The sequence below is a fragment of the Lissotriton vulgaris genome, chromosome 8 (genome assembly GCF_964263255.1).
Source record: "Lissotriton vulgaris chromosome 8, aLisVul1.2, whole genome shotgun sequence".
NCBI classification, from domain to species: domain Eukaryota; kingdom Metazoa; phylum Chordata; class Amphibia; order Caudata; family Salamandridae; genus Lissotriton; species Lissotriton vulgaris.
The window spans coordinates 1175966715-1176110893 of record NC_141696.1 but is presented as its reverse complement, the minus strand read 5'-3'; the positions used below and the strand labels follow the sequence as shown (position 1 = coordinate 1176110893).

The 144179-nt window shown below is 47.1% G+C and overlaps 1 protein-coding gene across 1 annotated transcript; it reads right to left on the bottom strand.

Annotated features, from left to right (window-relative positions):
* Window positions 1-68070: 68070 nt before the first annotated feature.
* On the bottom strand, window positions 68071-143588 carry LOC147698453 (uncharacterized). Its single transcript, XM_086933445.1, has 3 exons — window positions 143463-143588; window positions 72615-72738; window positions 68071-68391 (listed from the first exon to the last, which is right to left on the bottom strand). The coding sequence occupies exons 1-3, from the start codon at window positions 143578-143580 to the stop codon at window positions 68097-68099; spliced, it is 537 nt and encodes a 178-aa protein (XP_086789571.1). The 5' UTR covers window positions 143581-143588; the 3' UTR covers window positions 68071-68096.
* Window positions 143589-144179: the final 591 nt, after the last annotated feature.

Here is a 144179-nt window from a genome sequence, read left to right as displayed (position 1 = left end):
TCAAGTCCCACTGGGGCATTACGAAGGGAACAGGAGGAAAAAGATGAGTAAAGCCTTTAAGGAAGCAATTTACAACAAGGGACTTGAAAAGAGAAGGCTGATCAGGAAGCCTAAGAAAAGCTGAAATGGCTGAGAGGTAGCCCTCTAGAGTGCCCAGAGCAGAGCCCTGCTGGGCCAAAGAAAGGAGGAACAAAAGAACCTCCGAAAGAGGGGCGGAATGGGGGATCCACAGCCTTTGCTGTGGAGAGGAGAGGGCGGAAACGGATGCACAATCATCTGGGAGAGCGAGACACAGCTGGTGAGACTGAATAGAGGCTACAAAGAACTGCAACTCACAACAACTATCTTTATACTTTACATTTCCCACGTCATCTTCAGTGATAAACACCAACGCTACCTCAACCAAAGATTTGCCAACATTGTAACAATTGGGTAGAGCTACACTACAGTGGGGGACAACCACGGAGCCCGCGCATCGTCACTTACCTGAGGGTGAAGATTGAGACCACAGTGAATAGTGAGCAAGGACCCTAAGCAGTGGCTACTGCAGTTCGAAGCGTCCAAGGCACCAGAGGGCGACAAACTACAGGTATGGGAGGCATAATGTCCGTTGGCGTGATGGGAGGAACTGCTTCCCCAGATACCACTGTGCTCCTGCTGGAACTGTGTTCAGGATTTAAGGCCCTAAACAAAAGGCTTGACGCCCTAGACAGACAGTTTGACGGGCTGGGTGAGTGGATTGATCGCCACAAAACCCGCCTGGACACAACGGAAGGGCGTATATCGGATCTGGAAGATGGAGCAGCCCAAACTACTAAGCGCGTGGAGCACCTTGACCGTATAATGAAGACAGTCGCAGTCAAGAACGAGGATTTGGAAGCCAGGAGCCGCCGCAATAACGTGTTCATCATGGGAATTCCTGAATCCACCAACACAGGGAGGTTACACCAGTTTGTTGAGGGCCTGCTGACCGACTTGTTCGGGTCTGAACAATTTGCAAGCACATTTGTAGTTGAACAAGCGCACAGAACATTGGGGCCCAGGCCAAGTCTTGGGTGCCCACCAAGACCTATATTGGCAAGACTGCTAAACTTCAAAGACAGAGACATGGCGCTACGCCTCTGATGTAAATATATAATTTACCGTCTTAATTTCTATGCAGGTAAGTACTTAATCAATAATAACTCAAATCGGAAAGAAAAAGACAGAGTCCGTGGTGTTAGAGTTCTTAGGGGTTTTATTCCTTAAAAAGGAATGGTCAAGACCTGGATATCATGTTCTTCCCACCACAGGGGTGGAAGAAGGGATAGAGCACAGTTTTATTGACAATACATAGCTTATATACTTAATTTACACCATAGAAAGCAATATAGTAGGCGTAACAGCTGAGAGAAGACAAGATAACAGTATCCACGTGTTACTAGTACGTAATCAGAAGGCGTGGACTAGGCGTGAACTAGAGGTGTGTGCTAGAAACGTCACAGGTAGGTGTCACAAGGGGGTGGCACTAAACAGAAATGTTGCAATGTCAGCAGAAATCGGAAGCTTGGATGCGCGCGCAGCTGCATGACGTGTGATTGACGTGAAACTGGAGGGTGCAGGGGGCTTGACATTTCCACTGACGGAAAGAGACAGAAGTCTGGCATGTCAGATCAACTTGTACTTCTATCATATCTGATATCTGATGTTTGGGAACCATATTATCTGGACGGAAAAGGTCTCTGAGGCAGAAGCTATTCTATACTGACTGTGAGTGCGTGTATAAGCGCCTGGGTGTCTGCATGAGAAGCGTGGGGGCATGGGCCTTTCATGGGAGCATGGTAACAGAGGCTATGAATTACTTGCACGGAGACAGGTCGGCCCTTTGCTCTGCAGCTGAGGGGGATGTTTACTGGAACTAGTAGGCAGGAATGTATTTTCGAGGAGCGGAACAGATAATTCGAAGGTTGTAGTCAGTCTTGGCAGGCAGCAGGCTGAGCTGAGCGCGGTGGGCCGCGCTGGAAGTAAGTCAGAGTTCACGGGTACAGGGGCAGCCTGGGCTGAGGCTTTCAGAGTCAGAAGCCAGAAAAATGGCTCGATGGCAGAAATACAGGGCCTATTTTGCCAGAGCTGAAAACGTGTAAGGTACACTACAAAAAGACGTTGGCATAGCATACTTAGGAACGGACTATTTAACCCATTCAGGGTGGGTCTGAAAGAGGACATGTTAACGTTGGACGCAAATGTATTTGCGTCTTCATAGCAGGCGCAGGAGGGAAGTTACATGCACTTTAAGCTGGTATATGGAGACGGTGGGGTACACGCTAGGGAACACAACTTGACCATAGAATTTATATTTCCTCATTCCCTCCTTGTTCCCTACGGACCCTTCATGATATATCGATCCTCATGAATCGATCAGTTTGTTCTTGTAACATCATTTGCTCTTCTTTCTTTCTTTTACGTCTTGAAAGGAAACTGGAATGTTCAATACATGAAGTGGCACACAGTCCACAAATCGCTGGCCCACACTGTAAGCACAGGCAGCAACTGAATACTAGGACTAGGCCAATGCCTAGGAAGGATAGGATCTTCCATCCCCAAGCTGTTAACGTTGTCCAGAACCAACCGGACCAAGTCCAGGTGCCTGGATTCTGATGTATCTGATTTGCAATTTTATGGAGACGTGTAATAGCTTGATATACAGATGGTGCGTTTTGTGGAATGAAAACACAGCAACTTGACCCGATGACCTTACAGGCTCCGCCTCTATCTGCCAAGATGACGTCAATAACAAGACGATTCTGAAGAACAACAACCCGCATGGCGGACTGCTCTTCGGTTAAGTTACCTAGGGCGGAGGCAGTTTCATTCACTACTGCTTCAAGTGTTCTAGTTAATCTGCGTATTAATTTACTATTTTGGACAGGGCCTAAAAAGAAAAAGAATCCTTTATTAAAATCGGTGTACTGTTCCCATGCCGTTTCTGTGTAGTCGACAAGGGAGATATCTCTTCTGAGTCTATTCTTTACTAGATTTGGATTTCTGTGATAATCAGGAGGAGCTAGAAAAACAGGTGGCAGAAGGAATGCAATGTAACAGGTACCATCCCAATCTGGAGGTAAACGTATGTATGCGGTATGACCACAAACAAAATAGGAATGACGGATAGCTTTAAAGGACGATTTACCATGATCACTGAATTCGACCACAGTAGTACATTTACTATGACCTAAGTGTACTGAACCTTTCTTCCTGACACATAATTCACCAGTGACTGGTAATACTGACATAGCGGGCAGAACTGGTGCAGCTTCAGATTCAACAGTAAGAATCATAAGGTTAATTGTGTAATTACCTAGTCCATATACTTCATTTTCTAGATTAGTTCCTATTCTAGTGGGGAGTCCCTCCTTATCAGGGGAACAGACGTCGAGCAGGACCAAGTTCAAGTTTCCCCAAACCCAGCCCCCATCGAAAACAGCAATATCAGGATCTAAGGAATTAATTATTTTAAACCATGCACCACAGGAGCCATTGTGAGTGAACGGATACGGAAAGAGGGGCAGAGCTCCCTTGTAATTCTGGTAAGGAGGGAGTCGGCCACATATCCAGCAGTTTGTAGCATTATTCGTCTGATGGGAATGATGTAGCATACTAATGAAAGTGTTGTTGCGCAGCGCAAGTCTGTAAGAAAGTTCATGTGGAGATAACTCGCTAAAAGAATGTTCAGCAGATACATTGTAAGCAGATTGTTCACGCTTGAAAATAGGGTAATAGATAGGGAGAAGTATGCTTGCAACAATAATTAGAAGACTTAGAAAAAACATGATTAATAATGTCACTATACAGTGACTACGCAGTGATTTGCAGTATGTACGTTTCTTGAATTGTCTCTCTCTCTCTCTATCTCGATCTAGGGGATACATGTCAGAAACTATTTAACCGATTCACCTAGGGGAGGACTTAAACAATTAAACTGTCTGACTTGCTAGATCGGAGCTTTGATCTGTACTCTTCTTGTGGAGTTTTCTCTCGTTCGGAAACTTTAAAGTCACTAGTTTTGATACAGTCTTTGGTGGGGGTGGACGAGCCTGGGTCTGGTTTCAGTTCATTGCATTTTTTAATATGGCTCGTGTGGACCCACCCCTTTCTGCCTTCCAGTTTCACTGCGGTCCTCGTTGTAAGAAGGACGGTCTTTGGCTCCTTCCAGCGGGGCTCCAGCGGACTTTTCCTGTCGAAATTTCGTACTAAAACTGTGTCACCAGGACGGACATCGTGTGGCTTTACATCAGTGTTGTCGGGGAAAGCTGCGGCAACCTGTGAACGACATGATTGGAGTGCAGACATCAAGGAGGCAAGGTAATCTGTCAACATATTGCAATCAACATCAGTAATTTTCTTAGGAATGGGCATCCCCCACATATTCGGTGGTCTACCAAAGACCACTTCGTACGGGGATAGTCCTGATCTCGAGTGGGCAACCATCCTCATATAGAACAGTGCCACTGGCAGGGCGACTATCCAGTCGACCCCTTTCTCTTGACATATTTTAGCAAGGCGTGTCTTTAGTGTCTGATTATGCCTTTCTACAAGGCCTGCGGCTTCGGGATGTCGGACACAATGGAATTTCCACTGGTATCCTAGCAATAGGGAAACCTGCTTCATTAATTCGGATGAGAATGGCTGACCGTTATCTGAGTATACGACACGAGGCATGCCGTACCGTGGGAAGAATTCACGAACCAACTGCCTGGCAGTGGTCGGAGCAGTGTAATCTGGGACTGGGTATGCTTCGGTCCAACGGGACAGTGCACAAACAATTACGAGGACATATTTGAATCCTCGACAACGGTCCATCTGGATATAATCCATCTGGAGGACTTCAAAAGGGTGATCGGGAAGATGAAATCCACCTTGCTCTACAGGGACGCTTTTACCTGGATTGAACTGACAACAGATCATGCAAGTACGCACTTTCTGTTTTGCTGCTGCTCGTAAGTGTTTATTGCTCCAAAGATTTTGTAAACTGTCTAACATCGCTTTTTCTCCTAGGTGTGCTGGACTATGTGCTGTATTGATCATGACTTGAACCATAGAATCAGGGAGAAACCATGTGGATTTTCCCTTCGTCATCCAACCTTGATCTGTCTGGATCCCTCTTAGTTCAGTCCATTTCTTTATTTCATCTGGAGTAGCATGTGCCTGAATGTCGATTACATCTAGTGTGGGATCCCTGACTGTCATACAATTTGTCGGTCCTATTGTCTTTGTCACATCCGTTGTCTGAGTGTGAGTCAGTGCTGTATGTTTTGCTGTCTGGTCTGCCAGGTCGTTACCCTGGGAAACAGAATCTGTAACTTTAGTATGTGCTTTACACTTCATGACGGATATGCCTGAAGGCAGATGTATTGCTTCTAACAGTGCTTGAATGAGGGGACCGTGTAGGATCTTGGTACCATGAGAGGTCAGAAAACCTCGTTCTTGCCATAACATTCCGAAGTCGTGTACAACTCCGAACGCATAACGGGAATCAGTATATATATTAACATTTCTGTTCTTGGCTAGAATACAGGCTCGGGTCAGAGCAATAGGCTCTGCCGCTTGAGCGGACAGTGTGTCAATACGATGTGTTTATTTTACTTCGGTTTCAGTGGTCACTGCATATGCGGCCACTAATTCTCCTGTACTTGTTCGCATACATGAACCATCCACATAAAGTGTCAGGTCTGGATTTGTCAGTGGAACATCTGTTAAGTCTCGTCGGGGCTTTGTTACTGCATTAATGATTTCTATACAATCATGCGGGGCTGGATCTGTCATAATTGTAGGTAACAGTGTTGCGGGGTTCAGAATGCTGCAGCGTCTGATTTCAATGTGTGGCTGGAATAGCGTCAATTCATAACCTGTCAGTCGTGCTATAGTCAAGTGTTGAGTCTGGGTTCTGTTTAACAGAACCTCTACAGAATGTGGAACTTGTACTGTTAACTGATGTCCTAAAACAATTGAATCGCTCTGTCTGATTGCTAATGCTGTTGCTGCTACTGACTTTAAGCACGCAGGGAGTGTCTGGGCTACTGAATCCAATGTACTTGAAAAATAAGCGCAAGGCTTATGTGAACCTGCTTGATCTTGAGTGAGGACAGACAATGCTGTACCATCACGTTCTGTAACAAAAAGTGTAAACGGTTTGCTGTAACATGGTGTCGCTAAAACTGGTGCTTGACATAATGCTTTCTTTAGTTCCTCAAAGGCTTGTGTATGTTCCTGAGTCCAAGGGAGGACAGTCGAAGTCGCTGCCTCCTGTGTCGTTAACTGGATGAGTGGTTTAGCTAGAAATGCATATTGAGGAATCCATTGTCTGCAGTACGAGGTGAGGCCTATAAAGGCCCGCACTTCCTTTTGTGTCTGGGGTCGTGGCATATTTACAATTAACTGAATGCGATCGGGAGTGAGCTGTCTCCCCACTTTGATGATGTAAATATATAATTTACCGTCTTAATTTCTATGCAGGTAAGTACTTAATCAATAATAACTCAAATCGGAAAGAAAAAGACAGAGTCCGTGGTGTTAGAGTTCTTAGGGGTTTTATTCCTTAAAAAGGAATGGTCAAGACCTGGATATCATGTTCTTCCCACCACAGGGGTGGAAGAAGGGATAGAGCACAGTTTTATTGACAATACATAGCTTATATACTTAATTTACACCATAGAAAGCAATATAGTAGGCGTAACAGCTGAGAGAAGACAAGATAACAGTATCCACGTGTTACTAGTACGTAATCAGAAGGCGTGGACTAGGCGTGAACTAGATTTGTGTGCTAGAAACGTCACAGGTAGGTGTCACAAGGGGGTGGCACTAAACAGAAATGTTGCAATGTCAGCAGAAATCGGAAGCTTGGATGCGCGCGCAGCTGCATGACGTGTGATTGACGTGAAACTGGAGGGTGCAGGGGGCTTGACATTTCCACTGACGGAAAGAGACAGAAGTCTGGCATGTCAGATCAACTTGTACTTCTATCATATCTGATATCTGATGTTTGGGAACCATATTATCTGGACGGAAAAGGTCTCTGGGGCAGAAGCTATTCTATACTGACTGTGAGTGCGTGTATAAGCGCCTGGGTGTCTGCATGAGAAGCGTGGGGGCATGGGCCTTTCATGGGAGCATGGTAACAGAGGCTATGAATTACTTGCACGGAGACAGGTCGGCCCTTTGCTCTGCAGCTGAGGGGGATGTTTACTGGAACTAGTAGGCAGGAATGTATTTTCGAGGAGCGGAACAGATAATTCGAAGGTTGTAGTCAGTCTTGGCAGGCAGCAGGCTGAGCTGAGCGCGGTGGGCCGCGCTGGAAGTAAGTCAGAGTTCACGGGTACAGGGGCAGCCTGGGCTGAGGCTTTCAGAGTCAGAAGCCAGAAAAATGGCTCGATGGCAGAAATTCAGGGCCTATTTTGCCAGAGCTGAAAACGTGTAAGGTACACTACAAAAAGACGTTGGCATAGCATACTTAGGAACGGACTATTTAACCCATTCAGGGTGGGTCTGAAAGAGGACATGTTAACGTTGGACGCAAATGTATTTGCGTCTTCATAGCAGGCGCAGGAGGGAAGTTACATGCACTTTAAGCTGGTATATGGAGACGGTGGGGTACACGCTAGGGAACACAACTTGACCATAGAATTTATATTTCCTCATTCCCTCCTTGTTCCCTACGGACCCTTCATGATATATCGATCCTCATGAATCGATCAGTTTGTTCTTGTAACATCATTTGCTCTTCTTTCTTTCTTTTACGTCTTGAAAGGAAACTGGAATGTTCAATACATGAAGTGGCACACAGTCCACAAATCGCTGGCCCACACTGTAAGCACAGGCAGCAACTGAATACTAGGACTAGGCCAATGCCTAGGAAGGATAGGATCTTCCATCCCCAAGCTGTTAACGTTGTCCAGAACCAACCGGACCAAGTCCAGGTGCCTGGATTCTGATGTATCTGATTTGCAATTTTATGGAGACGTGTAATAGCTTGATATACAGATGGTGCGTTTTGTGGAATGAAAACACAGCAACTTGACCCGATGACCTTACAGGCTCCGCCTCTATCTGCTAAGATGACGTCAATAACAAGACGATTCTGAAGAACAACAACCCGCATGGCGGACTGCTCTTCGGTTAAGTTACCTAGGGCGGAGGCAGTTTCATTCACTACTGCTTCAAGTGTTCTAGTTAATCTGCGTATTAATTTACTATTTTGGACAGGGCCTAAAAAGAAAAAGAATCCTTTATTAAAATCGGTGTACTGTTCCCATGCCGTTTCTGTGTAGTCGACAAGGGAGATATCTCTTCTGAGTCTATTCTTTACTAGATTTGGATTTCTGTGATAATCAGGAGGAGCTAGAAAAACAGGTGGCAGAAGGAATGCAATGTAACAGGTACCATCCCAATCTGGAGGTAAACGTATGTATGCGGTATGACCACAAACAAAATAGGAATGACGGATAGCTTTAAAGGACGATTTACCATGATCACTGAATTCGACCACAGTAGTACATTTACTATGACCTAAGTGTACTGAACCTTTCTTCCTGACACATAATTCACCAGTGACTGGTAATACTGACATAGCGGGCAGAACTGGTGCAGCTTCAGATTCAACAGTAAGAATCATAAGGTTAATTGTGTAATTACCTAGTCCATATACTTCATTTTCTAGATTAGTTCCTATTCTAGTGGGGAGTCCCTCCTTATCAGGGGAACAGACGTCGAGCAGGACCAAGTTCAAGTTTCCCCAAACCCAGCCCCCATCGAAAACAGCAATATCAGGATCTAAGGAATTAATTATTTTAAACCATGCACCACAGGACCCATTGTGAGTGAACGGATACGGAAAGAGGGGCAGAGCTCCCTTGTAATTCTGGTAAGGAGGGAGTCGGCCACATATCCAGCAGTTTGTAGCATTATTCGTCTGATGGGAATGATGTAGCATACTAATGAAAGTGTTGTTGCGCAGCGCAAGTCTGTAAGAAAGTTCATGTGGAGGTAACTCGCTAAAAGAATGTTCAGCAGATACATTGTAAGCAGATTGTTCACGCTTGAAAATAGGGTAATAGATAGGGAGAAGTATGCTTGCAACAATAATTAGAAGACTTAGAAAAAACATGATTAATAATGTCACTATACAGTGACTACGCAGTGATTTGCAGTATGTACGTTTCTTGAATTGTCTCTCTCTCTCTCTATCTCGATCTAGGGGATACATGTCAGAAACTATTTAACCGATTCACCTAGGGGAGGACTTAAACAATTAAACTGTCTGACTTGCTAGATCGGAGCTTTGATCTGTACTCTTCTTGTGGAGTTTTCTCTCGTTCGGAAACTTTAAAGTCACTAGTTTTGATACAGTCTTTGGTGGGGGTGGACGAGCCTGGGTCTGGTTTCAGTTCATTGCATTTTTTAATATGGCTCGTGTGGACCCACCCCTTTCTGCCTTCCAGTTTCACTGCGGTCCTCGTTGTAAGAAGGACGGTCTTTGGCTCCTTCCAGCGGGGCTCCAGCGGACTTTTCCTGTCGAAATTTCGTACTAAAACTGTGTCACCAGGACGGACATCGTGTGGCTTTACATCAGTGTTGTCGGGGAAAGCTGCGGCAACCTGTGAACGACATGATTGGAGTGCAGACATCAAGGAGGCAAGGTAATCTGTCAACATATTGCAATCAACATCAGTAATTTTCTTAGGAATGGGCATCCCCCACATATTCGGTGGTCTACCAAAGACCACTTCGTACGGGGATAGTCCTGATCTCGAGTGGGCAACCATCCTCATATAGAACAGTGCCACTGGCAGGGCGACTATCCAGTCGACCCCTTTCTCTTGACATATTTTAGCAAGGCGTGTCTTTAGTGTCTGATTATGCCTTTCTACAAGGCCTGCGGCTTCGGGATGTCGGACACAATGGAATTTCCACTGGTATCCTAGCAATAGGGAAACCTGCTTCATTAATTCGGATGAGAATGGCTGACCGTTATCTGAGTATACGACACGAGGCATGCCGTACCGTGGGAAGAATTCACGAACCAACTGCCTGGCAGTGGTCGGAGCAGTGTAATCTGGGACTGGGTATGCTTCGGTCCAACGGGACAGTGCACAAACAATTACGAGGACATATTTGAATCCTCGACAACGGTCCATCTGGATATAATCCATCTGGAGGACTTCAAAAGGGTGATCGGGAAGATGAAATCCACCTTGCTCTACAGGGACGCTTTTACCTGGATTGAACTGACAACAGATCATGCAAGTACGCACTTTCTGTTTTGCTGCTGCTCGTAAGTGTTTATTGCTCCAAAGATTTTGTAAACTGTCTAACATCGCTTTTTCTCCTAGGTGTGCTGGACTATGTGCTGTATTGATCATGACTTTAACCATAGAATCAGGGAGAAACCATGTGGATTTTCCCTTCGTCATCCAACCTTGATCTGTCTGGATCCCTCCTAGTTCAGTCCATTTCTTTATTTCATCTGGAGTAGCATGTGCCTGAATGTCGATTACATCTAGTGTGGGATCCCTGACTGTCATACAATTTGTCGGTCCTATTGTCTTTGTCACATCCGTTGTCTGAGTGTGAGTCAGTGCTGTATGTTTTGCTGTCTGGTCTGCCAGGTCGTTACCCTGGGAAACAGAATCTGTAACTTTAGTATGTGCTTTACACTTCATGACGGATATGCCTGAAGGCAGATGTATTGCTTCTAACAGTGCTTGAATGAGGGGACCGTGTTGGATCTTGGTACCATGAGAGGTCAGAAAACCTCGTTCTTGCCATAACATTCCGAAGTCGTGTACAACTCCGAACGCATAACGGGAATCAGTATATATATTAACATTTCTGTTCTTGGCTAGAATACAGGCTCGGGTCAGAGCAATAAGCTCTGCCGCTTGAGCGGACAGTGTGTCAATACGATGTGTTTCTTTTACTTCGGTTTCAGTGGTCACTGCATATGCGGCCACTAATTCTCCTGTACTTGTTCGCATACATGAACCATCCACATAAAGTGTCAGGTCTGGATTTGTCAGTGGAACATCTGTTAAGTCTCGTCAGGGCTTTGTTACTGCATTAATGATTTCTATACAATCATGCGGGGCTGGATCTGTCATAATTGTAGGTAACAGTGTTGCGGGGTTCAGAATGCTGCAGCGTCTGATTTCAATGTGTGGCTGGAATAGCGTCAATTCATAACCTGTCAGTCGTGCTATAGTCAAGTGTTGAGTCTGGGTTCTGTTTAACAGAACCTCTACAGAATGTGGAACTTGTACTGTTAACTGATGTCCTAAAACAATTGAATCGCTCTGTCTGATTGCTAATGCTGTTGCTGCTACTGACTTTAAGCACGCAGGGAGTGTCTGGGCTACTGAATCCAATGTACTTGAAAAATAAGCGCAAGGCTTATGTGAACCTGCTTGATCTTGAGTGAGGACAGACAATGCTGTACCATCACGTTCTGTAACAAAAAGTGTAAACGGTTTGCTGTAACATGGTGTCGCTAAAACTGGTGCTTGACATAATGCTTTCTTTAGTTCCTCAAAGGCTTGTGTATGTTCCTGAGTCCAAGGGAGGACAGTCGAAGTCGCTGCCTCCTGTGTCGTTAACTGGATGAGTGGTTTAGCTAGAAATGCATATTGAGGAATCCATTGTCTGCAGTACGAGGTGAGGCCTATAAAGGCCCGCACTTCCTTTTGTGTCTGGGGTCGTGGCATATTTACAATTAACTGAATGCGATCGGGAGTGAGCTGTCTCCCCACTTTGGACAGCAAGTGACCCAAGTACACAACTTGCTGAACACAGAATTGTAGCTTCGAAGGAGACACCTTGTGTCCCTTGTCGGCCAGAAAATGTAAGACTGTCAGTGATGCTTGTTCGCATTCGGGCTCACTTCGTGCGGTGATCAGCAGATCATCGACGTATTGCAGTAAAGCAGTGTTAACTGGCATTTGAATACAATCTAGTTGTCTTTTCAGTGCTTGACTATAGATGCTGGGGCTTTCTGTGAATCCTTGAGGTGCGCGGGAAAATTTGAAACTTCGTCCATTTAAACTGAATCCGAAGAGATATTGGCTCTCTGGATCAATAGGTACACTAAAGAAGGCGTTCTTGAGATCAATTACAGTAAAGAAGGTTGCTTCTGAATCAATAGCAGTCAATAAGGAAGAGATATCGGGGACCACAGGGTACTGTGGTACAATACATTTATTCAGCTCTCTTAGATCAATCACCAGCCGATATACTGGCGGTGCATTGGGATCAGTACGTTTAAGAATTGGAATGATGGGTGAATTACAGATATTGGAGTCGGTCTCTACGACCACTCCTTGGGCTATGAGCTCTTCAATGATTTCCAGTAAAGCCACTACAGCATCGGGTGGTAACTTGTATTGTCTGATTCGTGGTAGAACTACTCCTGTCTTGAGTGTAACACGGTATGGTGTGATATGCATACAACCTACATCAGTTGGGCCTGTTGCCCACAAGTGATCTGGTACATTTTTTAATCTGACATCGAATTCTCGTAAGACATAATGGCCCTTGAAATCCCGCAGAAAGAGTCTAACCCCCTCCGGGGAACAGCAGATTATGGCTCCTAGAGCCTTCAATGTTTTAATTCCTAACAGATTTTCTGGGCATGATTTCGTAAGTAACAAGTCTGTAACTCGTGATAATGGACCCAAAGCCAGGGAGACTGGTTCAGATACTTCATTTACAATGGGCTGTCCTGAAAAACCAAGGGAAACATTTTGTGAGCCTGAGAGGGGTGCCCCTGGGACTTCATTATGACTAATTGTTGTGCGGCTTGCCCCTGTGTCAATTAAAAACTTTCTATCTTTTCCCAATACTTGACTGTGTACATAAGGACCCTCTTGATCTACAGGAATTTCAATAAGAGGCAAGCCAAACTCCCTCTCTAGGCTGTTTCATGTGTATCGTTGATACTCTGGATAAGCAGATTGGGCATACTGGTACATCTGTTGGGAAACTTGTTGAGTCGAAGCGGTGGGCTGTGGTACCGCTACTGTCTGTGCTGTATGAGATGAAGCATGCATAGGCTGTGTGTTTTGCATAGGTTGTACATTCTGTGAGGTCTGTTGCTGGGCCTGATCTTGTCTTGGTGGATGCGGTCTTTCTTTAGTTTTACCTGTTGCTATGTTATGTTTCAGAACTGGACATTCATGTACGTAGTGACCTGGCTGCTTACAATAGTTGCATGTCCCTTTAACGGGAGCTGCAGAATGATTTGTCTGGGTCGTACCCTTTCTGTTTCCGTCGGTATGGACCGACTGGGCTACTAACATTTTCAATTTCGTGTCTTTCATACGTTTCTGTTCCTGATCTTGTTCTTCTCTAATTCTATTCTGATGGTATTGTAACATTTGTAACATCTGGGATGGCGTATTTGCTTGCCATGTACTCTCAACCTTGTATACACGATTCTTGACTGCTAACAGGGAATTCTCAACTAACTTGGATACAAAAAGATGCGGGTACGACTCGCTACTTGGTTTAAGACCACTATTAATAATAAAACATTTCTCGAATCTTGAATAAAAGTCACTAGTATCTTCGTCGGGTTTCTGTTTACATGCTGATATTGCATCCCAGTCTTCTTTTCTAGTTGTCAATAATCTTGGCAGAACCTGTACTATCAAACCTGGTAATGCTTTAGTTTTCTCCCCAAGGCCTACCCCTGGGACACGTTTGTTCTCTTCATCTTCTATTTCTGCCCATGCAATCTTTTTCTCTCCCACCTCCCATTCCTTTTCTTTTAATTTCTCGTAGATGCCCGTGGGCAGCAGTACCTTTAACATTTTCATGATATCTTCGTATGTGTAATCCCCCATCAGTAACATGTCTTTAAGTTCTCTGTGAAAACCTGCAGGGTCTTTATCATGGCAGGGTACTAGTTTCTTCATTTCTAACAGTTCTAACTTAGTCAGTGGCGTGTGTACATACACGCGTTTCAAGGTATGATCCTCACCCATAACTGGGTGTACTTCTCGTAAGGGGTTCTGACTTTCAATGCCACTCAGGCGTTCCATATGATACATTTTTCTTTCTGGGTGCGGGGCGGGAACATATTCGGAGCTTACAAAAGTGTTATATCTATGTCGTTGTTCTAGAATTATTTGTATTAACTTGGTACTTAGACCTCTCCATCTATCCATGAGTAGTGCTTCTAATATTTCGGGTAAGGGGCCTGGATCAGAATGTTGGTTTCTGTATTTCGTGAGGAGGTGCTGAATCATGTATACACCTGCTAATTTCTGCTCGTCTGGGGAAAGGTTCAGAAATGTCTGTGCTACCGTGTCATCATTATATATGTCGGGATTTTCAGACCATAATATGGCTGACCGAGCTAGTTCTTGTTCATCCATAGAATAGAGTACATGGTACCCCATTCTCTCTCGGAGTCTTTTATCAGTTTCCTGGAACTGATGTTCAGAAGAATTCGGGTTGGTTAAGGCAGAGAGAAAAACCCTCTTGCTTTCTGGACGAATACCTTTCCTAAGGTAAGTTCCCTTACCTACATACGCTATAGTATCTGTAGTCTTTTCTGATTCTTCAGGTCCTTCTTCCTCCTCGGAGGAAGCCTTTTCTTTTTCTTCTTTGTGTATATCTATCACTGCTTTTCTAATTTTCTTGTACATACTGGCTATGCAGGTCCCCTTGTCGTGTTTTCCTTCAGATATATTTTGACCCCACCTGTTTAGTGCATCTAACTCGCTCTGATCTGACTCAGGCCTGTCTCGTTCTCTTATTAGGCAATTTATGAAAAAACGTAGTATCTGTGCTTGAACGTCAACTTTCTGACGCTCCATGGCATCCTTAATACTGTCAGGGTCTTTCCCAGTCTGAACAAACTCATATATTCTATCTAGGCGTTCCTTCATTCCTGCATAGCACAGCAGGAAATCAGTAGCAGATCTTAACCGTAGTGATGCCATCATCATTATATCGTCTTTGCCGGGTACTGGATCATATCTGCAAACTGAAAGGTTTTCTTTGAATATGTCAAGGCGGGGTGACTTGAACGTAAAAGGATTCCGCAAATCCCCGAGCTGTAACCTGCGTGTTAATGGCGGGGTGTGAAGACCCCCGGTCGCACCCCCTGAGGCGGAAGCTTGGGCATTATCTCTCTGTGGAGTCTGTACCTGAACTTGAATTTTTCTTTTAGTAGGATCAGGTAGAAGTGGTTTCGGTAGATCAACTTTAGGTACGGGAAGTGGTGGAGGTGGTGGAACAGGAGGATTCTGTTGTGGTACTGACGGAATATGATCTTGGGGCGGGTTACCACCCCCGTCCCTGTCGTTAGGCAGGGCGCGGACAGGCAGATTGGTGTAAGCGGGTGCTACATCCTTTAGATAGGAATTCAGGAATATGTCTTTAGTGGTCCTATGAGTTACTTTAGTTGGAACCAATGGTGGCGGCAGATTTTTCGGTATTTCTGAAATGGCCTCAGGCGAACCCTCGGCCGCGAGATACATACCGTTTACGAGGTTATTTCGTGCGCGGTCTACTTGCTCTGATTTTACTCGGATCCCCTCGGTAACTAACTCGTTTTCTTGGGCCTTGTCTGATTCTTTAAGTCTGTCTTATCTACGTAGTGCTTTTTCAGCACGCTTATGTGATTCCTTACGCCAAAACTCTATGGCGTCTTTCTGAGATTGTCTGGCTTTCTTTTTCCATAGTGCTTCTTCTACCTTCATGATGCACTCGGCATCCCATGTTCCGGTAACAGGCCATCTGTGTCTTTCGTCTAGATGCTTAGTATAGTCAGCCCATAAATCTAGATACAATATGGCATCTAAGCCATGCTTGTGGTACATAAAATTTCCTGGAGTGTCCCTAGGGGGGATAGGAATTGCTTCCTCTAGTATCCCTTTCCTAGTTCCTATCTGCTTTAACTTGTTGAAAAACGGCATCTTGTTTACTTAATACTGAATGCTCAACCCTAACTACTTAATACTGAATACAGCTAGTTATACAAGAACACAATAATGCACATTAAAAAACGGTCACATTCATACCACGACATTAATCACATGAAAAGACATTTTGAAACATATATGACTACCCCCTATATTGGATGTACTGCTAAACAGCACAGATACACTGCTAAAACAGCGCAGAAACTTGAATAACGGATGTACTTCTAAACAGTACAGATACACTGTCTAAAACAGCGCAGAAACTTGAATAACGGATGTACTGCTAAACAGTACAGATACACTGTCTAAAAACAGTGCAGACCGGACTTGTGTACCCAAACCCGTCTAGATACGTCCCAGCAATGGTACTCACCGGGAAGCACGGAAACTGAAGGCCTCGGAAAACTCGACTGGACTGGACTCGACTCGGCACGTGGATACTTCGGAAAACTTCGGAAAACTTCGGAAAACTTCGGAAAACGGGTGGGCCTCTTGACACCTCGGACCTTGCTTCTTTCGGCTAGGCTCTGGCCGGGATCCTCCGCACTCCTCACCGCCTCGTCTGGGTACTGATCGCAGTCTTCGTCACCTCCGTGGGCCAGAGGGAGATGCAGGAAATCCTGCCGGTACGCGTAGTTTTCCTTCTAACTGATGGCAGGGGACAGAGCTTGCAACGCACCAACCGGCGCGTGAGGTGGGGGAGGGGTCCCTGTTCGGGCGCCAAAATGATGTAAATATATAATTTACCGTCTTAATTTCTATGCAGGTAAGTACTTAATCAATAATAACTCAAATCGGAAAGAAAAAGACAGAGTCCGTGGTGTTAGAGTTCTTAGGGGTTTTATTCCTTAAAAAGGAATGGTCAAGACCTGGATATCATGTTCTTCCCACCACAGGGGTGGAAGAAGGGATAGAGCACAGTTTTATTGACAATACATAGCTTATATACTTAATTTACACCATAGAAAGCAATATAGTAGGCGTAACAGCTGAGAGAAGACAAGATAACAGTATCCACGTGTTACTAGTACGTAATCAGAAGGCGTGGACTAGGCGTGAACTAGAGGTGTGTGCTAGAAACGTCACAGGTAGGTGTCACAAGGGGGTGGCACTAAACAGAAATGTTGCAATGTCAGCAGAAATCGGAAGCTTGGATGCGCGCGCAGCTGCATGACGTGTGATTGACGTGAAACTGGAGGGTGCAGGGGGCTTGACATTTCCACTGACGGAAAGAGACAGAAGTCTGGCATGTCAGATCAACTTGTACTTCTATCATATCTAATATCTGATGTTTGGGAACCATATTATCTGGACGGAAAAGGTCTCTGGGGCAGAAGCTATTCTATACTGACTGTGAGTGCGTGTATAAGCGCCTGGGTGTCTGCATTAGAAGCGTGGGGGCATGGGCCTTTCATGGGAGCATGGTAACAGAGGCTATGAATTACTTGCACGGAGACAGGTCGGCCCTTTGCTCTGCAGCTGAGGGGGATGTTTACTGGAACTAGTAGGCAGGAATGTATTTTCGAGGAGCGGAACAGATAATTCGAAGGTTGTAGTCAGTCTTGGCAGGCAGCAGGCTGAGCTGAGCGCGGTGGGCCGCGCTGGAAGTAAGTCAGAGTTCACGGGTACAGGGGCAGCCTGGGCTGAGGCTTTCAGAGTCAGAAGCCAGAAAAATGGCTCGATGGCAGAAATTCAGGGCCTATTTTGCCAGAGCTGAAAACGTGTAAGGTACACTACAAAAAGACGTTGGCATAGCATACTTAGGAACGGACTATTTAACCCATTCAGGGTGGGTCTGAAAGAGGACATGTTAACGTTGGACGCAAATGTATTTGCGTCTTCATAGCAGGCGCAGGAGGGAAGTTACATGCACTTTAAGCTGGTATATGGAGACGGTGGGGTACACGCTAGGGAACACAACTTGACCATAGAATTTATATTTCCTCACCTCGCCAGAGAAGCTGAAACTCTGTTCTGGCAGGGATCAAATGTCTCCATATATCCGGACGTCACTGCATTGGTGCAGGACGCCAGGCGCAAGTTTGCAGGGGCAAGTTTGCAGGAGCGAAGGCTGCAGTGCAGAAGCTAGGCCTTCGCTGTGGGATGCTATGTCCTGCAAGACTCTAAGGGCCCGATGTAGGTCGGTCGGTAACGGCCAAAAATCGGTATTTTCGGCCGTTACAGATCGGTAAATAGGCGAATGGTATGTAGGGGGTATTATTTTACTGAATCGGTAAAATTACCGATTCGGTAATTTTACCGATTCGGTAAAATAAGAAATCGGTAAATTTACCGATTTGGAGCCACCCATATGTAGGTGGGACTCTTCAGAGTCCCAGGAGCCTTAACGAATCGGTATTTTACCATCAAATCCAATTTGATGGTAAAATACCGATTCCGGTGTGCATGCACATGTGTGCATGCACACCTATGCCATGTGACAGGCAGACCTGCCCTTAGGGCAGGCATGCCTGCCACATGGCACCCGTGCCTGTTTTGGTGATGACAGAGGGTGTCAAAGTGACACCCCCTGCACTCTTGTGTAAATCGGTATTTACCGATTCGGTAAATACCGAATCGGTAATGCCCATTCATTCCTATGGGCTTCAAAGCCCATAGGAATGAATGGGCATTACCGATTCGGTATTTACCGAATCGGTAAATACTGAATTCATCCGATTCGGTATTCCAGCACATCTGGAATACCTACATGTCGGACCCATAGATTTACCGATTTTCAATTACCGAATCGGTAAAATTCTGTAATTTAAAATCGGTAAATCTTTTCTACCTACATCTAGCCCTAAAAGTAGATGTGAATGGGAAGACGAAAATATTCAATAATCCTGAATATGTCCAGATCTTCTGCAAGCAGCATGCGGGGGCAGGCGATTTACATGGTGGCACCTCCCCAGGAGGAGCATCAAAGGGAGCCCAATCGGGCACGAGTGCAGACCTGTTCACAGCTAGTTGATTTGTCCTTTTGGAAGAATGGAGCTGTGTGAACTGTCTGTTGATATTGCCTTAACTGAAGATAAGTGGCGTGGGGTTGTGGAGAGGGGGGCCAGCCTGAGTATACAGAGAAGAATGCGTAGTGGGACTAATGTTACAGAATAGCGCTAGTGCGCGGGGTGCCCATGTGGCGTTGCCACTACCTCAGTGGGCTCACAATGGTATTGAAATGGGAAAGTTTGCCATGTTAGCGTTGTATTAATCAACATTTAATCCTTGGGAACATAGGGAAGCACCTGGTGGGCAGCCACTAGGTGGGGGTGGGGTAGGGGGCAGAGGTATAGAAAAGTTTAAAATATGCAGTCACACCAGTTCAGTTGACAGTCATATGCGTTACCCACATCCTACAGAGAAGACATAGTATGCTTTACTATTCACAATGGCACATTAGGTAGAAATATACCATAGCACGAAAGTCGCCCTACTGACATGGAACGTACGAGGCATTAACAATCAAAAGTAATGTTGACTAGTACTTCAATATGAGCGTCAACAATACGCAAGCATCGTTTATCAACAAGAAACACACTTATCACCTTCTTCTCTACATAAGTTTGCATCTGCCTGGGGTCCCCACAGGTTCTTTTAAAACTATACCACATGTGCTCGAGGAGTAGTGCTACTGGTTAACAAACGATTGTCCTTTGTACATACTGCAACGTTTATAGACCCAGGAGGACATTTTCTTCTGGTAATAGGGGTCCTGGCAGGGCACAAGGTCTTGCTGGCCAATATATAATCCCCAAATACAGATGATCCAGCCTTCTATGAACAGCTCCACTCGCAATTAGACACTCTAGAAGCCGATTATATTCTCTTGGGAGGGGATTTGAATATTCTGCTGGAGCCCAGATTGGACAGTCCTGCTGAGTCCCCGGTAAGCAAGCCCCGGTCCCACATGGTATTAACAGAAATTTTTAACAATTGGGAATTGAAGGACACATGGCGACACCTTAACCCTCAGAGCACTGAATATACTCATTATGCACAACAATATTACACATGGACAAGACTAGATTACTGGCTGTTATTGCGACCGGTGCTTCCATGGGTTCAAACAGTAGTAAATTGCCCCGCACCCTATCAGACCACTCCCCAGTACTCCTGTCAGTTAAGTACCGGCTGAGGGAAGGTTCGAGAGGCATTGAAGGTTCCCTACCATAGCGTTGAGAGACACGGTCCTTAGAGAGGAACTGCGTACAGCAATAGTGAATTACTTTGCACTGAATACGGGGTCGGTCTCCACGCAGAGTGCTCTATGGGAGGCCTTTAAAGCATGTATCAGAGGGGTATGCATGTCCACACAGACGGCGGTGCTAAGGGACCTGAAACGCAGTTTAGCTAGATTAGAGGAAGAACTAGCCAAACTAGGTAGAGAGAACATGGCAAGACAGCCCCGAGATAACACACCTTATATAAACCGCAGGACAGAATTATTGGCAGAATATACTGAAGCGACAAATTCCCATGCTTGCACGGCTGCTCCGGCCACATTATAAGCAGACCTATATTACCAAGCTGCAAGAGCCAGACGGAGGGATGGCTTTGGGAACGGCTGCCATTTAGCAGACATTATTGCAATACTACATGGATCTTTACACTATAAAGGCAGCAACTAGTGCAGATGGGATTAAGGAATACTTAAGCAAGATAGCTATGGTTTGGCTCCCTAATGAGCACAGGCAATTCTTAAGTGAACCATTCTCAACCAATGAGATAGAACAGGCTATTGAGGCTAGGGCTGGATCCAAGGCCCCGGGCCTTGATGGGTTCTCTGGTGCCTCCTACAAAGAATATAAGAGGCTGTTGGCCTCCTACTTACTAGAGGTTTATGCAGAAGCCTTAGAGAAAGGAATACTTCCACCCTCGTTTAAAGAGGCAGTCCTGATATTGTTGCCTAAACCTGGAAAAGATCCTGAAAAGTGTGCTCATATCGGCCGCTCTCTTTGCTCAATTTTGAGTATAAAATGTAAGCAAAAATGCTGCCGACTAGGTTGTCCCTACTTATGGAGCAACTTATAGCACCAGCGCAAACCGGATTTATAAGGCAGATCCACAGCTCTAAACTTAAGGAACTTTTTTTCTGTGGTTAACACAATAAATCTGGCTACCCCTGCAGTAGCTGCATTTTTAGATGCGGTGAAGGTGTTCCACTCGGTGGAGTGGCCCTTCTTACATGCTATATTGGCTAATATGGGCGTTCCGAAGGGCTTTGAACACTTGATTAAACTACTGTACACTGCACCGACCGCCCGTATTCGATTCATTGGCATGATAACAGAACCTTTTCTCATAACTAGAGACACCATGCAGGGATGCCCTTTATCTCCATTACTTTTTATAATTACAATGGACCCGCTCATACGGTACTGCCAGAAGGATCACTAACAGAGGGCTCCAGTTAAAACATGGGGCGGTACTAGTGACCTTATATACGGATGATGTGGTGCTGTATGTTCGCACACCAGAGGTTAACCTCCAGCCGCTGCTAGGGGAAATAGAAGATTTCGGAGCCCTATCCAGCCTTCACACTAATTGGGACAAATCCGAAGTGTTTTCATTGACACTTGGGGGTAGACACCTTAGGCGACTTGTTCCCTGGTGGGCACGTGTTCTCCCGGACAGAAGACCCCTGCTTCTTGACAGCCACTTTCATGGAGTGGTGTGGCTCACTGGTTAGAGGTGGCAGACCCGGGAGCAGAGGACGGCCCGGGACCAGGGTTCAATTCCCGACGCGGCAGGGTCATGGACCAGGGTCAGCGGACTCGATAATTCTCACCTCGGTGCCTACTCTAACCAGAGATCACACTTGGCAACTCTGGGCATTAGCTTGCCTCATCTCCGCAACGGCCCCCCACATACGCCGGGGATGCCTGGTTTCACCTTGGAGATACCCAGTATCACAGGGAAAGCCAGGACGGGTTCCCCAGCGGTCTATTGCGCAGGGATACTCCTTCGGGAGTCGATTCTAGCGCGTTAGAAACCCGCAAATTAAATGGATCAGTTTGTACTGGCCCGTAAACAAAACACACTTAGGAATGTAAACCCAACCTACCCTACTGAGCCTGAAGAGTTTGAGCCGCTTACATCAGTCATTAAAGATAGCGGGGAGCATGTTGCTTCTTGTATATATAAGGCATGTCTCACCTTGATGCTACAGTCTCACCTTGATGCCACAGCATGACACTAAAGTTAGGAGGATTTCGTTCTACCGTGCGGGACCATACTTACCGAATGGGGTGCCTCTCATTTGGGGCATTCATAGACCACTGATGCTACTATACATCGGGGTTCTATACGGATTCGTCTACAGTCTCTCTTATTCTAATTGTTTTAAGACTGTTTCCGTTCCTTAGTGTGCTACAGACGGGCCCTAAGAATACACAGACAACTATTGACACGCAGTGTGCCTTCTAGATACTTATCTTTGGTCTCGTAGACCTTACGAGACACATTCCTCCCAAGTGTCGTAAAGCACTATTTTTTCCTTGGACGCTTGACAGTGCAATCCTTTCCAAAGATTTTCTTTTCTCTTCCACAAAAGGTTAAGAAGAATTAGTACTCTACTTATATGCCCATTTGAGACCGCGTTCAAGCCTTGAAGATTTCGTATACACAACGAAACGTGTGTAAGCTGTCTGCACCAATGTGACTACAACATTTCAATGATATTTGAAGCTTTATGGAAATTTGTATAAATGGACAATATTTCAATTGGATTGTTTAACTTTTGGACCATATAAGACCGTGGACATAGTTGTATTTTTCTATTCAATTGTTTTGAAATTAAAATTAACTGACAATAGAGGCAGTCTCCTAAACAATTTTTCTGTGCTCTATATTGTATATTACCAAAGTTAGGGACGCCTGGTCGACTGACATAGGGCAGCCACTCACCGACAAGATATGGGAAGGATGCTGTAATCATATACACAAGCTTATTCATTTCAAGATACTTAGACGGGCTTACGTTACACCACAGCAGATGACCCACATAAAAAGTGCTAAGTTAATGCATTGCCCTAAGTGCAACGCGTTAGCAGCCTCTTTCATACACATGACTTGGACATGTAATATAATAAACACCTATTGGCAAGACGAATTTAGCATAATGCAGCAGATGACTGGGCTATAACTGACCCCCTCCCAGTAATTGGCGCTGATGGGTTATGTGGACACGCTGCCCAAAAGTAATTGCAGATTCACAGCAGTGGCACTGATTCTAGCGAAGCGCAAAATAGCTATACGCTGGGGTAGCAGACAGAAACCAACAATTAAAGGGTGGCTCAAGAGCATGTCATATTGCAACATTATGAGTGAGCTACATGCTGAGCTACAACCACCCACATGTCGCCCAAAGGACGTATGGCAGCCTTTACGAGAAAACCTTCGACAGCAGGAGGAAGGAGACACACGACCTAGCCAGGGGAGACAGCTTCTAGAATGAAGTTCATAAATAATGTGGTATAATTACAGGAATTATACAAGGAGATAGTGCCAAAGGAATGAGCTAGGGCTAACGGCTAAAAATAAGGCATACAGGAGGTAAAGGAGGGAACAACTTATGCAAAGTGTATTTGATAAAAGCTACAATAGCGGCACAATGATTTACATATGTGTTAAATAAATAATGATGGAGGATTGGTGAAATGATGTAACTGCATATCAATGTATCCTATGTTTTTCGTGTACTGTCAAAATGATAAATAAAGTTATAAAAAAAATTGGTATTCTCCGAGTGATTTGTAGCAGCATTGCATGGGCATCAAACAGAATATAGTATTGAAGATGTGAGACCTCAATTGAGTATATAAAAGTGACAAACTTCTCATTAAAATTTAGATTTTTTGTGTGGATTAAATTAAATATTCAATCATTTTTGTATTTGTTTGAGGAATGTTTGTTTCTGTATTTTGTGTATTGTTTTGCAGTTCAAATCATCACAATTGCTTATCAAAATGATTCTGTTCTGTTTGTGGCACTAAGGGATCACTTACTACAACATGGGATGATATCAAAATGACCACAAAATATAGGGAATGGAGGCTCTACTTGATTTCTCGTCCGCCTTTGACCTTGCTTGCCGACCTTCCCTCCTTAAAGACTACTTGTCCTTGATATTCGAGGAACTATCCTGAAAGAGAGTGCATGTACTCTTGCTGTCAAGATGCTTCCCTTATTATTTCCCACTTTATCAGCTGGTGAACTACAACGATCTGCCATTGCCCCCTTCCTGCTCAATATCTACCTAAGACCACTACCAGAGCTCCTATGCGCCTTCAATTTTTACTGCTATATTTATGCAGATGACACTTCAGTCATTTTAAAGATATTTTAGCCCATCTTCATTCATGTACCATGGGGAAATGTTTTCAGGCCACTGACTGTGGATGTTTGCTAACCATTTTAAAGGCAACACGCGAAAAGATTCTTGTATATGGCAATTGGAAAAACCATCACCATTTGGCTTCAGGAGCTGACCCAACCATTGTACTCTTCTGAAATTAGTAATTTAGGGATGACCATGTGCTCTAAATTATTCCTTTAACCACAAGTCAATCAAGTTGCCAAATCAAGCTTCTACATGATTAAATGTCTTTGAAGTTTTTCCCCATACCTTAGGTTCTAGCAAAAGATCCAGACTGTGGTCGCTCTTGTACTACTGCCCTTTCAGTCTGCTAATGGACTCTATCTAGTAACACTCCCTATTACAGCTGAGGAAGCTAGAAAGAAATCTGAAAGCCATAGCAATACAACTCCTTATCCTACCTATGCAGGCTACATCACACCTGTTTTCCTCCTACACTACCTCCCAGTAGTGTGAAAGATCATGTTCAAAGTATTGAGCACAACTCACAGAGCAGTACATGGAGTGGAACTACTATTCTTACACCAAAAACTACACTCAGATCACAAAATAATTTCTCTTCACCCAAGGCTTCCCCCATTATTGATGGCACCTTCATTCAGAGAGAGTCCACACAATGAAATCTACTTCTCTGTCCAGACAACCAACTCTGGAATTTAATGCCTTTCAGAAAAGAGATTACTGATAATTACCTTCATTCCCAGAAAGCATTAATCACTTTGGGCCAGATGTAGGTAATCTCAATTTACCTATTCTTAAATACCAAATTTTACCGATTCGGTATTTAAGAATAGGTAAATGGGATGTAGATACATTTTCAGGAAAAATTACCAAATTGGTAAGATTCGGTAATAGGCCCATAGGAATGAATGGCAATTACCGACTCGGTAAATACCGATTCGGTAAAATGAGGGAAACATTCAAGGGTGCCAGGGTGTCACTTTGACACCCTGTTGCACCCCTGAATCGTGCTTGTGTGCAGATGTGGCACACATACATGCCCTAAGGGCATGTATGTCTGCCACATGGCACAGTTGAAAATGCACAGATTTGCATTTTCAAAGGTATTCCTTATTTACCACCAACTTATAGATGGTGGTAAATAACGAATCCTAAAATGGGAAAATCACTCATTTGAGTACTCCCTACATTGCAAATTCGGTAATTTAGTGAGTCGGTATTTTAAGGAATCAGTAATTCACCGATTCCTTAAAATATCGAATCGGTAAATTACCTAATTTGCAATTTAGGCTACCTACATCCCAAATGCCCAATACCGGTCAGTAACGGCCAAAATTCGGTAATTTCGGCCGTTACCGACCGGTATTGGGCCACCTACATCTGGCCCTTTGTAGTACTACAAGTACAAACTAATAGCTTTGATGCTTACTGACTAGTATTTTGATTCGCGCACAAGCAACTCTTTATTCTCCCCAACACCTCCAAAAGAGAGCCCAGTATGTGATAAACATCAATAATCAAGCATTTCACAGCCTTGAAAAAGGCATTAAGTAACTGTGGGCCAAAAATCCGTTCCGCTCGCGGAATTTCGGCAATTTCGCGATCCGCAAATCTCGCGAAATTGCCGAAAAATCCGCAAATCCGCTCGCGGGCGGATTTTTTTTTGGGCCCACAGGAAGCACGTACAGTTAAGGCAGGTGCTCGAGTTGAAGCTAACTTTGTAACCATTTTAGAATGGCACCGGCAAGCTGCCAGAGTTGAAGTTGCTTACTTGCAAGTTGCAACTTCAACTCTGGCAGCTTACCAGCGCCATTCTAAAATGGTTACAAAGTTAGCTTCAACTCTGGCACCTGCTTTAACTCTGAAAGTGCTTCCTGTGGGCCAAAAATTAAACCTCAACAGGAAGCACTTACAGATATAAATAAAGCAGGTGCCAGAGTTGAAGCTCAAATTCAGTAACGTTTTAATCAACCCAAAACATTAGTGAGCATGGTCGAGGCTGGGCAAGTGTGCTTTAACCCCATATCTGCAGTCGAAAATTAGCTGTAATACTCGAGGGAGGTCTTTGAATCCCTGAGTTTCTCGAGCTCAACCCCTGTGTAGTTCCTGTGACCAAGAGGCTGCTTTCTCCTCACCTGCTGCCCTGCTCGCTCTCTGACCCTTTATACTCAAGAGGCATGTTGACACGCATAGAAGCCCCGCTCGTTTGGCCCCGCACCACACACAAGCGGTACCAAACTTCTCCCCGCCCTTTCCCAACTATGATGGACAGCTCACTCAAGAAACCTCAGCGCCTTTTGGCGCGGTGGCAAAGTTACAGGCACACATGGTCAGTGGAGACAAATCTTCTGGCCCTTTACGCAGCTGCAGTGTAGGAAAAGCACTTTACATTTACCCAACGAGGTAGCACTTACTGGATTAGCCAGTAAAAGTACTCCAGTTGAGTAGAGGTATTGCACAAAATGATGGCATCTTTGTGGATAACTATGCAGGGCAGGATTCATTCTGGCATGAGGCTCCTGTCACAAAAATTAAACCTCAACAGGAAGCACTTACAGATATAGCAGGTGCCCGAGTTGAAGCTCAATTTCAGTAACGTTTTAATCAGCCCAAAACATTAGTGAGCACGGTCGAGGCTGGGCAAGTGAGCTTTAACCCCATATCTGCAGTCGAAAATTAGCTGTAATACTCGAGGGAGGTCTTTCAATCTCTGAGTTTCTCGAGCGCAAACCCCGTGTAGTTCCTGTGATCAGGAGGCTGCTTTCTCCTCACCTGCTGCCCTGCTCGCTCTCTGACCCTGTATACACAAGAGGCATATTGACACGCATAGAAGCCTCGTTCGTTTGGCCCCGCACCACACACAAGCGGTATCAAACATCTTCCCGCCCTTTCCCAACTATGATGGACAGCTCACTCAAGGGACCTCAGCGCGTTTTGGTGCGGTGGCAAAGTTACAGGCACACATGGTCAGTGGAGACAAATCTTCTGGCCCTTTACGCAGCTGCAGTGTAGGAAAAGCACTATACATTTACCCAACGAGGTAGCACTTACTGATTATCCAGTAGAAAGTACTCCAGTTGAGTAGAGTGCAAATCGCAAAAAAATCTGTGACTTCTCGGGAAAATCAGCGAATTCGCGGATTGTTTTGCGGTTTCGCACGAATTTGCAGACCGCAGATCTGCAAAATTTGACACTGTACAAATGTTCCTATAAAATGTCAGTAAGGCTAATCTTAAAGGAAATAAGAACTAACAATAGTTTGACAATAAGTAGAGTTAGGATTACATGTGGGGTTGGAATTAGGCTAGGTGTTACAACCAATTTTTCATCACTGTTGGAAATGTCCATATTTTGTGTTGCATTACCCCAGATTGTTGCCTTCTTTTGATGAACAGACATTTCGACCTGGCAAAATACACTTTTTGCCAGGCCTAAATCCTCCTTTTTGATATTTATAAGTCACCCCTAAGTTAGGCCCTAAATGCCTAAAGGACAATGTGCTTGGTATTTAAAAAGTAGGAAATTTCTATTTAAGGTTTTAAATGTGACAGCAGTAAAAGACCCCCAAAGTAGCTTTTCACGGTAGCACATAGAGGAACATGGACTTACAATATAACAACTTATAATGCTTAATTTTGGTTTGGGAGCAGCTAGAAAATTCATTCAAGGCTCGTTTTCATGGTAATTTAAAATCCAATTTAAGAATCACCAGATGTTATATTGCTATTGTAGAAATTACACTTTTAGAAAGTTGTCATATATCTACCCTAGCCAAAAAGCCCTTTCTGAAGTGTCCAGTGTCACCTAATTGTTGAATGGCTCTTCTGCAGTGAGATGTGGATTGCTCCTAGACTGTGGAGAAAAGGTTTGAGTGTGGAGAGGTGTTTTCCATCTTCAGCAGGATGGCCTGGACGGCAATGCCAAGCCCCTTCCTACTCTTCAAAGGGGGCCTACCATGTCACTTGCAGATGTAGCTCACATCTAGGCCTGTTTCCCTTTGTCTTGGGCTCCAAACCCAGTGAGAGGGGTAGCTGCCCCAGACTGGCTTGGAGTGACCACAAGGGAGGTTTAAACCATTACCATAGTCACAAGTCTGGGTGGGCATGGGGAGCTCTGACCAGGAGAAGAATGCTTCCGCTGTGTTGTATTTAGGTAGAGAGAAGCACTGTGGGATAGCTTACAGTAAAACACACTGGCAGTGCTGCAAAAGTGGGTAGCACCACCGCCCCCGGGTTCTTTTATCCCATTGGGTTGGAGAGGGGCACGAAGATTCCCCACCCACAGTCTAGCACTGGCCATAAATGTGGAAACCCTAGTACCCTCCACAGAACATTACTGGACTTGTAGGGAATCAGAAAAAGGACTGCCCTTCTGTCTGAATAACCCGAAGGTAGACTGGACGTGCATGCCTTGAACCTAGGACCCGGGAAGTGACTCCAAGGGTCATTTTGCTGACCTCTTGTTTGGGATACAGGGACACATCAAGCTACAAGAGGCCTTTTTCTGCATTCCTTGCTGACCAGTTCCAACTGGACCTGCCCAGGACCCTGCTGCTGGCCTCTGCTGGAGTGAATCTTGACCTCTAAGTGCTGGCCCCCAAGGTCACACCCTTTGCTGGTGTCAAAGTGTATTCCTCTTTAAGTTTCTTGAAAGCTGGGTCTGCCAACTTTTGCTCTGTGAACTGATGGGGGACTGGTACCAACCTGCCAAGGTGATCTGATGAAGGTGCATTGCCACTGTGCCAAAGATTCAGGTTGCTCCCGCTACGTTCTTCTCAGCAGCAGACAATATGATCCAGAGGGAGTGCCTTTTAAAAACCTGGAGCAGCACTATTCTTATTGATCCACACAGTAACAGATAAGTGAATTATCCACCTCTAAAACAAGTTTGTTTCACATCTACAATTTTCCTATTGTTTTCCGTTTCAGTACTACAAAAAGAATTATCATTTTGAGGTAAATATATACAGCTGGGCATTTGGGAGTGGACTACTGAACTTTGTAAAAGTCTTTGAGATCTGCTGTATCTTATTATTAGTCATGCAAGTTTCAAGACAAAAGAGTATAGAATATTGTTCTGCTAACATTGACATCAGTCCTTCTCAGAATTCATACCACATTGCAAGGCAAATGTACCCGAGAAACCAAGCAACATCAAATGGGGAAAATAATGTGTTTGTTAAGTCAAGAACTTAATAGCTTCACAGTAATTAGTACATAGGTTCTATAAAAGAGAGTGTTACTATACGAACTGAACAAAGACACCACTTGCTTCTTGAAGTATTATAGAGGTCCCCTAATAAGCTAAGTTAGCCTATTTAACAGCCTACAGTGTTTCTAGTAGAAAAACATAACACAATACATATTACCACAACTCTACATCTTTACATTACAATAAGAGTATTGCATGTTTTCAGATTAACTACATAGTATTCCTTGCCTACGCATTGTTACTTTGAAAAAAGAAAACACAACTAAAAAATAAGTAATCACACTCCTGTTTAAGGCATGTGGTTGACAACCTTGTAACCGTAGATATGTATTAGCAGCAAAGTGTGCACATGCCTTATTTCAGAAAACTGCAAAGACAAACAATTGGCTTTTACTTCATAAACTCAGAGAGAGAAACCACATAACAATCAGGAAGATACCTCTGAGTGCCCATTTGAGAATCTCAGTAACACTTTAGTTTGTTTACATTAGGTTTAGATGAGCACCAGATACTTGCTTGCTTGTAACACAGCATCGAGAGATTTTCACAAGTCCTATGCCTTGGAAAAATAGAAATGCTGTCACTCGATCTGTAAAACTAGTCTTCTAGATTTCCAAGATTTAGAGAATTTTTTTCAACCCTTGACCCGGTCACTCCACTACCGCACGGCCCCCGTGTGCCCGGATTCTGCTGCCGCTGCCTGCTTGGCCCTCTTGCTGCCGCCTCTCGTTAGGGCCCCTGCTCTCCAGGCTTGCCCTCACTCTCCAGGCTTGCCCAGGCTTGCCCCGATCACCAGGCTTGCCCAGGATTGCCCTCGCTCTCCCCCGCTCCGCCTTCCCGCTCTTTACCCCCTCTGCTCCCCGCCGCTGCTCTCCTGCGGCCCGCCCCCTCTCCTGTCTCCCACTCCCGCCTCCCAGCTGCTCCTCCCTCCCACTTCGCCATAAATGGCGAGGACCGCGAGTATGCGCAGCGGGCGCGCCGAAGGCGTGCCACAGGCAATCCCGTCTACGCCCGTCCACGCCTGGACCGCACCCAGCGTCAGAACCCCTGGACCCCGCCAGAGCCAGCCTACCCGACTGAGCTACGACACCGCCACCCTCCAAGCTCTCAACACCGGCCGACATCCAGCCTGCTACCAAGCCACCCCGAAACGCACCCAGGGAGCCTTCACCTGCTACGCTTGCTACTTCACCTGCACTCGGTCCTGCACTGAGCGCCAGCCAAAACAGCCGCCAACAACAACCACCTCAAGTGCATCCTGCTCAACACCCGCTCCATCCACAGGCACACTGTCGAACTATGGGACCTCCTGGACAAAACGGCACCAGACGTCGCCTTCTTCACAGAAACCTGGATGAATGCCTCCTCAGCCCCCGACATCGCCATTGCCATCCCGGAGGGCTACAAGATCATCCGGAGGGACCGCGTCAACCAGACCGGAGGAGGCATCACCATCGCCCACAGAAACACTATCCGCATCACGACCAACACCGACGACACCCTCGCCACCGCAGAGCACCTGCACTTCCAGATTCACACCGACCCCAAGACCACCCGCAGAGGAACCCTCATCTACAGACCCCCGGGACCACGCTCACACTTCAGCGAGGCCATCGCAGACTTCATCAGCCCGCTCGCCCTCGCCTCCCACGACTACATCCTCCTAGGAGACCTCAACTTCCACCCAGAGAACGACCAGGACAACAACACCACCGCCCTACTAGACAACCTCGCCAACCTCAGATTCAAGCAACTGGTCAACACCCCCACCCATTACGCCGGCCACACGCTCGACCCTGTCTTCTCCTCCAGCAACCACATCTCCTTCAGCCACACCAACGAGCTCCACTGGACCGACCACAGCTGCGTTCACTTCAACTTCAGGAAAACAACGACCCACCACCGCCCTCAACAAACCCCCCAAAGATGCTGGAGCAAGATCACCACCAACCAACTCACCACCTCCTTGCGCCTAAACCCTCCCACCGACACCACGGACCCCAACGAAGGAGCCCGCAACCTCACACAGTGGATCACCGACTGCGCCGACACCCTTGCTCCACTGAAAAACCCTCCCAGCAACCTCAACAGCAAGAAAGCCGCGTGGTTCACCAACGATCTCAAAGACTCCAAGAAATCCTGCCGTGACCTCGAGAAAGCCTGGCCCCACAACATGTCAACGGATAACATGACAGCCCTCAAGAACGCCACCCGCAAACACCACCAGCTGATCCGCACCACCAAAAGGTCATCCTTCAGAGAACGACTGGACAACAACACCCACAACAGCAAGGAACTCTTCAACTTCGTGAAAGAGCTCTCCAACCCCAACGCCAGCGACAACGACATCACGCCTTCTCAAGACTTCTGCAACTCTCTGGCCACCTTTTTTCATGGTAAGATCGTCGACATACACGACAGCTTCGGCGCTCAGAACACATACCCCACCACCGAACCTACATCCCCCACCACCACCATGTGCGCCTGGCCAGGCAAGTTAACGCCGTTACCTCCTCCTGCTTCAACACACTCCGCATGCTCCGTAAGATCTTCCGCTGGATCCCCACTGGAACCAGGAAAACAGTCACCCAGGCCCTCGTTCACCTGCCGTCTGGACTACGGGAACGCCCTCTACGATGGGACCACCGCCAAACTACAGAAAAGACTCCAGCGCATCCAGAACGCCTCAGCATGACTCGTCTTGGACATTCCCCGACACAGCCACATCTCCGCCCACCTGAGGAACCTGCACTGGCTCCCCGTCAGCAAAAGGATCACGTTCAGACTCCTCACCCACGCACACAAGGCTCTCCACGACTTGGGCCCCGAATAGCTCAACAACCGCCTCACGTTCTACACGCCAACCCGCCAGTTCCGCTCCGCCAGCCTCGCACTCGCCACCGTCCCACGGATCCGCAGAAACACCACCGGAGGTAGATCCTTCTCCTACCTGGCAGACCTAGACCTGGAACACCCTCCCCATCCACCTACGACTCACCCAGGACCATCTCTCCTTCAGGAAGCAACTCAAGACCTGGCTTTTCGAGTGGTAGCAGCCCCCCCCCCCCAGCGCCTTGAGACCCTAGCGGGTGAGTAGCGCGCTTTATAAATACTCTTGATTGATTGATTGATTGATTGAACCAGCGGAATAGGATAATATTATGTAAACCTGAAAGCGAACCAGGTTATACTAATGTGTAGTTCACCAATGAAGTAAAGGCTGTTAGCATGCAAATCCCCAGCCACACCCCTCTTGAGTAATTGTTACATTTACACTCTACATCTAATGCAACCCCTGTCGCTCATACACTGACTACCTTTCCGCCAATCTCCGAGGATGTGCTACGTGCACTCTGCTGTAAGATTAAATCTGGCTCCCCGGCTGACCCTATGAAGCCTGACCAGTTGATAAGACTTCTCCCTGTGCTATTAACACCTTTGAGCAAGGTGATTAACATGTCCTTGTCAATGGCCAAGGTTCCTAGGTCATAGAAGCAGGCCAGGGAGATGCCACTATTAAAGAAGCCCACCCTTGATCCAACAAAACCAGAGAACTTTCACCCTATCCCCCTACTTCCTTGGTCCACAATTTCTCTGAAGCCTATGTCAACTCTATCTTGTCAGGTTACTTGGAGGAAAATAACATACTGGACTCCTCCCAGTGTGGGCTTCGTCCGGGTCTGAGCACAGAGTCTGCCCTCCTAGCTGCGATCGAACAACTAAGAGCAGCACTGGATGAGGGACGTACTTTGGCACTAATTCTATTAGATCTTATTGCCTCATTTTGATACGGTCTCTCACCAGATTTTGATACAGAGGTTGAAGGAGGCTGGCATAATGGGTTGCACCCTGGATTGGTTTATCTCCTTTCTTTCGGAGAGGTCCTTTCTGGTGTCAGCCCCTCCCTTCGCCTCCAGACCCCATTCTATCAAACAAGGAGTGCCGCAGGGCTCGGCGTTGAGTCCAACGCTTTTCAACCTGTATGTTCAGCCCCTAGCTGAGGCAGCCAAGAGGAGAGGGCTGACTATAGTGTCAAACGCCGATGACACACAACTAGTTGTCGCCCTCTCCAATGACTGTCTGAATGACGCTGCAAAATTCCTGAGTGGTCTAGTGGACGTCGCAGGGTGGATGATGGCCAACTGTCTCCAGCTCAATGCCAGCAAGTCTGAGGTTCTGCTGGTTGGGAAAGACCGGGAGCTGTGGAGTTAACAGTGGTGGCCCTCCACCATGGGCCCGCACCCACCCCTAAACAGGTGGTGAAGAACCTTGGGGTCTGGGTGGACTCGGCCTTGAGTTTTCAAACCTAGACTAAGAAGGTACGGGCGTCATGTTTTGGCATTCTGCGCGGGCTTAAACCCCTGCTGGGGTTCTTTGACGCATCCATCCGACAGATGATTGTCCAGGCATCCGTGCTGTCGAGATTGAACTATGCCAGCTCGCTATATTTGGGGGCCAACAAGACAGAGATTGCGAGACTGCAGAGAGTCCAAAATGTGGCCGCCAGAACTCTTCTAGGCCTGTCTCACCGCTGTTCCACCTCCACTGCCATTCGTCAGCTTCACTGGCTGCCAGTGGCAAAACAGGTGCAGTTTAAGTCTCTGTTTTGCTTTTAGGATTTCCCCAGCTCCTGGGATTCTGGCTGACCTGCTCTCCGCCTATGCCCCTTCCCGTCACCTTTGTTTAGCAGGTCTACACTTCACAGTTGTTTCTCAGGTTAGGAAGGCCCACGCCGGTGGACGCTCCTTTCGCATTCTATCTGCTAAGTTGTGGAATGACCTGCCTGTTTATATCCGGAGTATGGACAATTACTTGACATTCCGGAAGGCCCTGAAAACTTATCTTTTCCCAGCCCTCTAGGTGTGGTCGTCTCTCTGGCTTTTTCCTTCTGCTGTTTTGATGGATTCTTTGCTGCTAGCTGCCTTCTTTGCTCGTAGCACTGGTCGCTCCTTTGCTGGGGCAGCTGTTGCGCTTTATAAATCATTTACAACAAGGGGTGGTGAGGGACAGAGTCTCTGAATTAAACAGAATACTCTCACCCAGTCAAGAGATCAGGGCTAGATCCAACACCGTTTTTTAGCTCACTGCACCATCCCAGTTTCAGAACCTGGCTGTATGCAAATTAGTCTGTTCCTGTCCCAGTGCATGATGGGAACAGGGCAAACCAAACTACATAAGCCAATTCTTACACTGGGAAGGAAACAAGCTACCGGGGACCGGTTTCTGGCATTTCAGCCTCTTCGGCCCGGCTTGCTTGAATCCTGATGGTGCAATGAGCAAGGGACTCACATCTGAGTATACCCTTCCACGTTTAGGGTGGACAAAAATATTTACAACAAGGGGTGGTGAGGGACAGAGTCTCTGAATTAAACAGAATACTCTCACCCAGTCAAGAGATCAGGGCTAGATCCAACACCGTTTTTTAGCTCACTGCACCATCCCAGTTTCAGAACCTGGCTGTATGCAAATTAGTCTGTTCCTGTCCCAGTGCATGATGGGAACAGGGCAAACCAAACTACATAAGCCAATTCTTACACTGGGAAGGAAACAAGCTACCGGGGACCGGTTTCTGGCATTTCAGCCTCTTCGGCCCGGCTTGCTTGAATCCTGATGGTGCAATGAGCAAGGGACTCACATCTGAGTATACCCTTCCACGCTTAGGGTGGACAAAAATATTTACAACAAGGGGTGGTGAGGGACAGAGTCTCTGAATTAAACAGAATACTCTCACCCAGTCAAGAGATCAGGGCTAGATCCAACACCGTTTTTTAGCTCACTGCACCATCCCAGTTTCAGAACCTGGCTGTATGCAAATTAGTCTGTTCCTGTCCCAGTGCATGATGGGAACAGGGCAAACCAAACTACATAAGCCAATTCTTACACTGGGAAGGAAACAAGCTACCGGGGACCGGTTTCTGGCATTTCAGCCTCTTCGGCCCGGCTTGCTTGAATCCTGATGGTGCAATGAGCAAGGGACTCACATCTGAGTATACCCTTCCACGCTTAGGGTGGACAAAAATATTTACAACAAGGGGTGGTGAGGGACAGAGTCTCTGAATTAAACAGAATACTCTCACCCAGTCAAGAGATCAGGGCTAGATCCAACACCGTTTTTTAGCTCACTGCACCATCCCAGTTTCAGAACCTGGCTGTATGCAAATTAGTCTGTTCCTGTCCCAGTGCATGATGGGAACAGGGCAAACCAAACTACATAAGCCAATTCTTACACTGGGAAGGAAACAAGCTACCGGGGACCGGTTTCTGGCATTTCAGCCTCTTCGGCCTGGCTTGCTTGAATCCTGATGGTGCAATGAGCAAGGGACTCACATCTGAGTATACCCTTCCACGCTTAGGGTGGACAAAAATATTTACAACAAGGGGTGGTGAGGGACAGAGTCTCTGAATTAAACAGAATACTCTCACCCAGTCAAGAGATCAGGGCTAGATCCAACACCGTTTTTTAGCTCACTGCACCATCCCAGTTTCAGAACCTGGCTGTATGCAAATTAGTCTGTTCCTGTCCCAGTGCATGATGGGAACAGGGCAAACCAAACTACATAAGCCAATTCTTACACTGGGAAGGAAACAAGCTACCGGGGATCGGTTTCTGGCATTTCAGCCTCTTCGGCCCGGCTTGCTTGAATCCTGATGGTGCAATGAGCAAGGGACTCACATCTGAGTATACCCTTCCACGCTTAGGGTGGACAAAAATATTTACAACAAGGGGTGGTGAGGGACAGAGTCTCTGAATTAAACAGAATACTCTCACCCAGTCAAGAGATCAGGGCTAGATCCAACACCGTTTTTTAGCTCACTGCACCATCCCAGTTTCAGAACCTGGCTGTATGCAAATTAGTCTGTTCCTGTCCCAGTGCATGATGGGAACAGGGCAAACCAAACTACATAAGCCAATTCTTACACTGGGAAGGAAACAAGCTACCGGGGACCGGTTTCTGGCATTTCAGCCTCTTCGGCCCGGCTTGCTTGAATCCTGATGGTGCAATGAGCAAGGGACTCACATCTGAGTATACCCTTCCACGCTTAGGGTGGACAAAAATATTTACAACAAGGGGTGGTGAGGGACAGAGTCTCTGAATTAAACAGAATACTCTCACCCAGTCAAGAGATCAGGGCTAGATCCAACACCGTTTTTTAGCTCACTGCACCATCCCAGTTTCAGAACCTGGCTGTATGCAAATTAGTCTGTTCCTGTCCCAGTGCATGATGGGAACAGGGCAAACCAAACTACATAAGCCAATTCTTACACTGGGAAGGAAACAAGCTACCGGGGACCGGTTTCTGGCATTTCAGCCTCTTCGGCCCGGCTTGCTTGAATCCTGATGGTGCAATGAGCAAGGGACTCACATCTGAGTATACCCTTCCACGCTTAGGGTGGACAAAAATATTTACAACAAGGGGTGGTGAGGGACAGAGTCTCTGAATTAAACAGAATACTCTCACCCAGTCAAGAGATCAGGGCTAGATCCAACACCGTTTTTTAGCTCACTGCACCATCCCAGTTTCAGAACCTGGCTGTATGCAAATTAGTCTGTTCCTGTCCCAGTGCATGATGGGAACAGGGCAAACCAAACTACATAAGCCAATTCTTACACTGGGAAGGAAACAAGCTACCGGGGACCGGTTTCTGGCATTTCAGCCTCTTCGGCCCGGCTTGCTTGAATCCTGATGGTGCAATGAGCAAGGGACTCACATCTGAGTATACCCTTCCACGCTTAGGGTGGACAAAAATATTTACAACAAGGGGTGGTGAGGGACAGAGTCTCTGAATTAAACAGAATACTCTCACCCAGTCAAGAGATCAGGGCTAGATCCAACACCGTTTTTTAGCTCACTGCACCATCCCAGTTTCAGAACCTGGCTGTATGCAAATTAGTCTGTTCCTGTCCCAGTGCATGATGGGAACAGGGCAAACCAAACTACATAAGCCAATTCTTACACTGGGAAGGAAACAAGCTACCGGGGACCGGTTTCTGGCATTTCAGCCTCTTCGGCCCGGCTTGCTTGAATCCTGATGGTGCAATGAGCAAGGGACTCACATCTGAGTATACCCTTCCACGCTTAGGGTGGACAAAAATATTTACAACAAGGGGTGGTGAGGGACAGAGTCTCTGAATTAAACAGAATACTCTCACCCAGTCAAGAGATCAGGGCTAGATCCAACACCGTTTTTTAGCTCACTGCACCATCCCAGTTTCAGAACCTGGCTGTATGCAAATTAGTCTGTTCCTGTCCCAGTGCATGATGGGAACAGGGCAAACCAAACTACATAAGCCAATTCTTACACTGGGAAGGAAACAAGCTACAGGGGACCGGTTTCTGGCATTTCAGCCTCTTCGGCCCGGCTTGCTTGAATCCTGATGGTGCAATGAGCAAGGGACTCACATCTGAGTATACCCTTCCACGCTTAGGGTGGACAAAAATATTTACAACAAGGGGTGGTGAGGGACAGAGTCTCTGAATTAAACAGAATACTCTCACCCAGTCAAGAGATCAGGGCTAGATCCAACACCGTTTTTTAGCTCACTGCACCATCCCAGTTTCAGAACCTGGCTGTATGCAAATTAGTCTGTTCCTGTCCCAGTGCATGATGGGAACAGGGCAAACCAAACTACATAAGCCAATTCTTACACTGGGAAGGAAACAAGCTACCGGGGACCGGTTTCTGGCATTTCAGCCTCTTCGGCCCGGCTTGCTTGAATCCTGATGGTGCAATGAGCAAGGGACTCACATCTGAGTATACCCTTCCACGCTTAGGGTGGACAAAAATATTTACAACAAGGGGTGGTGAGGGACAGAGTCTCTGAATTAAACAGAATACTCTCACCCAGTCAAGAGATCAGGGCTAGATCCAACACCGTTTTTTAGCTCACTGCACCATCCCAGTTTCAGAACCTGGCTGTATGCAAATTAGTCTGTTCCTGTCCCAGTGCATGATGGGAACAGGGCAAACCAAACTACATAAGCCAATTCTTACACTGGGAAGGAAACAAGCTACCGGGGACCGGTTTCTGGCATTTCAGCCTCTTCGGCCCGGCTTGCTTGAATCCTGATGGTGCAATGAGCAAGGGACTCACATCTGAGTATACCCTTCCACGCTTAGGGTGGACAAAAATATTTACAACAAGGGGTGGTGAGGGACAGAGTCTCTGAATTAAACAGAATACTCTCACCCAGTCAAGAGATCAGGGCTAGATCCAACACCGTTTTTTAGCTCACTGCACCATCCCAGTTTCAGAACCTGGCTGTATGCAAATTAGTCTGTTCCTGTCCCAGTGCATGATGGGAACAGGGCAAACCAAACTACATAAGCCAATTCTTACACTGGGAAGGAAACAAGCTACCGGGGACCGGTTTCTGGCATTTCAGCCTCTTCGGCCCGGCTTGCTTGAATCCTGATGGTGCAATGAGCAAGGGACTCACATCTGAGTATACCCTTCCACGCTTAGGGTGGACAAAAATATTTACAACAAGGGGTGGTGAGGGACAGAGTCTCTGAATTAAACAGAATACTCTCACCCAGTCATGAGATCAGGGCTAGATCCAACACCGTTTTTTAGCTCACTGCACCATCCCAGTTTCAGAACCTGGCTGTATGCAAATTAGTCTGTTCCTGTCCCAGTGCATGATGGGAACAGGGCAAACCAAACTACATAAGCCAATTCTTACACTGGGAAGGAAACAAGCTACCGGGGACCGGTTTCTGGCATTTCAGCCTCTTCGGCCCGGCTTGCTTGAATCCTGATGGTGCAATGAGCAAGGGACTCACATCTGAGTATACCCTTCCACGCTTAGGGTGGACAAAAATATTTACAACAAGGGGTGGTGAGGGACAGAGTCTCTGAATTAAACAGAATACTCTCACCCAGTCAAGAGATCAGGGCTAGATCCAACACCGTTTTTTAGCTCACTGCACCATCCCAGTTTCAGAACCTGGCTGTATGCAAATTAGTCTGTTCCTGTCCCAGTGCATGATGGGAACAGGGCAAACCAAACTACATAAGCCAATTCTTACACTGGGAAGGAAACAAGCTACCGGGGACCGGTTTCTGGCATTTCAGCCTCTTCGGCCCGGCTTGCTTGAATCCTGATGGTGCAATGAGCAAGGGACTCACATCTGAGTATACCCTTCCACGCTTAGGGTGGACAAAAATATTTACAACAAGGGGTGGTGAGGGACAGAGTCTCTGAATTAAACAGAATACTCTCACCCAGTCAAGAGATCAGGGCTAGATCCAACACCGTTTTTTAGCTCACTGCACCATCCCAGTTTCAGAACCTGGCTGTATGCAAATTAGTCTGTTCCTGTCCCAGTGCATGATGGGAACAGGGCAAACCAAACTACATAAGCCAATTCTTACACTGGGAAGGAAACAAGCTACCGGGGACCGGTTTCTGGCATTTCAGCCTCTTCGGCCCGGCTTGCTTGAATCCTGATGGTGCAATGAGCAAGGGACTCACATCTGAGTATACCCTTCCACGCTTAGGGTGGACAAAAATATTTACAACAAGGGGTGGTGAGGGACAGAGTCTCTGAATTAAACAGAATACTCTCACCCAGTCAAGAGATCAGGGCTAGATCCAACACCGTTTTTTAGCTCACTGCACCATCCCAGTTTCAGAACCTGGCTGTATGCAAATTAGTCTGTTCCTGTCCCAGTGCATGATGGGAACAGGGCAAACCAAACTACATAAGCCAATTCTTACACTGGGAAGGAAACAAGCTACCGGGGACCGGTTTCTGGCATTTCAGCCTCTTCGGCCCGGCTTGCTTGAATCCTGATGGTGCAATGAGCAAGGGACTCACATCTGAGTATACCCTTCCACGCTTAGGGTGGACAAAAATATTTACAACAAGGGGTGGTGAGGGACAGAGTCTCTGAATTAAACAGAATACTCTCACCCAGTCAAGAGATCAGGGCTAGATCCAACACCGTTTTTTAGCTCACTGCACCATCCCAGTTTCAGAACCTGGCTGTATGCAAATTAGTCTGTTCCTGTCCCAGTGCATGATGGGAACAGGGCAAACCAAACTACATAAGCCAATTCTTACACTGGGAAGGAAACAAGCTACCGGGGACCGGTTTCTGGCATTTCAGCCTCTTCGGCCCGACTTGCTTGAATCCTGATGGTGCAATGAGCAAGGGACTCACATCTGAGTATACCCTTCCACGCTTAGGGTGGACAAAAATATTTACAACAAGGGGTGGTGAGGGACAGAGTCTCTGAATTAAACAGAAAACTCTCACCCAGTCAAGAGATCAGGGCTAGATCCAACACCGTTTTTTAGCTCACTGCACCATCCCAGTTTCAGAACCTGGCTGTATGCAAATTAGTCTGTTCCTGTCCCAGTGCATGATGGGAACAGGGCAAACCAAACTACATAAGCCAATTCTTACACTGGGAAGGAAACAAGCTACCGGGGACCGGTTTCTGGCATTTCAGCCTCTTCGGCCCGGCTTGCTTGAATCCTGATGGTGCAATGAGCAAGGGACTCACATCTGAGTATACCCTTCCACGCATAGGGTGGACAAAAATATTTACAACAAGGGGTGGTGAGGGACAGAGTCTCTGAATTAAACAGAATACTCTCACCCAGTCAAGAGATCAGGGCTAGATCCAACACCGTTTTTTAGCTCACTGCACCATCCCAGTTTCAGAACCTGGCTGTATGCAAATTAGTCTGTTCCTGTCCCAGTGCATGATGGGAACAGGGCAAACCAAACTACATAAGCCAATTCTTACACTGGGAAGGAAACAAGCTACCGGGGACCGGTTTCTGGCATTTCAGCCTCTTCGGCCCGGCTTGCTTGAATCCTGATGGTGCAATGAGCAAGGGACTCACATCTGAGTATACCCTTCCACGCTTAGGGTGGACAAAAATATTTACAACAAGGGGTGGTGAGGGACAGTATAGGTGTGGCAGGGTATACTCAGACATGAGTCCCTTTCTCACTGCTCCATCAGGATTCAAGCAAGCCGGGCCGAAGAAGGCTGAAATGCCAGAAACCGGTCCCCGGTAGCTTGTCTCCTTTCTGGTGAAGAATTGGCTTGGTAGTTTAGTCTGCCCTGTTCCCATGATGCACTGGGCCAGGGACAGACTGATTTGCATATAGCCAGGTTCTAAGCTGGGATGGGGCAGTGAGATAAATAACAGTGATGGATCAAGCCCTGATCTTTGGACTGGGTAAGAGTGGTCTGTTTAACTCAGACACTCTGTTCATCACCACCCCCTTTTGTAAATCGTTTTTGGCCACTATAGGTGTGGCAGGGTATACTCAGACATGAGTCCCTTTCTCACTGCTCCATCAGGATTCAAGCAAGCCGGGCCGAAGAAGGCTGAAATGCCAGAAACCGGTCCCCGGTAGCTTGTCTCCTTTCTGGTGAAGAATTGGCTTGGTAGTTTAGTCTGCCCTGTTCCCATGATGCACTGGGCCAGGGACAGACTGATTTGCATATAGCCAGGTTCTAAGCTGGGATGGGGCAGTGAGATAAATAACGGTGATGGATCAAGCCCTGATCTTTGGACTGGGTAAGAGTGGTCTGTTTAACTCAGACACTCTGTTCATCACCACCCCCTTTTGTAAATCGTTTTTGGCCACTATAGGTGTGGCAGGGTATACTCAGACATGAGTCCCTTTCTCACTGCTCCATCAGGATTCAAGCAAGCCGGGCCGAAGAAGGCTGAAATGCCAGAAACCGGTCCCCGGTAGCTTGTCTCCTTTCTGGTGAAGAATTGGCTTGGTAGTTTAGTCTGCCCTGTTCCCATGATGCACTGGGCTAGGGACAGACTGATTTGCATATAGCCAGGTTCTAAGCTGGGATGGGGCAGTGAGATAAATAACGGTGATGGATCAAGCCCTGATCTTTGGACTGGGTAAGAGTGGTCTGTTTAACTCAGACACTCTGTTCATCACCACCCCCTTTTGTAAATCGTTTTTGGCCACTATAGGTGTGGCAGGGTATACTCAGACATGAGTCCCTTTCTCACTGCTCCATCAGGATTCAAGCAAGCCGGGCCGAAGAAGGCTGAAATGCCAGAAACCGGTCCCCGGTAGCTTGTCTCCTTTCTGGTGAAGAATTGGCTTGGTAGTTTAGTCTGCCCTGTTCCCATGATGCACTGGGCCAGGGACAGACTGATTTGCATATAGCCAGGTTCTAAGCTGGGATGGGGCAGTGAGATAAATAACAGTGATGGATCAAGCCCTGATCTTTGGACTGGGTAAGAGTGGTCTGTTTAACTCAGACACTCTGTTCATCACCACCCCCTTTTGTAAATCGTTTTTGGCCACTATAGGTGTGGCAGGGTATACTCAGACATGAGTCCCTTTCTCACTGCTCCATCAGGATTCAAGCAAGCCGGGCCGAAGAAGGCTGAAATGCCAGAAACCGGTCCCCGGTAGCTTGTCTCCTTTCTGGTGAAGAATTGGCTTGGTAGTTTAGTCTGCCCTGTTCCCATGATGCACTGGGCCAGGGACAGACTGATTTGCATATAGCCAGGTTCTAAGCTGGGATGGGGCAGTGAGATAAATAACGGTGATGGATCAAGCCCTGATCTTTGGACTGGGTAAGAGTGGTCTGTTTAACTCAGACACTCTGTTCATCACCACCCCCTTTTGTAAATCGTTTTTGGCCACTATAGGTGTGGCAGGGTATACTCAGACATGAGTCCCTTTCTCACTGCTCCATCAGGATTCAAGCAAGCCGGGCCGAAGAAGGCTGAAATGCCAGAAACCGGTCCCCGGTAGCTTGTCTCCTTTCTGGTGAAGAATTGGCTTGGTAGTTTAGTCTGCCCTGTTCCCATGATGCACTGGGCCAGGGACAGACTGATTTGCATATAGCCAGGTTCTAAGCTGGGATGGGGCAGTGAGATAAATAACGGTGATGGATCAAGCCCTGATCTTTGGACTGGGTAAGAGTGGTCTGTTTAACTCAGACACTCTGTTCATCACCACCCCCTTTTGTAAAGCGCTTTATAAATCAGCCTAACCTAACCTTTACTTATGTATCAACGTCGTTTTCGACCAAATGAACAAGTTACTTACCTTCGGTAACGATATATCTGTAAGAAACAGTAGTTAGTATTAGATTCCTTACCTTAGAATATCCCCAGGCGTCAGTCTGGATCCGGAAACTTTTGCGTAGCAGTACCCCTGCGCATCGGTAGGCGTCGTCTGCAGGCGTCCCCTGCGGCTCCGCGTCCGTCGTCGGCGTCATGCGCCGTGATGATGTCACTGGAGTATATAGACGCCGCCTCCGCGCGCTGACGTCAGTTCTTTGTACACAGCTTTTCCGCGCCAGAACACGCAGAGCCATGTAAAAAAACAACGCTGGTGCCATTTGAAACTAGGGCCCTGAAAGGGATACTCCTGGACGCTGTGGAGGTTGTTGCTGGACCCTGTGCCTTTGGGTCTGTCTCTCTACTCGGGCTCACCTGTGTTGCCGCTGCCTCTCGCCGCACCCGCTCCGCGGGTGCCGCTTCGCGGCGTGAAGGAGGAGGGAGACGCGAAGCGAGGTGAAAGTGCTGGGAGGCGCCTGGAAGGACCAGCAGATCGGCGCTCAGCAGGGACTCGGAAGACCAGGAGTCCCTGCTTCCCCAGCTGCACAGGCGGACGCGCCCACATTCAGACACGCCCCCGCCTGACCAGGTGAAAGGGCGCGTGTTCCCTCATTCTAGCGGGATACTCCTGGACGCTGTGGAGGTTGTTGCTGGACCCTGTGCCTTTGGGTCTGTCTCTCTACTCGGGCTCACCTGTGTTGCCGCTGCCTCTCGCCGCACCCGCTCCGCGGGTGCCGCTTCGCGGCGTGAAGGAGGAGGGAGACGCGAAGCGAGGTGAAAGTGCTGGGAGGCGCCTGGAAGGACCAGCAGATCGGCGCCTGGAAGGACCAGCAGATCGGCACTCAGCAGGGACTCAGAAGACCAGGAGTCCCTGCTTCCCCAGCTGCACAGGCGGACGCGCCCACATTCAGACACGCCCCCGCCTGCAACGCCCTTACATATTGAACAGCTCGACGCTTGGCGGGACGCCGAGCGAAGCCCAAGCAAAGGGCGGGCAGTCTGTGGCAGTCAGGGGCTGACAAGGCTGGGCTGGGCCACGTCCCTTTCTCTCCTACCAGCCGTGAGGACATACGCCTGGTGCCTGTCCCCCCTCCGTTGCTCAAACCATGTCTACCCGTTCAGGAAAGCCTCTCAGGAGCGAAGCTGAAAGAGGATCAAATGCCGCAAGTCCTGTCATAGGAACAATGGACCGTTTTATCACCAGGGTAGCGGCGGTGATTGAAAAGGAGATCGCTATGTCTGAGCGGCGTCTATCTGAAGTTTACCTCCCCTCAAGACGCTCATCCTTGGGGGCAGTCGCCCAGTCGCTCACACCAGCCATCGTCCGGGTTCAAACAGGTACCCCTCCTAGTGTGGTCAACGTTCCCTCAGACCCCCCCCAGTTGATTGGTATAGAGCAAAATATAGATAGGCTGGAAAATCTGGCCGCTCTTCTACCTATAGTTACATTGGAAAACGGTGGCCCTAGTAACTTGTCCACATCATTACCACCTATTCCCACAAGTGATGTCACCAGAGATCCTGAGTCCCCGAAATTGCTTCCATCCCCCACAGTTATATCAGATGGGAAGTTAGTTGGGGCTCCACCTAACACCGAAAATCCTGACATTAGGCAGGAGTTTCTGCCCATAGGTAAAAAGCCGCGCAAACGTAAAAAGGGTAGGCTAGTGAGACAGGCCGCCCTTTACCAAAGAGTAAGGAAGTCTCCTGTATCTAGTACGAGATCTACAAGGGGTGTCCCTATGTTGAACGAAACCGACAAAGAAGGGGATGTTCTGATCGCTCCCAAGGGGCCACACACAGCCAAGGTCTCAAAGCCACCTGACTTAGTAGCAGTTGAAAATATTCTGGAGAAGGTATATACCCTCTTGAAACCGTTACTAGCACAAGTCAAGGGTTTAGGGGAGAGGATTGACAAACTAGAGCAGTCAACCCACGACGGCTTTCACTCTCTCAAAACAACAATTAAGCAAACAACTAGAGTGACTGAAAATAAGGATTTGGGTGCAAAGGGGAATGAACAAACAGCTCAGAGAGGCCCTAAGTCCCTAACATCTCAAAACAAAGCCGTTCCTAATAGTCCAGTAATCCCAAATCCTAAATCTCCTTCCCATCCCAAAGCAGGCTCAAGTCAAAAGGGACCATCAACACATATAGAGCCTGATAAAAATAAGCCCAAGCCTCCTCCACAAAAGCAGCAACAGATAACTGGTGGTAAAAAGGAAGTCCAACAAAAACCAGAGGGGAGTAGCAAACCGAGTGGCTTAACAACAGGGAAAGCCCCTAGGCCTGTAACCCAACATTCTGCCCCATCTACCTCCCCACCGGCACCCAGTAATATAGCACGACGGATCCCCCCGATTAACCTCCCACCAGACTGTCAACCTTTTGTTGCTGTCATGGTTAATGTGCCCCCCCTAAAGGAAGGCCAGTTGGAAAACCATCAATCACTCAAGAACAAGTGTATCCACTGGCTGAAGGCAAATAAGCCAATCCCCCTGGGTGTGGACGGCATTATTTTAAGTGTCCGCAGAGTGGGATGGGTAGGGCAAGGGAAAAAAATGCAGGAGGGGGATTGTGTAATTATACATTTCCAAGACCCCAGAGTAGTACCATCCATTTGTACTCCTATTAAAAATATGGGGGCCCCGGGGGTTAAACTGGTAGATATTTCGTATTTTTACCCTAGACACCTTGTTAGCCCAAATGGAGGAAGTGTAAGTTCCCCCATTTTTGGTCCAAACTGGGCTGGGGTTGTAGGGGGCAATAGGGAGAACCAAATGTGGGCAATAGGCCCCTGCTGACTGGAAACAGTGAGCAGAGAAGACCCAGTAGGAGCACCATCCAACCAAACAAATCTTGCAAGTGGGTTGGGAGACTCGATGGCCATTCCACAGGATCCCTGTTCTCCTCGGATATTTAGGAGGAGTTCTATGGATAGGGGCATTCAGCCTCCCAGCGACCCTCCAGCTGTGACGGACCTAGCCTTTAAGGTTTTCAGCTGGAATGTCGCAGGGATTGCAGGAAAACTGGCTCTTCTGGATTTTACTGCATGGGTTGATGAGCACTCCTTGTGTCTCTTCCAGGAAACATGGAGCTTGGTCCCGGTCCATAGAGTGGGATTTTCCTCCTATTCCTCCACTGCGCGAGTCTCGGAATCTGGGAGAGGGCGACCTTCAGGCGGCCTTCTCATCTGGGTCGCGGCTTCTCTAAACTGCAGAGTAGTGGAATCTCCCACAGGTTCCCCGGACATACAAAATATCACCCTTATAGATCAAAGGGGAAGAATTGTTTTAAACGTCTATAATGTGTATGCCTGGGGTACAAAGGGTGGGAGAAAGTCTCCAGTAATAGCTCTCCTCGAGACCCTGCTAAACAACACCCCATATAAGACACGCACTTTGGTTGCAGGTGATATGAACTGCACGTTCGAACCCTTGGGCTCAGACGTTTCCCTCGACCAAGATGAGGAGGATGCTAGGCGGGGGATCCCGGCACTGGACATCCCACCGATTAAAAGGTGGACAGAGGTGGCGCTCCAGATATACTCCCTGAGTCTTGAATTTAACCTAAGGGCAGTGAACGGGAGAAATTCCTCGGATAGGGGGGGGTGCCCATACCTACAATAGACCAGGGCACACCTCTAGGCTGGATTATATTCTAATAGATGTGTGCTTATGGCCTTATGTAAGGGACATGCAGGTGGTCCCTTCGACAGAAAGTGATCACAACTCACTCTCTCTAAAAATGGAACAGTGGTGGCAACCCTTAAGGAGGGCCAGCATTAACCTGGCACCCGTACCACCAGATGAATCGGAAGTCTCCCCATGTGGTAGAAGAATAAAATGGGCGAAACTGGTTTTATCCGAGGAAAAGGTTGGGGAAATCCAATCCCATTTAAACCATGCGATAACATCCCTCGGAACGTCCCTAGAAGGGGTGGGTAAAGCGAGTGGGTTTTTTGTCTCCCTGATTGAAGCCTTAACCAACGTGTTTACCCTGTATCCCAAAAAGTCGGGCAATAAAGGAACTAAAAAACCAACTGACGGTTGGTACACCCAAGCATGTAGGGGCCACAAGGCAAAGTTAGTTGAGGCGATTAAATCCAAATCCCAAAGCATGGTCCAGGAAGCAAGGAAGGCCTATAAAAAGTCCCTCAATTTGGCTAAAAGGGAGTGGGAAGACAAATATTGGGAAGACCTACTACAGGCTAGTAAAATTAGGGATTCAGGGGCATTTTGGAATCTCATAAGTAAACAGAGTAAATCCGATGAAGCCATGAGACCCTGCAACATCCCGCCTCAAAGCTGGGTAAAACACTTTGGGTCCCTATACCTCCCTCCAGATGGGGAACTGTCCGTGGGAAGGGACCTCACATTAGTAATCGGACCTCATGCCTATGACCTCTTCACTCCATTAGAGATCGAGGGGGTTATAGGCTGGGTAGCACCGCGCAAGGCACCGGGCCCGGATGGCCTTCCGGGTGACCTCATGAGGGCTTACCCAGCGGAATGGGGAAGGATCATAGCAGCTCTCCTAAATGATATTATGAGGGGAGGAGTAGTGCCAGAATCCTGGAAAGGGGCGGTGGTGGTCCCGATTTACAAAAAAGGGTGTAGGGAGACCCCGGGCAACTATCGCCCCATAAGTCTGATAGACTCCACCCAAAAGATAGCTGGTAAAGCTATCCTTGGTAGGATTCTCCATTGGGTGGAGGAAAATAAAATCCTATCAGACTTTCAGGCAGGTTTCCGGGCTGGTATGGGGACAATAGAGCAGGTGTTTAGGCTGTCCCTTTTGGGGTGGAAGGTGGTGGAACTAGGCAAGGGTAGTCTTTACTTAGCCTTTATAGACTTGAAGACTGCCTTTGACCTAGTCCCCCGGGAAGAGCTTTGGAGGGTGCTTCATGAGTTGGGATTACCACCTTACATCTTGTCCCTTCTCATAAGCCTTCATGCCCACACCTTTGCACAGGTCCGCTGGGGAAAAAACGGAGAGCTCACTGAAAAGATACCAGTGTCCAGGGGCGTAAGGCAGGGCTGCGTCTTGGCGCCCACCCTATTCTCACTATATCTGAATGGGGTGGTAAAACATCTACAACAAGAACCAGCCGACGCCCCCTGTCTTGGAGGTGTCCGCATCCCAACCCTGCTTTTTGCGGATGACACGCTCCTGATCTCGAAGACCCCACAAGGCCTGCAGAAATTACTAACACGATTCCAGGAGTTCTGTGTTGCAAAAGGGTTAATAATAAACGTGGACAAAACGAAATACTTAGTTGTAAATCCACCTAAAAAATTGGGCCGCCCACCTACACTTAATTCTATCCCCCTAGAGAAAGTAGCCGAATTCGACTACCTTGGTATCCGGATTACGGATAGGATGACTTGGGCAAACCATATTGACAAAATGGTTCTTAATCATAGGAGAGTAGGAGGGGCTCTCATGAGGGAATATAGGGCCTCAACTAGGAGTTCACTTACCCCAGTACTCGACATCTACAAGGCCAAAGTAGCGACATCAGCCTTGTATGGGGCAGAACTGTGGGGCCACTGCCGAGTGGATGCCCTAGTGACAGCGGAGAGTAAGCTTTTAAAATCCTTCATCTCTGTTCCACTGAGCACACCATCAGTTCCAGTGTGGTTTGACACGGGATGTAAAAACATCAAAGACCAGGCCCAGCTTCGACCGCTCCTGTTGTGGGCACGGATTTGGAGGAGCGAAGAATTAAAATCCTATGCTGATGCCCTGGGAGATATAATGAGCCAGGGAGGTTGGGCTAAGATAAGATGGTTAAGTGACACCAAAAAACTTTTGGAGAATATTGGCCTAGGAGATTGCTGGTCATCTCGTTCAGCCCCCCCAAAAGAAGTTGTCAAGGCGCTTTATTGGAAATGGACTGCGGAGCGTCTAATTACAAACTCTAACCACTGCAGGTCCACTGCGGCCTTTTTACAAATTAAAGACACTGTGGCCTTTGAACCCTACCTGGACTTAATCACTCTCCCCCTTGACCGAGCTCTCTATTTTAAATTTAGAGTTGGTTCCCTCCCGCTAGGTGCTCTGGTATCGAAATGGTCAGTAGCGGCCCGTACTTCTCCCAACTGTGCATGTTGCCCGAGTAAGGTTGAGTCCATTGCGCATATATTATTTGAATGCCCGGATTACGCAAGGCCTAGGAGTCTCTGGCTGAAACCACTCTGCCAAAATATGGGCACACGTAGTCATTTAGTAGCCTTGCGTATCCTAAGCACGGACACTTCCCCCCCTATTGTGCGTGGAACAGCTAAATTTTTAAAGCAGTTTTGGCTTATTCGATGTAAGAGATTGTCAGTAGCTGTTTAATTCTCTTTTTAGTTAATTTATCAACGGTCTTTTATGTCCTTTTATCTCTTTTAATACTTTATACTGACTCTTGTGGCAATGTTTTATTTTTTTGTACATTATACTGATTGTATTATAAATGTGCTTATAAGATATCTTGCATATCGAATAAAAGCTTATGACTGACTGACTGATGACCTTAACCCTAGGTATCAGTTCGCAGAACGGGGAGGATGGGTGGGGCGGTAAGGAATCTAATACTAACTACTGTTTCTTACAGATATATCGTTACCGAAGGTAAGTAACTTGTTCATCTGAAAGAAACAGGTTAGTATTAGATTCCTTACCTTAGAATAGATACCCCAGCAATACCAACCCCGGTGGTGGGTCTGCGAACCAATACAAACTTACACCAGAAAGTCCTGGAGGACAGAACGGCCAAAGAAGCCATCCCTCCGGACTTGACTGTCCAGGCAGTAGTGCCTCGCAAAAGTGTGCAGCGAGGCCCACGTAGCCGCCTGGCAAATGTCCTGCAAGGGGACTCCCCGGCCCAGGGCAGTAGTAGCTGCTGTGGCCCGAGTGGAATGGGCCCTCAGCCCAACAGGAGGCTCCTTCCGAGCCAAAGAGTAGCACACCTTGATGCACAGAACGACCCACCGAGAGATGGTCCGTTTGTGCACCACCCGTCCCTTCTTCGCACCCACGTAGCCAACAAACAGTTGGTCATCCACCCGGAACTTGCGTGTGCGATCCATATAAAATGAAAGCGCACGTTTTGGGTCCAGACGATGGAGCCGCTCTTCATCCTTTGAAGGATGCGGAGGCGGGAAGAAGGAGGGTAAGGTGATGGACTGCCCGATGTGAAAAGCAGAGACTACTTTGGGCAGGAAAGAAGGTCTAGTTCTCAGAACCACCTTGTCTGGATGAATGGACATGAAAGGAGGTTTGACAGAAAGAGCCTGGAGCTCACTCACTCTCCTGGCAGAGGTGATGGCAACCAGGAAGGCCGTCTTTAAAGTCAGGAGACGGAGAGGACAGGAATGAAGTGGCTCAAAGGGAGCACACATCAAGAAGGTTTGAACCAGGTTCAAGTCCCACTGAGGCATCACAAACGGAACAGGTGGATACATGTGTGTGATGCCCTTCAAGAATCTTGTTACAATAGGGGACTTGAACAAAGAAGGTTGATCAGGCAGCCTCAGAAAGGCCAAAAGGGCAGAAAGGTAGCCCTTGATAGTGCCCAGAGCAGAGCCCTGCTGGGCAAGAGAGAGAAGAAAGAGAAGAACCTCGGAAAGAGGGGCAGAAAGAGGGTCCACAGCCTTTGCTGTGCACCATGCCACAAATCTGTTCCACCGGCAGGCGTATACCGACTTAGTGGAGGGACGCCTGGCTGCCAGAATCACATCACAGACTTCAGGAGGCAAGTCAAATGGCCTCAACTGCCGCCGCCCAATCTCCACGCATGGAGGTGGAGACTGGACAGGTTCGGGTGGAGGACCGTCCCCTGCTGCTGCGACAGAAGGTCCTCCTGAAGGGGCAGGCGGATCAGGGGACCGACTGACATGCTGAGTAGCTCGGGATACCAGTACCTTCGAGCCCAGTCCGGAGCCACAAGGATGACCTGGGCCCGGTCGCGCCTGATCTTCTTCAGCACTCTGGGCAGAAGTGGTATAGGAGGAAAGGCGTATAACAGACCGCAACTCCACTCGCGCCGAAAGGCGTCGCCGTGCGAGTGCCGTCTTGGAAACTCCAACGCGCAGAACTGATGACATTGCGCGTTCTCTTCTGTGGCGAATAGATCTAACCAAGGCTCTCCCCATTGCAGAAAGAGACCTTGCACCACGTCCAAGTTCAGACGCCATTCGTGATCCATCGAGCACCGACGGCTGAGTTCGTCCGCCCTGGCGTTCAGAGAACCTGCCAGGTGTTGAACCATCAGAGTCACGCCCTGATGTTCCAGCCACTGCCAGAGGCGCAGAGCCTCTTGGCAAAGGGTCCACGACCCCACCCCGCCCTGTTTGTTGCAGTACCACATGGCGGTGGTATTGTCCGTGAACACCTGCACTACACTCCCGCTGACAAAGGGGAGGAATGCTTTCAGCGCTAGACGAATCGCCCGCAACTCCAACAGGTTGATATGGAGCCGGGACTCCGCCGGAGACCAGATGCCTCTGATCTCTGCCTCTCCCAAGTGGCCTCCCCAGCTCTGGAGGGACGCGTCCGTCACAACAACATGCTCCGGTTGGGGAAGGGAGAGGGATCTGCCTCTGACCCAATCGCGGTCCGTAAGCCACCACTGCAGTTGTCTCGCAGTGCCCTCCGAGATCAAGACATGGTCGGACAAGTTGCCCTGATGCTGGGCCCACTGAAACTTCAGGTCCCACTGCAGAGCCCGCATCCGCCACCGGGCGTGATGCACCAGAAGGATGCAGGAAGCCATCAGCCCCAGCCGCCGCAGCGTCAACCTGACCGAAACCCGGAATAACGGCTGAAAGATGGGAATCAAAGCCTGTATATCCTGGACTCGCCGTTCCGGAGGATAAACCCGAAACTGCGCCGAGTCGAGAACCGCTCCGATGAAAAGGAGCTTTTGAGAGGGACACAGGTGTGATTTCGGCACATTGATGGAGAACCCCAGCTGGTGCAGGAGGTCTGCCGTCATCTGAAGGTGGTGGACGACTGTCTGGGGCGAGCCCGCCTTCAACAACCAATCGTCTAGGTAGGGGAAGACTGAAACCCCTAACCTGCGCAGATGGGCTGCGACCACCGCCATCACCTTTGTGAACACCCGTGGGGCGCTGGTAAGGCCGAAGGGGAGCACGATAAACTGAAAGTGCTTGTGGCCTACCGTGAACCGCAGGTAACACCGGTGGGCCGGCAGGACGGGGATGTGAAAATACGCATCCTGCAAGTCCAACGCTACCATCCAGTCTTGTGGGTCTAGAGCAGCCAAGACCTGAGCCAAAGTCAACATCTTGAACTTCTCCTTCCGGAGGAAGCCGTTGACGTTACGTAGATCCAAGATAGGATGTAGGCCCCCTTTGTCCTTCTTGGGCACCAGAAAGTAGTGGGAGTAGCAACCACGTCCTACTTCTGGCCCAGGAACGCGCTCGATGGCCCCCTTGGCCAAGAGGGTCGTAACTTCCTCCTGCAGAAGCTTCAAGTGGTCCCCCGACACACGGTGGTTCTGCGGTGGCATGGCTGGAGGATTAGTCTCGAAGGGGAGGGAGTAGCCCCTTCGGACGATCTGCAGCACCCACCTGTCCGAAGTGATGGTGCACCAGTGGGAGTGGTGATGGCGAACCCTGCCACCCACCGGCGTCACATGGGCCTGAAAGCACGGACTAGGAGGGCTTTGAGGCGGATGCTGCGGGGGGAGGTGTGGTCTGACCTCGCCGTTGTCCCCGACCGCCTCCACGGCGGTTTCCACGGCCGCCACTGCATTGATAACTTTGTTGCGGCACGTGGCTGGCAGCACGTGTGGGACCGCCCCTTCCTTGGCCACGAAAGGAGCGAAACGCTGGCGCTGGGTCGAAAGACCCAAGGACTTGGCCGTGACCCTGGAGTCCTTGAAGCGCTCCAGCGCGTGGTCCGCTTTGTCGCCAAACAGGCGACTGCCATCAAACGGCATGTCCATCAATGTATTCTGGAAATCAGCCGAAAAGTTGGCGGATCTCAGCCAGGCGTGGCGACGAATCGCCACTGTCGTAGACATCGCTCTGCCCAGCGAGTCGGTCGTATCAAGACCACACCTGATGGAGTACCTTGCTGCGTCTCGGCCTTCAATCATAGCTTTGCCGAGTTTTTCCCGTACCTCCGGAGGGCATTCTGGCAGCAAGTCTGCGACCGTATCCCACAGAGAGTGGGTGTAGCGGCCCAAGAGGCACGCGGTGTTGCAAGACCGCAGTCCCAGACTCAGGGACGAGAAGACCTTCTTTCCATACTGGTCGTACCTCTTGGATTCCCGGTCGGGCGGGGCCGACGGGAATGCGGTCTGGGAAGTCGAGGCCTGGATCACCAGACTCTCAGGGGTGGGATGGGTGGACAGGAACTTGGGGTCATCCGTACACGGACGATGGCGTCTGGCCACGTTCCTATCAACAGGCGAACCTGAAGCGGGCCTGGACCACGTGCCCAGAAGAACGTCAGTCAAGGCCTCGTTGAACGGCAGCAGTGGCTCCTGTGGGCATGACTGAGGATATTAGTCCTCACGGCCGCGACGGGGAGCTCAAGGTGTAAGGCCTTGGCAGCCTTCATCAACACCACTGAATAAGCTGCCCCCTCCTCCGAAGCCACGGTAGGAGGCAAGACAAAGCCAGGGTTAGGGGATTCATCTAGCCCACTGGCGTCACCCAAGTCACCCGTCCAGTCCACATTGTACTGACATTCGTGTGTCAGAGGGTCCTCAGACCCCTCCCAATCCTCTCCGTAATCTACATCCTCACCATACTCGGAATCAACAATGTCGACTGGCTCCCCGGGGTCCACAGGCCCCATCGGCGTCGGACTCGGCGTCGGGCGAAGCCGGTCCGACTCCACGTCCGGAGTCGGAGAGGGTATGGGGGCGGCGCCGCCCGGGGACGGCGTCGGGGGCAACCCCGATGGGATCGGCGCCGGAGAGGTCGGCTGGCCAGCCGGCGTCGATCCAGAAGGCCCCTGTGGCGCCGGGGCCGGAGCCGTCGGCGGCGCCGGGGCCGGAGCACCCGGCGGCATCGAGGCAGGAGCACCCGACCCGCTAGGGCCTCCGGAGGGGGCCACAGGGCCCGAAGGTGCCGTAGGCCCCGTCGGAGAAGACAGATTCCTCATGGCCATGAGGAACTCCTCTATCTCCTCAGGCGTCGTGCCTTGCCCAAGGACCGTAGGGTATGTAGCAGGCCGCGCCGGCGGCTCACGCGGAGCCGCAGGGGTGGGGCCACCCGAACCCCCGGCCGCATCGCGCGAGCGTCGGGGGGAGTCGGGGGTACGATGACAACGCCCCGACTTCTTGTGTTTCCTACCTGAGGAACCGGAGGAATGGTGACGACTTCCGGAGCGTTCGTGGCGGCTCCGTGACCGCTCCCTCGACCTCCGGCCGGACCGGGACCTCTCTCGACGCGGGGCCGACACCCGCAGCTCGAGCAGCTTGCGGGACCGCTCCCGCCTGGCTTTACTCGTCAGAGCTCGGCAATCGACACAGGCGTCCACGTCGTGGTCGGGGCCCAGGCATCGGAGGCAGAGTCGGTGATGGTCCGTGACCGACATCGTGCGATCGCAGTCATCACAATTCTTAAAACCAGGCATCCTACTGGCACCGTAAAGATAGATCAAAAGATCAAAAAACTTTGGTCAAAAAGAGACCGGAGTACTGCACTTCCCGGATCTGCGCTAACTGCCGCGGAAAAAAGAAGAACTGACGTCAGCGCACGGAGGCGGCGTCTATATACTCCAGCGACGTCATCACGGCGCACGACGCCGACGACGGACGCGGAGCCGCAGGGGACGCCTGCAGACGACGCCTACCGACGCGCAGGGGTACTGCTACGCAAACGTTTCCGGATCCAGACTGATGCCTGGGGATATTCTAAGGTAAGGAATCTAATACTAACCTGTTTCTTTCAGATGGGCTAGGCATAGTGTAGTCCCCCCTTTGACAGAGGGCAAACACCAGTCTGTTTTAGCAGAACATATTGTACTTGTAACTTTTAATGCAGAAGAACTTTGAAAAATGAAAGGCACTGTTGCATTATAAGAGCCTCCTCTCCATTGCAGGCTCTCAAGCATTCAAGTTAAATTGCTACCATACTGGGGTTTTTCATCCCACAAATACATTATTTAATTTCTGCTAGAGAACCAGAACACCTTATTTTCTGCAGCGCCTGAATCCCATCAGCTAATTAGTTCAGGGGCGAAAATTGTTCTGTGAAGGTCTGCAAAGCACCATGACTGTCCAAAGATGTTTGGCAGTTCAACTCCCAGATGATTCACCCAGTGGCGGCCGCCGCCTATCTAGGGTGGGGGAGCGGGGGTTGTGGTTGGGTAATAATACAAAATAACACTTGCTTGCTGCCCTGCTCCCGGCCGCCCGTTTCTTTTTTGACCCAGCCCGGATATGGGTGGGCCTCAGAGCACAGGCTCCACACCCAATCCAGACGCTGCTCTTACAGAAGGAAAGCCGTGCCAGGATTGGTCTGAGCGGCCTTGTTTGCCACTCAGACAGTGCCTTGGAGCCTGTGGCTTTTCTCCAACCTTGCTGAGCAACACAGCTGGGTTGGAGAAACATAAGTGTGCATGTCTAATTGCACACGGCATGGCCGGCCCGTCCCATACCCATTGCGCGGCTCAGAGAGCAATAAATAAAATGATAATAACATTGTGTTATTAGCATTTTATTTATGATCTGCTAGCTCTGGGCAGTGGGGCGACGCTTCTCTGCCATTATGGAGCGGCCACCCCTGGATTCACCCGGGTCCACGACTTATTCATACCAAAGCTGCAGTTGGCCCATTAAAATAGTTTCCAATTTGGTACTAGATATTTAAGAAACACATGCCAATGTCACCAGTCCTTCAGACCACAGGATTTAAATTCAATTTATAATACCTATTACCTTAGATTTTCTACATCAATTTTAGGCTTATTCCTCATTAGATAAAAGTGCCCGCCTTGTCATATGGAATATTATCACCCACCTCCTTCCTACATGAATCTTGAGGCTAGATTTAATAAAAAGTTGCCCACCTCAGTACAGCAAAAAAAGTTGCAGCTCTGTGTTGCGTCACCTAGAAAGAGACGAACTGCATCATATCTTCAAAGAAATAGTGCAATTCTACTTTCTCTATGTGCGGGTGCACTTTGTATTGCCTAGTGCTAACACGGGCATTTTGGCCCCATTCTGCAACAGTGTCTGGCTTGTGATCAGGATAGTTTGTTTGCACCGAAACTATCTTTTGAGGGCATTTCCTCTTTGATGGGTGCTGCACATTGCAGCGCAGATGCAAAGAGGAAATAACCAGGGAATTAAAGATATTAATGCTTGCTATGCTAGCACCAGGAAAGCACAGGATTGTAGGGCAAATCCATAAGCCTTTGTACATATGGGCTTGTGTCAAAATGTACCACTCATGGACCACCTCACTGAAGCAAAGTAATGCCAGGCAGCGCAATGCCCTGCGCTGCTTTCTTTTATTGTTATAAAGCAGCACAAACAGATACTTGCCTTTCTTTGTAAATACTAAAAGGATTTTGCGTTGAATCTTTTTTAAAAAAGTAACACAAAACCTGTGCAAATATGGGCCTTAGTTTTTCTGAAGATAGTTGCCGATACCTCCTTGACGTCTAGGGTTTTAAACAAATAAACATTCGCAGATTGTTTTAACATCAGATATCAAATTTCAAAACGTTTTCAACGTTAATGTGACAAACTACAAGGATCTGCAGATGTCTCACAAAAACAGTACTGATGGTAGCACACCACAATGGACCCCTAACACCAAGCACCTTCAGACAGGGCAATGGTATGAAGAGGACAGGGAGGAACAAAGAATGGTCGGGAACCATAGGTTAAACGTGTACTAAAGCTAATCTTAGACACTAATAAAAGGATGAGAATCGACAAAGTACAGAGGTCAGAAGCATAATGGAATACACCCCTAATACGATTACTGAGAGCCCACCAGAATCCACAGAAATCGCTACAAGTAACCCCATCTCTGGGGCCAGTCACAAAAAAATCCCCAGACATAGGGATAAATGTTAACCGCTGGCCCAGCCGTCCTCTCTTATACCTTGAAAGGAACCGCTGTTACTCCAGTACCCTCAAGGTACAGTTAGATGAACGGCCTCCGTAGATTCTGACAGGCGTTCACCAAACTTTTATATATTTTTGTTTTTCAGAAACACAATCCCAAAGTGGGTGTTTGTATTTGAAAATAAATACTAATGACCCCCACTCCCTGGAGGTTTCCTCCTGGGTGTGGGCTCATGATTTGTTTTCTCCTGTTCTTCCTGATGGTAAAGGATAGAAATAAAGGACATTACACCGTCCCTAAATAGGATGGGCAGTGTAATGCCCTTCCTCTGAGAACCCCTACTTCATCTCACAGTTGGATGACGCTTTCCATCTACAGAGAAAAGGACAGCTCCATCAGTGGAAAGCTCAGGGCTCCATGTCCTTACATGAGGTGGACAAGCCAAGCGTTTGGCGGACAGGGTACTCCATTGCATTTGTGATGGAGTACCTTATCTGTCCAGCTCTGAATCACAAATTGTCACAGGTAAACCCTAGGATCCAAAGACACAGTCACCAATGACCCTTGTTGAACCCACATCCAAAGCATTAACCCAAATGTGTGCCAAGCAAAATATTCTTAGTCCAAGAAAAGAGAACACACTCTGCACCTCCACGAAAAAGGCTATCCAAAGTTGATGCCTGTCTAAACCAAACAGTTGTAGATTCCGGGGATGCTTGTTCTTCTTATTCCTTTAGCAGGCCGCACAGCCTCGCTGCTGATGTATGACGCCTGCCTCAGAATAGGTGTTCCCTAGGGCTGCAATGTTTTTGTCTTCCCCTCTGTCCTTCATGGGCAAATACACTGGGTGTTATGTTGTTTCTGCCTGACCCGAAGAAATAGCCCCTGAATTAGACCCGCTGCCTGACTCCTCAATCGTGATGAGCACAGCCCTGAGCTGGATGGACATTTGTGAATCTTAGGTCATTCTAGCCAAATAACCACTTTCACCCATTTAGCTGTTCATAAAATTCACAATCTTATTTTAAAGGAGATTTATTAATTTTGCACTAATATACTTGCAGTGTTTGCATTTCCTCTAAAGTAATATTGAACTTGAGAGAGGTATATACTTTATGCAGTTCTAGGATATTTCACCTTGGAAGTTTAATCGATGCCCATTCACAAGTAAAATACTTATCTATTTTTGTAATCATTTGTTTATGGGCTCCCTTTCTCCTACCACTCCTCTATACCACCATGTTTCATGGGTCACCTTCAGCGTGATCTCTGTTGGTGTTCTATAAGGATGAGCTATTCACAGAAGAAGCGGTGATCAGCTTCCGCAGCCTGACCCCATGTTGTAGCACATGTCCTCGTTTGTTTTCTATTTTTTTTCTATGAGAGTAGCCCTGATGCCTCTGTACTTGTTTACGGGTGGTACTTCTCACTCATACGCCTGCACCTCTCTTCCTTTTTTGTTTTCTCTACAAGCAATTGTTACAATGTGATGTGTAAATCCATGGCGCAGGGCAGGCAGATAAATGCCTGGCACCATGACATTGGCACCTGTAAGTCCACCTACCACTGCAGATTGTTCACATATTCAGCCTATTTTAAGCTACATCTCAGAATATGGTCATCATTAATATTGTAAGAAAAACGTTGACACAAAAAAGTATTAAAATCATGTAATTCAGGAAGTTCATCCATTGACCCGAATATATGGTTGATAATTGTCAATTGTTAACTTTTCCAAAAGGAAAAAAATAGCTACACGTACCTTTTTAGATTACATCATAAATAAATTCTCAATATCGTATATGAATACGAAACTATGACTACAATTGATTCAAATAGAAATATTTTCAAAACTCCACAATGTGGAATATGCTCAATTGTTATCAGTCATAAACAAAGGAATATGAATGATGTTTAATATACTGATTGTAACAAAACCCAAAGAGCGCCAAAACAAAATCAGGTGCGATTCAAAGTCTTTTTGAAAATTATTTTAAAACTCCCCTATTTAAGGAAATTCATAATATTTAGATAAATCATAGCAGTCCATATTAAAAATTTGGATTCAACCAGCTACCTCAGTATTGATAATAACTCAGAAAATTAATTCATTGGAGAATCTGACAATCTTAATTTAACTTCACCTTACTCGACAATGAACTTTCATGATATGCTTTATCTTTTAATCAGGTATAATACATTTTATTTAAGTGGTATACAGGAAATGCACTGGCTCATGTCATGGCTTGAACACTTTGATCCTCAGGAGTCAAAGCAACTACACCAAGAAATAAATATATATCAATTGGACACAACAGTGATGTTGAACTTTACATAAATGCTGTTTATTAAGAGTGATCCAACAAAATATATCTCACCAAAAATAAGGGGCACTACTTAGAATAAATAGTATGCACTAGCTCTGTAATCAACAGGTAGGTTTTCGCTCCCATATGCAATAGCTATGCAGTAGATCACCCCTTTCTGGATGGATGTGCTAAATAGACTCGATTGGTTAATTAAAACGATCTAATGGTCGTGGCATAAAGTGGTCAAAAGATTCCATATCCCAATTCTGAAGTTGTCAAATGTAATGCAAGACTTTTCTAACAGTCATGATGGTGGCAGGGTAATTTTTGTTTAAAACAGTGTTGAAAAATGGAGCAGGTCAGGGCGTCACTGTTTGTTGTGATCTCATTATGGGTGTTATAAGACAATAGACTGCTTGACTGATGGCAACAGAAATAACAGCTCAACGATGTTGTGTCCTTCTAACATTAATGAGATAAGTTGGTTATACTTGCCCTCAAGGAAGCAATATGCATCTATCTAAGCAAGAAGGTGGCATCCTTTTCTGATACAGACCGACGAGAGAGATTAACTGGAGTGGTTACTTCCAGAAGTGACAGAGAACCCAGAAAATGAAAACAGAGGGAGACTTTTAAAAACGATCGGCAGTGTAATATGTCTGTTTAAGTGATTGGTCCAGAATCAATAAACAATTAGTAAATTCCTGACAGGGAATGGCATTGTCCAGTACTCATAAGCCCTTTTAACTGAAAATTAAAATGGCAGATAGCCCAAATAGCAACAACTTAAATGAAATGAAATGAAACTTCCACCTAAAAGACCAAGAGATGGTCACTTGGGTATTTGAACATGTTTTGGTGGATTTAAATGTATAAAGCATCCGTGCTTAGTCATCAATCAGCCTTCTGAAAACCCAGTAGACACCCCACATAAATGAAGGTCAAAGGAAAATAATGAAGGTGCCAACAAATTATTTTAGAATAAACCCAGAGGTTTGGTACATGTGTAAATATGAAGTGGTGTACTATCAGGAAAAGAAACAATGCCTCAGCTATCCACACTGGTTTTTAATGTTTATGTCTATCTTTTGCAGAGATATTGCAATAATCCCAATTGTCCTCTCCTAATTTGGGCAGCAAGTGTATCCCAGCTCTGCATTATGCAGAAGGCACCATATTGTGTGATCACACAGTTGTGGGCTTACGACAATCAATTAATTGTAGACTTACTGTGCTAGAATTGCCATAGATTTTAATAGATACAAAGAAATAAAGATCTTCACATATGCGGCTTGTACTAACAAGAAGAAAAACGTGAGAAGATACGGTCCGGGTTTAGACTTTGACAGATGGAGTCGATTCTACCGGGATGTATGAGGACACTACCTCACTCATGCTGATGATACTCCAGCCAACACATTTAGAGATACTTTCGCCCCAGTGGTGTCAGCTTTGTACCTTGAAAGAATGCCTCATCACATTGGTTCCTTTCAATGTCCTAGAATGCCCCCCTACCCCACACCCGGGCAGTTTTCTTCCATGTTGTGGGGAGTCATTCTAGTTTTTTTCCTGTCCCTTACCACCAGGTTTTTCCTAGCAGTGAGGGAAAAGAAAAACAAAATTCACCATGCCCCCTAATTAGGGCAATGGCTGTATTGTTTCTCCTCTAACAGCCCCTACTTCATTTGGACTGTCAGAGGAAGTATTCTGTTGACTGAGCCAATGTGACTATGTTAATGGATTACTTAAGGTCTATTCGTCTCTAAATAAGGGCACACAGACTTTGGCAGGGTACAACGTGAAGGATTCCCCTCCTTGCCAAACTCACAATCCTAATTATATCTAGGGGTATATTTTGATTCTAGATAACCCTGCGCCCAATGTCCCAAATCATGGGCAGACATTTTGTAGCAGTAGCGAATTCCCTGAGTAAGTTGAATCACGAATATGGTGAAAGTGCAATTATTCCCAGAGAAAAAGTGTAAACAGCTAAGGTGGTCCCCAGTCCTCAAATGAACACATAATTTTGAGTCCTATAAAATATAAATATATGGCCTCTTACTTAAAATAGCTGAACTAGCAAAGTGACGGAAGTATAGACCCCATACATAAAATAATTTAAAATATAATAGCACAATAATAGAACAATATCTAAAATATTTGTCAAGTTTCTAAAAAGAGAAATGCCATGCAGAAACATCCATCAGTCTAACTGCATAAGATATTTTGGGATTTTTTGAGTAAGTCATTACCCTAGAAGTCTCAGGTTCTACACAAATATCTTGGAATTACCAGATTTTGAATCCCATGTTACTAAAGGTGGCAGTTAATGTGAATTCCAAACTGAACAACAATTCCCCAACATAATTATTATCTGTTAACAACTAGTCCAGAATTCTGCTCTCGGGGGTAATCACACTAATCATGTCAGGGAGTGCTTTCAATCGCAGCCATTGACTAGAAAGGTAGGGTCTCGTGGACACATTCCTGGTCAATGAGCCTTCAGGCCTGGGTTCTAATCTGGGAAAGGTAAGTGTATTTCAGATATATAACCATGCAGCTCTTTGTATTGTGCCTCATGTTCCATGGACTACTGCTATATTAAGAATGGTCAGTTTCATGCACTCCAATGCCTTGAACTCAGTATTACATAGCAAACAAAATATTAATTTTGACTATAATATATGCTCAATGGCAGCTGCGTTCACACATTAATCAAAGAAAAGTGTGACCATCCAGCAGTGTCTGCAATTTTTAAAAACTCTCATGTTATGTTATGTTATAGGTGTTTGTATAGCGCACGGCTGCCCCAGCCAAGGGGCGTCCCGACGCTAGCTGTCTGTATCCAAAGGAGACTGCTGAAGATGTAGACTGTAGGTGACACAACATAACTAACAGAAGAGGTGAGTTTTTATGGCTTTTCTGAAGGATAGAAGATCCTTCATCTCACGAATCTGGGCTGGGAGTCCATTCCAGAGCTTGGCCGCTAGGTATCTAAATGAGCGACCGCCCATTCGACTTAATTTAATGCGGGGAATAGTGGCCAGGTTCTGTCCCTCCGACCGTAAAGTGCGTCGAGGAACGTAGGATGAGAGGAGTGGACATAGCATGGGGGGGAAGCAAGTTTCAGAATTTTAAAAGCAAGGCATAAGGTTTTAAAATGGATCCTCTTTTCTACAGGGAGCCAATGTAGACTCTTGAGGGTAGTAGTGACAGATTTGTGACGCGGAAGACCTGTCAGAGCTGTTGCGGCGGCATTTTGAACTCGCTGTAGTCTGGCTTTCTCGGCTACGTTAGTTCCCAGCAGCAAGGAGCTAGCGTAGTCCAACCGCGAGAGAATTGCTGATTGTACCACCAATTGGCGGGTATGGTGGTCAAAGTATTTTAAAATAGGCCGTAGGTTTCGTAAAATACCAAAACATGTGGCAGCCACTTTTTTAGTATGATGGGTAAAGTTCAAGGCAGAGTCCACCCATACTCCTAAGTTTTTTACCACATTTTTGGGCACAGGTGGTTGATCCAGAGTCTCAGGCCACCAATTATTTCCCCAGGCTGTTGTATCTTTACCTAGCAGCAGGACCTCCGTCTTGCAGGCATTGAGTTGGAGGTAGTTTGATGACATCCAGCTGGTGATATCTGCGAGAGTCTGTTTAAAATTCTGCACACTCAGGCCGCTCTCGTCTTTTAGTGCTACCACCAGCTGGGTATCATCGGCGTAGGACACCAGTGAGAGCCCGCACTTCCTGGCTACCTCTGCCAGAGAAAGGACATAAACGTTGAACAGGGTGGGGCTGAGGGCAGACCCCTGAGGTACTCCCTGTTCAACGGGACATTCCTTGGAGAGATACGGTGGAATAGAGACCCTAAAAGATCTATCTGACAGGAAAGCCTTGAACCAGCTAAGAGCCATCTAATCATTGCCTAGTTTCAAATTGCCTTTAAAAAGTGCAGATATAAGTAGCTGGTACCCTAATTGCTATGTTTACCCTAAATGGCTAAGGGTATGCCCAGATGTGGATCCCTTGCTCGCTGTGCCACTGAATTCAAGCCAGCCTGGCTGATTAGGGGGGATACCCTGAAACCAGTGCCAGGATGCTTGTTTCTGGCTGACGGAGGACTTAGCCTGGCAGTTTGGACTGGACTATTTCAATGGGGAGCAGGGTCAAGACTGCTTTGCATATGGCTGGCTCCAAACTGGGGTGGCATGGTGAACAAATGAACAATTGATTTAACACGGATCTCTTGCCTAGGTTTGAGAGTTTGAAATGTTTCAGCATTCAGTCCATGATCTTGTTGTGTTTGCTATGTTTGCCCTAAGTGGCCAAGGGTATGCCCAGACGTGGGTCCCATGCTCGCTGTGCCACTTAATTCAAGCTAGCCAGGGTGATGAGGCGTGATACCCCGAAACCGGTCCCAGGATACTTGTTTCTGGTCCAGGGAGTACCTAGCCTGGCAATTCGGGCGGGACTGTTCCCATGGGGAGCAGGGTCAAGACTGATTTACATATGGCTGGCTCTAAACTAGCGTGGCATGGTGAGCAAAAGAATGATGGATTTAACCCAGATCTCTTGACTGGTGGTGAGTGTTTGAAAATTTTCAGCACTCAGTCCATCATCTTGCGTTTGCTATGTTCGCCCCAAGTGGCCAATGGTATGTCCATGCGAGGGCCCCTTGCTTGCTGTGCTATTGGATTCAAGCTAGACTGGCTCATGAGGGGAGATACCCCGGAAACAGTCTCTGGAGGCTTGTTTCCAGTCCAGGGAGGACCTGACCTGGCAGTTCGGGCTGGACTATTCCCATGGGGATTGGGTCAAGACTGCTTTGCATATGGGTGATTTGTGTACCTCGCCTACTTTGGAGATGGGGAAAAATAATGGAAATAATATAGGGGCAAATTAATGATTTACTATTGATTTCAGTGACCTACTTGTTTTTTCAAACCAGTATATATACGTTTCAGCACTTCGTCCATCATCTTGTGTTTGCTACCTTAATAACATCAATACAAAACCTATGGTTGTGAATGGAACCCAGTCACTTGAGGTTCATAATATATTCTGGACGTATCTACTTTGTTTTTATTCTTATTGCTTTTCTTGGCTAGTACTTCGGGATGCTTTTGTAAATATTTTATGCTATTTGACTCACTTTAAGTGTCTTAGAATGGCAACAGTACTACACTGTATTTATGTACAACACTAGGAAATTAGGCAGCGTAGCAGTGGCAACAGAGTCGGATGCATAGCCCAGAGCCCTTACACCACTGGACTGCGGGTGCTAGTATCCTGCATCATCCGTCCCAGCCCAACCTCTCCTTGCAGTTGATTGGGGGCGATGGGGAGTGCTCGTGAGGAGCCGCAGAGGCCAGAGATGGGCAGTTGGGGCCACATTTCAGGAGCCACCTGTGGAGCGGTCGTACCTGGAACAAGCTCGGAGTCTGGTGCAGCTCAGGGAGGAATATAGGCTGCTTGTTCATCAGGAGGCAAGGAAACTTTATAGGGCACGGCAGAGTAGAATAGTGATGATTGCTCAGACCTTTGCGTGCTACTTCAGCGCTCTTTATACTTCCAGCCTCTCTGAGGAGGTGGTGGAGGGTATGCAAGGTTTTGTGAGTGACCTCCCAGTGCCTTTAACTGAGTAGGGAAGCTAGGGATTCTCTTGAGGTCGTGATCACAGAGAGAAAAATTCCTGAAGCCCTAGCCCAAATCGAAAGTGGGAAGGTCCTTGGTCCCACTGGCTTCCCCCCGCTGTTTTTCAAAAGTGTTAAGAGTAGGGTGATCAAGCCTTTGCATTCTCTGTACTGTGAGGCTCAGATGAGGTGCGAACTTCCCCAGGACCCTGGATTTTCTGCAAGCGCAGATAGTGTTGTTTCAAAATCCCAGGAAGCCCCCAGAGAAGTGTGCCTTGTACAGGCCTATTCCTCTTCTAAATGTGGAAAGTAAACTTGCTAAAGTTTTGTTGAATTGCTTATCGCAGGTGATAGATGTCGTAGTGGCACATAATCCGGATTCATGCAGCATAGATCTATGCGTCACAATCTCTAGCGGCTCTTCGGCTGTCTGGCCAGGTGACTCCACATACAGAGGCTGGCACTTCTCTTTGCATTGGATGCTGAGAAGGCATTTGATTCCTGGGACTGGCTCTATCTGCAGGTTCTTCTTGACTGTATGGGCTTCGGCCCGTGTATCGGGCATGGGTGAGCCTCCTTCACCATGGGCCGACAGACAGGGTGTGGCTGAATGGCTTGCAGTCAGAGGAAAATAAATTGGGTAGGGGCACCTGACAGGGTTGCCCCTCTCTCTGTTGCTCTTTGCAGTGGCGATTGAGCTGCTGGCGAATTGGGTTCGGCGGGACATAGTGTTGCAGGATCTCCTCTGGGATGGTGACTGGGAGGATGTGATCTCCCTGTATGTGAACAATGTCCTGCTCTACCTAGCAAATGTGGATTGCTCCTTACCGAGTGTCATGGAGATCCTGCAAATCTTCAGTTTCTTCTTCAGCATAGCTATTAACTGGGGTAAGTCCAGAGCATACCCATTGTCCCGTTGGGCGCCTCAGGGCTACTGGTTCCAGCTGTTGGTATGGGCTGACCTTGGGTTCATTTACCTGGAAAATTACGTGACAGAAGACAATCTGTTTTATGATAAAAATACAGGACGGATATTGCAGGAACTTCCACAGGGATGTGGAACACTTGTGTCACCTCCCTCTGCCCCTGCTGGGCAGGGTAGCCTTGTATAAGATGATCTATCTTCTTTTATTTGGTGCAGAATTCATTTTTAGAGATCCCCGATCATTTCTTATGAAGGGTGGAGGCAGAGGTTAGGGAAATTTCCTGGGATGGTGGTGCCTGAGGATCACTCTTAGAACACTGACGAGGAGTCAGTCGGAAGGGGGCATTGCCCTGCTGGATCTATAACTGTACTACTGGGCCGCTCACCTGCTGTTGGTCAATAACTGAACCTTTGCGCATCAGAGGGAGTCAGCCCTGATGGCCTACAGGTGGCCGCTGGAGACCCATGGGATCACACGGTGAATCTACGGGGCATGGACAGTAACCACCCTCCTGAAACTGACCGTCTTGGTGGTTTGAGCTTGTGACACACAGGCTGGAATGGGCGGGTTGTTTGACACTGGAGACACCACTGTGGGACACGGGTACGATGGCGGGGCCGCAAAGGGTGTCGGGCCACCGGTGCTGATATATGATCGGCATCTTCAAAGTGGGTGATCTCTGGAGAGGCAAAGGGTGGCTGACGCTCATGGACGTTCAAATCCAGAATGAAATGCCTTTGGGGTGGACTGGGAAGGGGGGGGTCATTTTTATGATATCTACTGATTAGGTCCATCTTGACTCGGCGGATCCCCTGCCCTTACGATATAGAGGACAAAAGCCCATTGGAGTATCAGGCACTGGTCACCCGCTATGCAGGCATGCTATATTGCGCAGATGTATTCCACACTTCTCAGCAACAGCCAGGCCTGTTACAGAGGCTGCAACCCCCACTCAGAGGACAATGAGTGGGGGTATATTGTAAATGCCCCATGAAGGTTGCTATCCGGATGGGGTTCTGGCTCATTCATTTGAAGCTTCTACACCAGGCATACTATGCGCGTACTCAGCTCTGCGTTAAGGAGAATGAGTGACACGAACTGCTGCCCGAGGGGCTGTGGACAGTAAGAAACACTGCTCCATACACTCTGCCGTTTTTCCAGAGTGAGGGCCTTCTGGGATGGAATCCTCGACTTTCTGAACTGAGTGTTAACTGCCTTTAATCTGATTTCAGGCTGACTCTGTGACTTGCCGTTTCATATGTATCTGTGTGCTGCAGCAAGCTGGGGGTTTGGTTGCTCCATGTATCATTTTACATACTGTTTGCTTGTGAGAAAATACAATAAAAAGATTTTTTTAAACACTGGGAAATGTAGGTTTGTACTTTATTAACACTCACATCTTTGTAAGCCACACATCTTCTGTTTGTGGATTTCACACCACCCACCTATCAGCTGACATAGAAATGCTTCACAGCATTATTACACAGTGAATATTTTACCCCAAACACATTGGCTAGGTACAACTTTCAAAAATGTTTCTTCCTTTAAAAAAGAAAGAGAAACCACTGTGTAATATATAATCAAATCCCTCCATTTCTATTCAACGGCACAGATGCGAGATGAAGCAGAGTTATTTTGTAAATTTGCCCCAGTTGTTAAAGGTATTTTGATGGGTATGGCCTCATTCTTTTCTTCTTGTAACATGTCCTCTTTTTGCACTTTTTCTTCTGGGGAATTTGGGAAATTCTGCTTTTCTCTAGACTTCTGCTCTTCTAGGCATATATCTTCTGTTTTTACTTCGTCGTTCAATATCTCTTCTTTGGGAAGTATAACTTGTTCCAAAGACTCTACCAACGCTTCTCTCAGTTCGTCATCAGAGTCTTCAAAATTTCTGAAGAAAAGAACAATGATAATCAAAGCAGTTAAAACTGAACTACTCTTACCAAAATACCAAAAATCCTTTGTAAAAGGATTTTGCAACCATTGTTTTAAAATATTATGTTATCAATTCGGTTATATATTTGAGATTTTGTAAGTTTAGTTTAAATAAGAAGGGGTCAAACTCTGTATTATTAAGGATGATGTTGATTCCAATAGCTATATTACAATTCAATACCATAAAGAAAAAAAATAACATAACTTGATAGAACTGTACAGAACAATAGATTGACTGATAGTTCTATGTATGGTAATGCATGAATTTGTAAATGGGATTTTAGTATAACAAGTCACCGTCATAAAATATATAATTATCTTGATTGACTAGACTATTAACTTACATTAACAAAATATTACAAAATCAGCTTAACATAGGAGATAATGCGATGATATAGGTCAGAAGGAACATTGAATTTATTTTGAAAAATGTTTTCAGAATTAAGGCACCTCTCACAAGAGCTAGCTTTCATACAATCCCTCTCTCACTCCAAATTATACATGTTCAAATAAATTGGATGTTAAGGTTATCAGTGACAGAGGAAGGTTAACGCTAAGATAATATGCTCCATTTTCTAAAAAAAACTTGATAATATTTCAGTAATTTGTGTATAAAGATATATTTTGTAGTAGTAATGCTAATGTAAGAGCGAAGCATTGAACCAACTAGCACCAATCATAGCTAATGAGAATAATTAAAATCCATGATTATCTCAATTTCCAGAAAAACAAGTGGATTGGAGGATGGTAAGGTAAAGTACGCTGCAAAGGAAGATTCTTGCTACTGAAAAAGTATCAGCCGCAGTGCCGTCCTTTGGAAATGTTGTTATGAAAAATGTAGATTTTCCCGTGATAGCTGGCAGGAAATTCATTAATTCTTTCAAATTCCTATCATCTCATGTCACCTTTGGTGACATTTCTTTTGTGGTGAAAAGGTAGAATATGCTGGTCTTGTCAAAATAAGCAATGACAATTTACTACCTATTTGTGATTTTTTGCCTTAGCATAAAGGGCACCTGTTTCTGTGCTCATCTAAGCAGAATCTTAATAAAGGTTTTCTGTGAGACCAAAAATCAAACAAACAAAACAGGTGCTAGGCACAAAACTGAGCAAGTCTTCTCAAGAAACAGAAATTGCTAATGTCCATTCTGTTGCCTCACATGTACACATAGTAATTTTATGTGGTACATGACTTTAGGGCTTTCCCCACCAATTTTCTTTTTTAAAATGATATTCGAGTTGGTTATGTTATGCTCTCTTGGTATAGCGCAACAAATCATCCCTGAAGAAATATCTTGGCGCTTCTGCTGAAGTATAAGACTAGTGAAAAACTGACTAAAACAGACAGGTTTTTAGGAATTTTTTTAACGTACCCAGCTCTCTGCATAAGCAAATTGTTAGGGGAAGTTTATCGCAATAGAATGGGGCCTGGTAGGAAAAAGACCTCCGTCCAAATCTGGAGGTACACGTTTGTGGAATTTGAAGAAGGGCTTGTCTGTGGATCTCTGCCCTCGAGTCGTGTGATAATAACTGTTTCTAGTTTGTAGGTAGTACCATAGATGATGTAATTTGTTACGTCAATTAAAATGTGATCAGTGATGTCACCAATGATGTAATTTAACGTGTAATGAGTGATATAACACGTGAAGTCTTAAGCTGTGAGTGACAGGGTGCAAGTTATAATTAGTTCACAGAAGTTTATTTGGCAAATTTCAGTGTTTTTGAGGTTTTGCTTTGTAACTGTAACTGCATTTTAACAGGTTTTTTTGTGTGGATTTCTGGAGTGTTTTTTAATGTATGTTACAATCTTATTACCAAGCCTAACTCTAATGTCACTTTGACATTTGGTTTTTGAGTGAGTTTCTTTGTTTTTTTTATTATATCCTAAACTCAATATTTTTTGGGATCTCACCTCTGTTTATGGCTAATGTCAAGCGAAGCCCTCTGCCCAACTCTCCAAGGTGGCCAACCCTCAGCAGGCGTCCAAACCCTGCTGTGCACGTCCTTTGCCATGAGCAGCAGGAGTTGGCCACAGTGACCGGCCCCTGGCCAGATACTTCACCATACATTCTGTGGGTGACCAGCCACTGGTTCACATTGCCTTTGCCCATGCACTGCAGGGGTTGGCTACTGGGCTTCTCCAGACGATGGTGCCACGGGAATATCAGCTGTTATAATACACTTCATTAATAATGCATGCCTTTACCATGGATGTTTACAACACATTGTTGTCAACATTATGTTGTTTTACAACGTGGTATTTTGAAGCACATTATGTGTTCTAACAGCTGATATTTTATATATGATTAAATGTGTACATAAACATATATATAGCGAGAGAGAGATTGTTAAAGAGCCCACCCATACCCCTTTTTATAAAAATATACATACACACACATATATATTCTCCCTTAAAAACCCTATGTCCCTTTACCTCTACGTGCCACTGAATCCTAAAAGTCTCTTACCTCCCTATATCTCTACCAAACCCTGAATCCCTAAAAAAACCTTACCCATTACATCTACCTGCACTTGAACCCTAAAAATCTCGTATTACCTTTACCTCTACACACCCTTGACCGCTAAAAACCCTTCCTCCCTTTACTTCTACCTGGCCATCAAATGTAAAAGACACATCCTTTTACCTCTACCTGCCCCTAACCCTTAAATCCCTTTACATCTACAAACTCCTGGACCATAAAAACTCCTTACCCCATTTACCTCGACCTGCCCTGAACCCTAACACCTCTTACCCTCTCTATCTGTACCCACCCCGAATCTTTAAAAAGTCTACCCTTCCTTACCCTCTACTGATCACAAACCCCTAATTAAAACCTTACCCCCATTTACACGTACCTATCCCTTAACCATTCCTTACCCTTTCTTTTTATGACATTAAAAATGTCATTTCAAAAAAACACTTGCCTGCATTGTAAAGTACTGCATCATAAACAGGCCAAAAAAGGCTTGTGTGGTACTTACCTGCATTCTACTGACCTACGTTGTACCAATCATGTTAGTAAAAACTGTGTGGTAAACAGTACATACCTGTCACAGTGTACTGCAGACTTCCTTCCCTGGTGCCAGCCCTCAGTACAAGAACCGGTACTGTGGATCCTGCACCATGGTATGGAAGCTTTTATGGAGCTGCAGCACCATGGTAGGGATGCTTGCTCTGGCAGGACCACAGTAAGTCTGTGAAATGACACGGGAGCCTCACTGTTGTACTGCAGATCCCCTCATTCTTTTTTTAATCAACAGGAGTCCATTTGGGCTACACCCTTTCTCAACTTTTTTTCAGGAGTTGGGGACTGAGTCCTAAGTCCTATAATAGTGGGCACAACATATGATCCCAATGTTGCGCCAGCCAATTATATTTAGCATATTGACATGTGGCTAAACGAATCTTGGCGACTGCTGAAGCTAAGCAGAATAAACGGTCAATTAATCTAGCTGGTGAACTGTTTTTGAGTTGGTTGAGTTAGAGAAAAAGCATACGTTTGAGAGGCAGTTGCTTCAAGATAAATTACAGAATGGTATGCAAGCTATGGTGAGTTGAGCAAAGTGCAAGATGGGTTACAGGACAAAGAAAATGTGTTGTACACTCTACAGAAACAGATCAAGAAGCAAGATGAATATTTTGCATTTTTGAAGGCTGAATGTGATAATGCTGTTAAGTAGGACAAGCAAATATTAGAATTGAAGCAGCACTTTGCCATATTTCAGAATGAGTGTGTTCAGCAAGCAATGTTATGGGTCAAACTGAGGGCCACAGTACGCCATTGTGATCTATTTAATGGTGAAATGGTGAGGAGGCTGAGTGTCCATGTTCCTCGTGCATCCGAAGAGTGTTTTTCACGAGTTGCTGTGCAAAGGAGGAGAGAAACTGAAGTGAGCTGGCATTAGTCGCTAGGTGTCAGCACCCTCTGGTTGGATCGGTTTCATTTTGGACAACATTTTGCTTTGAAATGTTGGTATTGATTAGGTGATATATATACTGAACGTAGCACTTGATATCTTGTGTAACCTGATTATTTGTGCTGCAAGTGCATACTTCCAAGAAAATATTTAAACTTTAAAAATAACTGTCTTGCAGGAGCACCTCATTGGTGAACATCTTTGTTGATAGAATAACTTTTCTGTGCTTCAAATACTCATAGCCATATGTTGCGGCCTTACATGTCATCATCATCAGATCTTGGCTCAAGTCTCTCTTCATCCAAATCAATCTCAGAAGACATATCTGCTTCATCCTCCTCCTCCTCCACATAGTCTTTTGGATACAATGGCAATAGTGTCCCCCCTGCAAGACAGTGGAGTCTGTTAAAAAGGATACTTAAATGATATCACATTTCATGCCCATATTGCTAAGGTTACAAATGAATTTTTATATACTAATAGCTATCTTTATGAAATATTATTTAGTAATCCAATATAAAGCATTTATGCAGTTGTGCAGAGCGTAATATGTTACATATACTAATGTAGAAAGTGGGGAGGGTTTACCAAATGCAAAAAGCCCTCCCTAAAATGCTGAGCAATACACACACAATAGGTCCACTTACACACTACATCGTACTATCAATCATCCCTATGAAAACTGTGCAAAAAAACATATGGATGTCATATATATATATTAAATAAGCATTGGCATAGCCAATAGGTCTCGCCTTTGGGACCTTATAAGTGTTTAGCCAGGCAAATGTTGGTGTTGTTTCATCAAGGATATGGTGCTGCATAACTAAATACTTATACGATCCCAAGCGCGAGACCTATTGGCTATGCCAATGCTTGTTTGGACGTGGCAGCATTATTAAGCATTTTCTTCACCGGTTAGACTTCAATTTTAGAGCATTAAATTGGAGTTAGCAAAACCGGTAACTACCGTGGACTTGCAGCACATTCTAATGACTCAATATCGCCCCATTTAGAAGTACAGCCGAGAGCAGATAATTTGTATCCTTAGGAGCAGAGAAATGTTCAGGGACTCCAGGGGCGCACCAGTAATTACTTTAAGTGCTAAGACCTGGTGTTGTTTGTGATCTCTTAGCCACAGAACCGACGGCAGATGCTTGTACGCCCGAACAGTCACATATGGGGTCCTCAGTAGACTTACTATGGAAAATATGACGCCTCCAAGTGGTATATCCAAAGGTACGGTGGCAGTTTTCCAATAAAGTACTGGGAATATGGAGTTACTCAAAGATTTGTAATGCATAATGACAATTTCAGATCGATTACGATATTAATGGTATTAAGTGCTAAATGTGAGTCTCCCTAACCTGAATGGTTGTCCCCATAACCTGCGTATTCTTCTGCTAATGCCCCTTTAACTATAATAGTTAATACGCTTGAGAAGTCAGAACACTACAATGATCCTTCAACTGTGCTACCACTCTGGAGATGAAGACAGATTTCCTTGTGCTGTACTCCCACACCACAACTCGGGACTACAAGCGAGATGTACATCAAAAGAAAAGCAATGTTCAGATGATGGAATAAATCGACTGTAGCTAAGTGTGGCCCTTGAGCATCAGCTTCTGATGCACATCAGTATGTTGCAAGGATTCTCCACAGAGTTTGTGCACGACACACAGCCAGCATCACTCTAGGTTCTACAAGGTTATCCGCTATACGTGAACATCAGAGTGATTCGCCTGCATGCCCTGGTTGCTTGTTGTGATGCTATTCCCAAGCATACTGAAGCTGTGGCATTGACTTTATCTTTTCCAAAACCCTTTACAACTCCAAGTCAGATTACAGTATTCCCAAGCCATAACAGCTCCACACTACATTTTCATGGATGTTAAAATGATGCTGGATTTTACATCACAATAAGACCTACTTGCACTACATAGGTGCAGAGTACATCAAATGGAAGGTATAAAATATCCATAAATACTGTACGTTGATGTACAACTGTAAACTTACTACCACCTTCACTCTAATTCCAGATTCACTGTCTTGACATGGCACTACTGCACATCTTTATGACCACCTTCTGTATATATCTTTGGTATTGAAGACATTGCTGTAGCTTTGCTTTTTTATCTCAAGTCCTCCAAAGGACTTTGCGACTCAGCTGGCTAAAAAACCACCCAAGCCTTTCAAGAATGGACACTAAGATTTTTGACAATTTCCGCTTAACGTGGTTGAGGGGGGAGAAACAAGCATATCCTTGATCTAGCTGGTGGCCTATTTAGTGTAGTCTGAGTGCGACTAAATTAGGTAGGACTGTTTTTATGGATATCGCCTCATTCTGAAGTAGTTTCATATTTTGCCATTTACCACAACCAGAACCAAAAGAAATGTGGACATTCATTAGCCATACATTTTAGCATACTAGGCATTGGTTCACTGAACCGGCAAAGAGACAACGTCATTAGGCCAGAACGATCGGAACAATAGTTTTAGCCTGCCATGTTTTTACTTATCGCTCATCAACTTGCCCAAGTTTCAAGTTTCAAGTTTAAAATTTGTATAGCGCACTACTCACCCAGAGGGTCTCAAGGCGCTTGAGGGAGGGGTGGGGGTACTTTACTTATCGAATATCCAAGTTTTTAGTTGTTTTCTGAAGGAGAGGTGGTTCTGTGTAAGGCGGAGGTGGGTGGGGAGAGAATTCCAGGTCTTGGCCGCTAAGTAGGAGAATAATCTTCCCCCCATGGTGGATCTTTGGATGCGTGGGATTGCGGCGAGGGCTTGATTGGACGATCGTAGTTGGCGGGTTGGGGTGTAAAAGGACAGGCGCGTGTTGAGGAATTCGGGTCCTAGGTCGTAGAGGGCTTTGTGTGCGTGGGTGAGGAGACGGAACGTTATTCTCTTGTTGACGGGGAGCCAGTGGAGGTCTTTCAGGTGACCGGAAATGTGGTCTTGGCGGGGGATGTCTAGGATGAGTCTGGCTGAGGCGTTTTGGATGCGTTGGAGTTTTTTCTGTAGTTTGGCTGTGGTTCCGGCGTAAAGGGTGTTTCCGTAGTCCAGTCGGCTTGTGACCAGTGCATGAGTGACCGTCTTTCTTGTTTCGATAGGGATCCAACGGAAGATTTTTTTGAGCATACGTAGGATGTTGAAGCATGATGATGAGACGGCGTTGACTTGTCTGGTCATCGAGAGGGAGGAGTCCAGGATGAAGCCCAGGTTACGTGCGTGGTCCGTTGGTATGGGTGCGTTTCCCAGGGCCGGTGGCCACCATGAGTCGTCCCAGGCGGAGGGGGATGATCCTAAGATGAGGACTTCCATTTTGTCCGAGTTCAGCTTTAAACGGCTGTTCTTCATCCACTCGGCTACTTCTTTCATCCCTTCGTGTAGGTTGGTTTTGGCGATGTTTGGGTCTTTGGTGAGGGAGAGGATCAACTGGGTGTCGTCTGCGTAGGAGATGATGTTGAGGTTGTGTTGGCGCGCGATGGATGCGAGGGGACTCATGTATCATTGAAGAGGGTGGGACTGAGTGATGATCCTTGTGGTACACCGCAGATGACTTCGGTGGCCTCTGATCTAAAAGGGGGGAGGCGGACTCTCTGGGTTCTTCCGGCGAGGAATGAGACGATCCAGGTCAATACTTTTCCTTGTATTCCGACGTTGCTGAGGCGTTGTATAAGGGTGCTATGACAGACTGTGTCGAAGGCTGCGGAGAGGTCAAGTAGGATGAGGGCGACTGTTTCTCCATTGTCCAGTAGGGTTCGAATGTCGTCTGTTGCTGCGATGAGGGCGGTCTCGGTGCTGTGTTTGGCTCGGAAGCCGGACTGTGAAGGGTCGAGGAATTTGTTGGATTCGAGGAAGGCGGCGAGCTGACTGTTGACGGCTTTCTCAATGACTTTGGCAGGGAATGGGAGGAGCGAAATGGGGCGGTAGTTTTTAAGTTCGGTGGGGTCTGCTGTGGGTTTTTTCAGGAGGGCACTGAGTTCGGCATGTTTCCAGCTTTCCGGGAAGGTAGCGGAGTTGAGGGAGCAGTTGATGACGTCTCGGAGATGGGGTGCGATAATGGAGTCTGCTTTGTTGAAAATGTGGTGGGGACATGGGTCGGTTGGTGATCCTGAGTGGATGGAGTTCATCAGGCGGATGGTGCCTTCAGTGGTGATTGGGTTCCAGGTGCAAAGGTTGTTGGAGGGGGGTTTTAGTTTGAAGGTGGGTGGGGTGGACTGGTCACCAAAGCTGTTATGTATGTCAGCGATTTTGTTGTGGAAGAATGAGGATAGGGAGTTGCAGAGGTCTTGGGAGGGAGTGATGTCGTTGGTGCCGGCGGTGGGGTTGGTGAACTCTTTGACGATGTTGAATAGTTCTTTGCTGTTGTGGGCGTAGTTATCCAATGTGGGATCAGAACTTTGAAATTTTATATATTTAAGAAATTCGAGGCTCCCTAGACATTAAATGTCATCTCTTTGTCCTGAATGTCATTCTGCACTGTAGTAGTGGAAGGGGAATGCCTCCATCCCAAACAATTATCAGTCAACGAATACCTGCTTATTTATTTTGAAAGTTTTATATAGCGCAAACAAGATCTTTGCAGATATCAGAGCACTTTACAAAAACAGGGGGTAAGGAAACAAGGGGGTGATTAACAGACTTTTGAGCAAAGAATAGTTGTAGGTAAAAAATGAATAGCAAAATAGGGTAGGTACATGGGGGAGCATAATAATCAACTAAAACCAATGATACAAATCGACAATCAGACAAACAATAGTGCAGATAGGTGCAGAGTCTCAAATAGATCCAAAGTACAAGTTCAGGTGAATTTAGTCATGAGGATAGCTTTTACTTCTTTCTTAAAGAATGTAGTGGAGGAGATAAGTCTGGTTTCTGGAGGGAGTGAGTTCCAGATCCTGGGTGCCATTCCTGAAAAGGAGCGTTTATATGTTTTAACCTTCCGGAATCTACGAGGTTTCAGAAGAAGATTCTTTGTGCTTCTAGTGGTTCTTGTGCCACCAGATATTGTCAGCTTCTGAGTGAGGTAGCCGGGTGAGTTGTAGTGTAAAGCTCTGTGCGTCATGCAGGCAATTTTCAGGTGTATTCTGGCTTCAAAAGGTAGCCAGTTCAGGGATTTTAGGTCAGGGGAAACATGTGAGTGTTTTTTTGATCCAGTGATGAGTCTCGCTGCAGCGTTCAAAGAGGCTCTCAGGGGTGCAGTTGTAGATAGAGGGAGTCCGCAAAGGGCGACGCTACCGTAGTCTAAGCGAGGAATGACTAGGGCTTGTACTGCAGATTGGAAGTCCTTGGCTGGTAGGAAGGGTTTAAGTTTCCTCAGGGTATTGATTTGGAAATTTGCTTCCTTAGTTGCCTTGCTGATATGCTGCTGCATGTTGAGGTTGGCGTCAAGTGTAATGCCTAGGGATTTCGCTGAGTCCACGATGGTAGGTTGGACATTGAGTGCAGTTAGGTGCTTAAGCCAAGTTTGAGTGGTGGAGATTTTCACGGGAGGTGAGATCAGAAGGAACTCAGTTTTCAGAGCATTGAGTTTGAGGTGATTATCGGCAAGCCATGATTGGGTGTTTCTGAGAGTTGAGTTCAGAAGTTTGATGTCTTTGGGGGATTGTGATTTGAGATATAGTTGGGTGTCGTCGGCGTACATGTGAAAGTGTACATTAGATGCTTGTAACAAGGTGGTGAGAGGTTCCATGACCAGATTGAACAATGTTGGGGATAGAGAAGATCCTTGTGGGACGCCTAATGTTACAGGCACTGGTGGGGACATCAAGTTGTTGCTCTTGAATTTCTGAGACCTGTTATGCAGAAAGGAGGTGAACCATTTGAGAACAGTCCCAGATAGACCCATTTTGGTGTGTAACAGCTCGAGTAAGTTCATGTGTTTGACAGTGTCAAATGCTGAGGAGAGGTCAAGAAGGATGAGGAGGCAGGTATCATTTTGATCTAGGATTTGGAGTGCGTCATCAATTATGTGTGTCATAGCAGTTTCAGTACTGTGCCCTGCTCGGAAGCCTGATTATGAGGGTTGAGGAGGTCTAACTGATCAATGTGTTTTGTCAATTGGAGTTGTATGCATTTTTCCAACAGTTTTGCAAGGGTGGGAATATCGGTAATAGGACGGCAATTGTTTAGGTCAGTAGGGTCAGCTGTTGGTTTCTTGAGTATAGGTGTAACTTGTCCAATTTTGAGGGAGTCGGGGATGAGTCCTTGTTGAAGTGAACTGTTAACACTGGTATTCTTGCTTCTCTAGAGGACATTCAGCTTAATTATTCCTGGTCACTTGTTACTGTTCTGGACCTCGAGGGTAGTGCTACTGCAAAAATAATCTGGACAAGTGATGTGCGTCACTAAAGTCATCACTTAGTCTTCAGAGAACCAGCTTATCTCAGAGATCTGAAATTTCGGAGTCAAGTTCTGTGGTCAATAATATCAGTCCAAACACAATTTCCAAGATGCTCTGTATGAGTGAAAGTTGGCTACTACCTATGGTGGTGCTAACCCAAAATTTTTATTATTTACCAAATTATTATTTTTTAAATACAATGTGCAGAATTTACATTGAAGAATGAAGTATGTTTAATGAATGTGTATTGCATCCTCTCCAAGTCTTTGCTTTGCATTCTGGAACTTGTAGTTATATTCATCCCACAATAACATCTATACTGGAATGTCCAAGACACAAAAAAAGCCTAGACGAGCCACTCGTGCAAAGACATTGAATAATTGAGAGCTCAGGAACATACTAAGGCTGTATAATTTTTTTTAGCTGGAAGGTTTTTAAGTAGAGTTTAAAAAATTGTTTTACAGTGCAGTAGATATTTTATGTATCTGAGCTTTATTCTATTTTGGTATTGGAAAAGAACATATACAATGCGCTACATTGATGTTATAAATGAAAAGTCCGAAATAAATGAAATTGACTGCTACACCAGCATTACAGGCATAAACCTAGGCAGCGCCTCTTCTCGACACTTTCATGGAGGTTACCTGATGGACCCATCAAAGTTTACTGGTGAACTACAAACTGTATGGAAAGGCTTCGCATCATAAAGCTTTTCAGATGAGGCCTGCACCAGTATCCACATAAGCATCTGCATTAATATCATGGTTCCACATTTCAACCCACTGCAAACGTCTCATTACATGTAACAGTATATTGGTGTATTTCAAGGCTGACCTTCCTATGGATTCCTCTGGCACATTTGCAACCACGTACAGTCACGATGGAGAGGGCTTTGAGGTACTGATTAATGCACTTCATTTTTACTAACCCCGTACTTAACTAGGAATCTACTTTATTAGAGTGCCCTTCTTCAACATAATTCGAATCCTCTGCATTGCTTACCCATCTGTGGTTGCCCCTAATATGATAATATAAAACAAAGGTGTGGTACAGTAATGAAGAATGGTGTACACCCATCTGATCTATAAAGCAAGTAGCCTTCAGAAACATGAATAATAATGGAATGTTATAGTTTAAGAAAATATGAGAGCCACAATACCTCAACCCACTTACCGGATTCACAAGCACACAAATATTGTACTCTTACGCATGCATACAAACCTACCTATTTAAGGCTAGGAGGGAAACATGGGGTAGGGAGCAACCAAGACCTCTAGGGAGAAAGCAAGAATAGGTGCACACACCCCCTAAGACAAATGGCTAAATGTTCGATAGACTTAATTTAGGATAGGGGAATTTACCAGTCTGCCCAGATTGAGAGTTTGCTGGAATTTTCCACATGCGGGGTTGGGAGAGGGAGGATCTGCTCTGCAGGAGCCGAGGAAGCCTTCCAATGTGGCATTAGCGTGTGGATAGAGGCAGCCTCTGAGCTGCATTGGAGTCGATGGGCGGCCACTCGGGTCTCATTTTGAGGTCCTCCATCAGGTCGTGGGAGCCACGGGAATGGATACAGGGATTTCCGCAGTTTGCCTCACACGAGTCATTCACCACATGTATGACACAGGTAAGTGACCGGGGAAGGGGTAGAAAATCGTACAGGTCTCCTCTGCCACATCTCGCATGCTTTAAAGCTGATACAACACATATAGGTACATCACTACCCAATGCATTTCGGACGGTCTGACGGAAAGGGATCTCAGGAACACAACACTCAGCAAGAGAGTGGAGAAACCAAAGAAGAAACCAACCTAGTTGTGAACATTTCATCTTACACTCTGTCAGAACAAGAAATGAAAGTATTACAAAGAGGCACCTCCTTTATTCCAACCAGCCACACCAACGAACTAGAGCTTGAGGTTAGTCTATTCAAATTCATGCACACCTTGCGCTTAAGACATTTCTTTGAGAACATCGCACCAACAACAGATAGTAATCAAGTTGACCAACTGAAAGGTTTACGAACAAGAAGTACGTTCATGGCACCTGCGAGCCACAAATCTCTGGATATCTTTGAAAACCTAGTAAAAAATGACATCTCGAGCTTCAACTATACAAGGAAGAAAAAATTGATCAACATGTCTAACACGGAATACTCAGTTCTCAACAACTTAGCCAAAAGAGAGGAGATTACATACCAGTCAGCAGACAAAGGGGGTGCCCTAGTCCTGATGGACACTACCTACTATCGAGAACGAGTACAAGAGCATCTTTCAGATACCAACACCTATAGTCTGATGCAACAAAATCCAACTCGACAATACATGGAAGTATTGGTTAACATTCTAACCACATCACATGCGAATGGTGTCATCAATCAAAAAACCAAACAGTATTTGACTCCAAGTAATCCAAGAACCCCTAGCATGTATATGCTACCGAAAATTCATAAAGATCTAAGACACCCACCATTTAGACCAATCGTTTCAACTCGAGGTAGCATCCATGAGAACACTGGCAAATTGATTGACAAATACCTACAACCCTTGATCCAACTATCCCGCACTTATGTGAAAGACACAACAGACTTTTTGCATCAGATAGATGGCATCACTTTTGAAGACAATGAACCCATCTGGTTATGCTCCATAGACGTGAAAGCGTTATACACCAGTATACCACATGATCTTGGCTTGGAAGCTATAGAGAACATTTTACTAAACTCTGATTTAGAGATGGATTTCCAGATTTTCATCTTGCAATTGATGCATTTCACTTTGTATCAAAGTTATTTATCATGGGAGGGCCAGTGTTATGCACAGTTGTCCGGAACTTCCATGGGCAACTGTGCAGCGCCGGTCTATGCGAACGCATTCATGAACCATTTTGAAGAGAACTATATCTTGAATTGTCATCCTTGGGATACACACGCCAGGCTGTTCTTGAGATATATCGATGATATATTTGTCCTATGGCAAGGCGATCAAACATCTTTGGAAACAGCATTAACACAACTCAATCACATCAATGATTGGATACAATTTACTGCTGAAAGGAGTCAAAATACAATCACTTTCCTGGATGTGAGTGTCACAAGAGTAAACAATCGTTTGGAAACCAACATATACAGAAAGGAAACAGATAAAAATAACATACTGCATTATACGTCATTCCATCAAAAACCTCTTAAGAACCATCTTCCTTTCTCCCAACTACTCAGGGTCAAGAGGATAGTATCTAATTCAGATAAATATGAAGAACAAGCTGCCAACATGATGGAACGTTTCAGACAACGAGGTTACCCTCAATCAATCCTAACCAATACCAAGGAACAATGTGACAAGATCACCCGACAAGACGCTTTAGCGGTCAGAAGAAAAGATGAAATGAATAGACCTGTAGTTGTCTCTAAATTTTCAGTTGTTTCAAAAGCATACAAAACCTCAATATTGAAACATTGGCCAATTGTCAGTACTGAACAGGATTTCAATCAAATTTTCAAAGACCAACCACTATTTGCGTATACTAGGGCGAACAATTTGAAAGAAATTATCAAGAAGCCCAAAACAACTTCTTCTGTCACCTTCAAAGGCAACCAACCATGTCTGAACTGCAAAAACTGTAACAACATGATGAAAGGGCCATCGATGAAATATCCAATGAAGGGCACTAACATCAATTTAAGATTGAAAGCTACATGTGACACAGAAAATGTAATTTACATAATCAAATGCCCATGCGGACTGGTTTACACTGGAAAAACATAACGTAAACTGAAAGTATGCATCAATGAACATAAGAGCAATATAAGAACTGAAAATACAAAATCTGCTCTAGCATTACACTTTAAGGAAAACAAACACAACGTCAGCCAATTCAGATTTGCTGCTGTAGAGGTCGTGGAAAAGCGTGATGACAGAGACAATAACAACTTTCTATTGAAACGCGAAAATCACTGGATTAAGTTCCTGCAATCTTCCAAACCTTTTGGTTTAAATGACCGGATGGAATTTTTATGTTATCTTTTGCGAAACATTTGTATGATAAAGTGTATGTTTGAAAAGGCAATATACCATACTGATTTTGCACCCCAGGATTAACATCCTTCACTCATTTAAATCACTTCTTTTTTAAATCACTCGTCAGTTACATTATTTACACATCACGTTTTTCATATTCATATCCGATTGGGGATTTACACCACTATAAGATGGCCGCCGTATACAGAGTCCTTTTTTTATGTTGATAGCACACGGGTGATTTCACTTCCGTATATACGCCGGTACTTTCTACACTCGGTAGCGAGGGGCGAACGAAGTAGACGCATGGGTCTATACTATCTCACAAGTAAGTTCTTGAAAGAATGCGCACGAATGCATGTCACAGTTTCCTTTTGAGGTCTATGCTACGTTCGTTATTTTTTGCACGCAACCACGTTGAATGGTCACCCTAATGGTTGAGTTGCCGAGACTATGGGTTATACTCTATCTTAGACACATAATTAAGTCTATCATTTTTTATAAACACTCGGGCACTACACAGAGCACATTGAATAACCACTGAATATGACTTGGGATGTGAAAAGCGATTTAAAAGCACTTTTAAAACTCGCTGCACTTATGTTGTATATACATGTAATTAGACATTTTTTCGGAGGATTTGATACATAGAATGTTCATTTTGTTTACAGAATACCCCTGACGAAGGACAAACCGTCCGAAATGCATTGGGTAGTGATGTACCTATATGTGTTGTATCAGCTTTAAAGCATGACATTTGTTGATTATAATCATCTGAGAAAAATCGTTTTCATGTGAAGACAACATGAAATAAATGAAAAGAAGAATCTGAAACAAGAGTTTATGTGAAAAAATTTCTTTATTTTGGAATAACAAAGAGAAACATGTTCTGAAAGGTTGTGCCCAAGGAGCTGGCGCTTACGCTAAGTGCCACAGACATTTATTTGATTACCACACTTCTGATGTCGGGGAGTGATATCCCTGGAGCACACCACACTTTTTCAGTTTAGGATTAAACAGAGGAGTGCGCAATCCGCATCTTTATTGTGAAGAAATAATTATGCCTGCCTTCTCTAATCATATACCAATTCATAAAAAATATACACTTGCAAGAAAATGGGCAGTAGCCCAAGCTCCAGCTTTATATAAAAACCATGTAGGATGGGATGAGGATTCACCTCACCACAAAATCCAGTTAAAAAATCAGCCCACTGCACAAAGGCAGTACCCAGTTAAACAAGAAGCTAAAAAGCAAGTCAAAGAGATTTTAGATCAACTTGAATATCAAGGGGTGATTGAAACATCCTCCTCACAAATGAACAATCCTTTGTTTCCTGTCTCCAAGCCAGACGACTCATATCGTCTAGTTTTGGACTACAGACACCTTAACTCCTGTTGTAAAACATTTGCAGTACAAAACTCACACAGTGCAGCACTAATGAATAACATTATACGCAAAAAATATAAAACAACCTTAGATATCTCTAATGGATTCTTTTGTCAAAACATTGCACCTGAAAGCAGGTATTTGACCGCTTTCTCAATAATGGGGTCACAAAAACACTTCTGTAGACTCCCACAGGGATTCAAGAATAGCCCAGGATTATTCTCAGGAAGGGTAACAGAGTTACTACAAATCTACGACGATGAGGCATTATCCTATGTCGATGACATCTACCTCACAGATGATGACCTGGAGACTCACTTAAAAAGAGTGAACACCATAATACTTGGGTTCGCTTCAGAGGGTTACAAATTCAACTTTAAAAAGTCACGAATTGCCCATCTAACAGTCCTATTTTTAGGATATGAGTTAGCAAGTGAAGGCAAGAGCCTGGCAGACAATTTCTTAGAGAAATGTGCTGTATTCCAAGCACCAAAAACGCTGAAGAACTTACAATCAATACTAGGTTTCCTGAATTTCGGAAGAACATACATACTAAATTATGCAGAGAGAGTTAAACCTCTCTATGAATTAATAAGACCTGATTTCAAATCAATAAATTGGACTCAGAAACACACAGAAATTTTAAGATCACTACAAACAGACATGTTAACTAAAACAAATTTGCAAACACGTGAAAACACACGCAATCTTGTAATCCGAGTCATCCCAGGAAGATGCGGATTCACATACCTGACCTCTAATGAGGGAGAAACGGTACCTATAGCTTACAAATCACATTTGTACACTAAAGCTGAAATGAAATCCAGTTCTACAGAAAAAATTCTGATGGCGGTTCAAACTGCTGTAGCTAAAGAAAGAGCCCAAGCCCAAGGCAGAAGGATAACTGTTTTTACAGCAGAATCAGCCCTTGAGGCATTAACATCTACACGCAATTTAAATGCTGTGGCATTAGATCCAAAATGGATACAATGGGAAAATATTCTTGCTGCAGAAGACGTGAAATACTATTTTGACCCAAAACTGAAGAAACTGGGTGATCTAGAGTACGAACAAGAATATTCTCTGCCAATCGAAATTCTGCCTCTAGAAAAGTACACTTGTGTAATGTACATGGACAGATTTGCACAACACTACAATGTAGTGGAAAAATCATACGAAGCAGTGTGCGCGATTGTTAAAGGTCATTGGCGCTCTGGTAAATTCAGACCAATGATTACCAAAACTGAATCAATCAGAAACTGTTCAGCTGGACAAGCTGAAATAAGATCGTTAAAGATGGCGCTTGAAAATGCCGATCGTGAATTCCCGACACTAATAGTGTGCGATTCGCATTTCTGCGTCAAGTCTTACAACAGTGACATGCAGACATGGAGCAAAAACGGTTACAAAGATGACACAGGTGCCACAATAAAGCATAAATCGCTTTGGGAACAAGTAGTTCTTTTAAAGAAAGAACTACAGAAGACTCACGTGATACACGCACTGAATCATCAACGTTATGGCGTTCACGTTGCAGGGAATTAATTGGCTAACTCAGCCACAGCGGAAGCGGTTCAACCGGCTTCCGTAGCCACTGAAAAGCGTTCAGAAGAACACATAGATGGGGAAACCATGCTAGCGGTAAAAGCCTCATTAAAAGGCAATTATGCAGCATTACCTCTCAACTATCCACTCAGTAATACATACATAATTGATGCAAACTCCGTTCCGTTTGCTCAAATCCCTGGAGTGGGGGATAGAGTAATTCCAAACACGAACCGGAGAGTTTTCTTGATTGAAAGCGCACACATGGGACTGGGATCGAGGCACCAACAGATCTTGAAATCTTTAATAGAATTACAATCAGAGTACTGGTGGCCGGGAATGAGCGTGCAAATTTACAAATTTGCAATGGATTGTCCAGACTGCAACAGAGATCGCAGCTGTGAACCGGACCAGAATACTGCCCGGACATCTTTGTTAGAAAGCTTCAGGCTTTCTAGGATACAGAAATCCAACCAGAAGAATACGTCCCAATAATTATTAAGACAAATTAACTTGAATATGTAGACCAGCAGCATTCAGCTGGCGCCAGAACTGTTATAAAAGATTTGCGAGTCTTTATCGGCACATACGCAATTGGCATGCTACATTCTTATCAGGGTCCTGCGTTTAGCTCTCGAGCTTACAAAGAGGCCATGAACAGCATGGGCATCGCATTGCGGTACTCTTCTCCCTTCCATCCTGAGGGAAATGCGGTAGTGGAAAGAAAAAAACGGGACATAAAGCAATCTATAACGGCGAGGGTATTAGGTTCGGGTGATGGGTGGGTCAAACATTTAACAAGTGTCCAACGTAGTCTTAATAATCTGCCAAGAAATTCTCTAAAAGGTCTCACTCCATACAAACTATTGTTCAGTACTAGAATGCTAATTCAGGATCTTGACTGTCACACTTCAGTGGTAGAAGAAAGATGCTTTGATATCAAAGACCATTTGGCTGTTTTACAGGATCTAAATGAAACAAGAAAAAGCCTGAGTAACATAAAATTGAAACAACAGCCGACAACCACTGAAGAAAAACCACCTGTCCCAGAAAGACCTGTCTGGATTCCAAAAATTGGGGATCTGGTCAGAGAGAAGATTGCGGTGAAGAAGGAATTTGGGCCTTCTTACAGAAAAGCTGTACCTGTCTTAGCCATCAGCGGAACGAGAGCAGTTGTACTACCACCCCTTGCTGGTAAAAAGGAGAGCCGAGTTGTATCCATCGACCTGGTAAAACCACAATCATGTGGCCAATAATAAGTAGTAGGCCCAGTGGACTCCCAAGAAATAGCAGAATACCAAAATTTGCTACAATCCAAGAGGCTCATGCTGAGAGACTAATCAAATTTGATAAACCTGCAGTGAATAAGAAAGGACTATGCAATAATGCCATGGAACTAAGCATGGGCGAATTTTGCGAATCTCGCGTTCCCGAATTTTGCGGATTTGCGAACTCGCAATCCGCAAAATCCGCGAATTCTCGCGAATTTGCGGATTTTTTTTTTTTTGTGTGTTCGCGCGGGTTTCTGCCAGTTCGCGAGGGTTTTGTACAATTTCGCAACACGCGAACTTACCTGTCGGGTCGCAAGTTTCGCGAACTTGTTGTTTCTACGTGTCCAGCCTGTTTGGGACACTCTTCTTCATCACTGCCACTCTCTGTCACCACTGCCACTCTCTGACTACTCATGCCACCCTCTGGCCCACCCATGCCACCCTCTGTTTCATCACAGCACCCTCTGGTTGTCCAGTCAGTGTACATTATTGTGGCAAAGCAAGCACACCTTCCCTGCCTCAAGTGACCTGAATTAATTTGGGGCTGATTAATGTGTCACAGAATATTTTTTTAGCTGGCACCTGCTTCCTTAGTGCTTCCTGATTAGTGATCTTTTGCACTTGCTAAGTGCTTTCATTGTTGCAAAATTAGTTACAACACCTGCCCTGCCCCAACTGACAATAATGAATTAGGGGCTGATGAATGGATTTGAACTTCCAGCCTGGCTCCTGCTTGTCTCCCTTAGCTGTAATTCAGGACCTTTGTGGCATATGTGTAACTATTCTGAGGTTCAGAGCAGGGTCACATAATAGTTGCAACTGGCAACTGAACTCTGGAGGGGCCCCTCAGGAAGCACTACAGGAAATGGCTACTAATGATGAGCCTGAACTTTTGAACCTGGTAAGTAGTTTCAGTTTTGCTAAGATCGTATTTCTGCAATTTTGCGCTTATTCGCGGGGCGCGAAGTTGTACTGGGAAGCCGCGAACTCACGCGAACAGTGCGAGCAAGCCATAAAATCCGCTGCTCGCGAATTTGCGGATTTTGCGGGAGATTCGCGAATCTCGCGGATTGCGAATTTACCGAAAATCCGCTAGCGAAACGGATTTTCCGCCCATGCTTACATGGAACTTGTGCCTCTTGAAACCCAAATAGTAACAGTTCGTCAAGAAACACCAATCTACAATGATGTAGCCTCTGACTATTCTAATGAAACAAAGAAAAATGCAAAAGAAATGAAAATCCGGAAAAAATCCCAACAATTGACAGAACTGCATCTGGCTACTTCATCAACTTTGACGACTTCTCAGAAGATCCAAGTGAGCATGAAGAAATGCATGTAACAAAAACTTTAAAAGACTAAATAATGGAACTTTGTCTCTAACTAAAAGAAACATATCTGATTTCACCATGGATTGAATTATGGGTTGTGTTAGGTGTACTTACTCTCCTGCTTTGGCTCATCATGGTTCTATGTTTCGGAAAATTCATTGATGGAAAATATAGTACAATGGACACAGCAAGTCAGAACATCAACTTGGTCCTAAAGCCTCACACATCCTCCCACATCGAAAAAAGAGAACTATCATCAGTAAACATCTCAGCCAAACCAATAGAACTGAATATGACATTTTTGGCCCGGTTGAGCTCTTGAAGTATCCACACCAGTTCAAGGTTTCATTAAGTGACTTTGTGACACCAAGTACTTTCTCTGATGATTGGGACTTTGAAAACATTAATAATATGATGTCAGATGTCAGCCAAATTTACTGAACATGATTACCTACAGGGTTCATCGAATTATGAAGAGCTATACTGTTATAACCACTTTGGTGATTACTATTTGCATAAAACTGCACAGCCTAGAAATGTTTTATCTTATAACCAATGGGAACACTGTCCAACACCGCCAAAAGGCAGCTCGGAAACATTTTATGAGAAATTCCAGTCCTTCTCAGGGTTTAACATCAGTGATCCGAAAACGTTTTATTTTAAAATGTTAAATAGGACAGGAATGAAAACAATGTTGACAAATACTAAATTGATTTATTCGGAAATTTTTTATAACAAAATGTCTACATTTGGTTTCGAATTTTGGTAAAACAACATTGACACAAAAACAGTCTGGGGCACCAAAGATTGGCAAGTACAAGGCCAGGAAGCATTATTTAATGCCTGCATGATCCCAGAACAAATGATATTTTTGAATGACACAATTGAACAAACTACTTGTCTTGGCTTAGCTAAGATAAAAGACTTAAATACACCGTCTATTCCAAAACCCATTACTGATAGTGATAGCACTACAGATGTGGAGATAGACATAACCCATATTTTTAACCAAAACAGAACACATCCTGAATGGAAAAAGTGGTTGATCTGGCCATCAGACACAAACAACTGTCAAGATAGATTCCTGAACAAAACACAGGGGTTCAAAATGACCAGGCCAGACCCAAGATACTCCCAGAGACAACATCCAGGGATAGTTACAACATACAGTGTAGGGAAGCTATGCCTTGAGTGGCTACAGAAATCCACACTGGCTGAAATTAAGCAACACTTGACTTTACTTAAAGACGGTGCAGACTTGCGTGATTTCATAATGGGACCACGCAAACAGCTTCAAAAACGTTTCATAGCGGCCGGTATATACGCTGCGTACAACGAAGCTTGGAAAGTAATGAAAATTGAAACAGCAGAGAAAATACGAGAAATTGATCGTATTAATTTGGAAAAATCACTTTCTGTAGTGGACAATGGGTTAACGACTCTGTCCTCCAGAATATATTCATTGGAAAGCATTGTATCATCTGCTATTGATATAATAGAACAGGAATTACTAATGTTACAACATGGACAGTCTCAATTACTTTCTATTGTACAGCTTGGTTGGACGTTGCAAAATCTGCGTTCAGGCTACGTACCATGGCGTTTAATCAACACAACGTCATTATTCGGTATCTTTAACCTTACTGATAAACAAATCAGTTTGGCACAAAAAGGAGCAGATTATAGGATTCTGAGCATTGAAAAACTTGAGAGATTACCATTGACAATGTCAGAGAGACCTGTCATTGAATGGATAATACACGGAAAATTTCAATTCCGATAACAACTTTCCAGTTTAAATACTGCCAAGAGTATATACCTGCAGGCCAGTATGAAAAGTTGGGTAAAGAATACATCAAATCAACATGGGATTTACCCTATACACACAGATGTTATAGTGAAGGGAAAAGGGATGTATTCCTTAGTGGTAACAAATGTAAAAAATCACTAAGCGGTACACTTCTGTGTCAAGGTATTAACTTGCATGGAACCTGCGAAGGGTCTTCAAATAACCTTTCATGTCACCTGCATGGCAGTCCTGCAAAACAGATAGAGCCATTTTTCAAACAACTTAGTAACGGGAGTTACATTTTAATAAGTGACCACAGCTGTTGTGGGATGGTGCCAGGGAAAGCTTATCTTGTGACTGTAACTTCCAGGGTCGTTTGCTGTATGCAAGTATTGTATCCACACAGCAATCCAGATACAGGGGCTGGGTTATGGCCTTCGTTGAATATCTCTTCTATTCGAATTGAAACTTTAAGCAGAATGAAGTCTATTTTTTTACAGACAACTGTGCCTCTAACGTCATCAAAAGAAACGTATGATCTGCAAATGGCAAGGACATCGGCAGAGATACATTCTCTTTTATCGACAAATTGCCCCGCGCATTTCGCAGAAATGTTAAGCCTAATCTTAAACATGTCTGATACCAGTGGCATCGCACATGTATTTAAGACAGTTTTTTTGGGACTGTTAGCACCCTTTGAAACAGTTCTGGGCATCGTCCCGAATTTTGTCCATTCTGTCTTTGGCGGCCTACCATTAATCTTGGGACTTGTGGCAGGAATTTTATTTTTGTTCCTTCTGCTCCGATATGGCAAGCCAATCCACAGACAAGACTCTAGCAACGATGGAAGAAACGATCCTAGCAATACGATACCGAGACCGTATCACTAAGGTCCTCGGATTGGCCCGGCTAAGAGATCTAACTACAACCTGGTTTCTTTCATTCAGACCAATCTGGCAGGATTGCATCTTACCTGTGCTTCGATGTCTGCTATGCGGAGAAGAATGCGTGTTAGACATCTGTCTTACACTACCATCAGCAGTACCAAAGGATATGGATACTTTGCTAGGTCCGGTAACGACTAATGCATCGTGTTGTCCCCAGCGGCTACCTATTCTGATGACGGCAATCGTTGAGACTTCACCACTACGAGTAGGTGGCGGTGAGGTACGAGAGGAAAGCAGCACCATACAGGTACAACCTTCTGTGAGCATTGCTGATCCAAACATCGATGATAGCAATCACGCTCCAAACTGCACAGTCGCAGCATTTTCGAACTTGGTCGAACTTTCACCTGATGTTGTAGACCATTTTTTTGCGAGTCTGTCTGATATGATGTTCTCTCCAGTCAACGAGAATAATTCTTAAAAAACAATGATCACACAGCGTTCCCTGAACTCTGAATTCAGCCTTCAGTTTTGATAAACAAAGCTACTGAAAAAAAATGTGAACTATTTTTTCCCCTGAAAACGAAATTATTTTTTCCATTTCCAAAATATTTACTTTTTTTGGCACAAGGTACTCTGCTTAAAGTAGAACTATTCTTAGAGAACAGAGCTTCTATTTTTAGGATACTAGAGACAATATTTTACCTCAGCCTCTAGCACATACAGCATTTTGTATAAATATGTGATGGAATGGTCTCGACCTTCTTTTCTGTATTCAGAGCCATTTCATGTGTAAATTTTCGCAAATCATTCAGCTAAATATATATATGCATTTTTATGAATGATGACACTGCTTGAAAAGCGTACAGTACCAATACTCATTTTCGTGTATTTACCATGTACCATTTCAAATGCGATAGGTATTTTGGGGTGGGTTGGAAAACACACATGCATTGTTACATGTTTATTATTGCTTAGTTTTTTTAGTAATGATGGACATTAATCCGTGGAGTGGGTGTTATACTTCTATCTAGGACCCTAATTCGATATTCCCGATTCATGCCGTTGTGCGGTCATAATCAATAATATCCCTACAAAGGCATAAGAATCATATCGATATTCAGTAATAGCCCATGCAGTCCAAAGCACAGCATGGCTACTCCCATTGACTCCTAGAAAGCACAACGCGTTCTTTAAACAAACCAAGCCTCCAGCAGCCCGGGAAATTCCCCCCCTGCTTTTGTTTTGATTTGAACAAGAACTCCTGGAGTCCAGCAAGAACTTTTAGTTCTTAGTGACGTCTTCTGTCCAACCTTACATCAAACCCGGCACCTTTCAGGTATAAAATACCAACAGTTGCCTTAAACAAACACGCGGTGGTTTGGAGCAGAGCGGCTATCTACTTGCCCGAGAGCCCAGCTGATGCAAGAGCCCACGGAAGCCGCCCCTCCCCTTTGACGTGCTGGAGAAGCTACTTTTTCTCACGCCGAGAAAATCCAGCTCCGGTGTTCCTGAGTCCCCCTTGCGGGTTGCTGGGAGATCGAGTCCTGAAGAACGAGATACCAGACCACCCACATTCTATTACTAAGGTACGGAGCTGACTAAACCCTTAAAGGGAATTCTTGAATCAGATCCTTGGCAAAAGCAATCTTAACCAACATAACTTAAACTGCTACTTACTTACTCCTTCCCAAGTATTAGGCCTAGGTCAGGTACATCGGGGTAGGCGTAGTTAGAAGCACCAGTTGAGTACGTTAGTCAATGGTTTTATGTATGTATATATATTTTTTCTATTTTAAGTATCATATGGCTAAGAAACCATATCTATGCTTTTACAGTATTATTTCGTAATACTACTTTTACTGTACGCACTTTACTTCATAATAAGTATTGCAATTGTGGCAATTCATTTCTCTTGCGTGAGAAAAAAGACTGCTCAATAAAATAACACCTTTTTATTGAAAACGCCCGTCTCTCTATTTCTCTGCACTCTGGTGAAACTAAGTATGCATGATTGACTGACTGAAATAGCTGTCTATTGTTTTCACACGACTCTAGAGATACACTCTTTATTTTGAGGGAGCAAAGTTGTCATGTTTATGCGGTTGTCAGGAGCTGAATCTCTTCTTGTCTGAATCAGGGAAGTTAACCCCTCCCTATTCATTCGAGAAAGTTTCTAGTGACCTCTGAGCTAGCTGGCAAACCCAAATTAAGTCTAACATAGTCAGTAGAGACCTAGATGACCTCAGTCCTACTTTTACACTGCTGTTTATGTTATTCCAATGTGCAGAGCCTATTGGGAAAATAGGAACTACACTACATAAGATCCGGGCATATAACGTCTGAATGGAATTTGTGGTATGAGAATGATGAATGCACAGTCCTGACTCGTTCAGAAGCGGTCGCTCCACTACGCTCCCTGGCCACTTAAGTATCACTGCTCTTGTTTGCTCTCATCGCGCACTGCTTGATATTACATTCCCTGTGTTTAATTTAAAATCGTAAGCGGCGCTTTTAATCTCAAATCCTCTCTGCCTGATTTGAATCGCAGCGCTTCATTGCGATCATTGCTCACTGTTGTAACCGCATCTGCTGTGCCTGTGTAAAATCGTAAGCGTCGCTTTGTAGATCATATTCCCCTGTGCTTTAATGTATTCGTAGCGCTTCATTGCTCCCAGTGCTCATTGCTGTAACTACATTTGTTTGCTTGTCTAGAATCGCTCGCGTCACTGTGCATCATCTTTAATTTCTCTGCGCCTGGATTCAATCGTACTGCCCTATTGCCCATTTCCATCACTGTTTGGCTCGCACTGATCGGTATATTACTTTTTGACCAATCGTGCCGGTGCCACTACTGCCCATAGCGTTACTCCGCACCTCAATATCGTCCTGCTTTGGTGTTTGTTTATTTTGCGGCCATTTTGCTGTTGTTGTTCTGCCTCCTGGCCCGTCTCTACACCCCGCCCCCGCCTCCCAGCTGACCCTCCCTCCCACTCGTAGCTCTGGACTGTCCCGCCTGGTGAAGCGCTGTGACCGTCCTGACTCGTTCAGAAGCGGTCGCTCCACTACGCTCCCTGGCCACTTAAGTATCACTGCTCTTGTTTGCTCTCATCGCGCACTACTTGATATTGCATTTCCTGTGTTTAATTTAAAATCGTAAGCGGCGCTTTTAATCTCAAATCCTCTCTGCCTGATTTGAATTGCAGCGCTTCATTGCGATCAGTGCTCACTGTTGTAACCGCATCTGCTGTGCCTGTGTAAAATCGTAAGCGTCGCTTTGTAGATCATATTCCTCTGTGCTTTAATGTATTCGTAGCGCTTCATTGCTCCCAGTGCTCATTGCTGTAACTACATTTGTTTGCTTGTCTAGAATCGCTCGCGTCACTGTGCATCATCTTTAATTTCTCTGCGCCTGGATTAAATCGTACTGCCCTATTGCCCATTTCCATCACTGTTTGGCTCGCACTGATCGGTATATTACTTTTTGACCGATCGTGCCGGTGCCACTACTGCCCATAGCGTTACTCCGCACCCCAATATCGTCCTGCTTTGGTGTTTGTTTATTTTGCGGCCATTTTGCTGTTGTTGTTCTGCCTCCTGGCCTGTCTCTACATCCCGCCTCCCGCCTCCCAGCTGACCCTCCCTCGCCCCTCCCCCTCCACTATCCACATATGACAGATGCATTTCCGCGCAGCTTTCACGCGCAGCGGTCGCGCCGAAGGTGTGCCAAAGGTAAGCCCGTCCGCGCCTGGACCGCGCCCAGCGCCAGACCCCCTGGCCCCCGCATTATCCACCAAGCCCGCATAACATATGATGCCAACACCCTCCTAGCCCTTAACCCCGGACGCACACCACAATGCTACGAAGCTGCCCCAGGACGTACCCACGGTCCATTCACCTGCCAATCCTGCAAGTTCGCCTGCATCAAGACCCACACCAATTCCACTAACTCCAAACACAGCCCAGACTCTAACCACCTGAAGTGCATCCTGCTGAACACCCGCTCGGTCCACAGACACGCCACTGAACTCTGGGACCTACTCGACACTGCCTCACCGGACATCGTCTTCCTTACAGAAACCTGGATGAACGCATCATCAACAGCCGACATCGCCATAGCCATCCCGGAAGCTTACAAGATCATCCGAAAAGACCTCACCAACCAAACAGGAGGAGGCATCGCCATCGTCCATAAGAACACCATCAAAATCACGACCAGCTTTGACGATAACCTTGCAACCACCGAACACCTCCACTTCCAGATCCACACCGACCCCAGGACCACACTTAGAGGCACCCTCATCTACAGGCCACCAGGAACCCGCACACAATTCAGCGAAGACATCACTGAATTCATCAGCCCACATGCCCTCGCCTCCGAGAACTACATTCTACTGGGAGACTTCAACTTCCACCCGGAAAATAAAAACGACAGCAACACCACCACCCTTCTGGACAACCTGGCCAATCTCGGACTCAAACAACTTGTTGACACCCCCACCCATGTAGCCGGACATACGCTCGACCCAATCTTCACCTCCAGCAAACACATCTCCTTCGATCGCACCACAACTCTCCATTGGACGGACCATAGTTGTGTTCACTTCAGCAACAAAACTACCTCGACCCACAACCCCCACAACCTATTCCGCGAAGAAACTGGAACAAAATCACCACCGACCAACTCCTCACATCGCTCAACCAAAACCCTCCCGCCCTCTCATCGGACCCAAACCAAGCTGCCACCAAACTCAAACAATGGATCACTGACAACGTTGAAGAATTAGCACCCTTGAAAAACCACCAAACCAAACAGGGTAGCAAAAAGGCCCCCTGGTTCAACGATGACCTTAAGAAATCCAAGAAACTGTGCCGCACTCTCGAGAAAACATGGAGAAAAAACCCAACCACTGACAACCTGACCACCTTCAAGACAGCCACCTGCAAACACCACCAAATGATCCAATCCACCAAGAAATCAGCACTCAAGGATCGACTCGACAACAACGCCCGTAACAGCAAGGAACTATTCAACATCGTCAAAGAATTTACCAACCCCACCGCAGCCTCAAACAACATTACTCCCTCCAAAGACCTCTGCGATTCGTTATCCTCCTTCTTCTACAACAAAATCGCCGACATACATAACAGCTTTGAGAACATTCCCAAAGAACAATCCACTCCACCCACCTCCGAACCTAAACCGCCCTCTAACAACCTTAGCGCCTGGAACCCAATCACCACTGAAGACACCACCCGCCTAATTAACTCCATTCATTCAGGTTCGCCAACCGATCCCTGTCCCCACCACATCTTTAACAAAGCAGACTCCATCATCGCACCCCATCTCCGTGATCTCATCAACTGTTCCTTCAACTCCGCTACCTTCCCAGAAAGCTGGAAACACGCCGAACTCAGCGCCCTCCTGAAGAAACCCACAGCAGACCCCTCTGAACTTAAGAACTACCGCCCCATCTCCCTCCTCCCATTCCCTGCCAAAGTCATTGAGAAAGCCGTCAATAGCCAGCTCGCCGCCTTCCTTGAATCCAACAACTCCCTCGACACCTCACAGTCCGGCTTTTGAGCCAAACACAGCACCGAAACCACCCTCATTGCAGCGACAGACGACATCCGAACACTACTGGACAACGGAGAAACAGTTGCCCTCATCCTACTCGACCTCTCCGCCGCCTTCGACACAGTCTGTCATAGCACCCTCATACAACGCCTCAGCAACATCGGCATACAAGGAAAAGCCTTGGACTGGATCATCTCGTTCCTCGCCGGGAGAACCCAGAGAGTCCAACTTCCCCCATTCAAATCAGAGGCCACCGAAGTCATCTGCGGAGTACCACAAGGATCATCGCTCAGTCCCACCCTCTTCAACGTTTACATGAGTCCACTCGCATCCATCGCGCGACAACACAACCTTAACATCATCTCTTACGCCGACGACACCCACCTGATCCTTTCCCTCACCAAAGACCCTAACACCGCCAAAACCAATCTTCACGAAGGCATGAAAAAAGTAGCCGAATGGATGAAAAACAGCCGCCTAAAACTTAACTCAGACAAAACGGAAGTCCTCATCCTCGGATCATCCCCCTCTGCCTGGGACGACTCATGGTGGCCATCGGCCCTGGGCACAGCACCCATACCCACAGGCCACGCACGTAACCTGGGCTTCATCCTAGACTCCTCCCTCTCGATGACCAGACAAGTCAACGCCGTCTCATCCTCCTGCTTCAACATACTTTGTATGCTCAAAAAAATCTTCCGTTGGATCCCCTCCGAGACAAGAAAGACTGTCACCCACGCACTGGTCACTAGCCGACTGGAATATGGAAACACCCTCTACGCCGGAATCACAGCCAAATTACAGAAAAAACTCCAACGCATCCAAAACGCATCAGCCAGACTCATATTGGACATCCCTCGCCAAGACCACATTACTGGTCACCTGAAAGACCTCCACTGGCTTCCCGTCAACAAGAGAATAACGTTCCGTCTCCTCACCCACGCACACAAGGCCCTCTACAAACTGGGACCCGAATGCCTCAACACACGACTGTCCTTCTACACTCCCACCTGCCAACTAAGATCCTCCAATCAAGCCCTCGCCTCAGTTCCGCGCATCCATAGATCCACCATGGGAGGAAGATCCTTCTCCTACTTGGCGGCCAAGACCTGGAATTCTCTCCCTACTCACCTCCGCCTTACACAGAACCACATTCCCTTCAGAAAGGAACTTAAAACCTGGCTATTCGATAAATAATGCACCCCCTCCCCCAAGCGCCTTGAGACCCTCTGGGTGAGTAGTGCGCTATACAAATTCTTGAACTTGATAGTTGGCAGTCAGATGCGCAACTAGAGTGAAATTTTTTTTTGGGGGGGTGGCTAATTCTTCTTTAAACTGTGCTTGTGCAATAGGTGATAATTGGTACGCTGACCCATGGAGCCAAATATGAATGTCTGATTTGTTGCATGTCAGCCTGGCAGAAAGGTTTAGGCCAGAATCGCAGAAAGACATCGTTGAAGAATGCACCAGAGTGACATTTCAGACCTGCGTTCGCTTCTACGGCAGAGTCAGGAAGGACATGCTAGTCCTACAAAGGAGCACACCCGACCTACAAAAAACCTAGACAGAATCAGCCTTAACCACGCACATGCGTGGTTAAGGCTGAGTCGTTGTTCGGGCAAGTCGTTGTTTGGCTTGCGTGACTCCGGATCTCGTTGTTCCGGAGTCGTTGTTCGGGATATTCCCTTTTATTGTACACACTCAGGCAAAAGAGGATTTCACACACTCAAACACTGAACTCTTACCAATTTGTTTTGTAAAAATATTATTTTATTTTATTTTATTTCAAGAGCCAAGCCAGACCTTGTGCAGGTAAGTGGAATAATACTTTGCAGGAATAACACAGTTGAATGCAGTTGTATGTAATTGATTTGGATACAGATAGGTTAATTATTCAGAAACAATTGAAATTACTTTGCAGTTACTGTCTGAATACTTACTAGATTACTTTTTCTACTCATTGGGATATGCCTAGATGTCACACTGGGACATTTCCTAAATAAAAGGTAAGTAAAGCAGTTTTTGTGAGTACACAGTTCTTAAGGTTTCATACAATTTTCCTGCTCCACACTTAAAACATTTTTCACAGAAAAGCCGCCAGTATAATCCTAATCCTATGGGGGAGGAAATTAACTTATCGGTTTACAGGTAAGTACTTAGGTTTGGGAGTTGGTTTTCTGGGGTTAGAACAAGGGTCCCCCCAGGGTCAAGGATGCACTCCTAGAGAACCCTCAGCCGGCACCAGGGTGGCCGGGTGCAGAGTGCTGATTCCCAATGTTATCCAATGAGGGATATCGGGCCCGTGGCTTGGCAGTTCTGGCTGGACTGTTACCATAAGGAACAAGGTCAAGACTGATTTTCATATGACTGAATCTGAACTGGGGTGACGAAGTGAGCTAAAGAACGATGATGGATTCAACCCAGATCTGTGACTGGGGGTGAATGTCTGAAAAGTTTCAGAACTTTGTCAATCATTTCCTTGTGTTTGCTTTGTTTGCTTTAAGTTGACAGGGTATACCCAGACATGGGTCCAATGCTCACTTTGCCACTGGACTTAAGCTAGCCTGGCTGATGAGAATTGTTAACCCAAAACTGGTCCCAGGATGCTTGTATCCAGTCCAGGAAAGACCTGGCTTGGCAATTCAGGCTGGACTGTTCCCACGAGGAACAGGGTTAAGACTGATTTGCATATGCTGGGTCTGAACTGGGGGGGGGGATGCAAAGTGAGCTAAAGAACGATGATGGATTCAACCCAGTTCTGTGACTTGGGGTGAGTGTCTAAAAAGTTTCAGCGCTCCATCCATCATCTCCTTGTGTTTGCTTTGTTTTCCCTAAGTTGGCAGGGTATGACCAGACGTGGGTACATTGCTCACTTTGCTACTGGATTCAAGCTCACCTGGCTGATGAGGAGTGTTACCCCAAAACTGGTCCCAGGATGATTGTTTCCAGTCCAGGGAAGACCTGGCTTGGCAATTCAGGCTGGAATGTTCACATGAGGAATAGGGTCAAGGCTGATTTGCATATACTGGGTCTGAACTGGTGGAGGGGGGGGCGCAGTGAGCTAAAGAACGATGATGGATTCAACCCACATCTGTGACTTGGGGTGAGTGTCTGAAAAGTTTCAGCTCTCCATCCATCATCCCCTTGTGTTTGCTTTGTTTTCCCTAAGTTGGCAGGATATGCCCAGACGTGGGTACATTGCTCACTTTGCCACTGGACTTAAGCTAGCCTGGCTGATGAGGATTGTTAACCCGAAACTGGTCCCAGGATGCTTGTTTCCAGTCCAGGAAAGACCTGGCTTGGCAGTTCGGGCTGGAATGTTCCCACGAGGAACAGGGTCAAGACTGATTTGCATATGGCTGGGTCTGAACTGGGGTGGCAAAGTGAGCTAAAGAACGATGATAGATTCAACCTAGATTTGTGGCAGGGGTGTGTGTCTAAAAACTTTCAGTGCTCCGTCCATCATCTCCTGGTGTTTGCCTTGTTTGCCCTAAGTTAGCAGGATATGCCCGGACGTGCTTCCCTTGCTCACTTTGCCACTGGATTCAAGCTACCCTGGCTAATGAGGGGTGTTACCCCAAAACTGGACCCAGGATGATTGTTTCCCGTCCAGGGAAGACCTGGCTCTGCAGTTTGGGCTGGACTGTTCCTATGGGGAACAGGGTCAAGACTGATTTGCATATGGCAAAAAAGAGGGACTTTCCTGGCACCCAAATGCAGCTGGGCATGGGCAACCTGACCAATCCATGGCCCTCTGGTGCAGCCATCAACCCCCATGCATTCTCATATTTAGAAAGGCTTGCTGAAGTAGCATACAAGAAGGATTATCCATGGGGTATGGATGATAGCTGCAGTGGACATCACCAGCCCTTCTCTAGAGACAGTGGGGACTTTACCCTGGCTTGTGCCATTGGCTTAAAACCAATTCCATCTTGAGCTTGCCTGCTATCATAATCCTGAATGCCAAGTTTGTCCACTTCAATCAATCAAACTTATTTTATTCGATTAAGACAAAGTTAATCAAAAAAGTACAATCATACATCACAGATAAAAAAGTTCAGATTAAAACTGGAAAGAAGCATTTCATAAATGTTAGCCAATACACAATTTCCTCGTTTTCAAACACACGCATAAAAAGGAGGCAACAGTATTACAAGTCAAAGGATCAGACACCATACGTAAAAAATGCAAGGCCAGGCGACATTGTCTAAAATTGTGCGTACGTAAAAGCAGAATTAGAAACCTTTGCCTTTGTTTACAATAACATTTACAGAAGAAGAAAATGTGCAAATCAGATTGTTGCGAAGTGTCATCACATGGGCAACACATGAGTTCTTTTGGGCAAAGATACCAGCAGAATGGCCCAACATGCAGGTAATAAAGTTAAGCCGAAATCTTAACGGAATAAACCTGTTCCGTGGGGCTGTTACAAATTCCAAATAGAAAGATAAACCCTTGTTAGAACTGGGGGTCTCTAGTTGGCAGAGGTAGGTACCACTGTCCAAATAGGGACCCTTGATTCTAGTCAGGGTAAGGAGGAAACCCTCTGAGATAACCCCTGCTCACCCTCTAGGTAGCTTGGCACGAGCAGTTAAGGCTATTCAGGAGGCAATGTGTAAAGTATTTGTACCAACACTCACAGTAACACAGTGAAAACACCACAAACTGACTCCACAACAGTTTAGAAAAATAAAGGTATTTAATCTAAACTACACAAGACCAAAACGACAAAAATCCAACATACACAGTTCAAGGATATGGTTTCAAAAGAGTTCTTAAGGTTGTAATGTAAGTTCTTTAGGTTGCGATAAAATAATCCACAGATGCGTGAAAAGTTCACAGTTGGGTCACGTTTACTCACAGTACCTTTTAGTTGCGACAAAGTTCCAAAAGCAGAAGCTGGTGCGGTGGAAAACAAGCGATGCGTTGCTCCTGAGACCCTGGGGAGGCGATGCGACAGCCCCGCTGCAGCAGCGGGCGTGTTGCGACGAATCCGGTCTGTATGGGGAGGAAGGCCACTTGTATGGATTCCTTTGCGTAGGTTCCGTAGGAAGTTTGTTCTCGCAAAGGCACGATGCGACGATCTCTGGAGTTGCGACGATCTCCGGGGCGACGATGCGCAAACCAGCAGTGATCTTCTCTCTCACAGTTCCTCGATGCGATGGCTCCTGCGATGACACTCGCAGCGGCGTGATGCGGTCCGCGAGCAAGCAGTGCGGCGATCTCACCCAGCGACAACACTCACAGCGATGTTAGACTTTCCCGCACCGGTCTGGTGCGTCCCGCAAACGAAGGATGCGACGGCTCTTGCAGTGGCAACAGGCGCTGCGACAATCTCGGCCTTCGTAGCGGCGGGAATTTCCTCGCACTGTCGGGGATGCGCTCCGCAGCGAGCGATGCGATAACTTTTCAATTGCAAAAAGTCTCTCAAGCTTAGTTTCAAGCTTCCCAGCACAGGTACAACTTCCAGAGGCCCCACAACTGGATCAAGCACTCTAGGAAGGACAGAACTCTCTCAGCAGAGTTCAGGGAAGTTGGGGGTGAAGTCCTTTTGTTCCTGGGACTTCAGAACAGGGAGCCAGCTCTTCTCAGGCCCTTGGAGATTCCTTCAAGACAGGGGACACAGCACAACAGCAAAGTCCTTCCCCTCTCCTTGGCAGCAAAGCAACAGGTCAGTCCAGCAGAGCAACAGCAGGACAGTTTTCCTTCTTCAGATTCAGCTTTCTCCTTGGCAGAGGTTCCTTCTTGATTCCAGGATGATCTAATGTTCTGTTGTCAGGGGTCCTGTACTTATATCCCTTAAAGTCTTTGTTCTCTTTGTGCATGTGGGCCCTGAGCCCGGTCTGAACCAGTTCTGGGTGTTTCTTGAGTACTTTGTTTTCCTGGCTTCTCCTTTCCTTTCAGAGTGAGGGGCAGGGTCGTCAGACGCCCAGCAGGAGGTGGAGCCAGCATTGTGGCAGGCAGGCACAGCCCTATTCAGGCCCAGGTGCTAACTCCTCCCACCACTCAGGTTGCAAATGCAGTCATTCAGCCTAGGGCTGACTCAGCCAGCCTCCCGGGGAATCCCCAGCCCCTGTCACTCTCAAACCAGACAGTCAATACACAAACAGGCCAAGGCACACAGAAGGGTCAGACAAGAGAACAGCAACTTTCTAAAAGTGCTGTTCTCAAACACAGGATTTAAAAACAACCTTTCCTAAAAGATGTGTTATTAAAATCTGATTTCAGGGATACTAGACTCTTTTGTCCTATATTGTTCCTATGGGAAGAAATCCTGGTAGCCACTGTAGCCGGCATCCCCATGTTAACCTATGGAGCAAGATAGCCTTACAATAGTGAAAAACGAAAATGGCTGCGTTTCACTACCAGAGCATGTCACCTGCACCAGTACATGCTCTACCTTTCACATACACTGCACCCTGCCCAGGGGGGGTACCTTGGGCCTTCCATAGGGGTGACTAATGTGCACAAAAAGGGAAGGGGTAGGCCTGATCAGTGGGGACACTGACCAGGAGGACACAGCAGTTCCTAGACTGCACACAGGCACTGCAGTGGAAGGCCCGAGACACCATTTTAGAGCTACTCATGTGGGTGGCACAATCAGTGCCGCAGGCCCACTAGTAGCATTTGTCATCACCAGCCCTGGCACACCCCGTGCACTTTACTAGGGACTTTGTGGTGATACAAATATGCCAAACGGGTATATCTAATCATGATAACAATTTACATAGGGAGCACTTATACTCTGGCACTGATCAGCAGTGGCAGAGTGTCCAAAGCATCTAAACCAGCAAAACGAAATCCAGCACAGCATCAAAAATACAGGAGGTAGAGGTAAAAAGATAGGTGGAAACCACGCCAAAGATGCCAGGTCTAACAACCCTCAATCTGCAATGGACCTTCAATATATTCTTTGACTGTAGATTTATTACGGTAGACAGTCAATGTCCCATCTTTAGCAGTGGTTATTAAGCGGGCCTTTAATGCTTTTTTAGAGACAGAGGCACATTTTTCTGGGGATACAAATAAGCTTCTGAGATCAAGAGTATATAAAGTATCTTTCACATACTTTAACCATAAAATATTATCCCTATGCTCGAGGGATAAGCAATCCCGTATTATTTGTTGCTTAAGTTACACTGTGTCTCTACACCATACTGAGTTCCATAAAAGAATAGGTGCAACATTTATCCAATCAGTTATGTAAGTGATGCCTAATTCTTCATGTAGATTAAAATTAGAACAACCAATTGGGAGACTCATCATTGATTTCCAAAACAAATCCTCTGTTGTTTGTATCCTCTTTACTGTAACATGGACCCACACCCCTCCACCATACGTAGCTATTGTCCTAGATTTCTCCCCATAAACCTTTCTTAAAAAATCTAGGTTTCTCGTTCCCAGCTTATTTGAAAATGAGCGTATTGCATTTGTACTTTTCTCCAACAAGACCACACGATTCACTACCATATTCCTCTAAGAGGTCTGAGAATCAAGCGTGACTCCTAGATATGAGAAGGACTCTGTTTGTGTCACTTTACGTTTTGAGATAAAAAAAAGAAGGAGGTTTGCTCAGCTTTGGCCCTGTAATTAAAACAAATGACTTAGATTAATTTGTCTGGAGATCAAGGCCTTTCATAAATCCACATAGGTATTTAACAATTTTTGTAGGATTTTTCTTGTTCGTGCAATTAAAACTGCATTGTCTGCATATAATAAAATTGGCATATGCAACTTTCCTATTCTTGGCACATCTATATTTGAATCTAACAATTTAGACTCTCTCCCGTTAGTATAAGCGAGAATAAAAAAGGGGCGAGAACGCACACTTGGCGAACTCCTCTTTTTACAGGAAACCCCCTAGTACATTTTACCTGTGACCCATACATGACACATGCTTCAGCTCTTGAATAGAATCGTCTAATGAATTTGATCACTGCCTGATCTACCCCATTTCCCTCATAATTCTCCACAGCTGTGGATGAGACACATAATCAAAAGCCGCGCTAAGATCGATAAAGGCTAGATATAAATTTCCCTGCTTTGCGTAGGTATACTTTGCTATGAACAAACTCAAATTCAGGCATTGATCTTGAGTGCCTCTCCCTTTTCTGAAACCGTATTGTGCTGGTATCAAAATCTTATTAGTCAAAGCCCACGTCTCAAGTCGATTCAATACCCATCAATTTTACTGTGCTATCTAAGAGAGAAATAGGTCTAAAGTTCCTAGGGTCTTGCTTATCTCCTTTTTTCAAAATTGGTACTAAAATGGCCTTAAACCAAGAGGCAGGAGGTCCCTCTCTTGCTAAAGAGTTAAAAATATTAGTAAGCAGAGGACTCCATAAATCAGGGCAATCTGTAAAAAAGTCTATTGGAGCGCCATCAAAACCTATGCTTTATTACTTGTACATTGCTACATTCCAAGCATACTTCCCCTATATTAATAGTAAGAATAGTGCTAGAGGATGGGATCAGCTCTACATCCATTAGCTCAGCGTTTACAGGTGGGGCATTAAAAATATTACTGAAGTGCGCCACCCAAGAGTCCTCGTCCACATGCGTATCCAAATTCGGCTCAGAGTTTGATTTTAAAAATGGGGCGTTTAATCGTTAACCAAAAATCCCTTACATTATTTGTGATGGATGCAACCAATAATTTATCCCAAGTTTCAATTTCTTTAACCTGCTCTTCCTCGCCACCGTGTAAGTTAAGCGGGCCTGCTTTACAAATTGGAGGTTTTTAGGTACGGTCTTAAGTAATCGGCGTAGGCTAAAATGTGCTTTAGTGCAATCACGATCGAACCACTAGGGTCCCTTAGGTTTGCATTTCCATTTTAAGGGAGATTCCTTTTTACTTCTCGCAAAATAGTTTCAAAAGCCTTAGTGATGGACCCTGGGTCCTGATTTGAGTCAAGACATATTTCTCTTTCTTTCATTGAGTTTGAAACTACATGAGGAATAACAACAGCCTTATCAATATTCCCCCACTTCAATGTTATCCCATTCTTTTTCGCTATATAGGGTTTCATATGTGACAAAGTGGAGCCAAAAATACCCGTGCAGTTCACATGCCATGTTATAGCTGCATGGTCACTGAAGCCCAGGAATTCAACTTTCCTGTTGTTGAGCTTTTCACCCAGTCTAGCTGAGGCTATTATAACATCAATTGAGGAACAACATGTAGAGGAGCAAAAGGTATTTAGCGGAAGACCTGTTGATTCAGATCGTGGGTTCATGATCTCCAAATCTTTTAGAAAAATGCATTTCCCATGAGCGTTATGAGAAAAATGCATATTTGATTCTCCATCTTCATCTACAAATCCACACATTGGGGTTAATGCAGCAGGACAATGATGTACGTTAAAGTCTCCTATCCAAAAAACCATTGGTTCCTTTGTGCTTAGCCCTATTATCTTATTCATATATTCCTCCACTATTGCAACAACTTTAAACATTTCACTTCCAAATGAGTTATTATAAAAATTAATCAATAATATAGTGTTGCCATCAGACCCTTTAGAGGGAAACATATTAAAACATTGACAATCATTATGAGAAGGTAAAACTTCAAATTTCAAAGTGTTCTTTAAAAAATTTGTAGTGAAGCCTGAACCTAGTTGTGTTCCCAGTTATGTTAGCATGAGCTTATTAGAAGTTTGAACGCCATTTTATATTTCTGCCGCTTTTGCACACAACACTACATATAATTGTTGTTGTAAGTTAGGCTACATGAAATGCTTTACATGAGAAGAGCTTGTCTTCGACATCCCTAGACTTGCATCGTGGCCTTAGTCTGCACAGTGAGTGCTGAAGCCATCAAGGTTATCACAACATAGAAACTGTTTTTCGTACTGATCGGCTAACAGTCTTAGACACAACAAATGGGAGCTGCAGGCCAGCCGAGATCCTGGCGCCTTTATTATCACACTGCAGTCATGATTTTAGACACTTGGAAGATTTTCGGTTTCCAGTGATGCAGAGAGCCTTGGCTGATCCTGATGTGATACACTCTTGCTGAGCTGAGAGGTAATGGGGTCCCCCAAGCAAGCCTAAGAGACCTTCTTTAGTTTATAAGACTTACTGGCAGATGCATCAAAGAAAATACCGGGAGCAAACGGGCAGATTCTCAGAATCTGTCCGTTTGCTCCCGGTATTTTTGCATTTGGGATGCATCATCCCAAATGCAGAAATCGCAATTTAAGGAATCTCTAAATAGCGATTCCTTAAATTGCTCTTGCATTTAAGGAATCCCAAAATGAGATTCCTTAAATGCAATGCATGAAACCCAAAAAAATAGCGAATTCGCTAATAGGGAGAGCAAATTACCATGAAGTTGAACTTCGTGGTAATTTGCTAAAACTTTGAAAAATGCACTTTTGTGCACTTTTCAAGTTACATGTTGCGCACACACATGCCCTTAGGGCATGTGTGTGTGTAACATTTGTGCGCAGGTCCATTTCAGGGGTGCAACAGGGTGTCCTTTGGACACCCTGGCACCCTTGAAATAGCAAAACATTAGCGATTCGGTAATAGCTAATCGCTAATAAGGAATGGCTTTCCCATTCATTCCTATGGGCCTTTAGGCCCATAGGAATGAATGGGAAAGCCATTCCTTATTAGCGATTAGCTATTACTGAATCGCTAATAAGGAATATGTAGGAATCGCTAATAACATTGCGATTCCTACATGCATCCCGTTTTGCGAGTCTTTAATAGCGATTCCTTAAAATTCGCTATTAAGGACTCGCAAAAGAGGACAATGATGCATCTGCCAGATAGTTCCTAGCTAGGGAGGGTGATTCACTAGGCGCTATTGTACCTGTTTTCATCATCATAGTAATATGATTTCGCCTTTTGTGTAATATGTCTGCTTATGTTAGCAAAGATACTGCACCTTAGAGAACGTCGTTAAAGTAAATATTTTAACTTTACCCTTGTCTCTTTTTTACTCCTGTTGTGGACTGGTATGAGAGTATAACAAAAGAGTGTTCTTACATCCCACCATTCCTGAGCTTATCCTAGGTCGCATGTTCTGGGTTGTCTAATCATTGGTTGCTTTGCTATAGGACGAAGAGCTAATGTGACAATGATGCTAGCTGGTTGGGGTTTTCTAGGCACTAGGGTGAGTTTTTGGTACACCACATTTCACTGAGGTCCTGGGTCTCTGTGCACAGTTCTGTGTAGGAGCAGAATCCTTGCGATATGGCACACCTAACGTTGTGGTCTTATAGTGAGACTCTCGAGTAGTGCTTGTATCAGTCCACGACCCCCTCACTATTGTTTCCGGTTGACAGTGGTGACGGATAAACCTACCTATAATTAAATAGGTCTTTTCAAGCTTGATACATTATAAACGGTTTCTGTTTGAATTGCTACCCAGTTGTGCTTTATTACATTGCATTGTTCTCTTTTCTTTCTGTGTCATAATGGCAGTTGATATCCCAGTGTACAGTTGTTTGGCTGTACGCAATCATTTGCAGGGTTTCACCGTTGACCTAGAAGGCATGGCAGTGGTTTTTGTAGTAGAGGCAGACGCAGCACACCCATTTGAGCTTTTCTACTCGTGGGTTACGTGTCCTGCGGTTAATGCAGACACTAATGTGTTTCATACTTACACTCCCACTGCCCTGCCTGCGGAGTACACTCCTAATAGGACACAGGAGGTTCCGATTTCTGCTTGGCAGCACCGCGTTTGGTTTGATGGCGCCCTTTCCCACCCTCTTACACCAATTAGGTTAGGTCCTTTGTCCATTCCAGCCTCTTCTTGCCTGTTTTGGCTGTATTTACCCTGCACCCACGTGCAGGGAAATGTCCCTTACTTGAATTGAGGCCCCTTTATGTCTCTGCAGTAGCGGTTATTAGGGCTTTGGTTCATTATATTTCCCGCAACATTCCAGGTAGGGGTCCTGGCGTTTCGGCGCATCCAGTTGGGCTGAACGGGTTGAAGCTTAGTCCTATCATGGTTAATGCGGTTGTGGGCAAGCGTCCTCAAGATAAGGATGAAATGCCTTTCTGGCTTGCCGAGAAGTTTGACCAACTGGAGGCAGTATTTCCCAATACTACTCCTGTGGACAAACACAGGATTCTGACAATTAGTTTGCAGAAAGACAAGTGCCTGAAGTGACTGACTGTACTACATGGGGTATGATTTTTGCGGCAGTCTATAAGAGATGCTTCAGCACCCCGTCAATGTCTGTCCTTCCCTCTGTCATTAGGCATGTTCAGGATGAGCATGGGCCGAAGGCGGCTGTTGAATTGGGAATGAGACTCGTGGGAGTGTTTGACGTAGTTTCTGAACTTGTCCTTGCTAACGTTAAGGGAGATGCAGTAAGCTTCTAGGTGTCGAATGCTTTTGTGATGTCCCCGATGCAGAGAAACCCCGTCAGTTACCGAGAATTATCACGGCGGCTTATAAAACCGTTGGCCGTAATAGTCTAGTTGTTAAGCCTTTTGCCAAGATAGCGCAATAGCAAATGCAGGCGGCAAAGTCTGACAAAGATGATCGCCCCAAGGGTCCTAAACAGACTTGGACCAACAATAAAAAACAGGGGAAAAAACAACAGAAACAGGGGTATCATTCCTCCTCGCCAGTACCTGTTGCATCATAGAGGAAGTGTGTTGCCACTGCCGCTGTTCGCCGTCAGAGGGTGTTGTCACATTAAAGGAGAAACGTGTCGCAGGGCTGTCGCATCATTGGGGAAGCGTGTCCCAGGGCCTGTCGCTGCTTGGAAAACTACCAAATTTGCCGCACAGCCGTCTGGCGTGCACTCATCGCATCCACGTTGTCGCATTGCAGTAAAGTCGCTATTGTTTCACACCGCACCGTATCATCGCAACACAATGCATCGAGGCGCCATCTTGACGCATCGGCGCGCAGCAAGAATCAACGCATCGCCTTCTCTGCACCCCTTTTGTTTTTGTGTTACGCATCCCAGGCACTTTAAAACTAAAGTGTCGAATTTATCATCTACAAGTTTATTTTTGCAACAACCCTTTTTAAAGACATTCTACTGAGTTTCTGTATGTTGGATTTGTTGTCTTTTTGGTCTTGTTTAGTTTAGATAAAGATATTTTATTTTTCTAAACTGGTTTGGTGTCCATTTGTGGTGTTTTCACTGTGTTACTGAGAGTGTTGGTACAAATACTTTACACATTGCCTTTGGGATTAGCCTGTCTGCTCATGCTAAGCTACCAAGGGGGTGAGCAGGGGTTATCTAAAGTGTGTATCCCCGTTGCCCTGACTAGAAGAAGGGCTCCCTATTTGGTCAAAGGTACCTACTTCTGCCAACTAGAGAACCCCATCCAGTGCTTAATTTGTAAAAAAAAATGCCAGGCCTCTATTGAGCAAGACATTTCCTCTTGCACTGCCCATTGCTGCATAAGTAATAAGTCACACTCCTACAAGTATGAGAATTCTGACAATTTTAGGCCCCCAAAGTTAATAGAATGGCTTTGGCAGCAGGTATTGCTCATTCTTAATGTATACTGAATTAATAAACAACAGTTGTTGTGCTCATCTCTGAATTTAATAAAACAGATCAACTGTGTGGCAGACTGTCATAGGTGCTGGTGCTGACAATTAAGTGCTGGTGCTGAGCACCGGAAACCATCTGCTCAAATTAAGCACTGGAAATTCCAAGGCTCTACGGAAACACACTTGCCGCGAGTCACCAAAGGTATAACCTCTGGGGCTCTGATTATGATTTGCATGCTATTGAAGAGGATTTACTGCACAGTAATTTACTTGCGGCATAATTGCCCTTGTACAGTGGGTGGAGTAGGGAAGTAAAAGGAAGGTTTTTTCTACCTGGCGGAAGCATTGTATTCTTACTCCATTAAAAAAAAGCACAATAAAACTTGGCTCTGCTGCAGCCAAAGACTCAGGTAGTTTTCCAGATGGTTTTACCTGCCGGAGAAATTGGGTTCTTCCGCAACCAGTAAAACCAAGAAAAACGTAAACAGTAGTAATCAGGCAGAGCTAAATTCATACATAAAACGATGGATCAATTTTGCTCGCTTGAGTGTTAATTGGACCCAGGATGATGTCATACTCTCAGCAGCACTGAGTGATTGGCCTTTGTGATTAATCAACAGTTGCCCCTTAGTTTGGAAGAGCTGATTCAGTTGTTTGATGAAGGAAACTTGTTGAGGAAAGGAAGTCATCTAGGAAGGTAGCCCAGGGCAGATCCTGCAGATGTGATTGCTGAAATTGCCTGATTGAATATTGAGTGAATGCAGTTGAAAAGTGCAAAAAAAGAGTGAATACAGTTAAAAAGTTCACAGATGTTCTTCTCTGCTGGTGAACTGAACTACACAAGACGTGTTTCCACTCCACAGTGGAACTTTGTGTGCTCACCATTTGCTTAATCGCACAGACATCCTTGCACCATCTCTTCTCCAGGCATGATGTCATCTTGAGGCCACAGAGTAAATCCTGGGTTCAAAGGAAGTGTTTATTTCAAGTAACAGCTGTTTCTGGAGCATGCCACTGTCTGGAGACTGCAATCAACCCCCCAAGCACTGTAGACACATGCATCACAAATAGGTCCCTTCTACAGTGGACATTGGTAGGTGGACACAGCAGCGGCGGCTCCTACATAATGGCATAGGAGCGTCACCCCACCTGCCGGCGGCTGAAAAAATGAAAAATAAAACAATAATGAACCTTTGTTTATCATTGTTTAAGTTTTCTCGCGGAGCCGAGGCTTGGGGGAGGGGCCAGGGTGATGACAGGCTGGAGAGGGTGTATTGGGCACTGCTACTCAGAGTTCATTTTAAAGCACTCTGTATCACACATGAGATGCTTACAGGCATCGGCCCAGGAATCCTGAGTGATCTATGCGCCCATTAGGTACCTTCACGAGCGCTGTGCTCGGCGGATCTGCTACTTGCAAGAATTCCACAAATGCAAAGGACCAGATCAGGTGGTTGATCTTTTAAATGGCCGGCTCCCGCTTAATGGAACTCCCTCCCTCTACATATCCATAGCAATCCTGATCACCTGGCCTTCAGAAGGCTGGTAAAGACCTGGCTTTTCTCCCACTGCTAATTCTCTGCCTTGCTTCCTTACGCTGTGCTCTGCTTCAGTGCTCGGTCGCCTCATTGCTGGGGCAGCCATGCGCTATACAAGTATTCTAATCTAATCTAATCATGGCATGCGCACTGAAGCTCTCTTCAACCCCAGGTGCGTTGCCAGGATGGAGAGAGAAGGCACAGGCTCCCAGTCTAACTGAAAGCACAAAACATCAGCATTCAGGCCAATTGTGATGCTGCTTTCAGCAGCATGAAAGCAGCAACAGGATTGGCCGCAGTGCACTCTGGGAGTTTGTGCCTGAAAAAGCAAGGGGGGCGATGTGGCAAGCAGGTGTTTTAAAAAAAAATATTATTATTATTCCCACCTGTTCTCCACCTCCTCCCTGCCCTGCAAATCTGCGGCTGCCCGAGGCCACCCGGTGGCCATCAGGAGGGCGGCACCGTAGTTACAGAGGGCCTCCCCCCTACCCTCTGTCTTGCCTGGCCACTCACTCCTCTGGGTGTAGGAGGAGTCCCGGCAGGGAGAGGGCTGGGCCAGTGACGTGCGCCCGGGGCGGTAGGCAGGGGGAGGGGTATTTAAGTTCCCCTCGCCATTTTAGATGCCTCTTTGCCGCCCCGGACGCCTCCAGACGCTACTAGGACACTCTTTTTGCAACTTTCACCGGTAAGTGCAGGCCTAGCTGGCCGGTACCCCCCCCTCCGCCTACTCCCTCTTTGTAGAGGTTGAGCGAGGCTAGGCGGCCTGCTTAGTTAGCAGGCCGCTGTGGAGGTGGGGGTGCCAGACTTCACCGTGTTCGCTGAGGGGTCCCTGGGGGTTGCTAGGGCGTTCGGGGTAGGGCGGGCGCTCACCATTCTGAGCGCCTCGCTGGTCGGTATCGGGGGTCATCGGTGTGAGCAAGTTACAAGTTGATCGTTTACCCCACGGGTGGCTTCGCTCCTGCGGGAGTCTACACGCTGCTGGGGGTTGGGTGGTTGGTCCATGGCACCCGAACAATCAGCTCGCGGTGCATGATGGTGTGGTCTTTGTCTGCCACGACATGCGAGCACCTTGGGTCTGGATGTGTGCCCCCCCATACAACCCCCCCCCCCCCCCCCCTTTTTCGGTCACAACAGTATTTATGGCGGTGCTCGATACACTGCTTTAATAGGGGGCACGGGGCCAATTGGGATCAAGGGAAGCTCAGAGTTATGTGGACAAAATGCCTTTTCCACACGTTATGGTTATCAACATGGTATAGAAACTATCGGTAGTTGCAGGCAAAGTCAAGGAATGGGCGGCACGCCAATGTAAAGGGCGGAAAGGGACAGTATGTTCAGTACAGGCATTGTAATTTCAGCATAGAATTTTCGTTGCTTGTGCTCATGGTCTCTTCTGTTTCAGGTGTAGAAGGAGGTGACGTGCTGGGTGTGCAGGGACACACAGTAATTAACAAAAGTACAGGTAATGCGGGTGAAGTTGGGCCTAAGGTGTAGGTGCAATGGGACCATCAGGTGGCGCCCAGTTACCGACCATGTGAGATGTGTGGTATAGTGTTCATCTAGCAGGCCATGGCTGTTTACACATCGGCACACAAGGTCTCAGCGTCATATTCATGGATTCCTTTTCCTTTCAGACACCTGTCGTACCAAAACATTCGCATACGCATCTGCACTGCATTCTAGTGAGACATTTCTAGAGGTATGTATCATTGCTCACGGGGTTAGCTCAAGGCGGCAGGAACAGGAAGCGACTGGGGTGATTCTCATTGAATGGGGGGGTAGGCCGGTGGTTTTTATCACCAGCTAGGGTTGTCCTTGCTCTAGGCCGCACACCGTTATCCCTATATCAAGCTCATGGAGCCTTTCTTTTTCAGGATCCGAGCTTGAAGAGACGGAATGGATAGCCAGGGATCCCCCCCGCTCTTCTCCCAGATGTCCCAAGTTGACGAGTCTCAAGCAGGACTTTCTCAGGATACACAAATGAAGGCACTCATGGACCTGATAAAGGCCAAAGGGGTGGCTTGGGCCAGTGAGCGGTTGAGTGATAACGGTCCAGGGGATTCCGGGGTTGTCTTGTCGCCACCAGCGGCAGAACCCGAGATAACAGAGGACATGTCAACCACGAGGTCCAAGAGATTGAAGAGGCCCACATGCAAAGACTTTCCAGCGGAACCGGCTCCTGCCAAAAGCCGCACTACCGAGCCAGTCAGGAATGTGATAGTCCATGCAGCGGCGTCCCCTCCCACTGTGGTCAGCGCTTCCCCCCCCCAGGGCAGCGGTGGCCCCACCCACGAACTTTGCTACACATGACGAGTTGGGTAAGCTCACCAGCACCCTCACAGACTTTATGGCTGAGATTAGAGCAAGACTAAAGACAGCTGGGCAGCAGGCAGGCGACGAAAATATGGTTGCGGGGGGCGGGATAGGGGCACCAGCACCTGCTCCTGTGGCAGTAGCAGAGGCAAATTTTACACAAGTGTGGGGAAGCGAAATTTCACAAGTAGGAACCGGCAGAAGCAACGTCGCGGTTCCCCAGCGAGCAGTCCTACCGGCCCCTCCGCCCCCTGCCGAGCAGCAAAGCGAAGCGCTAGCGCCCCTCACTTCAGCATTGTCTCCTCCTGCCCCCGCCGTACAAGCGCCTCCCGCGCCACCTGTAGCATCCACCCCTGTGGCAAGCACATCATCGCCCAGCGTGCCAGCAGCACCACAAATGTCCATGGCTCCCATGCTTTCAGGGAAATGCTCTTTAGCTTGGCAGGTGCCCCAGGCGGCAAAGGAAGGCATCTGGCGTAGGGAATTTATTGATATTTTCTCCCTCCTCATGATCGGGGCCGATGGGGTGGACATTAGGAAGATGGGGGCTAAGGATGAGGAGAAGAAGGTACGCTATCAGGCCTGGCCTGAGAAATCTATCAAGAATTGGAGGCAGGCATTCTCTATCTTAGCCGCAGTCATCACAGAGCGTTTCCCAGAGCATGCGCAGGGCCTGTTTCAATACGCAAGCGTCATCACTGATGAGGCAGAATCGAGCGGGGGCATGGGTTGGTAAAAGTACGACTGCGAATTTAGAAAAAAGATGGCAGTGTGTCCCGAACTGGATTGGGATCAAATGGAGGTTAGGCTATGGATGCAGTACATGGGCAAGGGTAAGGCGGAAGTCACTGCTAAAGCCAGCTCCGTTGATAAGAAAGTGGAGGCAGGGAAAGGCCAGAGACAAGACAAAAAAGGTCATTTCAAACAGTCCTTTCGGGGGGGCGAGGAGGAGGTGCTTACAACAGGGGTGGCAAAAGATCCTTCGTTGGAACTTGCAGGTTGTTTAATGCGGGGAACTGTACATGGGGCAAGGCTTGTAGATTCGCTCACACATGCAGCAAGTGCAGCGGCGCCCATCCTGCCTCGTCATGCGACAAGCGGGATTCAGCTGGGGGCCAGCAGAAACAAGAAAAGTAACAGCCCGACAATTCCTTTCCAGCCCATTCTCCATTGCCAACCGACCCGTCTCCTGCGCCTCCACATGACCCTGTGTTGCAACTCGACATGTCAGCCGTCACTTCTGTTTGGGTTACCACAACTGTTTGTTCCCTCCATTCGAAAGGCCCTTCCCCAATTGTTATTCCCAACCTCCTGCCCCTTCTGAGGATGTATCCCAATGCGAAAGACAGGGCTACATTGTCGGAAGGGTTTTTAGAAGGTTTCAAAATCCCTTACTTGGGGCCGAGGGTCAGCAGGGACGCAGAGAATCTGAAATCAGCTAGGGACCTCCCCGAGGTAGTGTCTGAGAAGAGCCGAAAAGAACTGGCTTTGGGGAGGGTTGCAGGCCCGTTTGACCTCTCCCCCTTCCGGATTTCGTGGTGTCCCCCGTAGGAGTGGTCCCTAAGAAGGAACAGGGGGCTTTTAGGCTCATCCATCACCTATCCTTCCCGGAGGGGGACTCTGTTAACTCTTGGTTGGATGAGGGGGCATGTTCTGTATTTTACTGTTCACTAGACGTGGCCATAGACATCATCAGGAGAGCAGGGAGGGGGGCGTGGTTGGCGAAGGCCGACATTGAGGCAGCATTCAGACTCTTGCCGGTTCACCCTGAGAGCCATCACCTGCTGGGTTTCAAGTGGGGAGGCCAGTATTTCTTTGACAAGTGCATGCCCATGGGCTATTCTGTATCCTGCGCATTCTTCGAGGCATTCAGCTCTTTCTAGCAGTGGTCACTCTCGGTGAGATATGAGGTCAGGGCGGTGACTCACTACCTGGGCGATTTCTTATTCATTGGGAGGGAAGGTACTGAGGAATGCAGCAAAGGGCTTTCATGCTTCATGGATCTGGCAAGACACCTTGGTGTACCTTTGGCTCCAGGCAAGACCGAGGGCCCGGCACAGATTCTCATGTTTCTGGGCATCGAGCTAGACACAGTTAATGGGGTGTCAAGACTCCCTGCCGGGAAGGTGCAGGACCTGCAACGGGACATCCGCGATCTGCTGGGGAGGAACAAGGCACCGCTGGGCGTCATCCAGAGCCTCCTTGGCAAACTCAACTTCGCGGCACGTGTCATCCCTGCGTGCCGGGTCTTTGCTAGGCGATTAGCTAGGGCAACTGCAAAAGTAGTCAAACGCCACCACTTCGTGAAATTGTCAGCGGGCTTGAAGCAGGACTTGAAAATGTGGGGGAGTTCCTGGATGACTTCAACGGCACGGTCATCTGGAGGGCACCTTGGGCTGACAGTCCTGAACTCAGTATGTTCATGGATGCATCAGGCAGGGAGGGCTTTGGTGCAATTCTGGGCGAACAATGGTGTGCGCAAGAATGGCCCAACGCCTGGCGCAAGCGAGGCATCACTGCCAACATCACAGTTTTGGAGCTCTTCCCTATTGTCATTGCTCTGCATCTCTGGCCCGGCCTTTTGTCCGACAGAAAGGTCCTCTTTTGGTCGAACAACATGGCGGTTGTCCAAGCTATCAATGGGCAGACGGCCAGTTGCCCGTTGGTCCTCTCCCTGCTGAGGAAGTTAGCGAGAAGGAGCCTGCGCTGCACCATGGAGTTTAAGGCGCGACACATTCCTGGGGTCATTAACGTTGCAGCTGATGCTCTTTCTCGTTTCCAGTGGGACCGTTTCCGTGCGGCCTGCCCGCAAGCGAGAAAGAAGATGACCCCCTTCCCACCGGCACTATGGCGCATCTTGGAGTGGAGCAAGAATTGAGAGCAATGGGGGAGAGAGCATTGGCGCCAGGTACCAGGAAGCGTTATGGGAGGCACCTGGCGATTTTCAACGAGGCAGTCATAGGCATGGGATTGGCGGGAGTACCCCTTGTAGACAAAGTACAGGCTTTCACTGTCTGGGCAAAGAAGCAGGGCAAATCTCACTCCTGGATTTGTTGCCACTTAGCCGCTGTTAGCAATGATGCCAAGCTGAAGGGTTTGAGTGATCCAGCCCAGTCCTTCATCATCAGGGCAGCCCTAAAGGGGTGGGCAAGGGACGAACCTAGGACTCCGGACAATAGAGCCCCCATTGATTTTCGCACTCTGCAGTCTATGCTGGTGGCGTTGCAAGCCGTGGCACACTCTCATTTCGAATCCTCTTTGTTTGCGGCAGCTTTCTGCCTAGCTTTCTTCGGAGCTTTTCGTAGTAGCGAGCTGGTTGCACGATCCAAGAGTGACATTTCAGGGGATGCTCTGGGCAGGGATGACGTCAATGTAGACACCAACCTGACTATCACGCTCAGGAAGTCAAAGACAGATCAGGCTAGGAAAGGGGTTGTCATTTTGCTGGCTCCATTAGAGGACCAGATAGGTTGTCCAGTCTCAGCGGTCCGTGCCTACCTCGCCCTTCGACCAACAGCAGCAGGTTACCTCCTCATGCATGAGGATCTAAGCCCGCTCACCAGGTACCAGATGGACAAAATTATGATTGTCTCTCCAGAGCAGGTTTTGTAAATAAGGGAAAGAAGTTCTCCAGCCATTCTTTTCGAATAGGGGCGGCCACTGCGGCTTCCTGCGCTGGCATGCCAGCGGCAAGCATACAAAAAGTTGGGCGCTGGGAATCCCTTTGTTATAAGCGTTACATACGTCCATAAGATATGGGTCGATTTTAAGTTTGCAGTGATGGTCTAAGTGATATTTTCGTGTGCAGTGTTTGCTGTGTTGTACCATTTGTGTTAATAAAGAACAAAAGGTGAAATTGTGTCCTTTGTTTTAACAGGTTCAAGAGTGTGGGTTTTGGGGCATTCATCCGTCGCAAGGTTAGGCCGATGGGCGGCCATAAGGAACTGGATGCGCGTTTTCTCCAACACGAAGTGCATGTGGATGGGTTTCCCTGGCATGCGCTGGACTTGCCTTTTGCCTAGGCTCAAAGACTCCCTAGCTTCAAGGGGGGCACCTCCCCATCATCTGGTCATCCACCTGGGGGGCAATGACATCACCAACCTGGGAAGGTCAACACTTTTGCAAAAAATGAAAGTGGACCTGGGAGAAGTTTGCAGATTAATGGGAAGTTGTGAAGTATGGTGGTCCGAATTGGTACCACGCAGGATATGGCAGGGCGCTAAGTCAGGCGAAGCAATAGAGAAGTCAAGGAGGAGAATGAACGGCGACATGCGTAAATTCACCTTGCAGAGGGGCATTGGTTTCATCAGGCATGAAATGATTCAGGACAAGATAAAAGGTTACTTTGAACCTGATGGTGTCCACCTTTCTCCAGTCGGTATGGACCTGTTTCTATTGGACTTACAGGAAGCACTGCAGTGCAAAGGCTGCAAATAGTATAGGAAGTTAGATGGTAGGGGGCACCCGCGGCGTCAGTTGCCGCCGGCCGGGCTGTGGCGGAGTTACAGGGCGATCCGGAAGCAGAGAGGTGCAGCACTGTACCTCAGCAGGCACATAGGGGTGCCAGAGCCTAAGACCTGGACCTCAGGGGAGGTCCGGGAACCTGTGTCGGCACCCCAGTAGTCCTTCGGGCGGTTGTGGGCCTGTGCAACCGGGGGCTTGCCTAACTGTGCTCCGTCCCACTCGGGGCGCGAGTAAAATAATTACCATTAGGGGCCACACTCAGGTGGTTCGCCACGATGCTGCTTGGCTCATCAGGCGGGCAGGTGGCGAGAATGCGGCCTGCCCTTGGATCGCCCGTTAGATAACCCATCATGATTACATAATGTTGTATGTAATAAACCTGCAGCAAGTTTTTCCCAACATAACACTTGTGTCTTGTGTGTTATTTGCGGGTTTGTAGGTGTGTTGTGGGGCGGGGGGGTCCTGTTGCCATGATGTAACTATGCGGCTGCCCGAGGCCACCCGGTGGCCATCAGGAGGGCGGCACCGTAGTTACAGAGGGCCTCCCCCCCGCGCCCTCTGTCTTCCTTGGCCACTCACTCCTCTGGGTGTAGGAGGAGTCCCGGCAGGGAGAGGGCTGGGCCAGTGACGTGCGCCCGGGGCGGTAGACAGGGCGAGGGGTATTTCAGTTCCCCTCGCCATTTTAGATGCCTCTTTGCCGCCCCGGACACCTCCAGATGCTACTAGGACACTCTTTTCCCTCCCTACCTCTTACCCTGAGTGTCAGCTGGGGGGAAATTGGTTGAACTTTATAATGTATCCTTTTTTTGGTTGCAGGCGGAGCTACAGGGCGATCTGGAAGCATAACCCGTGTCGGCGCCCCAGTAGTCCTTCGGGTGGTTGTGGGCCTGTGCAACCGGGGGCTTGCCTAACTGCGCTATGTCCCACTAGGGGCGCAAGTAAAATAATTACCATTAGGGGCAGCACTCAGGTGGTTCGCCACGGTGCTGCTTGGCTCATCAGGCGGCGAGAATGCGGCCTGCCCTTGGATCGCCCGTTAGATAACCCATCATGATTACATAATGTTGTATGTAATAAACCTGCAGCAAGTTTTTCCCAACATAACACTTGTGTCTTGTGTGTTATTTGCGGGTTTGTAGGTATGTTTTGGGGCGGGGGGGTCCTGTTGCCATGATGTAACTATGTTAACAGCCAGGCAGCTACTGGGACACAGATGAGCTGTGCCGGGACCTCCGGGTAACATTTAGGGGGCGCATGGCATGTGACAGAAACCAAACCAAACATGGTTTGCAGAATACACTCCAGGCGTGGTGCACGAGTGTTTGGTGAAATAACTGAGATATAATTTTTTTCAGGCTAGCAACGCTCAATGGGCTGTAAGGGCTTCAGCCCTCCTCCCCTATGTGTTCCGTAGCCTAGGCTGCAGGCCTGCAGCTGTGTGGGTGTCTGTCCCAGGGAAAGTCCGGGAAAACTACAGATGAAGAAGAGAGCGTTTGAACAAACATTTTCTCCAACAGACCCCTTCAGCTTATCTTGCAACTGCAGTGTCCTTAAAGGAGGCGATAGGGGTCACAGATGAACCACAACACCCAGGACAAAAACCTCACAGTGGGGGTTCAAATGTGTATGGCAGTGTGCTTTACTGATCACTATTGTTTTAAAGAGAAGCAATGTGTGCTCTTTAACGCTCTATTTAAGGGACTGCGTCAACACTTCAAAAGCAATTTCTGCCGTCTTCCTCTGCTTTCAAGTAAACAAGGTAGAAGTAGCAAATTGTCTTGCTTTGGAATTGCATTTATATAGTGCTTACTACCCATATCATGAGTAATAAGCACTAAATAAATTCTAAAAAGGTAAAGAAATACATTTTGTCTTTTAAATGCAGCGACCAGACTCTTCTGCCAATAGCATCTTTCATGGTGGGGGGCTGGGGCTCAAAGGCATCATGGCGCTTTACACAAGCACCAGATTAAATAACACAAAATCAGATATTTTTTTTAAGCACAGGCAGGATAAGTGATCTGCACAGGATCACAGGACACTGAGCTGACGCTGGGATTCAAACTACCCAGTTCCAAAGTCAGCAGCTCAGGCTGTTAGACCACATCTCGCTGTTGGACAGGCCCCAGGAAGGGCTCGCTCCCTCCCCGCATGACGAAGCCCGGACACCGGCTCTCCATGTGCTACCCACAGAAGCAACCCGCAACCTGTCCCCTACGGGACGCCTGCCCTCGAACATCTCTGTGTCACTGGCCCGGGCCACCGTCAGCACCATTGCCCGGGCCCAGCCGCCATCTTGGACACTGCACCACGAGGCCGCGTGGCCTCAGCTCGACCCCAACCCTGGGCCTGGCCAGGCCCCGACATCCCGGCGCCACCATCCACCCAGGTGGTGAACGGACCACTTGGCAGGTCAATGGGAGAGAGGAGTGTCGATGGCTCTCCCCCGCCAGGTGCCGATTGCCCCCAGCCTCCCCGGGCGCTGGCTCCACCCCCATGCTGGGTGTCTGGACTCCCTCATCCCGGACCTCCCGACCTCCAAGCGCGAGGGTCCGGACATCAAAGGGCGCCAGACCTATAACTGGGGCAGCTCCAGAGCAGGAAGGCAGTTGTATCCTGGAGTCGAGAGACACCGTGAAGAACTCATCCTTGACGGACTGCTGGCGCTGCCGCAGCCCTGCCTTGTGAACTGTCGTCCTGCCTGCTGGCGCTGCCGCGGCCTTCTGCAACCTTCATCCTCGTAGGGACCTGCTGGCGCTGCCGCGGCCCTCTGCAACCTCCATCCTCGTAGGGACCTGCTGGCGCTGCCGCGGCCCTTTGCAACCTACGTCCTCGTCGGGACCTGCTGGCGCTGCCGCGGCCCCCTTGCAACCACCATCTTCGTCGGGACCTGCTGGCGCTGCCACGGCCCGTGGCTATCTACGACCTCCTCGGGACCTGCTGGCGCTGCCGCGGCCCGACCTTCCAGAACGCCGAGCTCGAGGATTGTGAGCTATCATCAGTCCACCTCCAGGCCAGATTGGTAACAAGACTGTCCCGCTACCCCCTTTCCCTGCCAGAGACTAGAATTGAGAGGATCCTCGTATCCTGATCTCACTGTACCGTCTTACTTTATTTTAAGAACTACATATAAAAAGCGTTAAACCTTATCCTTGTGTGGTGTCCATCTGTGGGGGGGAAGCTACTTGTCTGTACGATCGCTAGGAGACGGCTCTCCCCGGAGGCCTCTCCCTTTGTCCTCGGCCGACCCTCCAGGTCCCGTCTAACATTGGTGGCCAGCGGCGCGATCCGAACCAACGCGTAATCGTACAGAGAGTAACTCGCTCTACGACTAAACCACAATGTCGACCAAAGAGAGCGGATCCACAGAGAAATTCCAGATGGAAAAACTTGAAGAGTACAGCCATCGAGAGCTAAAACAATTTTGCATAGAACTAGGCATTGCTACCACCGGTCTGAGCACGAAAGAGGACTTCAAACACGCCCTAGAATCTTGGGCAGAAACAGGTACCGCCAGACCCCGAGACCAAAACGCCGAAGCACCAGAGACAAACACCACTCCGACCGAAGAAAGAAGAGCGGGTCTCTCCCGGGAAGAGATCCAAGAACGAGAAAAAAGCAGACTCCACGAATTAGAATTGGCACGGCTCAAGTTGGACGGAGAACTGAAACTGGCAGAACAAAAGATAAACTTAGAATACTTACGGCTCCGAGAAGAGCGAGAAGAAAAGCAAAGACAAAGATAACTCGAAGAGAAAAGACTGGCATACGAACACGAGCGCAAGCTCGCAGAGATAGAAATGCGGAAACAGAACAAAGAACTAGGGGTGCCCGAGCAACCGCGCCCCCCAGGCGCTACCGAACCAAAGGTCCACATCCCTAAAGATGTCGTCCAAGAATATTATCGGAACGACGACATACAACAGTGGTTCAAGGCCTACGACATCGCCATGACCTCCCACCGGATCGATCGAAGTGACTGGGGAGCCGGTCTATGGGGGAGGTTCGTCAATGAAGGCCGCGATGCCCTGCTACAGCTCCCGGACCATCAGATGACGTCTTATGACCACATGAAGGCCGCTCTCCTCACTCGATATGGGCTCACGCCCGAGATGTACCGCCAGAGGTTCCGCGACTGCACACGGATCCCGGGTACGACTTGGGTAGAATATGTGAACTATTTCAGCCGAGCCTTCGAGGGATGGATAAAGGGGAGCCATGTAACCACTTACGAGCAACTCTTCAACCTCATTGTGTGGGAGCACCTCTCCAACAACTGCTTTGTCGAGCTCAGGCAGCACCTCCTCGACAGTAAATTGACTGAACCTCGGCAGCTCGCCGCTGAGGCTGACCAATGGGAAAGCACCCGAGTGGCCCGGAGTGGGCCAAACGAGCAGAACAGAACCAACCAGGGTCACCATCGTCCCCGAGGAGGAGGAGGCCAGGGCCAGGGCAGAGAGGCCGTCCCGGCCGGTCCCGCCAACACCACCCCGCCCCCGGCCGGTCGGGGAAACCCCCCGATGCGCCCAGGGTTCCGAGCCAACGTTACTTGCTACCGGTGCCAGCGAATCGGCCACTATGCCAGCGACCCGAACTGCCCAAAGAACCAGACTCCCGGGCCCCGCCAGGTCGCTGCCGCCGCCCTAGGAGAAGAGCAAATCTCCGAAGAACATGGAGAGTACGAACAGGAGCAGCCCGAGTGGGAACCTGCCGCCATGGTCCTAGCTTGCCTAGGTGGAAGAGACATGATCCCGCGGGTCCCCCTACCAGCCAACACCAGAAAATACAGCCAGTGGGTGAGCATAAATGGGCGCAAGGCCGAAGCCCTGCGTGACACGGGGGCCAGTGTGACGGCTGTCCGCTGTCACCTGGTGACCCCAGAACAAATCCTGCCAAACGTTCTTTGCCCCGTCCGATCGGCCGACAATTCTGAGAGCCTGTGTCGGATGGCCTGCGTTCCCTTCGAATGGGGAGGAGTGTCCGGCATGCTAAAAGTGACTGTCCACGATGATGCCCCCGTGGACTGCCTCCTGGGGAACGATCTCGAGAGTTCCCCGTGGGCGGCCGTTGAAAGAAGAGAGCACCTGGGGATGTTGGGCCTCCCGGACTGGGCGTGCGTAACAACCCGGTCCATGGCCGCCCGCACCATCCCCAGACCCGAAGAACCCGAATGGCCAGCTCCTCCTCCCCCGATCGCCCCAGAGGAAGACACCATCCAGACTGGCCCCCCAGAACAAACCCAAGAAGGGCCCGCTCAGCCCCAAGACCTTCCAGACCTGGCTCAGTAGCGTCAAGAGGGGGGGCCCACCCAGGAACAATTCCGGCAGGAGCAAAAGACCTGTCCCTCCCTCGAGGGACTCCGGCAGCAAGCACTCGCCCAGCGCGCGGGAGACACCGCAGGGGCCCACTGGATCTATTGGGACAATGACCTACTGTACAGCGAGCAAAGAATAGCGGAATTGGGGGCCAGTCGGGTGCTGGTGGTGCCCCTCCGCTTCAGAGACTTCCTTTTGAACTTGGCACATGATGTCCCCCTGGCTGGGGACCTGGGGCAAGACAAAACCTACAACCGCCTGGTAACCCACTTTTACTGGCCAAAGATGCGAAATGACGTCTCCAACCACTGCCGGGCCTGCCCCACCTGCCAGGCCAGCGGAAAGAGCGGCCGGAAACTCAAGGCACCTCTGCAACCATTCCCCATCGTCACCACCCTGTTCGAAAGGGTGGGAATAGACATTGTGGGGCCCCTGGACTCCCGAACAGCACAAGGGCACCGATTCATCCTGGTCCTGGTGGACCACGCCACCCGCTATCCCGAGGCCGTTCCCCTTCGAACTGTGACAGCACCAGTGGTAGGCCGAGCCTTGATGGGGATCTTCTCTCGAGTGGGCTTCCCCCGGGAGGTCGTCAGCGACAGGGGCCCGAACTTTATTTCCAAATATATGAAATCCCTCTGGCAGCAGTGCGGAGTCACCTACCGATTCACAACCCCCTATCACCCGCAAGGAAACGGACTGGTCGAGCGGTTCAACCGCAGACTCAAGGGGATGATCATGGGGCTAGAGGAACCCCTACGCCGCCAGTGGGACGTGCTACTCCCGTGCCTCCTCTTCGCCTACCGAGAAGTCCCCCAGAAGTCCCTCGGCTTTAGCCCCTTCGAGCTCCTGTACCTACACCCTGTCCGAGGGCCCCTCAGCCTAGTGAAAGAAGAATGGGAAATGGCCTCCCTGAAAACCCCTCCAGACGTCTATAAGTACCTCCTGACCCTCCGCAATCAGACCAGGCGATTCAGGGAGATCGCTAAAGCCAACCTTGAGGCCAGTCAGGAGGACATGAAGAAATGGTACGATCAACATGCCTCCTCCATCGAGTTTGAACCTGGTCAGCAGGTGTGGGTGATGTCCCCCACCGAGCCTTGTGCCTTGCAAGATAAATGGACAGGTCCCTTCAAGGTAATCGAACGCAAGGGCCCTGTCACCTATCTCATCGACATGGAATCCCCCCGGAACCTCCTCCGGGTCCTCCACACCAACAGACTCAAACCACACTTCGTGCGCTCGGAGCTCAGCCTACTGATGGCTACCGACAGTGGGGCGGAAGAAGACTCCGAGCCCCTCCCTGACCTGCTGAGGACCCGTGAAAAAGATGGTTCAGTGGACGGGGTCCGACTCTCCGATGCCCTGACCCCGGAGCAGCACCAAGACTGTCGGGCCCTCCTGCTGCAGTTTGCAAACCTGTTTTCCCTCACCCCCGGGGTCACCTCCTGGTGCCTTCACGACGTGGACACCGGGGACAGTCCCCCTATCCGACACCGGGCGTACCGAGTACCAGATCGGGTGCGCGCCTGCATCCAAGAAGAAGTCGCCAAAATGCTCACACTCGGGGTCATCGAGCCCTCAGACAGCCCCTGGGCCAGCCCAGTCGTACTGGTCCCCAAAGCAGCTGCCCCGGGCACCACCCCCGAGCTCCGATTCTGCGTCGACTATCGGGGTCTGAACGCTGTCACCCGAACCGACGCTCATCCCATCCCCCGAGCAGATGAACTGGTTGACCGCATGGGGGCTGCCCGCTACCTGAGCATCTTCGACCTAACAGCGGGCTACTGGCAGATCGGCCTCACCCCTAGGGCCCAAGAACGATCCGCCTTCTCCACCCCGGATGGACACTACCAGTTCACCGTGATGCCATTCGGCATGAAAAACGCTCCAGCCACTTTTCAACGACTGGTGAACCAGGTATTGGCGGGCCTCGAAGAATTCAGCGCCGCCTACCTGGACGATATCGCGGTATACAGCCGCCACTGGGCAGACCACCTCCGCCACCTCCGAGAGGTCCTGCAGGCCCTTCAACGAGCCAACCTCACAATCAAGGCCAGCAAGTGCCAAATTGGCCAGGGGTCCGTGACCTACCTCGGGCACCAAGTGGGGAGCGGTCTGGTGGCCCCTCTCTAGCTCAAGATCGCTGCCATCCAGTCCTGGCAGCCCCCGTCACCCAAACTGAGGTACGAGCCTTCTTGGGGCTCACCGGATATTACCGGCGGTTTGTGAAGGACTATGGCAGCCTTGTGGGGCCCCTCACGGAACTCACATCCAAGAAACACCCAAAAATAGTCAACTGGACCCCGGACTGTCAAGCGGCCTTCGAGAAGCTGAAGGCCGCCATGTGCACCGCCCCTGTGCTCCAGGCCCCCGACTACAGCCGTGAGTTCATCGTCCAGACTGATGCCTCAGACCATGGCATTGGGGCCGTCCTCTCCCAACTGAACCCCGAGGGAGTCGACCAACCAGTGGCCTTCATCAGCGACGCCTGCTGGCCCGAGAACAGCGCTGGAATACCATCGAGCGGGAGGCCTTTGCAGTAGTGTGGGCCCTCAAGAAGCTCCATCCCTACCTCTTCGGTACCCACTTTCGGGTACAAACAGATCATCGCCCCCTGCAATGGTTAATGCAGATGCGGGGGGAGAATCCCAAACTGTTGCGATGGTCCATCTCCCTGCAGGGGATGGACTTCACTGTGGAACATCGCCCGGGCCAAGACCACGCCAACGCGGATGGCCTGTCACGCTTTTTCCGCCTCGACGAGGAGAGTCCCCAAGAGGATGGGTGACTCTCCCCGCCTTCATTTGGGGGGGACGCATGTTGGACAGGCCCCAGGAAGGGCTCGCTCCCTCCCCGCATGACGGAGCCCGGACACCGGCTCTCCATGTGCTACCCACAGAAGCAACCCGCAACCTGTCCCCTACGGGACGCCTGCCCTCGAACATCTCTGTGTCACCGGCCCGGGCCACTGTCAGCACCATTGCCCGGGCCCAGCCGCCATCTTGGACACTGCACCACGAGGCCGCGTGGCCTCAGCTCGACCCCAACCCTGGGCCTGGCCAGGCCCCGACATCCCAGCACCACCATCCACCCAGGAGGTGAACGGACCACTTGGCAGGTCAATGGGAGAGAGGAGTGTCGATGGCTCTCCCCCGCCAGGTGCCGATCGCCCCCAGCCTCCCCGGGCGCTGGCTCCACCCCCCTGCTGGGTGTCTGGACTCCCTCATCCCGGACCTCCCGACCTCCAAGCGCGAGGGTCCGGACATCAAAGGGCGCCAGACCTATAACTGGGGCAGCTCCAGAGCAGGAAGGCAGTTGTATACTGGAGTCGAGAGACACCGTGAAGAACTCATCCTTGACGGACTGCTGGCGCTGCCGCAGCCCTGCCTTGTGAACTGTCGTCCTGCCTGCTGGCGCTGCCGCGGCCTTCTGCAACCTTCATCCTCGTAGGGACCTGCTGGCGCTGCCGCGGCCCTCTGCAACCTCCATCCTCGTAGGGACCTGCTGGCGCTGCCGCGGCCCTTTGCAACCTACGTCCTCGTCGGGACCTGCTGGCGCTGCCGCGGCCCCCTTGCAACCACCATCTTCGTCGGGACCTGCTGGCGCTGCCGCGGCCCGTGGCTATCTACGACCTCCTCGGGACCTGCTGGCGCTGCCGCGGCCCGACCTTCCAGAACGCCGAGCTCGAGGATTGTGAGCTATCATCAGTCCACCTCCAGGCCAGATTGGTAACAAGACTGTCCCGCTACCCCCTTTCCCTGCCAGAGACTAGAATTGAGAGGATCCAGGTATCCTGATCTCACGGTACCGTCTTACTTTATTTTAAGAACTACATATAAAAAGCGTTAAACCTTATCCTTGTGTGGTGTCCATCTGTGGGGGGGGAAGCTACTTGTCTGTACGATCGCTAGGAGACGGCTCTCCCCGGAGGCCTCTCCCCTTGTCCTCGGCCGACCCTCCAGGTCCCGTCTAACACAATTGGTATTGGCGTGAGTAGCTGCTGATCTTTGAAAGTAAAACAACAGGAGAGAAACGCCAATACTGATACTACAACTCATATCTCTTAATGTCTTCCAAATAAAGAATTCTATTCAAGACTGGAAAATGCTATTTAATAGCTATTTATTAACCAAATTAGGTTGCTAGATATATTGGATGAACCTCAGTACATCATTAATGAATTAGTACAAATAATGAGAAAGGAAACAAAACAGGATAAAATCACTATCAAACCATCATATAGTCGCTAATCATACATATCACAGTCATCCCACTACCATTCACACATTCATGCACACCGGTTTCTGGCATTCCAGCCGTCTTCAGCCCGGCTTGCTTGAATCCAGAGCATAACACAGTAATAAGCATGGATGGGCAAGGGGCAATAACATTTTCAATTCCAACACTCCCTCTTAGAGAGGTAGTTGTAACCCCCAAGGTGATTAGCTGTCATGGTGTGAGGAGATTCCCACTGAAGAATCATACACCTCTGGTGGGAAAGGGAATTCATCCCAAACAAGGAGCATTCCTGTACAGCTAGGTTTTGTTTTGTTGTCTTTGTTCTACGTCTTTCCTAAAGAGACCCAGGTTTTCTATATGTATTTATTAAAGTCAAAACATCAACAGAACATGAGCATTTACAAGGAGTGGTGAAATCAAATGTTAAGGCTTTTTTTGAAAGTTCTAATATGCCAACTAAGGAAGGAGGTGTGATCTAGTTCCTAAACTGTCAATCTGAGGACCTTGGCTTGAATGCAACTTGGCATTGACTGAAAATAGTGCACTTGTGCTGCTGGACCGTGCCTGTCCCAAACATAATCTGTGTAATTGGTTAGATGTCATGTAAACATCATAACCCAACTTCTCGGAACATGTTGCCCTGGCCACCCACCAGTTTAGTGAGTAAATTACTAAATCACTGGACAGAGTTCTACCAGTCAGATGGCAAAACAGATATCCAGCTGGCCCATACATCTCCTTCGTTTAATGCCCACTTGATGTCCCTGAAAAAGGAGTGCAAACATTTGGAGAGAAGATGGAGAAAGACTTAGGATGAGTCCTGCAAATCTGAATATAGGAAATCCATCAGACGATAAGACACACAGAAATTAAAGCATCTCAAGCCTTCTTCTTCTTCTCCAAAATTGCTAACTCCTCTAACCCTCCTAAAGAGATTTTTAATACATTACTCAGCCCCCAACAATTAGTCTCACTCCGGATGCCTTAGTCGAGCACAGTGATAATCTGGCCTGTTACTTTCAGAAAACAATCATGGCTATATATTCCTCTTTCTCTGACACTATATTAACTTGGCTGATGCTCCTTGTAGGTAGTAATCTAACACTGGATCAACGAGAGGGTCTGTTTACTGCCTTTCCAGTCTCACAGTGAATCTTGTAAATGATCTTCTAAACAAAGTAAGATCAGGCTCTCCCTTGGACCCAGCCCCCTCTCCATATTATTCACTAAATACGTCGCTCCTATGCTGACAGTTACTCAACATCTCCCTCTCCTCTGAACAGGCCGCTCACCAATGAAAGCATGCAATAGTCAGGCCAATTTTAAAAAAAAGGAATTTTCACCATCTCTGTCTCAGTAATTATTGGCCTATCTCCTTGTTACCTGGAGTCTACAAAACATGTTAATAAAATCTCTCCCCTGTCCTCGAATCCAAGGAAGTGATTCATCCAACTCAGATGGGCGTCCGCCCACAACACTGAAACAGCGCTGTTGGAGGTGGACCAGGAACGGAGACGGCTCCTTGATCAAGGAGGATCTGCAGCCATTATTCTCTTAGATCTCAGTGCTGCCTTTGACACCGTGGACCATCTAACTCTCACTCTGAGAATTTCAAAGGCCGGTGTCAAGGGCCGGGCACTAGAATGGCTCAACTATTTTCTGGGGAACCAAACCTTTCAGGTCTTGGATCAGTCCTATAACTCATCAGACTTCCCCTTAGCTGTGGGGTTCCTTAGGGCTCCTCCCTGAGCCTCACTCTTTTAATCATTATATGCTCCTCCTTACCAACATCGTGCTCTCATTTGGGCTTTCATTGGTCTCAAATGCCGATGACACCCAGTAGGTCATGTCAATTTCCCTCGACCCCAACTCCAGACAGCTGTTTTTGATTCCATGTCTCCAGGAAGCAGCCAGTTAGATGGCTGGTTGTAAATTTAAACTCGATGAGGAAGAAGTTAAACGTGATGTTGAGGAAATAGGCGACCATGTAGCGACCCTTGAAGAGCATGAAAACAGAAGGGATGAGGAACTGAATATGAAGCAGCAAGAAATCCTCCAGCCTAAAGAGCAGAATATTGAGCAACAGGGACATGCGGAAGAACTGCAAAACTGTTACTGCTGCAACTATGGGTGCATCAGAGGTGTGAAATCAGGTGCAGAGGGAGAGGACATTAGGGAGTTTGTTGTGGCCCTCTTTCGCCAGGTGTTGGGCGACGACCACACAGCTGACATCCAGATTGACAGGGTCCATTGGTTGGGGTTGCCGAGAAGTGGTAAAGCTCCACCGCCGGATATTCTGGTTTGTGCACACGACTGAAGGAACTGATTATTAAGAAGGCGAGAGCCGCTCACCCCTTGCAGTTCCACGGTAACTCTCCAACATTTTTCCAAGATCTGCCGACTGACACCCTGTTCAAGCGACGTGAATTTCGGCTGATTACGATGCACCTAAAAGAGAAAGGAATCACATACTCCTGGGGTCATCCCTTCCGCATTATATTCCGCTATCAGGGTAAGCTGCGACAGATACGTTCACTTCAGGAGGCCAGGGATGTCCTGGGAATTGCGAAGCCCATGTCCACGGAAATGCAACGTATATCCCTGGAGGGATCGAGGCACACTCAACCTCGCTGGCAGACGATGGTTAGGAACCCATTCTTCCACAGACTGGACACAGCGACTAAAGTGAAGGAACAAGAAGCAGTTATTTCCTCGCTGGCCACTAGCCCGTACCATTTGTCCCCCAGCTGAATGCTTACAGGAAGCACGATGAGCACAACTAAGTGGTGGAGTCGGAGACCGCCCTCACCTTCCCCTAGAGCTTAGCCGTGGGCACTTGCCCCCTTACCCAGTTCTACCGAGACAAACTTTTGTCTCTAGGAATGCTTGCTCTTGTTCCACCCAGTCTGATGGGAAAGTTTATAATGATTTCTTGCATGAGGTTTCTTTTTTTGTGTATTCTGCACCGGTCATAGGGAGGCCAGATATGCAAGGGTAGCGCCGCACACTCCCTGGCCCACCCCACTTCGCCCATCCTACTATGCATACACCCCCATATACCACTTAACATCGGATACACCACATGGGTAAGGATGTAAAGATCGTATCCCTCAATGTACGGGGCCTCAACCACCCTGTGAAACGCGCTGCCATCCTCTCCCTACTGGAGAATGCAGACAATGACATTTGCATGTTACAAGAAACCCACTTATTAGCTAGAGACACTGCCCGCATGAGAACATGCCGATTCCCACACCAGTACTGGTCCTTGAGTGGCAGTAAAAAATAATGGAGTGCTATCCTGTTTAGAGCAAAATTCGAAGGGAAAGTTCTCTCTACCCTATGAGGTGAAGGGGAGGGTTCTTGCACGTAGAATTTAATGGGGCTCCACTCCTTTCACCTTAATTAATATCTACATGCCAAACACGCACCAATACCCCTTCATTATGAGGACCCTCTCAAAAGGTCCAGCATCTCCTGACGTTGCGATCCTGGTGAGAGGTGGCTTTCACTTAGTAATGGATGATGCCAAGGTCCGTTCCAACCAGCGGTCAGCTCAGATAGGGGCACTATCCCCAGTGGGTAAACAATGGTTCAAAGATAATGGGCTGCATGATGTCTGGCGCCACCACCACCCAGAAACATGGGATTACACATACTACTCAGCTACACACAAATCTTATGCGCGCCTAGACCACTTTCTAGCCTCCACAGCGCTTCTGCATAGGGTGCGTGAAGCAAATATAGAGCCACGGTCCCTGTCGGACCATGCGCTGATCACTGTCACCATTCAATCAGTTGAGGCCAGCAACAAATACACGAGATGGCGCCGCCGGGAGGGCCTGTTGCAGTCACCGGAGACGGTGAAGGTGATCTGATCAATAATTGTAGAATACATACAACATAATGAAAGGGAGGACACCTCGTCGGCAGCGATATGGGAGGTCCTGAAATTAGTAACGAGGGGGGAATTTATGGCTCTTCCGCTGACAATAGAAAGCATCAGGAGATCCGTCAGAACATTGAACAAGAGGTGGGAGAGCTGGAAACTATACATACTCAGTAAACAATGGGGTGACCCTGTCTCCCTCAGAACATGGGTATAGTAATGCAAAAAGTACAGTGTTTCTGTCGGTTGTAACCAACTATTTCTTATGAATGCAATTCAATTCAGAACAAGTTATTTTCTGCACAAGTTAAATGTTAAAGCGTTTTCAGGAAACACACTGTAGAAAAACACAAAAACCACAAAGAAATCAGGTTTTTAAGGAATTGGGATATTTTATATCAATTGCATCATTTATATAAAATATCCCAATTACTTAAAAACCTGGGGGCATATTATCAAGGGGGTTTATCTCTGCTTTTTTGGCTTTAAAAGCCAAGAAAGCGGAGATAAAATTATCTCCCTATTACCTAGCTGTCGCTAACACCAGTTAGCGACAGCTAGTAGGAGATAGCGACCATCTTGGGCCCCGCTTTGCATATCAGTGATATTTATCACTAATGAGATGCAAAGTGGGCGTGCCAAGATGTTAGCGACTGAAAACAGTTGCTAACATCGCTATCTCCTATTACCAACTTTTGGAGATATTCGCGCTAAGCGCGAATATCTCCAAAAGCTAACACCTGCCCTGAGCAGTTCTTAGCCATGTTATCCAATGGGAGGTGGATAACATGGCTAAGAGCATTAGCTCGGTAATGCATGAATATCGCTGACTTTTCAGCGATATTCATGCTTTGCGGCGATTTTTATCGCATTTGCGTTAAACCTTGGTAATACCAAGGTTTATTTGCGGTATAAATCGCCGCAGCTCAGCGGTAAATTTTTCCCGCTAACCAAGCAATAGCGATAATTATCGCTATTGCTTGGTAATATGCCCCCTGATTTCTTTGTGGTTTTTGTGTTTCTACGCTGTGTTCCTTAAAAACGCTTTAACATTTAACTTGTGCAGAAAATAACTTGTTTTGAATTGAATTGCATTCATAAGAAATAGTTGGTTACACCCGACAGTACTTTTTGCAGGAAACTGTACATAAGCGCACAGATGCTCCAAGGGTATGGAGAGAACTGGAGAAGAAACATCTCCTCCTAAAGCCCCTAGATATGAATAGGGTTGAGTACGCCCTACTCCATCTCCGCCATAAATTCTACCTGTGCAGCAACAAATGTGGCATGTTGCTTGCTCAGAGGCTTAGAGCTTAAACTCTGGCGGCGGCTATACCATCGATTAAGACGCCCTCAGGCGAGGAGGTGCACTGGGATCTCAGATAGCAGCGACCTTTGGTCAATTCTACCAGTCTCTGTATACCGCCCAACGGATTCTGGACCACCCGCAGAGACAGGGGCTACAATTTGGAAGTGATGTCCATAAGATAAGCCTTAATGCGGACAACGTAATTCCATTCCACTCACCTGTCTGCCCATCCTCGTGGCCGAGCTGGAGGCCTTTGGGAAAGTGTCAGGATTTAAAGTGAACCTAAGATTCTTAACCTTTCCTCCCCCAAGGCACATGAAGAGATTTTAAGGGAGAGATTCCCCCTAAAATCTGTCAAGCAACCCATAACTAACCTGGGCAGCTTCCTGGCTCCAGCGATAGCGAAAACGCTGGGGATGAACTACTCCGCTCTGGTGGAACAAACGACGAAGCCCTGGATAGGTGGTTGAGACTAAAACTAGGCTGGTTTGGGAGTATAGCAGCGGTAAAGATGATGTGCTACAGTGGATTCTATATGCTTTTCAGACTCTACCCCTGGCCACCCCCCTCCGAAAGCTATAGGCGCTATGCAACTAGCCATTAACAAATTTGTCTCGGGAGGGAAGAAGGCGCGATTACCCATTTCCCAAATGACACAACCTAAGCAGGACGGAGGGGTGTATCTCCCACTGGTGCATAGATATCTTCAAGCCTCCCACCTCCGGTATATTCTGGAGTGGAATCGTCCGCTCTCTGAAAAACACTGGACCTTTATGGACCAGGCGGTAGCTGGAGCAAATATATGGAGGAAGGCGTGGCTCCCGCGTAATTTAAGGGCCTGGGGTTTCTACTCTTCCCCTGTCACTGTGACGACTCTAAAGGTATGGGATGCCATGCCATTTAGGAGAGGCCTGACAACATTCCCCTTGCCGATGCCCCCAATAGTGGACAACCCAGACTTCCCACCAGGCCGTAAATCTGAGGTCTTTCAGAGATGGAGAAAAGTGGGGTGTTAAAGGGTGGTTTCGCTGTTTGATGTAGAGGGCATACTTTCCTATGAACAACTGCAATTGGATTATGGTCTGCCCAAGTCGGACGACTTCCACTACCTGCAACTTAGGTATTGGGTCACTTCACTGACCTATCTAGTGAAAGCCTCTCGGCCGCTTACCCCTTTCGAGAAGTGGCTAACGTGCAAACAGGATGAAACACATATGATCTCAGAACTGTATGTTATGCTTGCCACAGGGCAGAAGTGGGGGGGGGGGGGCGTACAAAGGATCAACTACGATAGAAGGAGGAGCTGGGGAGGGTCCTCTCGGACAAAGACTGGGAGAACATCCATTACAGGGCAGACCACACAGCCGATAACACTGCATGGACTGAATCATCATACAAAGTCACATCCTATTGGTATCTCACTCCAGCCAGCATTCATAGCTGGGACAAAAATCATACTGAGAAATGTTGGAGGGGGTGTGGCCTTTGCGGCTGCTTAGTGCACTTACTCTGGCACTGTCCAAGGCTGGTGCCCTTCTGGGAGGGGGTGTTGAATGATATTGGCAAAGCCTTTGATACTGAGATCCCACGCTTCCTTGCATACACACTACTGGGGCTATCAAACGTGCTGACATTTTCCCTTCACTCACTGAGGGGTAGACAGATGGCACTGGCATTGCTAGCAGCGCGACAAACGATCCTTGCGCAATGGGGCTCCACGAATGTCCCTGACCACACGGCCTGGCTGCATAGACTTTGGCTGACTCTCGCCATGGAACGCCTCTCACTAGTTAAAGATCACAAGGGCGAGACCCTATGCCGAATTATGGGCCCCATTCATCCAGCTACTGTCGAAGGAGTTTAGGAAGGTAACATGCCCCAAATATCTCCAAATTTTGCATTTGATTCCTGAGGTAGAAGGGGCGAAGACGTCCCGCATGTAGTGGGGCAGACCTTATAAGAAGTCTAGGAGCTCATGGAGGGCAGTATCAACGCTAATGAATCCACGACAGGTGCAGATCTTTTTTCTTTTCCTTTGAGGGGTGGGAGGGAGGGACTTTTGCTTATCTCTTCATTCAGTTCTGTGTTGTTTCTAGATTTGTTCTCATTATTGAAGTTAGGTTTTCTACACAATCCAGGCATCGCTGCCAGCCCCGGGGTTGTAGGCACTGAAGCTGTGTAAATGTAACTCTCTCTTTGACCCCACACTGCCGGCCAATATGGTTGTAAGCACACAGTTGTGTATTGCCTCAGGATTGTCACTTAATACTAATAATAAGATTGGTTCCATAAACTCAATGAGGATAAGATGAAAGGTATGCTGCTGGGTAATAACTTCTGCAGTAATGCCCCAAGCCCCTTACCAGACTGGCAAGTTGCCTTCTCCAAAAAGCTCAATAAAGAGCTTTGGGATGTGACTGGACCCCAATCTCAAGATGGACCATCAAGTAAAAAAGGTTGCTGCCAGCTGCTATAGCATCTTGACATTATTGAGGAAGGTGAAGAACCTTCTTTCATCTACAGCCAGAAGAGTGATCATACAGGCCCTTGTCCTATCAGGCCTTGATTACGGGAATGCCATATATCCTGGTTCACCCAGTTACGTTGTCAGAAGGTTGTAGATTGTACAAAATGCTGCTGCCCGACTTCTAATGAACATACCGAACATCAGTCTGCTGCTAAGGCTCTAAAATACCTCCACTGGCTTCCGATGTAATGCCAAGTTCAGTTCAAGTGCCACTGCGTTATGCATAGGGGAATTAATAGTAAAAGCCCTTTATTGTTAGGACCATTGGCATCCCAATATCTGCCTGGGAGACTTCTATCTTCCTCATTTATTGAAGGTTCCCCGGATTCGTAGAGCTGATTGGGGTGGACGCTCCACCTCTTTTCTGGCATCCAAACTGTGGAATACCTTACCTCTTGAACTTCTGTCTAGTGGAGCACCATTTGACCTTCTGTAAAGCCTTGAAGGCCTGGCTGTTTAGGGATTATTCCTTTGCAGCCCACGATGATCTACGGTTTCTGTTGCAACACTGGGAGGCCCCCGAGTAGCCGTGCACAATATAAAATCTGCAGAATAGAATAGAATAGTTGTGGAAAATCACTTAATCAAAATTTGACTAAAATGTAAATGTTTGAATCAAAGCAGTAAGGGAGGGACCTGCACAGCGTGATAGTTCGATGATTTTAATCCAAATATTAACTTTGTAGCGTGCCAACGGGGTCGAACGCTGTCTGTACCTCACAGCGGAAATCTATAAACTAGTACAAAGCTCCCCCCATTTGGAAGGAGACACCCTGTTGCACAGCTTGAGACATAGACAGGATTGTCTATAAACAGTTCATCAAGATTGATTCCACCTCATGTTAGGGTTCCAAAAGTATTTAATGTTTCATCAAAAGTTCAACATAAATCAAAGTTCATGAATTTTATCCAACGTCAACATAATCCAGTCATATATCTTCCCCAATGCATTTCGGGCTGATGAAAAAGCCCTTCCTCAGGGGACAACTCTACAAACAAGCATTTACAATGCAATGGTCTCGGCATCATTAAAGGTAGAGCTATTGGCATTGCTCATGACTTTTCTTTTTTTTTTAAATCATTAATAAATGGCATTGACATTTACATTGCCAATAGCTTAATCGTTAAATAAATGGCATTGTCATTTACAATGCCAATAGCTACACCCTACACAGAGCCACCCTCACACAGACAGAGCCACCCACACAAAAAAAAAAATGGCATTGTCATTTACATTGCCAATAGCACAATCAGGGGGGCAGAGGCAAGAAAAATGAGTGCAATCAGGGGCAGAAGGCAAGAAAAACAAGTGCAATCAGGGGGCAGAAGGCAAGAAAACGAGCACAATCAGGGGGGCAGAGGCCAGAAAAATGGCAGAATTAGGGGAGCAGAGGCTAGAAAAATGGCACAATTTATTTATTTATTTTATTTAATTGCTTGTATCGCGCCAGGATCGACCCATGAGGTATCTCCGCGCTTTGCTCGCAAGATTTCTGGAATATGTTGTCTCTGTGGAATACCACAGGGAGGGTTATACTATCTGAAACAAAAGAGTTTTTAAGGCCTTCCTAAAACATAGATGGTTGTCGTTGTGTCTTAGGCAATCAGGGGAGCAGAGGCAAGAAAAACTAGTGCAATCAGGGGGCAGAAGGCAAGAAAAACGAGTGCAATCAGGGGGCAGAAGGCAAGAAAACGAGCACAATCAGGGGGCAGAAGGCAAGAAAACGAGCACAATCAGGGGGGCAGAGGCAAGAAAAATGGCACAAACAGGGTGACAGAGGCAAGAAAAACGGCACAAACAGGGTGGCAGAGGCAAGAAAAACGGCACAAACAGGGTGGCAGAGGCAAGAAAAACGGCACAAACAGGGGAGCAGAGGCAAGAAAAACGGCACAATCAGGGGAGCAGAGGTAAGGCAAGCATTGGAAATGCAATAGGTCTCGCATTAGGAAAGTTTGAGCGATTGGTATTGTAAATGACACTTTTTTTTATTTGTGTTGGTTTTAAAAATAGCAAAATTAATAGCTTTGTCAGTTACAATGTCAATAGTTTTAGCTTTCGCAAATGTGACACCTATAGCATTTGTAATGCAATGTGTGTTGTATTTACGTGACTTAGATGTATTGATATTACAAATAACAATGGCTTTTAATTTTGTAAATAATTAATACTTAAATAAAAGTTATTGTAATTTATAATGGCAATATCGTAAACGTTTGTAAATAACTTTTGTGAAGATTATGTCCAGTGTATTTTATTGTGACGAAAATCCAAGAACATTGCATTTGCACCTACACACACACAGAGCCACACATATAGATTTGGTGATGGTGGATCTGGGGGATGTGGTGGATGTGGTGGTGGTGGATGTGGTGGTGGATGTGGTGGTGATTGTGGATGTGGTGGTGATTGTGGATGTGGTGGTGATGGTGGTGGATGTGGAGATGGGGGTGGATGTGGATGTGGTGGTGGATGTGGATGTGGTGGTGGATGTGGTGGTGGTGGATGTTGGTGTGGTGGTGGTGGATGTGGTGGTGGTGGTGGATGTGGATGTTGTGGTGGATGTGGAGGTGGTGGATTTGGAGGTGGTGGATGTGGAGGTGGTGGATGTGGAAGTGGTGGATGTGGAAGTGGTGGTGGTGGATGTGGTGGAGGTGGATGTGGTGGAGGTGGATGTGGTGGATGTGGTGGTGGTGGTGGTGGTGGATGTGGTGGTGGATATGGTGGTGGTGGTGGATGTGGTGGTGGTGGTGGTGGTGGTGGATGTGGTGGATGGGATGTGGTGGTGGTGGTGGTGGTGGATGTGGTGGATGGGATGTGGTGGTGGTGGTGGTGGTGGATGTGGTGGTGGATGTGGTGGATGTGGTGGTGGTGGATGTGGTGGTGGTGGTGGATGTGGTGGTGGTGGATGTGGTGGATGTGGTGGTGGGGAGAGAGTGGGCAGGGCTTCAAGTCCATACTCCAATACAGCACACCTTGCATAGCAGTGCATGGGCTGACCAGGCTCGACCTATTAAATGAAATTAGAAGAGAGAAGTACGTTGGGAGTAGATAACAAAGGAGTAAAGGGAAGAAAAGTCGGGATAAAGAATGAGTTACGGAGAAGGAGGGCAACATAATGATTCAAAATTAAAAGTACGGAGGATATGGAATGTGGAGGTGACAGCTGGCAGGAACGAGAGGAAAGTGAGAGATGTCTCTTTCTTTATAAATAACTTTTCGAGCTGTGGATAGAAGCATCACAGAATTTGAGTGAACGCAAACGTTGTCCCATTTTTTTAGCTCTTAGAGCGTGCACTCTTTCTCGACATTAAAGCCTTGCGGACCCTAGTGAGAGTTACTTGTTTTGAGTTTCGTTCAAAGCCACTTTGCCGCTGTCTGCATTGGCTTCACAGTACATATAGCTCAACTTTAACAACTCTGGCTAGTCCCCCAAAAATATGGCTGGTGTGCTGAAGAGTGAAGAAGGTGACGCTGTTCGTGTGCCAGCAGGAGAGGTCCGCAGTTGTGCGTCTCCTCCCTCATCAGCTGGCTCCTGGAGGAGGGTTAGCGGCTCTCGTGATGTCCTCGGGGCAAAGGGAGGAGGGTGGGAAGAAGCCGGGGGGAGGGAAGGAAGGGGGAGGAGAGGCGGGAGGTATTTTCAAGTTTACACAAGGGGCAGAGCGAGGGGGAGGTGTGCTGGGAGAGAGAGTGGGGAGGGGGGCGGAGCGGGAAGAGCGTCGTGAGGGGAGAGAGAGTAGGTAGAGGGCTGAGCGTGAAGAGCTGCTCTCGGCAGGCTGGGGAACTAGGGGTTAATGTAGGAGGAGTCTGTCCTAAATATCTCTTGACTCTTAATTAACCTCAGGGAACTGCAACCATTGTGAACTCCTCTAGATAGCATTCCATTCTGTTGTTTCTTTTTCAAAACAAATGTTATTGCATTTCTAGCCATCTTACAGGCCGAGGGGCCACATACATATGTACGTATTCTTGCATACAGTGGCATAACGTTGCATATTGGTGATGACAACAAAACGAGTACAACACGCTGAGCTATAACTAGTCTGCATCCCGCTGAACTGTCCCAGACAATGGCCGATGAACCTGAATGACATCCCACAACGTACATCACGCAACTGGACTATAGGACTGCACGGCCACTCTATGGGGTTAGCAATCGACAACTGAGTTCTGGGGTCAGGCCTCGGTAGTCAGCCCACCGCTGTCACATTCGGTCGTTTTTAGCTCATCTGTGAGATTACATAGGTAAACCGTCTTCTGTGAACCTGCATTGGTATCTCTGTCCCGTCCCTACAAGGGGCTGCTCAGCACAGCCTTCTGGCTGGTAAGCACTGCAAGAGGCAGAAGCTAGCCTGTACGGAAAGCACAGAGACACTGCGGCAGACAAGCTTAACAGTAGTATGAGCCATCTACATCATGATCGACTCTACAGCCTATTTCAAGCTCTGGGATGAAACGTAGCCCGAATCTTGCCTTGCACATACAACTGTTTCATACGCAGGCATGTGACTACATGGCACACGTGTGGCTGCACAGCTGCCGGATCAAATTCCATAAATGCGGTGGGTATATCGATGTAGGTCAGCATGGTCATGGCCAAATGGGTTTGAACCCTTTTGCAGTTAAATGCGTAAAAATATACACTTAGCGTGCCCTTTATTTTAACCAAATGTCGATTCACCGATAGCAGTAATCAAATGGCAAAGCCGTCTTTGTCATTTACAGTAACACTGCTGTGCCAAAAAAACATCCCGAGACCAGGAGTGTGCGACACAACTAACATCGCAAAGTTCAAGAACTGACCAATGTCCCTCGTGGTGAACGTTTTGTGATCTCCTACATGCATTCTGAAGAAATAAATCTAGGAAGATAGGAATCTCTTAAACTGTTTATTTTAAACCCCCAGCTGGAAGGTCGTCCACCAACCGACCCGTTAGCGTTCAAAACATAACCAGGCTCAGAGCACTAAGCACAGGCATGAAGCTGTGCAAACTCAAGCGATAGCAGTCTACCATTGAAAATTCGGAGAAAGGCACAGATAAGCAAGCCTCAGAGAAGAACACAATGAAAACAACTGAAGAAATATTAATACCAGTCGACAATGAGCACACGTTTTCCCTTTTTTGCAAAACAAAAGCGTGCGGCTTCCCCTAGGCGGTCAGACCCACCTTCTCCTCCACAGAGTGCGTAACGAGTGTTGCGTATTTGCGACTGAGCCAGCGGAAGAAGGCCGGGACTCCCATGGCGGCGCTGGCGGGGAACGAGGAGACTCAAGCGGTGGCGGCAAGGCTAGAGTTCCACCTTACCCGCGATGAGTTTTGAGAAGAAGGAGGAAGAAGGAAGCTGGATCCGGTTGGAGTAAAGCATACCGGAAGCAGAAGCGCGGCACGACCTTTCACCCATGTGTAGGGTGCGAGGGAAAGAAAGGAGGAGGTGCTGCACAAGGGAATTACCCAGTTCCCGTGAAGTCATAGTGGGATTCGAGTGCGACGTCACTTTTCTTTGTACCTTTGTTGCTACATTTGCTCTCACCTGAGGTTTGCTTTGTGCTGGGAGAGAGAGAGTGGGGAGGACAGTAGGAGGAGGAGGGGGGAGGAGAGTAGGGGAGGCATGGCCTAGCGGCCGTGCAACCAAGACGTGAGGGGCGGAGGTGGGGGGAGGCTGTGAGAGAGAGAGTGTTCAAGGCAGGCGGCTGGGGGCATGTGCACGCGCTTTTAAGCTCAATGCGCATGCGCATTGAGCTTAAATTTCACGGGCACTGCAAGGAATCGCCACGATTCCTTGCAAGTTGGTTAAAGAGTGTTTAAGCCCCCATAGTCTCGCAAGCGCATCGACAGGCGAGACCTAAAAATCACAGGGATGGTGGCCTGCTGGGGTCAGCAGACCACCATGTCTGTGATTGCTTATCAATAAAGCAATGTTTTTTTTTAATGCAAACTGTTTTCCTTAAGGAAAAACGGGATGTGTTTCAAAAACAAAAATGAAAAGTTTTCTTTCATTTTTTAAGAGCAGGCAGTGGTCCGTAGGACCACGGACCACTGCCTGACTGCCTGCTCTTAAAAAATGTTTTTACAAACATTCACAAAAGGTAAGGAGTCACATGGGGGCCCCATCTCATTTGCGAATGGGTTACTACCTGCTTGAAGTAGGTGGTAAATTTTGAATTTTTAGCTGCGAATGTTTAGCAACTGCATTTTTGTTGCAAAACATTTGCATATACCACTGCGATACGATGCCCTAAACATGCCCTTCTTAATACCGAATTGCAAACCCAATTCGTGATTCGGTAATAAGTTACCAAATTGCAGACTGGGCCTTTGTACATTGAAAATTGTCTTTTTTGTATGCAAACGGCTTGATTCACAACGAAAAAAAACTTTAAAAATCTGCCCCCTGGTTGGTATTTCCTTATTGGGGGGCATGGTGCCAGCGGGGACACCTCCGATTCCTGCGCTGGGACATTCCTAGGATGAGCTGTGCGCGCTACAAATATATTCATTCATTGACTCTGCCAAAGTATGCAGTGTACTCAGCCAGACTTAGCAGTAGAGAGCCCCGCCCAAGCACGGCTAACTAGTCCACCGCTATTTGTGGCAGAGTGTCCCTGAAAGACCGCTAAGGAAATTTTGACAGATTTTCAGGAAAAAATAGGTAGAGTGTTGCCTATATGCTTGGTGACACCCACAATGTCAAACGCAGACTACCATGCAAACACCGCCAGGCTACTCCAACTTCTGGTTGGTTGTCAGTGTACACATTCACTGGCAAACGGTTTACTAGCGTTGACGAACACTGGAGAACTTTTCATCAAAGTACTTCTCTACCAAGGTGGATATAGCAAATTTGCTGGAGAAACTTCTGCCGCTGTGGAGGACAGCCCAAAATATTGAGGCTCGTCAACTGCTTTCATTAAGGATGAAGTCCGCCAACATGGTTGATGGATTGTAGGGTCAGGGATAGGCTGTGTGCAAGATACACAAATACACAAAGTAGGTAATCCATAACTTACCTGGAGACTGCTTTCTATTTAGGGTTCTGCTACTTGCAAATGTATTTTGCTATTATACATGCAGGACTACAAGTCCCAGAATGCATAAAAACATGATATAAAAGTACTAAACGGGACATTCAGTTAACATTTCTACCATATGCCTAATGGACCACCTCAAATGTCAAAGTAGAAATGAGAAAGGGCAGATACAACTCAATGATTACAAGGGCAGAAGCAATTAGCATAGATCCAGCCCTCCTGGACCCAGGGTGGACATCACTGGCCTCGATGAAGAAGAAAAATCCATGGGGCGTTGAGATGTGAAACTTCACTCTGACATTTTTTTCTGGGCATAGTGGGGCCATTTGAAGTATGACAGCTGCCAAGGTGAACAGTAAGAGAGACTCACAGAGCGGGACCTCAGACTTCCAAGAGGCATCTTCCCCAGAAGGAGGGCAGCAGACATGCAGTGCCTAAATCACTAATCAGTGGCAGCAGCGGCAGCATCCGGGGGAGCCACAGAGGTGCTGTGTGTAGTACAGACCTACAAACTCACAACTCATTCAAACTGGCCCCACTGACGTAAGTTGATGGCACACTTTCCCCGAAACCAACTCAAGCTATGGCCTGCGACGAAAATGTTTGGAAAGCTACGCCCTGTTCAATCAAAAGGTGCTGCGATGCTATACTGCTGGAAGTTTGTGGCCTACATAAGTGCTAAATAACAATGCATACATTATTAATACGGCCTTACAGGTCAATATCTTTGGCAAGCCAGGGACATTTATTCTTGTCTTCAAGGTTAAAGATGCCCTGGGACGTGGAAGGTCAAAGGCAAGAGCAGCATTTTCTCACACAGAGGACCAGATGTCACTCAGCCCTGGAGCCTCCAACGTGCTCACTTGGGTTTGGATCAGGAACAGAGGCAGCGGGGTTTAATCCAAGAGAGACGCTGTAAATGTATCCGCCATGGGCTCGGCTGTCACTCACTTCCGCATCCGAGGCCAAGTCCCCGCCCATTCCATTTGGCTTCCACCGAAGGATGGAAACGCAAATATTAACAGACAGCAAGTAATGCAGCTGGGTTGTCAGACGTGCCCCACATTGGTTTGATTAAAAAAGTTACAGACTCCAGAAGCCAATCAGGATGTGCAGTAGTGCGGCCGCAGCAGGGGCCGGGAAAGGAAGGCCTGCGTGAAAGAGAAAATGACAACTTCCAACGGCGCATGCGCGACCTTGAGTTTATGAGTGCGCAATATACTCGAAATCACAGCTCTGGCGCACGGTGTTCTAAAGACCAATGCAGGCTTGCCACAGTTACACTGGCCCTTGCCACAGTCACACTGGCCCTTGCAGCCCGACTGTCGAGACAGCAATCATAGAAGAAGAGAGGTGGGTCTTCCACAAAAACCCTTAACAAACAGCCAAGAACAAATAAATGACCCCTGAACGTGCATTTTCATTAAATGCGTTCACTAACCCCTTCTCACTGTAGGCGCGCCCTGCCTTGCATGGTCAGCTTTAGTCTTGTGTACATCAGTCAGTCACTGGCTCTAGCATAGAAAACAAAGCAGGAGTATAGACAGTCCCACACGAGTCGGTGGACTGAGGTTCGAGTC

Bases quoted from the DNA above. Each gene is read 5' to 3' on its own strand.
- LOC147698453 (XM_086933445.1), bottom strand. From the start codon at position 143,580: ATGGGCGGGGACTTGGCCTCGGATGCGGAAGTGAGTGACAGCCGAGCC. The intron at 72,739-143,462 runs GTGAGCACGTTG...ACTGTCTTGCAG, and splicing joins TGTTCCTGATCCAAACCCAA to GGGGGACACTATTGCCATTG. The intron at 68,392-72,614 runs GTAAGGCCGCAA...TCTTTTCTTCAG, and splicing joins AGATCTGATGATGATGACAT to AAATTTTGAAGACTCTGATG.